This window comes from Hibiscus syriacus, unplaced genomic scaffold, assembly GCF_006381635.1.
Source record: "Hibiscus syriacus cultivar Baekdansim isolate YM2019G1 unplaced genomic scaffold, ASM638163v2 tig00111192_pilon, whole genome shotgun sequence".
NCBI lineage: Eukaryota > Viridiplantae > Streptophyta > Magnoliopsida > Malvales > Malvaceae > Hibiscus > Hibiscus syriacus.
Window position 1 is genome coordinate 69,331 of NW_024063011.1, and position 139,938 is coordinate 209,268.

Here is a 139,938-nt window from a genome sequence, read left to right on the forward strand (position 1 = left end):
GTTTGAACATGCTGACCAGATGAAAATTACAGCGAATGTTCCTTGTTTGTATGCAGAAGAAAATGACCCCCACCTGTTTTCTTCCGAAAATAACAACGATCTGAAAAAATGAGTACTTGAAAATTACCAAAATAAAAGAACCCAGAAACAATTGTCTAAGAAATAATCTGGATCGGAGGATCGGATGAGCTAAGAAATAAATAAACTTGAATTTGGCTTCAAGATAGGTGGAACCTCGCAGTTCTCAAAGCTTGTCTGTTGCAGAGAAACTATAAACCAAACGGTAAACAAGTTACAAAAATATTAAAAAAATAATAAAAACAACAATAGCAAAAAGAAGACGACCGACAGCGGTTGAAGATCTACTATCAGATCTGAAAGATACAACAAAATATAAAAGCTTAAAAATCTGTGTTCAAGTTAAGCATAAAAGAAGTCATAAACTTTCAGAAAATAGGGCCTAACAGTAGCAATAATAATACTGTGATGAAACTGTAAAAGAGAAAATGGAAAATGGTATTTCTTAATAGGAAAAGCAATATGAGGTTCAGATCTGGAAAAATAAAGTGAAACCAACAGATAAAATTCACCAAAGATCGTAGGAAGGAATCAACAGAGGCACAGGTGGAGAAGATCTGGGAGGGAGCGGTGGAGGTGAGGATTTCTGACCAAAGCAATTCGAATTTAATCTTGTTTGATTAACATAGGAAAACAAGTAAATTAAGTATTATTAGTTAGAAAAAAGGATCAAGCAAAGACATAACAATTATACTAACAACATTGACAACTAATGTAATACTAACAACAAACAATACTCTTGTTGAAATAATCAAACATTGACAATAAATTATGTCGAACAAAAGATTAATCTTTGAACTAATGTAACGTTCACATAAAATAACTTATAATTTTCACATATTATTACAACATGTATCACTTGAAATTTGGTCAAATGTTAACTTTTCTTTTGGCCAATGAATAAAAACATGAATCACAAGAAACACATAATCATCTTGATATTTGAAATAGATCAGTCTACACAAAAGAGGTCACTTTGGCAGCATTATGTTTTAACTAATCTATCAAAATATCATACATAGTAATAATATGAATGATTTTGTTTCAATATATATTCTAATAACCAACAATCAAAACTGAAAAATCGAATTGAATATATACATATATTACATTAAAAGTATAAATAAAACCATATAAATATTGTCAACCAATCAATTTATCTTACTTTTATCTTTCAATCAAATTAAAATATAATCAATGTAATATCCTAATCTAGTTCTACCCGAAATACGGAGGCTTATAATGTCACACAAAACTACCTACGTGACTAACCATTTTTAAAAAATATTTAACCAAAATAACATCCTATCATAACAAAGATAACATAATATAAATATGGTTTCAAAATATAAGTATTTAAATATGGGGGAGCTCATAACAGTAGTCTCCAAAATATATAAGTATACAAATAGAGTTTACAAATCAATTAAATAAATAACTAGGGTCTATGATGATACATGCCTTCTACAATATTTGAGATGCACTCTGATGGGTGATCAAGTCTGGAAAATCCTAGGTCTGGTGACGAGCTCCTCGACTAGCACCTAAAAACTTATGCACGGAAACACATTTCATACGTTGAGCTTACAAGCTCAGTGCCACACAAATAACCCTACTTTACTACATTCATCCAACACATATAAACATGCTATAAGTATAGTTATGAACGTTTGTAAACATTATCACAACAACAAAAGTAAGCATCATGGTGTAGCTTGGGGTCACTTAGCATCATGGAACTCACACCCCTCTTTCCTTACTAAAGAACCTTAGGAGAGACCTGGGTCACATAGCATCATCGTCTCCTTACCCTTCGAGCTAGGTTCGGGTCACATAGCATCGGAACGTCGCCCGACTAGTCTACTCCTCTAGAGTACTCAGGATGTGGCCGGATCACTTAGCATCGACACAACATACAACTAGTATTTAAAGTACCTAAGCACTGAATTGAATATACCTAGATAATCTCTTACTCAAACATACCAACGTCGTACATAAGTAACTCGAGTGTCATTAATGTTTTCTCGAGCATCAAACAAGACAAAAGTCTTATGGAATCTTACCTCATAAAGATCATATGTTATCACATAATTAATAAGGTTTTCACTTGTAAAGTTTTCTTCAACCCAAGACTCATTTTTCATCATTCTAATTCAAATTAACCTTATAACCCAAAAATTCACGAGGGTATCGATACTTCCCCTGGGGTATCGATACTTCATCTTCTAGGGTATCGATACTTCATCTTCTAGGGTATCGATACTTCAATGAGTATTGATATTTAGAAAAATGCCTTGGTACTGATACCCCTAGATGGGAGTATCAATACTCTACCCTAGGTATCGATATTCCTACGAGTATCGATACCAAAATGAATTACTAGAATCTAATCAATTCCTCAAGTACCGATACCAATTGAGAAGTATTAATATACTCTCCTATCAAACCCTTTGAATTTTTCCTTTTAACGATGAGTAATTGATAACCGTCATTTTACTATCAAAATAATTCTTGGATTCTTAATAAATAAAAAGGAAAAGGTAGTATAGAGAAGCAAGGTCGATCCACAAGGATTGTAGTGTTTTTGATTTAAAAAAAACTCTTTCATGATTTTAGAAGAAGATAGAATTTCAGATGAAGTTGAAAAGATATATTAAAATAAAATAAATAAAAAGGGAAAATAATATAATAATACATATTAATAATAATAAATATAAAAGGAGATTTTTTTAAAAAGTTTTTTTAAAATAAAAAATAAGAATTAAATAAAAGAAAAATAATTAAACAAACAAATTAAACAGATTGAGATAAAGGGAAACTTATTGTGAAATCAGCCTCAGACTTCAGCTTCGCCTTAAATTCTTCGGATCATCGAAACAAATTTTTTACTTTAAGATTCACGTCATCTTACAAGAACAATTCTTCGCTAACAATTCTTCGCTGCCAACTCGGATTGTGTCGTTTCAATAACAACTGATTCCGATCTCAGTTTCCTCTTAGTAAACAATTTTGCTAAGCGTGTTCTCGAAAAGTTGAATATGCTTCAATAAGCAAATCCTTCTTCAAACGTTAACCATAACAATATCCGGACCAATATCGAAATCGTTTTGATTTGAAAAGTAAGCTCAGAAAACAGAGAGAAAATTCGAAGCAATTTAAGTACCTTACAATTCTTACGTTTGGAATTGAGCCTTCGTTTTGGCCTTCGTCTTGAAAGAAAATTAGCTAAGCATGACCAAAGTCATACTTAGCATAATAGAAAAGTATGCGAAAAATAGAGAGAAAGCTAGAGAGAAAAAGAAGATTTTATTCTTAGATAAGAGAAATATGTTTCTAGGCTCACCCTTAGGGGGTATTTATAGCCTTCAAATTCCTAAAAGCAAGCTAAAACATCTTAAATCCTAATTAAAACACTTAAAACTATTTAAACTAAAATACCTAAAAAATAATATAATATTCTAAATCCTAATTAAAACACTAAAACCTATTTCAACTAAAATACCTAAAACAAAGATAAAATATAAAATAATATCCTAAAACTTAAAATACTAAAAACCTATTTAAACTAAAATACAAAGATAAAATATAATGTTTAAATATTATCCTAAACTTGAGTTTAATTCAAATCCAAATTCCAGCCAACTTTGATTCTGAAAATAAAAAAAACTGCAGAATTGTGTCCTTTTTGTTCAATTTTCAGAATATTACGTCCTGTACAGAAAATGAATTAAAATAAACAAATAAGCCACAAAAATCAACGACTAAAGAGTAATTCAAAAGTAAAATATTAACTAAAATAAGCACTTATCAAATTCCTCCTCACTTATTCAATGCTTGTCCTCAAGTATTCCTCAATTAACATATCAAAATCATAAGTTGTCATCTTCAATTTCAATTTATTCCTCAAACTTCCAATCGAACTAAGTCCATGATATTTATTGAATTCAAGTTACAATCAAGAAAAGATACAACCAAGAAAATTTAAAGTAAGCAAGATATCACAATTAATTGCCAACTTCAATGAAACATGACCCAATATCTCACAAAGATTCACACATATCAGCTCAAAGTGTTTGGGGTAAATAAAATCGCTCAAACCGAAACTAATCAAAATATTACCATAGGCTTGGAATCCAATTAAGTCTCCACTACGAAAAATGAACATAATGCAATAATCAAGGGGTCTTTAAACAAGGTGTAACGAGTCTTAGGTTAGGGTAGGGAAAAGGCCGAAAAGAAAGGTTTAAAATACCAAAACTAGAGATCAAAATAATTAAGAACAATCCACGAATTGACATGAAGCGCAATAAAGAACAAAATAAGAGAGGAAAAAATAGATGAAAGACAATTGAAGCGATCGATTTTTCCTTCCCTTTTTTTTATTTTTTTCGAACAAAATGTCTTTTTTTTGGTTAGAAACAGTGAACAACTTTTTTTTTAAATTTTTTTTGAAACATCGATTTTTTTCATGGAACAACAATGATACAAGATCTCAAGTCTTGGCAAGGGTGTGAAAAGAGAGGAAAAATAAAAAAGGCTTCAGGTTTAATTATGAGGTGTAAAACAAAGAAAGAGAAATAGGCTCAAACGTGGTTCACTAGTGGATATATAGACGAGTAGGCTTTTTGGGAAAAGTGGGTTTATCCTAGGTGTCCCAATCACATTAAAACACTACGTTCAACATTTAGTCTCGATATGCATTGTGATTACAAGTTCTAGAATATCCTAATTAGTTCGGCACACACAAGTCAAACAATGAGCAAGAAAGAAAATGTATGCTCGTTAGGCTCAAATCTCACAAGAAAAGTTTATATGCATTAAGTCAAGTTCATCTCTATCGATAAAAGCATGAATATCAATACTCAACAAAAAATTCACTAGCTATATCAATCACCAATCATGCAAATTAAATTCGATAAAAAAACATGGTCATAATCCAAAAAGAAGCAAGAGTATAAAGAGAAATTCAAGACTAGCAACCAACGATCCCAACATATCAACATCAGTATAACTCAATTTCAAACAATTAAACAAGTCAATGAAAAATTTGACATGCTTACCCCCATCACTTATTCTATTTTGTCCCAAAACGTATATCAAATTTAAAATCAGAGAGAGGGAAAAGGAATACTCCCCAATCTAGTGGCGACCACAGCCATGGTCATGTCGAGACGAGCTCGGGAGAAAGTAAGAAATATTTGATCGGAATTCCAATCTGTTCAGAGAAAAATAAAATAAAATTGAGTATATGATAAAATAAAATAAAATAAATGGAATGAAATAAATACAATGAAAATAAAACGAAATGGGTTGCCTCCCATCAAGCGCTTTTGTTTAATGTCGTTAGATCGACGACCTGATTCAGACTATAGGTTCTAAGAGAAATATTTCCTCCACTTCATACGTTTTTTCCAACTAAGAACTTCTTTATGAGAAATTCTACGATCGTATAATTGTTTTATTTTTTCTTGTAGATTTTAGCTTTTTCATAGGCTTTTCTTCGGATCTTTTTTTAGCTTTGAAAGCTTATTCAAAATAATAACCTATGAAGTAGAATTTTCTCATAAAAAGATATTATTTAAGTGTTTTGACATTTGTTTCAATTCTATCTCAGGTGCCTGCAAAATAGAGGGTAAAATTTTAGTTTTAGAGGAAGGTAAAAATAAATCATAATTGATTGTATGAATATTTTCAAACTCTCTTTCTTCCTCTTCGTGGAAAGTTCAGGATCCATGGAAAGATTAGATTCAATATATTTATCAATTGAAGGATCTATAACATCAACAGAATTAATTCTTTCAACACGATCAGGGTATTTCATTGGTTTGTAAACATCAAATTCAATGATCTCACCATCAAATTCCATTGTTAGTATGTCACTTCTAACATCGATCTTTGTATGTGTGGTGCTTAGGAAAGGTCGTCCTAAGAGTACTTCATAATAAGTATCCGACCTATGATGTTCTGTGTCAATGACATAGAAATCTACAGGAAAAAATAATACATCGACCTTCACTACGACATTTTCCATCATTCCCACTGGATAGATCACGGACCGATCAGCCAGTTGTATGGTTACTCCCGTTTCCTTCAAAGGCTCGTTAGTAATCATTTTATAAATAGATAATGGCATAACGTTGATTGAAGCTCCTAAGTCACACATTAAATGTTTAATTTTAAAATCTCCTATTTTACAAGGTATAGCGAACATACCTTGATCCTTCATCTTTGGTGGGAGTTTTCGTTGAAAAATTGTAGAGACATGGTCTCCCAAATTTACCTTATCGTGCCCCCATTGATTTCCTCTTTGAAGTGCAAAGTTCTTTTAAAAATCGAGCATACCTTGGTACTTATCGAATTACTTCAAGAAGAGGTATGTTGACTTGAACTTTTTGGAACACCTCTAAGATCTCCTTTCTTCAGTTCTTTTATCACGCTTCATCAACCTTAATGAGAAGAGTGGTGGCGTGATTTCATGAGAAGAAATATAAGGATGTGATTCAGACGTACCTTGTATTTCTGGAGGTGGTGTTTCCTCTTGTTCTTCTTGATGTGCGTCTTTTTCTGCTGGAACTTCGGGTGAGATAACTTTTTCACTTCTGAGTGTGATGGCACTAACATTCTCTCTCGAATTTAACTCCGTTTGAGAAGGTAGTATTCCTTGTGATTCTAATTTTCCCATAGTTTGAGCTAGTCGACTTACTTGGTTGTTTAACTCTTGAAGATGTGTTTCGGTTCGGCTTTGGAATTTTTCCTGGGATGCAATGAGCTTTTCTTGTGAAATTTCTAACCTTCCTATGAGTTCCTCCAATGATGATTTTTGCTTTTGCTGTTGAGGTGGAGGCCTTGGTTGATAAGTTGGTCTTTGATTTGCTGCATAGCTGAAGTTTGGGTGGTTTTGCCATCCTGGATTGTAAGCATTATTGTATGGGTTGTATTGTCTTTGTGGAGGACCTGTAAAGTTCCCTATGGCATTGATTTATGCATTGCCTCTTTTTTGTATCAATGGGCAGCAATCCGTCGGATAGTCTAGCTTTGTGCATATCCCACACGCTCTTGTTGCTCCAGATTTTCTTGCAACAAGTGAATTAACTTTTTCAGTTAATTTTTCTAACTTATTCTAAAGGGAAAAAGTACTTATCTCATGAACATATTGGCTGGGTTCACTTGAAAACTGTTGAGAGTTGGCTGCCATGGTTAAAATCAATTCCCTTACTGTTGTTGGGGTCATGTTGACTAGGGGTCATGTTGACTAATGCTCCTCCACTGGCGGCATCCACCATTTTCATCTCCATTAGTAAAAGGCCTTAATAAAAGGATTGAAGTAACGTTTTCTCACTTAATCAGTGTTGTGGACAACGTGCGCAAAGCTTTTTAAATCGCTCCCAATAGTCATAAAGACTTTCTTCTCTCTTTTGTTGAATGGAAAGAATGCTCATTCGTAACTCGCTTGCTTTAGCCGCTGGAAAGAACCTGTCAAGAAAAAATTTGATTAATGTCAGCCCATGAATTAACTGAATTTGGAGGTAAATAAAATAACCAATCTTTAGCCAAGTCGGATAAAGAGAAAGGGAAAGCTCTCAATTTAATTTGATCGTCGGTAACTCCCTGTGGTTTCATGCTAATGCAAACCATGTTGAATTCCAACAAGTGTTTGTGCGGATCTTCAGAGGGAAAGCCCTGGAAGGTGGGAAGAAGATGAACGATTCTAGTCTTTAATTGAAACGGAGTCTCGCTATTAGGAAAATTAATTCATAATGGCATCTGAATGACATGTGATGTGACTAGTTCTCAAATCGTTTGTTCTTCTGCCATCGGAATATTGCATGTGTCTACTTCGATCTCCGGATCTAGATCTACTAATTCACCTGGGATTCTTCTGGTCATAAATCAAAAACTAAAAAAATAAATCAGTATTTGTCGTTAGTCCCCAACAACGGTACCAATTTGATAACCATCGTTTTGCTATCAAAATAATTCATGGCTTCTTAATAAATACAAAGGAAAAGGTAGTATAGAGAAACAGGGTCGATCCACAGGGACTGTGGTGTTTCTGATTTAATAAAACTCTTTCTTGATTTTAGAAGAAGATAGAATTCCAGATGAAGTTGAAAAGATATATTAAAATAAAATAAATATAATAAAGGGAAAATAATAATATAATAATAGTAATAAATATAAAAGGGGGATTTTTTTTAAAAGTTGTTTTTAAAATAAAAATAAGAATTAAATAAAAGAAAAATAATTAAATAAACAAATTAAAGAGATTGAGATAAAGGGAAACTTATTGTGAAAGCAGCCTCAGACTTTAGCTTCGCCTCAGACTTTAGCTTCGCCTCAAATTCCTCGGATCATCGAAACAGATTTTTACTTCAAGATTCACGTAAGCTTACATGGACAATTCTTCGCTGCCAACTCGAATTGTGTCGTTTCAATAACAACTGATTCCGATCTCAGTTTTCTCTTAGCAGACAATTTTGCTAAGTGTGTTCTCGAAAATTTGAATATGCTTCATTAAGCAAATCCTTCTTCAAACGTTAACCATACAAATATCCGGACCAATGTCGAAATCGTTTTGATTTAAAAAGTAAGCTCAGAAAACAAAGAGAAAATCTGAAGCGATTTAAGTACCTTACAATTCTCACGTTTGAAATTGAGCATTCTCTTTGCCGTTCGGCTTGAAAGAAAATTAGCTAAGCATGACCAAATTCATATTTAGAATAATGGAAAAGTATGCGAAAAATAGAGAGAAAGCTAGAGAGAAAAAAAAAGATTTTATTCTCAGATGAGATATATATGTTTCTATGCTCACCCTTAGAGGGTATTTATAGCCTTCAAATTCCTAAAAACAAGCTAAAACAACTTAAATCCTAATTAAAACACTTAACACTATTTAAACTAAAATACCTAAAAAATAATATAATATTCTAAATCCTAATTAAAACACTAAAACCTATTTTAACTAAAATACCTAAAACAAAGATAAAATATAAAAATAATATCCTAAAACTTAAAATACTAAAAACCTATTTAAACTAAAATACAAAAATAAAATATAATGTTTAAATATTATTCTAAACTTGATTTGAATTCAAATCCAAATTCCAGCCAGTTTTGATTCTGAAAATAAAAAAACTGCAGAATTTTGTCATTTTTGTGCAATTTCCAGAATCTTACGTCCTGTATAGAAAATAAATTAAAATAAACAAATGAGCCACAAAAATCAATTATTAAAGAGTAATTTAAAATTAAAATATTAACTAAAATAAGCACTTATCAGTAATATCGATATTGTTCTTTCAGTAATGATACCCTAAGCCCAAAAATCTTTGTTTCTCTCGTCTAAAACCTTCCAAATCACTCTTAAAGTGCCCCAAGACCCCTAAATGGTGTTTAAACCTTCCAAAAATCTTTGTTTCTCTTGTCTAAAACCTTCCAGATCACTCTTAAAGTACCCCCAAGACCCCTAAATGGTGTTTAAAGCTTATTTAGTACTTAAAGAACATGAAAGGTCATTACTTTACACATAAATAGTAACAAATTCCCGTTTTCATGCTTTAAACCCCCCAAGTGCACACAAATGACTCATACATATACAAGTATCAAACTATACATGTTGATATGCAAGCAAAAAATAAAGGTTAAAAGTGTGTTACCTTACACTTAGAAGCTGAAGAATCAACCCAAAGCTCACTCAAGCACCTCTTTCTCTTTGCCCTTAACCTTATAGCTTTCACCCACTTCTCTTACTAACCAAAAGCAAATAAATGGATTACTAACTTGCTTGAAAGATTAAAAGGATTATAAACATGATTCTAAACTCTTAGGGACGAAGTTGGGACACCCAAGAGCTATAGAATTTCAAAACCCTTCTAGAACCCAACTATAGCCATCATGGCCAAACTCTAAGGGTGGGGGCTTAAAATGAAGCTCAAAATATGGAGATTTCAACCCTTACCACAAGAATTTCGATCTAAGGATGGACACCGACAAAGTTTTCACCATTGAATCAAACATCAAGAAGAAAGATGGAGAGTTTGAATGAGGTACAAGACAAATGGTGAGAAAAAAGAGATATGAGAGTGTTACCCCTTTGTTTGAGTTTTCCCTACCATGTCCTCACCATCCATTAAAGAAAATCAACCTTTGAATCTTTTAATAAGAATTTTACAACTTTGGTCCTCCTTAGTTTAACCCCAAAATAATAAAGCCCCTTGTTACTAATAATTGGGCCTCAAACCAAGCCCAATCACTTCATTAAAGAACATGGTTTCTCACAAGCTTATTAGGTTTATTTAATTCTCTCTCGGGTTAGCCCGAAACTTCTATCCTGGGAATTGAGACATTACAATCAAAATATTATTAAATTTGAATACACTGAAACCTTATATCAAGATATTATATATTCCATTAATATTTCATCTTTAGACAAAATATTCACCTTAAGTGATATCAAGTACGATAATCAAACACTCATAATAAGAACATGTCAAGCAAAAATCTTCATTTCGGTCGATTTATTACTCACACATCAAACTGAAAAAATTATCACAAGCTTATTATCAAAGTTGCACATGTAGTTATGTCAAATACTAATATTCCTTTGAGCCGATCAATACTAACATATCCTAAGCTACATGCACATAACCCTCCATATTTTAAAATAAAATATTTTTTTAAAACTGAGATCACTTTAATGACTTATTGTTTTAATTAAGTCATCTCAAAATAAATATCAATATTAAAAATTTAATATTTCTATAACAATCAAATGTCAAAACTGAAATTTACGATTGCACCACAATATCCGAAATAACCTAAAATAAGGTTACATAAATGGTGTTGTAAAAAATCAGAAACTCAAATCTTTGATTATTTCTGAAGAGTTCGTTAAGCATGTATTTAATTCATAACTTCATAATTTATCAAAGATATACCAAATTCAAAACAATCAATGTTTAACCAAATTCTATAGTCAAAATACAAACTAATTAATTAAATCTTTAATCAAACTGAATCGAGTATATCAATGTCAAATATATATTCTATAATCCATAATAATTAAAAAATAAAACTGAATTTTCTAATTACATTAAGATTTCCAAAGTAACTCATAATAAGATTGTTTAAAAGACGTTATTAGAGACTGGAAACTTGAACCTTTGACTATTTCTCAAGAATTTCTCAATAATGGATTCACCAAATTAAACCAAAATACAATACAATTCATTGAACCGACAATATATTTTGATTAAATTGAGAAAAGACAGAAACATCTACTTACAACAAAATAAAGCATTGCATGCAATGTCGATTGTCTAGGGTTTTGAAAAACAAAAGAACATGATTTGTTTCTCCAATTAAAATCAAATAAAATAATGCTTAAACCCATGTATCGATTTTCATCCTTATAAACATACTATTACTAAAGAAATATTTAAAATATTTTCTCAATCTAAAGTAAACACGTAAATTCATTGGAATTGGAATGACAAAACTTTAGCCTTCCCAAGAAAGAAACCAACCAAACAAATAAATAAATAAATTTATAGCTTAATAGTTATTCTCACGTAATTGCTTTTCAATTGTGCAGAATCACATGTATACCAAAGTGAAAAACAAAATTTGAAACTATAAAGTTTATATCATTTCACAATCATGATCTAATCATATCAAATCATCAAGAATAAAATATTGGATGCTGAAGTGTATTTGGATCAATTGATAGGTTGAAATACTTAAATATATTTTTGGTTGTGATCTTTCAAGAAGATATAATTCCCTTTAGTATAAACTCTCACATGGAATAAGAGAAAATACAAGATAATCTATTTTTTGCGAACCATAATCCCCGAGATAGCTGATTTAAGTACTGATTGAAATCGATTAATCAATATCTTCAATACTTTCCTATGCAAAATATTACACAGATTAAAGTATGATTGATTTCTGGTCACGTCCTTCCCTAAAATATGCTAAAATCTCTAGTAAGATACTGGTTTGAGTCTATAGGCACCTCACGCCTTCAATGGATTCATAAATTTTACAGCCCAACACACATCATCTTAAGTAAAAAGTTGATTAAAAAACTCGTTCGTATCCTGATCAAATATGCATGTTTGGACATTCTGATACTACTTTAATAGATCTGGTACCATGGGATTGAAAAGGTGCATCAAAACAATCCATAACAATTGTTAATAGATCTGAATTATCATCAAAACAAAAACTTGTACTATCTATTAACCTCTTCGCAGATATTAACGTGATCAGATTGTGTATTGTTAATCCCTATCCCATCAATTTCTCTCCTAGAGTTTTAAGAAAAAGAAAAAAAAATAGGGAACCATACGAGAGAAAGTATGAAAAGTCAAATATAATTTGGGTGAAAACTGAAAGCCATTGCTATTTTCTTTCATGTCTTGCACTGCAAATTGCATCAACCACCAACTTCTAGCTAGCTAAGGAGCATTAATGATGATTGTCAAATATATTTCAGATGGTAATATAATATTAGTAGCTCAAATCAATAAAAAAAAAAGCTAACAACTGGAGCCCCAAGCATTTCAATTCTTGCTGAATAATATTTTACCGCTATTCTTATCAATGAGAGGAACTCCGAAAAGCTTTACGGCACTGTTGTTTGGCTCCTGCGTTAGACTCACTGAAGACGAGTTGTCTAAACCGCTGATTTTAGCAGTTTCAGTGCTGGAAATATGGATTGAATCTTGTAATATTGGACCACCCAATTCAATGATTTTGTCGTTTGGCCGACGAGGCACTGGTTTGACATGATTTTGGATGAAATAAATGATGTCATTGTAAAGGCTCTTCGTGTGAGTGAGTTCAGATAGTAGCATGTAGTTCTTTCTGCGCAGTCTCTGATTATCTTGGCTAAGTGCTGTTAGAATATCGGTACTGCTTCCTGTCGGAGATGGCGATGGAGACTCGACCCAGCCGAAGCTGTATTCTTGTGTCTGATAGAAGGTGCTTCGCTCCTTTCCTGAAATTCTCATTTGCAAACTCCCATCTATCTATTACCCCTTTCTTAAATCCCTGCAACACTTCTTTAAGCCATTAGCTTCATTTTCAAATCACAAGTAGGTGGATCATCGATAGAAAAGATACAAAATATATTTAAATGATAAAGATTTGATATTTTTAGAGGTGCAATCACACCCGAACATTTCTTTAGTTTATCCATGGAAATTATGTCTAAAGAGAGAGAGAGAGAGATGACCTTACATAGGTATTAAGCTGCCTGACAAAGCTGGAGAAATTGTTGTGCTTGAAATACTTGGGGAGAAGATCTTTGGCAAACTCTGGGATTTTCCATACGATAAAGCTGGTTTCATTTTCAACCCAAGACACAATGTGGTCGGTCCGATGGTCGTCGACAAGCTGGTAAGTCTTTGTAAGAAACGGTGCATCAACTGTGTTTTGTGTTTCCACACAAAACACCAACTCTTCACTCCTTCCCATTAATCCACACTAAATACTAGTACTAAAAATTATCCACTTTTAGTTTACCTTCAACTTTGACCAACGAATGCCTTAATTGGCATATACCATGTTTCAACAGATGTAGTCCTGTAATCTATATATAATTGAATCAATGCTTATCATAATTAAAAAGGAAGAAAGTATGCATGGAGTGCCCCCAAATAGTTTTCCATGTTTCAAAAGGCCGATGGTCGGCTTGCAAATTTATTAGTACGAATTAAATCCATGACATAAAAGGTCCAAATTAAATTCCAGATTTCAAGATTAATGATGTGATGAAATGGTTTTAATGTTGTTTTGTCCTCCCTACATGGAACAATATATTCTTGTCTATAACAGTAGCTTGGTTGCAACCTACACAACATATAAAAATTTAATATAATTAACAATATTTAAAGTTAAATTAACACCTCATGTAAAGTCTTAACACCTCTCAGAAGGCTGCTTCTAGATGAAACAGTGTTTCAGAAAGCACAAACTCTTAGATTTATTGGAATTGAACAGTATTGCAAGCTGGCATACTTCTAACTGATATGTAATATATAATAGATTTAACTTTGATAAATCATGTGAACTTATCAAAAATCGTGTTACGATTTCTCAAATTTAAAATTCATTCTCCAAAGATGTTTTTTTCAAGATTTTAACTATGAAAATGATTTTTGAAGGCCCTGAGAAGGTTTTTTTTATTTTTATTTTTATAGAAGCATCATGCGTATATGTTTAGTGCTATTAGCACACAATAGCAATGTAATTAATATATATATATTTTTTCAGCCGTTGAAAAACAAAACGGTAATACCAAGATATAGTGGAGGCACGACAAATGCTTGTCTGTTTGATTTCCACCAGTTTCAAAACACACATATCAATGACTGGTTTCCTCACAACTTTGTCAGTTTTGATCCTAAAATCCCTCCAATTCCTTCACCAAATTCCTTTTCATTCATCACTTGCATTTTTTTTTCAGTATACATGGTCTCCGATTCATTGTAACCAAGGCTTTTCTTCAGCCCAAATCAGGGAAAAAGAAAGGTTCAAAATTTCTCCTGATTAAGGCGAGCAGCACTTGACCCCCATCTCCCTTACAACAATGGGGAATTGTTGCTGTCGTAGCAGTTCCACTGATGACGACGACGAAAAGGGAGACACCGCGACGGATAACGCCAACAACAATCATGGCAGTTCTCGGGTGGGGCATTCGGCACTAGAACAGGTGAAGAATTTAAAGACATTGTTGGTAGTGCATATTATATTGCACCTGAAGTCCTCAAGAGGAGATATGGACCAGAAGCTGATATATGGAGCATTGGAGTTATGTTGTATATTCTTCTATCTGGTGTTCCTCCTTTCTGGGCAGGTCACTCCTTCCGTTGTCGTTTCTCCAACTTTTCAACCTAGTGCCGTGACTTTGTGGTCGGACACAAAATCGACATTAGAACAACCCTCCACACAAAATCCGGATTGCGTCTCTCTTCTACCTTGGTCACCAAGAAATCTTATTTCCTAAGATTTATTACCTATTAAGAATATGTACTTCATTAATAACTTGATTCTCAAGTTACCACTGCAGAATCCAAACTACACGAACACAGTTCTTAGAAAGCTTATGAACGTAAATCTCGAAGCTCGAAACTAAGATCATCTTTTCCTTTACAGAATCCGAGAACGCAATATTCACTGCAATTTTACGTGGCCATCTCGATTTCACGAGCTCTCCATGGCCTAAAATTTCACATCAAGCAAAAGATCTAGTTAAGAAGATGTTAACTTTGGATCCCAGGCAGAGGTTAACAGCAGTTCAGGTTCTAAGTAAGTTCATATACATGCCTAAGCTCAATGTTCCTTAAAATTCAGCTATCGAGACCATGTTATTTGCATGATTCTGATTATATTGTATGGCCATCAACAGAACATCCATGGATCAAAGTCAATGGTGAAGCACCCGATACCCCTCTCGACAATGCAGTGCTAAATAGGCTCAAACAGTTTAAAGCAATGAACCATTTCAAGAAAGTTGCTTTAAGGGTATTAAACATCAATAACAATTTAATGAAGGTTTAAATGCTAGAGAAGAACTCCATGAAATCAGTTTCTGAGTCGATTTTGTTTTTGCCGTAATTGTTAGGTGATCGCAGGATGTTTATCAGACGAAGAAATCATGGGATTGAAGGAGATGTTTAGAGGTATGGACACTGACAATAGTGGGACAATCACACTTGAAGAATTGAGGCAAGGCCTTGCTAAGCAAGGAACAAAACTCTCGGAATACGAAGTTAAACAACTAATGGAAGCTGTAAGTCATTTCCCAAACATCAATTTCATTTTTTTTTTTGCTTTGTAATAAGATAAATATGTTCTGTTCTTACCTTCTTTTTATCTTTGGGAAACAATTATATAGGCTGATGCAGATGGAAATGGAACCATAGACTACGACTAGTTCATCACTGCAACGATGCATATGAACCGAATGGATCGAGAAGAACATCTCTACCATGCCTTCCAACACTTCGATAAAGACAACAGCGGGTTATCATAGTGATCATATTGCAGCAAGTTTCATTTCCTTGTGCAATTTTCTTCATCTTTTTGCACTTTTGCTTAATCCTTTGTATACATTTTCAGGTTCATTACGACTGAAGAACTAGAACAAGCTCTACGTGAATATGGCATGCATGGTGGCAGAGACAAAGGAAATCCTTTCTGAAGTAGATACAGACCACGTAAGCAAATCATATAAGTACTATACATAACATGTTCCATTTCCAAAGCAAATTGATCACCGATTGTTTGAAAAAACTATTTCACAGGACGGAAGGATCAACTACGATGAATTCGTTGCGATGATGAGGAAAGGAAACTCCGAAGCAGGTCTGAAGAAATGACATGACGATATATTCGTCTGATTTTTTGTGACGATAGGACGAAGGAACTAATCAAATCGGAGAATGAAAGCATTGTGAGTATTTACGTGGGAGAGAACTCGCAACACAGGCAGAAGAGACCATGAAAACGGATGGTTTACATCAATGGCGGTGCAGAATTTGTACATATTACAAGCTAACACAATCTAGACAGCATGTGGAGATAATTGAAGTTAACATTGTAGTTAGGAGATTGAATCTAATTCTATTTGTTTTTTGGATTGCTTAGTATTTAATATGAATGTTCAAATTATTTTGTGTCATTTTCAATGAGGTTAATAATAGAGTTAATTGATTAGTATTTAATACAAGTGTATTTTTATTATTATATTAATTTAGAATTTTGTTATCTTTAAAGAGACTAAAATCCAATCAAATATTTTTTGGTGGCCAAATCCACTCTCTGCTCCATGCATAATAAGTCTTAATATTTAAATTTGGATTTCTAAGAATAATTTATAGTAAATTTATGTAAATATTAAGCCTTTAATATGTGAATATTGTGGCGTGAATAGGTTAAAAGATTTATGGATGGATATTATTCTGTAATAATCTTATATTATTAAAAAAAATGAATATAGATCAATGAAGTGAACTTATTTAAAAACGCATGAAAAAAATTATAATTTACTCAATTTTGAAAAATAATATTCTTTTGTTATGAATAACATGGTAATATTATTTTGAGTTTTTTTAAAAAAAAAAATTACAAAAAAACCCTTAATAAAATGTATTCTCTCTTTCTAAAAAAATAAATAAAGAGAGAGCACTTCATCAATTTTAAAAACTACCTCATTAATTATCATAATAAAAAAATATTTCTTTATTCTCAAAAAAATTGAGGAAAAAAACCTTTTTGATGCTTTCTTTTCAAATAACTAAAGAAATAATCAAATAACAAATAAATAAACCTGCTGAGGAACCAAATCACAAAAATAGAAATTAAATAGATAAAAATACTATTAATTCATATGAAATGGGTTACTTTGATATATATATAAAGCTAAGGGACCAAATTAAAATTGAACCAAGAAATGCACAAGGACGTGAATCTTAGGACAACTTTGTTTTGATGCCTTACAAAATCCCATCTATTTTTTTTACCACTAGTTTCCAACTGAAAAATGGGTTAATTAGTGTTGTAAAATTAACCAAAGTGGTTGCAATCCAAATGCTAAGGCAACCCCTTAGTGCCCATAACACAAATTATTTATTATTGTTGCTCCTTGTAGGATAGGCTCCCCACCCACCATCTCCAATAATTTCGAGTTTTGACGGCCACCATGGCTCAGGCTCAGGCTCAGGCTCAGCCTCTCCCTCACCAGGATTAGGTACAATTTACAAAAAACAACAATTTCTTCATTTCATTTGCATGGCTAAACTGTTTTGACGTTGAAATTTTGATTTCAACGATAGACGAATATGGCATGGATGCCCGTCCCTCAATTTGGTGGTTGGGATCAGAAAAACCAAGCATCCGTGAATTATTAAATGATATTCTCCCAAGCTCGTGCTACTGGGAAGCAGCACAAGTCTGATGCAAGGCGTAGCCTTGGAAATGAACGTGAATTCAGGGTCAATCCTTTTCCTCGACGGCCCCGAGACAATGCAAATTCTGTTCCGGTAACGATCGAGATTCTTCGGTATTTCTGGTACATACAAATGAGGCATGTGACATTCTTATTTGTGTATGCCTTGAATTCCGGTGGGGAAGCACAAAGCATAAGGCTTTTTGTACTTGTGAATATACTTTCTATTGTACAGTATTGTGATACATAAACTTCTTCCGACGATAGTTTAAGCACTCGATTGTGGACTTCAAGTTTTTACACGACACATACACTAAAAACTGAAACATCCCTGCCGATGAAAAGATGACAAATATCATTCTTAAATTTATCCGAAAATCCATACCGTAAAGCTAACAATAAAACTTAAATTGGAAGTACAACACCAAATATAAGCCTTGTTTAAGAACAAGGCAAATTGTGCTTGGAGAATCCAAAAAAACATAACAGTTCTAACATCCTCAAACAGAATTTTTCATAACACAAACACAATCCAAAAAAAAAAAATTCATAACCGATCAACGCAACACAATTCCTAGTCTCTGAATTTCAAACAAGAACTCGATACAGAAGAACACTTGAGCATATTTTTTCCCAAGAAATATGCAGGTCTTAATGCATTTATATGGCTCTCTCTCTCTCTCTATATATATATATATATGGAAAACTCGATATCTAACCGTGGCATCAATCATCAACCTCTGCTCTAATCTCTCTTTGCAGCTCCTCCTTGTAGTCTTCAAAAGCACCAGGGAAAGTGTTCACAGTCCCATTATCTACTACCCAAATTTGACTCTTCTCTTCATCCTCGCAGACACGTGATATGAGCCTCGAGTCATGACTTACCAGGACCACTCCGCCAGTAAACTCATCTAGTGCATCAGCCAGAGCATCTATACTTTGCATGTCCAAATGATTTGTGGGCTCATCCAATAGCAATATGTGAGGTTTTGACATGGAAATTGAAGTAAAGACAACTCGAGCTTTCTGTCCTCCAGATAATTTTGCAATTGGAGTGAGGTGATTATGGCTAGGAAGTCCAAATTTCCCGAGTTTTGCGCGAACGGCCTCCTGCTTGCTAAGTCCTTCTTGATCTGGATGAAGACGAAGAAGATACTGCACCGGGGTCTCCCCCATAGTTAGTAGATCGACAAAATGTTGTGAATACCTCCCAATCCTCAATTTTTGACTCCTTCGTACTTCACCCTCTGTTGGAACTAGATCACCAGCAATAAGGTTCAAAAGAGTAGATTTACCAGCTCCATTAGGCCCAACAATGGCAACCCGAGTCCCCATATCAATACCCAAATCAACATCTGAGAGCCTGAAATCCTCTCGGTTTGGATAACTGAAACTTACATTTATTATTTGTAGAAGAGGTGGAGTTAGTTCAGTAGGCTCAGGGAAGTGGAACTCCACACTGTAATCTCTCCACTTCTTTGGAGCCTCAACTGGAGCTTCATCCTCATCAATCTTGCCCTTTCCCTTGTTCTTTGCTGCTTCTTTTGCAGCTGCAAACTTGGCTCGATCTTTTACCTTCTCCTGCTGAACTCGATTCCCAGATCTTTTTGCAGCTTTTACCTGCTTTTCATAAATTTCAAACTTCTTATTCATCTCTTTACGACGCTGTTCATACCCTGATTCGAAGTCATCAAAATTTCCACGGTAAAACTGGAGCTTGAGATCATGGAGATGAATAATTTCAGTGCAAACGGTATTAAGAAAATCTCGATCATGAGAAACAACCACCAATGTTTTCTTCCAGCGGTATAAATATTCCTCCAACCAAAGAACAGCTCTAAGGTCAAGGTGGTTAGTTGGTTCATCCAATAAGAGAAGCGTTGGCTGCACAAAAAGAGCCCTAGCTAGAGATATTCTCATCCTCCAGCCACCACTAAATGATCGAGTAGGACGAACTTGCATTTCTTTGGTGAAACCCAATCCAGCAAGAATCTTTGATGCCTGAGCTTCAGCAGCATCTGAACCCAAAATCTGCAGCTTATCATACAGCTCTGCAAGCCTTTCTCCTGCATCATCCCCATTTAGATTGCTGTCATCCTCTCCTCCAGGAGCAGAAGACGCATTTTGTAAGGCTGCAACTTCTTCTCGAACCCTAAGTAGCTCTTCATTTGCAGAAACAACTGCCTGAAGGGCAGTTCTATCATCACCAACCACCTCCTGTTCAACCAAAAGCACATCAATATTTTTTGGAACTGGAATTTTCCTCCAAGCAAGAAGCTTTAGCAAGGTAGATTTTCCCATCCCATTCGGTCCAACTAAACCGTATCTTCTACCGTGTGATATCTTAACTGAGGCATTCTTTAGAAGCTCTTTCCCACGAGCTGAAACAGAGAAATTGTCTATGGTTATGTCTTTGACATTAGCATCTGCTTCATCGTCACCGTCAAGGACAGAAGCCCGACTTCCAATAACCACCGTGAAGGCATCGTGATCATCTCTAAGGGCCTCCTGTTTAGCGTGCTCAGCAGCTTGGGCAGCAAGCATTTCCTTCTTTTCACGCTTCTTCTGTTCCTTTTCACTTACAGAGGTATCAAGTGGCCTGAAGTCCTGCCTCTGGTGTCTATTAGACTGATTTTGCTCTTCCTCAGAAGCATATTCCTCCTCCTCCTCGTCAGACGGTGGGAGATCAATCCCATCAGTATAAGATGAAACCTTTGGGCCCTTTGCCTTGAGTTTTGCAGAGGTAGAACTAAAAGAGGGGACCGCCTTCTTTGGTTTATCAGGTTTCTGGTCCATGCTGGCAAGCATAGCCGAAACAGAGAGCTTCTCTTTTTTCACATCTTTGCTACTTCCCTTAACTTTTGCAGTAGCACCACTGTCCTCCTGTTTTTTCTTGCCCATTGCAACAATTGCCCTGCTCAGATCAACATGAATCAAAAAAGAAAAGATCAAATAATCTCAAACTGAAGTCTATAATTGTTTTTATGCCTTTTACTATTTTCCTTTTGGTTCCTCAAAAGTTGGAAGAAAAAAAAGCTATTAATACAAAGTGGAATGATATTTTATTAAAGAAGTATATAAATCTAGCACCATTGACTAATCTATGCTTATTGGACTACTTTACCCTTTCTTTCTATCTCACTGCTAATTTTAAAGAAGAAAAAAACTATGGATTTGCCATTCAAACGCTATAATATTAACATTTTTTCTTGCTTTTGAGTTGCTTATAAGTTAAAAGGAATCTTCTTATTTGATTCTAACAGGTCGACTAAAAAATTCCTCAAACCCAGAAGCCTATAAGTAATATACCTAGCGGTATTCTTAAATTCCAATTAGCATCAACAAGTGCAAAGTCTCCAAATTAGCTTCTTTGTACAATATTTGAACATGAAATTCCGCAATCAGAATACATAAATCTGCATGCTAGCTTACTGCAATCACATACAACACTTGAAAATTAAATAATAATAATAATAAGTAGGTTTATCTAAAATCATGCTCTGCTTTAGTTCATAGCTATCCGAATCAATCCAATATTGAAAGTATAAACAAGAATCAAGTAAAGGCGTCTCAAGTTTTTTTTTCTTCTTGTCAGCCAAACAACATAGGTTCAAAGATCAGATACCCTAAATTTATCAAATTAACAATTCAGAAAATAAAAATAAATAAAAGAAGCAATTGAATAAATCTAATCAGAAATTCAAATTTTAGATCATCGAAATAAAAAACCAAACAAACGCAAATCTCCAGAAAAAATAAAGCAGCGGCGTTTGTAGCAACGCACCTATTAGCTGAACTGAAGGAGCAAAACAGAAAAAGAGAAAGCCGAAGTGAATCTTCAATATCTGAAGAGAGAATAAGAACAAAACCAAATATTGAAGTAAAGGGATCTTGAAAACTAAGAACACGAGAACAGTGAGAAAAGGATTTATATTTCCTCGAAATTGTTCTCACCGATAGCTCGAAGGGGGAAATGGAGTGGCGGCTAGAGGTGGGATACGGCTATCCGCCCGTTTAGCCAACAGGTTTTTGGCGGTGCGGGCTTACGTAGCGGGTTAAAACGGTTTTGAATTCTAAGGCTCGTGGCCCGTTCATTTAATTCGCGGGTTAAACGGGTTTACACGCGACCCGTTAAATAAAAATAATTTTAAATGCTTTAAATAAAATAAAAAATAATATTTTAACTTACTACACCTTTAAAAATGATTCAATAACTTGAAAAGGAAGATAACACCGTCAAAATAATAAATAATATTTAAATTTTATTTTAAATAATTGGAAATGATTATAAAATAATATTTTTTTTAATTTTTTAATCATTAATATATATATATAACGATATAATTACTTAAACTTAAATTAAAAAAACAATATTCATTTATATCACCAAATTGAAAAACAAATAAAACAATAACCACATTATACTTTTATAAAACACGATTATTCAAGGCTATAATATGATGAAGACACGGAAGTGTCTGCAAGGAGAAATTCAAATAGAAAAATTTAATAAAGTCAAACATTATACAAATCTAACAATTTTTCTTTTGTAAAATCCTTTAAAAGTTGAAAAGTATGTTTTCAATTTTTCTTTTACTTTTCTTTCTTATTTTTAATCCAAATATTATGTATAATGTGATATCTTATTAGAATATTACGTGACTTTTTATAATTAAAAAACGAAATGAATAACATACTTCATGAAAAAAAAAAATCAAAATTAAATTAAAAAAATCTTTAAATACCAAAGTGATAATGATGTAAATTTTATAAGACTAAAATGCTATATAAATCTTTTAATTTTTATTTTTTAAAATGAAGAATAATTTGATACATTGTAAATGAAAAAAATATCAAACAATGGTAGAATTATGACAAATGCCCTAATAAATTTAAGAACTATAATGATTATAAGTAACATCATATTTATAGGTAATTTATTTTCTTTTTTTTTATAAAATTCTTTAAGTTTATTTTATCTAAAATTTATAAATTTTAAATTAAGCTGGCTATTGCGGGCTTCGCGTGCTACCCGCGGTTATACCCATTAAACTCACGGGTTTAACGGTCCGGGCTAAAAAGCCCGCAATTTAAACGAGCTTCAGTTTTTGATGTCCAAAACCCGATTAAACTGGTAACCCGCGGGCCTTAGCCCATATACCCAGCTCTGGTGGCGACGACTAGGGCTGTAAATGAGACGAGACAGATCGCGAGCTATTCGAGATCAACTTGATCAAGGCTCGATAAATACTCGGATCGAATAGACTCGACTCGAGCTCGACTCGAGTTCTTAACGAGCTGAAATGAGCTACTCGATATTCGACTCGAAAAGCTCGTGAACAGCTCGAAAATATAATATATTAAGATTTTATTTAAAAAAATAAATTAATAATAATATTAATATTTATGTATTGATTTTTTTCTAAAAATATAGTAAGATTTCATGTATTTAATGTTCATGTTCGAATTTGAGTTTGAGACTTCAAATCGAGTTAAGTTTAAGAATTTTTTTTTCATTTCGAGCCTTTTCGAGCTACTCACGAGCTTTAGTTCAGGATTTCGAGTTCGAGTCAAGTTTGAAAATTTTAAGTTCGCGAGTTTTCGAGTCGAGCTCCATTTCAGAGTTTTCGAGTCGAGTCGAGCTCAACAATACTCAAGCTCGACTCGACTCGTTTACACCCCTAGCGACGACCACCTTCAGATTTATTTCGCTGAACGTTATTTTATTAGTACTTTTTTCTTACAATCGTAAAATTAAGTATAATTTATACCCTTTTTTTTAATACCTTTAGCTATTAAAGTTTCGGTTTTATAACAATTTTAATTTATGATATAACGTTATAAAAAAAACTTATAATATAACCATTAAACTTTAATTTTGAGATCAATCAAAATATTAAGATATCAGATTTAAAATCACATATTAATATAACAGTTTTTACTAGAATTCGATTATAGTTCAATTTAATTTAAAAATTAATTAAAATATAAAATTAAGAAATAAAAATTTATTTTGATTGAAAGTAACATATTTACTTCTATGTTGATTAAAAGTAAAAAATATAATTTAAATACATTTCTATTAAATATATTATTTTGTAACCAAGTAATTACTCTTATGAATGGATACTGGAGATTGAGTTTGAAAATTTATTTTTGAAAATTCTCTTATATCCTACTATTTTCGATATTAGTGAAAATTTTCTTCTTCTACCTATGATTTTTCCCAAAATAATTTTTCGCATAAAACTTCAATGTCTATATTATTGTGCAATCATTTTATACGAATTTTTATCGATCTTAAGTGAATTTTATAGAAAATCAATCATATACAACAAAAAAAAATGAAATGTCAATGTTTTGATACCAATCTCACTACAAATGGTCATCGAGTATGAGATGTATGATGAGTTTGTTAATGTTAATACAGGAGGTTCAAGTTGGTAGAGATGACATCTTTAACGGGCAAACATCCATCAGTGATTTGAACCACAAGACATGCTCTCAACTATGGTGTTTAACCCCGTATATAGAGGTCCCATTAAGTATACTAATGAGACATAAGTTGTTTCAACCTACCACCCTACGAACTTACATCTCACATATATCACATTAACATAAACGCAAGGAACGTACCAAAATTTCTCAAATTATCTCATTCAAGATTCGAGCAATTCAATTCATTTGTCGACCCTGGTGACGATCTGTGAAGACAATCTCAATGGGAACGCATACAAGGATCATATGCACAATAAGGAATCCAACGTTTTAGAACAAAGGATCGACATTTCCTCTTACCCTAATTCACTCAATTGCAGGGGCCAGCCTTGCTCTGCTTTTACTTGATATGGTGCAATATTATTGGTTTCATTTTGTTCTTGACGATGAGTAAATTATCACATTCTATCTAGAGGGTGAGGGTAACGCCGTGGGTGAACCAGACGGTGACCAGGAATAGATAAGCAACCCCAACACTAGGATGATTGCTCCTGCTACGAAACCAGTTGGAAGCGATGACGCTACACCGAGATACGGCAGCGGCAACGTGAACACGTAGACTGAAATAGGCACTGCAATTAGATGAACGGAAAGCGGATTATTATAAACTCAATTGTGTTTTCCAGGGTGTGCATATGTTTGTGTGTGCATGCATGTTAAGTACAGCTTTCGATGAAATTAATTACTTGAACTGGATGTTGAAAAGGATACAAAGACATACCCGAAAAAGTTGACGCAAGTGAAGAAACCACACCGGAAGAGATCTTGAGAAGATGCAGCAATGATATGTTGAAACCCATGTTGACAATAACAAAGAGCAAGGGAAGTAGCGGTGCACCATCACATCCTACGGCCAACGGAATTTCAGTGAAACTTGTCAAAGTCAAGAGGTTTCTATAATTCACTCTTATATTTTTATGAGAATTATACAATTAAACATACAAACAACTGCCTTAACTTAGGACTGCTAAACTAGATAAGTGACTGATTTTAGGAATAAATATAATTTCTTAAAGTTAGGGATCCTAACTAATAAAATGCATCCACAAATATCCTACCATATTACATAATCTACTTAATTTAGGGATCTAATTTGTGACACTCCCATCAAACTGGGGCATGGATGTCTTCTATCCTGAGTTTGCCTGTCAACTTCTAAAAATACTTACCAGGTAGTCCCTTGGTAAGTATATCTACAACTTGATCTCCAGTGATCACAACGGGAGTACAAATCAGGTCACTGTCAAGTTTCTCTTTCATCAAATGCCTATCCACTTCAACATGTTTTGTTCTATCACGTTGAATTGGATTATGAGCAATATTAATTGCTGACTTGTTATCACAGTATAACTTCATTGGTCCATTTCATTTGACCTTCAAATCCTCTAAAATAATCTTCTGCCATAATAACTCACAAATTCCCAGAGTCATAGCTCGAAATTCAGCTTCTGCACTGAATCTAGCCACAACATTATGTTTTTTGCTCCTCTAAGTAACTAAGTTCCCTCCAAAGAAAGTGCAATACCCTGAGGTCGACCTTCTATCAACTATGAACCCTACATAATCTGTATTAGTGCATGTTTTCAGTGTCAAATTTCCTCCTCTTTTAAACATAATTCTTTTGCCCGGTCTACCCTTCAAGTATCGCAGAATTTAAGTCACAACCCTTAGACGTGATTCTTTAGGACTATGCATGAACTGACTCACAACTCCAACAACATATGCTATGTCTGGTCTGGTGTGAGACAAATAAATAAGTCTTCCCACAAGTCTTTGAAATGAACTTTTATCAAGTGCCTAAATCTCTAAGCTTGTGATTGACTTCTATTGGAGTTTCTGCTGGTTTACACCTTAGTTTTTCAGTCTCCTTCAATAAATCCAGAGTATACTTTTGTTGAGATATAAAAAATCTCTTGCTGTGAGTGTGCCATTTCAATACCAAGGAAGTATTTTAATCTTCCAAGTTCCTTCACTTCAAACTCCTTTATAAGACACTTCTTTAGACTGCCAATTCCTTCAAAATCATTTCATGTAACAATCATGTTATCTACATATACCAAAAGTGCAATCACTCCTCCTGAAGAAGAGTGTTTCACAAACAGAGTGTGGTCACCTTGGCTCTGTTTAAAACCTTGACTCAACATCACTTTAGTGAACCTCCCAAACCAAGCTCTTGGGGACTGTTTTAGTCCATATAAGATCTTATTCAAGACCACCTAGCCCCAATTATGTTAGAAATAGTAGAAGGCCCTCAAACATCACTGTAAATAAGAGTAAAAGGATTGGTAGTCTTTTTATTGCTTGCTGGGAAAGAAGAACATTTATGTTTTGCAAGTTCACATACTTCACAATGAAATTCTTCAAATTTTAAGGATTTAAACAAAGAGAAAAACATAATCTTTAAAACTTTAAAAGGTGGGTGACCAAGGCGAAAATGTAGCCAGATTTGGTCTTTATTGGCTGTAGATTCTGATAAGAGAGATAATGGTTGGGTATTCACGACTCTATCTGGTCCACTAGAGTCATAGCCCGGTTTATATGTTTTGCAAGTTACTAATTGAATTAAGGTGACTTCCCTCACTCATAGTACCTCCTTGAAAAGTTTCAGTACTGCTAGAATCAGTAGCCACTTCACCTATATTTTTGTTGGATAGATACCTCACACTCTAAAGGGAAGACAAGGGTTAAGTGGTGCGGCTAAACAGAGATAACATGACCCAAAAATGGAGAGCCTATAGCTCTGATACCATGTCAAAATCAAGAGGTTTATGTAATTCACTTTTATATTTTCATGTAGGAGAATTACATAATTAAATATACAAACTACTGCTTTAACTTAGGAAACTGTTAAATTAGGCAAGTGACTAATTTTAGGAATAAATATAATTCCTTAAAGTTAGAGATCCTAACTAATAAAATACATCCACAAATCATAATTTACTTAATTTAGGGATTTAATTTCTGACAAAACTAAATCAATTACTTGCTCCATTCGAGACACGATTCAGTCACAGCATAGAGCAGTTATGTAAAAACAGAATGGTTAATCTCAATAGCAAGCCAACTCTATACGTAACAACTGACAAATAGAACTTCCATTCTTTCATAATGTATTTGAGCTCATCGGTGCAATCCAGGTCCTCTACTATTGCAAGAATCTAGTAAAATTTTATAAAAGTGTCTTAATTATGGCTTACCACTGGATAAAGTGCCACCTATGTTCAAGAAGCAAGCTGCACCATCTTTAAGATAGTTTGGAAGCTGGCTAAATGGGATGCCCCAAAGTTTTGATAAAAAGGGTAGAAGTAGGAAAATGAACAGTGCCTGCACTAAACAGAGTATATCACATCAACATACAAGAAAGATGCCATCATAGAAAAAGAATATTAAAGAGGAGATTGCGAATAAAAATTGCACATAACCTAAAACTATACGGTACACGGTACTTACTTGAAATGCAGATCCATAGGAATTTACAACAAATAGATCTACTGAACCACACTGCAACAAATATGACAAAATGATCTTTAATGCAATGAAGAAACTCACATAAATATCTCTCAACTTCCTATGCTCAATTTGACCAACGAGATATAAGAAACTTTCCAACAGTAAACATCGTACCTTTAATCGCTTTGCAGCATCCAAAAAGATTACTTCCTGCAAATGATTAAAATACCACCTTTTAGATGAATGCTTTATACTAGAACTTGGTTATGACTAGTTAGATGACAATAAGAAAGTCAAAAACCTTCAAAACAGTATCAGCTGCTTGCAATAAAAACGAAAATATCATCAATAAACTCCAAAATATGCTAGCCTCCTTCAATGAATAACCACTGCTGGACCCACTGCAGATGTAAACACGGGCGAAAAACCAAATTCTCAAATTACACATTATAAAAAGGTAGCTCCGTTGTCTCAAATCACCATGACTGAAACTGATAAAATTATTTCTGTATCATTTGAATTAAATCTAAATTATGCTGAAACTGCAATATAGCTTTGCCTTCAACATTATAGATTTGTATGGAAGATAACAGTGAAAATACGAAGTAGTTGAGATTCTAAAAGAAATACTATTGACAAGTTCATCTGGCCTGAACGGAGGAAGTAAGCAATCAACACTCACAATACCAGGAGAAAGTCATTTACAAAGCTGTAATGGTTGGACTGCAAGGTAAAACAGAGACATGCTACTTGCAAGGTGGCCATACAAGAAGATGATGGGGATGTTCATATATCTCAGTTTTCACTTTTAAAATGGTTTTATTATTCTATTATAATCATCTTACAGGAGCTTTGAAGGCTGAAGCTTTTATACAAATCTCTCACAATGCAGCTAGACCAGGAAGAGCATGCTACTTTTAATGAGATTTACTGTTATAAAAAAAACTAGAAACAGCAATATGATAGGTTAAGTTTCGAGAACTTTGTCAGATTTTATCTGCTAGTTTTTGGCCCTCACTCGGTTTCAAAGCCCTCTATAAACCAGGCCGTTCGGAAGTTATCTAGAAGATGCACCACCAAAATTAATAAATCTAGCAACAGAAGATTAAAACTCAAAACAGTCATAGGTTACCTTGCTACGGTTATGACTACACCAACAGCTACAAGAAAGCATCCAAGTAGTTGATTTACTCTATATCTCCTCCCAAGAAAGATCATGGACAGGAAAATTTGCCACACAAGAGATGTCTGTTGAAGATATAGACCAAAGTAGCTAGTCAGAGCTTATACATAAGAAAGGTTGCTGTCACAATCTCTAATAAGCTTGATAATAACCACCAAAAAAATAAGAAACTTATCAAATAATTATAATTACATCAAGTATTGTTTCAGATGAATATAAAATGTAAATATGCTTTGTTTTGAAAGCATTTCCGGCCAATAACTTTGGACATGTATTGAATTGTGTGATAGTTGAAGCTCATCCAGTTATATTCTTTAACAAACCCTTACATAAGTTTTGGAGCTCAAAAAACCATTACAATACAACCCAAATAGAAAGGGCAATCTGCAGAATCATTCCACTTTTTTGGTTGTATATATCAGCCTTCAAATAAAGAAATTTTGGCGACACCAGTAAACAATGAAAAAGAAAATGGAAAAAAATGGCCTAACACAGACACTATGACAGTTATATTTAACATCAAACAATAGCAATAAATGTTTCTTGCCTGAGATAAAATTGGAATAGAAGCCCCAGATAGAATTGCTGAACAAAGATTGAGAAAAATGTATTAGAAATAATATAATAATAACAAAAAGTTCAAAATAATACTCTTCCATTTCCTCCAATAAATTCATGTTTAATTCAACACAAATTGAGAAGATAATAAATAGAGGGACATACTTTCATACAGGGTGACAAAAACCTGAGAGCCACTGAACTAAAGGCATTTCACAAAAATGTGAATACTCGATGAAGAACTGAAACTTACAGACTAGCAGGAAATAGAAACATTTATACAATATTAAGAAATCAGCATGGAGTAACTAGAATTTTCTGAAAACTCTAATAATTTCTAAAACCTACATTAGTAAACAACCGTCAAGAGGCAAAAAGATCCCAATGGGAAAGAGACCTAATAAAAAATAGAAATAAAATAAAATAGATGACCCTCCCTTAGTGAAATCATTTTGTACAGAGGCATACTTTAGAATCACGACACAAAGATGTCCTAGAAATATCAGTGTGTGAAAGGAGAAAACATTCAAAGACATCCGAGTATGAGCTAACCTCCAGCTGCCATTCCAGTCGCAGCGGCAAGAGCCTCCAAAAGGCCAACACCAAGCAATGGAGCTTTTGGCACGGAAAGCATCTCGTCTGTAACTATACCAGCATGATACCGGAAATACAATATAGAAAAGTATACAAGTACATACCTGGAAAAGATGAAATCAAGTGTGAGACAGTGAGAGAGGTATTTCTCTTTAATCAATCCGTTAACATTGTCAATTATCAAGGGTTTAAGGTTTTAACAACAACTTCAAAATTTTAAGAGTCAATCTGTAACAATCATCAAACTATAAGGCTTTTCATATAATTTACTTGAACCATTTTCTAGAATGGAAACCAAAGAGTGATCTTGCACGACCTTTTTTCGATTCTCTCCTCACTATTTGTTTTTGACTAATTATTATTCCATCTATCATCTATGGATTTTGTTCCATTTGATCACCACTTGTAAATATCAAAATGACCTAATCATTTCCTTGTAAATTCTATTTTGTTCCTCTCAATTTATGGATTTTTTTATCCGATCAACTTCAATATTTACACAAAATAAGAAGACTAAGAATAAGAAAACTTGAAGAAAGCACAAAAGATGCCACAAAAAGCATATCTAACACTCATATTCTAAAATAATATTCTTAAAAAATCAGAGGTTGTCTTTCGAAATTCGCATATAAATATAAATCATATTAGTTTCACAAGATCTTTCCAAGCTTTGACAACCAGCTAAAAGTAGTAAGAGTCCCTCTAACATCTCCTTATGAACAAACCAAAGCCGTGCACAAGCGGGTCAATCATGCAATCCTTTATCGCCCCACACATAATATATATTCCAAAGCTAAACTCATCATTGCTCTTAAAAAGAATATTCCCTGATCAATTTAAATGGTTATAATTAAAAGGCAACATCTCAATGATTTACCAAGAGAGTCATTTAAGTCACTAATGATGTAACTGAAAAAGCATCCTAGATTATATAATTTCACAATATGCCTTGGGCATTTAGTGAATATAAAAGAAGAAAATTTCATAACACAACTTGGTAAAGTGGCTCAAGTAGTATTCTTTTATCCAACCAAAAACTTCACACTAAGATGTTTAATCATGATTAATAATTTAATCTACGATTTTCTATTCAATTTTCATAATGATGCAAGTCTCATTTTCTCACATATATCTAAAATATCAAATATTATACTAAGACTATGATAAATCATTGAAAGTTTTTAACATGTAATAATTCAACTGTGTTTCACAATCATATTAATTGTTTACTTATAGAAAATCTTGAAAAAAAAAAGTGAATACTAAAATAGGAAGGCATATAGCCACTTATGACTTATCAATTAATTTGAGGAAGTTAAGTTATTTTTAAAAATATACATTTAACTTTTTAAAAATATTATATTCAACTTTTAACTAAAACCATCCAAAAATGATATAATATATTATATTAACAAAAATTAAAATTAAGAAATCAATTTAAAAATTTTACTTTTATTAAATAAAATATTTATATTCTATACTTATTTTTTTTTATTAATTTATCAAATAATTTTTAATATATAAATTCAATAATTATAAAACTTAAAAATATTAAAACTTAAATTTTCAAAAAAAAAATTGATTCTTTATCATATATCTTTTGATGGGACGGTGACTTTTTTACCAAAGCAAAACGTGGACTTTGAAGCGCAGATGAATCGGGAACATTGGTTTTGGACACGGCACGCTTTACCATATGACAATCCCATTAAAGCTTTTGGCCACCTCAAACCGAGCAGAAGCCAAAAGCAGCCTAGTTTTGGCTATAAAATATTCGTCATATCCTCAGCCATCTTTATTGAAAGGTTTCTTTTCCTAAGGCTGCTATATGAATAAAATAAATCACAACAACAATATTAATAATAAATCAAAACAACCTTCAAGTGCTAAAATACCCAACGTTTTTTCTTGTTTTGATAACTTGCTAAAACAGAGTTATTTTCAATGTGGCTTACAAATAGGAACTAAAAAACAGGTGAGACAGATCTTTTACATGCCACGAGAAAAAAAAAAGTTTTACGGCAGAACTACCCACGAGAAATGGGTAAAAATAAGTTCAGAAATTTATCACAATTGAAATGACTAAGAAATGTAGCTATAGGGCTAAGGAATTTAGAAAGAGGTAAATTTAAAGAAAAAGTTATAGATTATATAGATTACTAGTAATATTTTACATAATAATTTGTATAATTTTATGACATTTTATATGATTTAATTTAAATTTAACTTTTCCAAAAATTTCTTAGCGGAAAAAGCTCTGATAGTCGCACAGTAATACAACTTTAAAATGAGATAACAAACAAGTTTAAAAAATAAGTAAAAGCGATATTGAGTTGGTTTTATCGGTACCCGAATGTGGCGAGCTGAGCCAGAAAAAATGGGTAATGCTTGAGAGGTACCAAAGCCAGCTTATAAAGCACTCGATTCCCTACTCCCAACACCACCGTCACCCCCGCTGCAATCACCACCTCCACCTTCCGATTCCTCTCTATCTCCGTCGTCCGCTCTCCCACCCTTCGATCACCCAATGAATACGAGCACGCGCCTGGCCCTTGTCCCACTGCCGCCTTCTTCGCGCCATCTCCGCCCTCCGGTCTTCCTGTCGGCCCTACCGCCTCCACTAACCAATGCTTTCTCGACCTCAGAGAGATTCCTAGCGACCGGTATTTATTGTAAGGCAGCAGAGGGAAAGCAGGAATCTCGACCGTCGGATTAAACTTCCGATATTGAGCCGGAACGTCGGGTATCGTTGGACCGGCCGTTAAACGGCGAAAATACAAAGCCATGTCGACTGATTTTCAAGTAAAACTAGAAATCAAATGTGGAAAGAAATTATATTACTAGACGATAAAGAGTAATTTGGTGAGCTTTTGCAAGCTCTAGTTTATTGTTGCCGCCGATAGAGAGAGAGGAGATAAAGAGAGGGGGAAATGTTATGCAAAACCTTTATAGCGGCTATGGAAATGACAAATCATTGTCGGAATTAAAATTTTAGAATTAAACCAAACTAAAATAAATAATTTTTATATCAAAATAATTCAGAATTATTTTTGAATATCTTATATTAATTAAAGAAAATTAAAACTTGTTTATTTTGTTTAAGAATTAAGAAAATAATCAACTTGTATGCATGTTATAGTTGGACTGTATATATATATATATATATATATATATATATGAACTCTCTAGCTCCACTTGCTTTTATCTTATTAAATTATTTGCTTAATTAATCACTTATTTATTATAAAAAATAGTAATTATATAGATGGATTAGATCTAGCTTAAGCTTGATTTTCACTTTCTTGGAAAGACGTCAGCTCAATCTGAAAACAAAATCAATTAGGAATCGATATCTCAAATTCTTTACTCATTTATTTATTATTAAAATTAATTAATTTAAAATAAAATTAATTATGACAGAAATAAATATCTTTATTATTTAACGTCATCAAGAATTAAAATTAATTGGAAAACTTTTTACTCTTTTATTTTGGACGTTAAATTCTTTTTTAGTTTAATGCATATCCAGTAAATTTAAACAAAATCAATTAGGAATCGATTACTCAAGATAAACAATTAAAAGTCAAACTGATACAATTTAAATAATTTAAGGGCCAATTTTGTATTTATGCCTTAACATGGGGATATGAATAGGGATGGGCATGAGTCGGGTTTTTTGTCCACCCGACCCGACCCGAGAACAATGAGTCCTCCATCCGAGACCCGATCCGATCCGACCCGACCCGATATATAACTTAAAAACCCGACCGGATCCGAAATAATTAAAAAATATTTTTATTCAATAAAAATAATGACTTAATTGAAAAAAATAATATATAGAGGGCTATAATTATACTTATTCCTAAATATATAAGGTAAAATTAATTTTTTCGGGTCGGGTCGGATCGGATCGAGTATTTCTCACACTAAATCCAAACCCGACCCGACCCGAACTTGAATTTTTTTTAAAAAATCCGACCTAATCAGATAGAATCGGATCAGAACCCGTCAGATTCAGGCCCATCGAACATTAATTATTAAATAATTAAAAACAATTAACATATATTACCTAATATTCATCTCGTATATCCAAAAAAAATCTTCAAAAGGAAAAAAAATACCAAAATAGAAATCTTTCGCCACTTCATTATTTTATTGTTAAGATGATAATTATGATCATACATATTGACATTAACCCAGAGATTTTTTATAATTAAAATTCATCTTTTAAGATTTTACTGCAAGGAAATTTTACTGCAGATGCAACCATGAGCAAGCAAGAAATAACCAAATTGTTGATGCTATGGTGGTGATGAGCCGTGATCAACTTGTGGGTGAAATTCTTTTTGATGTAGCCCCAGCTGATCTTGCAAAATTGATTGAACAAGATGTACTATGTTAGTGTTATAAATAAGACGAGACATATCACGAGTTATTCGAGATTAACTCGGTCAAATTCAATTAATATTCAAATCGAATAGACTCAAGTCGAGCTCAAACTTTTAACGAGCCAAAACAATCTACTTAATATTCGACTCAAAAAAGTCTCGAACTATTCGGGAAAAAATATATATTAAAGTTTTAAGTTTATTAAATTAAATTATTAATAATATTAACATTTATATATTAACTTTTAAAAATTTAATAAAACTTTCATGTACTTAAAGTTCGAGTTAAGTCTAAATCGAATTTCAATTTTTGATTTCAAGTGGAACTTGAAAATTTTAAACTCAATAAACTTTCGAATCGTGCTAAGTATCCTGACCAACTAGACTACATACGAGGCTTGATAGCACTAGCTATTCTTTATTAATATATCGGGTTTTTTTTTTTTTTGTATCCTCTAATTCCCGGCAAGCATTTGTTTCTTTTTGGTTTCCCGACAATCATTGAAAGACTGGGTTTGATTGTTGTGCCAATTATGCATCTCATTCAGATTCCATGAATGTCAATAACATCAGCAATGGCTTTGACAGGGACGATAGGCTTTCCTTTACCTGGAAAACAGCCACCAGTGCAGTTCCAGATGGAAAAGCAGAAAACTATACTCTTGTGCATGAAAAATCAACTTAGAACAGAAGCTGCAGCATCGTCGATTCATGAACGGAAACCAGCAGTTTCAAGAACAGTCTGGACAGGTCATTTTGTGTGAGATCGATATGTAAGTATGTATGCCTGGTAATTTTGCTTGATTGCTCATTTACTGCTTCTTGATTTGGAGTTGATCATACTAACACCGTGACCATGTCTATTGAAATTGAATTAATATGTTCATGAAGTAGGTCGAATTCTAACCCAAATAATGCAATGTACTATGATAACATACTAAGAGTTATGCAAAATGTTTTTAAAAAGCTTGATGTGAAAAAATGCTTTTGGCCTAATCTTAAGTATATGATATAATATGTGTCAAAATTAGCTCTCTCTTTTCAGCATGATCAGATATATATATATGCATAAAAGCTTACCTAAGTAGCAATGGCTAAAAGAAAATGAACATTTTCAGCATTTCTTCTCTAACACCCAAGTAACATGGTGAAACAAGCCTAATATCATGGCCCCATACCTTATTTTACCCGGCGAAAAAGATTTTCATCGCTCATTGATTTGTATCTCCAACATTTGGTTTACAGTTGCAAAACTTTACGAGAAAAATTAGATAAATAGACATCATACTTATAGATAACATGAAAAAAAATGGAATTCAATGCTTTTTATGTTTAATAAAGGTGTAAAAAAGGAAAAATCCCTCGTTAACTTGTAAACAACCCTTTTCTCTCTGGATACTGGTGTCTCGGCTACCTCTATTTCATTCTGATAAGTCTCGTTGGAAGGAGATTGATATCAGCATTGGAATGGATGCACAAACTGATTAGATTATGTCTTGGCCACAGTTTAAAGTGTGTTCCAATTGGGAATATTTGCCGTAGCCTCATTCACCATCTGCACAAGTCTCACCTGCGGAAATTGCAAAGACTACATTTCAAACTGTTGCAGCTCAAAAGGTCTATGTCGAGAAACTATCTAATTTGCCGATAAATTACAACAACCATTTGATTAACCTGCAACGAGTGAGACATTGATTACAACCATTGCCTAGATTTGCTCTAGGATGTGGTTTGTGTTCTTTTAACTCAATGATCAGCCTATCAACTTCTATATTAACCACGAGGCCTGTATTTATATTTTCCGAACCGGATGTGTAACACCCCAATTTAGGGGCTAAATTTAAGAAATTATAAAGTGGTGGATTTAATTGGTATTTTTGGAAGGAATCAGGGATTAAATTGTAAGATTTCAAAGTTAGCAGACCGTTTTAAGAAGTGTAGGAAGTTCAGTGACTAAACTCTTGGTTTAGCCAATTTCCTTTATGAGAGAATTTATAACCCCCTCCCCGTGCTGCAGAATGTATAATTTTCCAGTTTTTCTCTTCCGTTGACCCAACTTCCAACTCCGATCTACTCGCCGTCCGACCTCCAAACAACGAGCCGAAACCACCATCGTGTTCGTTGTCAATCGAGGAACAAAACCCCTCAAACCTTTCGTCGTGAATCATCGCCGTTCGTCGTGAATTTCAGTCGGAAGTATCGTCGGTAATAACTCGGTTTTAGTTGGTTTTTCATCGATTTACGACGATCGGGTCATCCGTTTACGACACCTCCCGCACCATCGTGTTCGTTGCATCGTTCCGAGTTTGCCGGTGTCATCCTTGGTCTCCGTCGACGACGGCGCGTGAGGAGGTGAAGCGGTCAAAGTTTCCGATTCGTTGAAATCGAGCTCTCCGCCGTTCAAAATTGTGAACCGAGCTTTGTAAGTATCTCGAAATCGCTCAAAATAATTTTTAGAAATTTTTCCGGGATTTTAGCACTGTTCACGCGCCCCCACGCACCGCCACTGCGCGTGGGGAAAAAATGACCGGTTTGACCGGTTTTGGTGCATAGTTGACCGGTTTGACCGGTCACAACCCGACCCGACCCGTTGACCCGACCCGACCCGTTGACTCGACACGTTGACCCGTTGACCGTCGTTGACCACTGTTGACCAAAACTTTGACTGGCTTTGACCGGGCATTAAACGACCTTTGACTTCGACCGAGTATACCTATCCTGACATTTTTCGACGTTCCAAATCCGATTCCGCTGTTCGTTTTTCAAAATTAGAACCCAAAGGCCTCGAAATATCCGGTCACACCCGTTGACTTTGATTTTGACTGAAAATTCCAAATTTCCGAAAAGTCACATTTTATGCTTTTGACGTCCTGAATCCGAATCCGAAGTCCGTTTCGCCAAATTCGAACCCGGTAAGCCGTCTTTCACTGATTTATCACCCGATTTGATCCGTTTATCGCAATTAAGCTCCGTTTCTGATATAATTTATGTTGATATGTATCTGAGGAATTATTTGAAGTTGAATTGAAGATCAAAGGCATTCGAATGGAATTTTTATGGTCGATCGGTATTGCACGGAAATCGAGGTAATACTTTACTACCTCTTTATGCTTTATGGAACATGTTGATATTGGTAAATGCATGAATAAGATAATGTTGGTCACTTTTGTGGAGTTGAATAATTTATTCACTCGATATGAATGTGGTAGAAATTCTGTAACTGAATACGGATCGAATGACTAAGATAAGAGATTGATAATTGTTAGAATTAAATTACAAGTTTGTGATTGGTGATAAAGAAATCAGCTCTGGATTTGTAACTTATATTTTATATCATCAAGGGTTAAATGTTAAAGATACTTGGATGAAAAATTATGAGAATACTCCGATATGGTAAAATTACGAAATTACCCTTATGTTGGAAAATGATAAGAATTGCCCCTGGAAGTTGGTTAATAACTCTGAAAAGACATATTGATCTGATATAACTACTGATGTGCATAAGAAATGTTAGTTTTATTTGGAAATTATGGATAACCGGTTTTAATCCTATGAGAGTTTGTGAAGGAATCATTTCAAAATCAAAGAATGTTCGGGAAAGCAATTGATCATAGGATCTCTAAATTATAATTATTTTCGTTAAGTGCTAATATTGAAATTATTTGGTTAAGAAATTACGAAAATGCCCTTGAGAGATAAAATAGTCTGAATTGACCCTGAATGAGAGAGTACTTTGAGGATTTGTACTTAACTCGATTAAGTACGAATTTAATTGTTAAGATCCTGTCTTTGTACAGAAAAATATAATATTCCGTTTGTAAAATCTGAGAAGACACTTGACCCGAAAATATTCGAATAAGGAGTAAATACTTGAAGAGTAATTTATTGGAGGTATTCTGCTGACATAATTGTTCGAAAGGACTGAAGTAAATGATAAGATTGAATTAAATAATAAGACCGGATGGAAGGAAATGATTGAAATATTCTAGAATTATAAAATGACCAAATTACCCCTGGAATGGAAATAACTCAAGAATGTCACCAGGCTCAGGAATGAATGGATATACTCAAGCTTTGAAATGAATAGAAAAAATGTTAAGCACCAAAATGACCAAAATGCCCTTATGACCTAGAATAAGTAAATGTCTTGGATTAATTAAGAAATCCAAATAAACATGGATGTTGTGCTACTAGTAAAAGTTGTGAAACGCAACTTAAGTGATTAACCAACGTTAGTACTATATCATTACCTTAATGATATAAGTATCACTTGAATGTTTGTTCATCTGCTCAAATTTGGATCGATGATAATTCTGGAAGTACTTGGCGCAGCTCAACTCTAGAGCGCATACAGTACTAATAAGTGGGTAGTCGTTAGTCAAATCAACCACGAATACCATAATAACTTTATTATATGAATAAATTGAAATGAAATGTAGTACAACGTGTATTTGAAATTCAGAAACGTCTGAATTATTCTGGAAAACTTTAAATTAATCGGGATAGACTTGCTTACCAAACGAACTAAGTAACATCAATGAGTAAGGATTAAATAGGTGATTTGATGAGTTTGGAAACACTGTTGAACTTACATGATGAATTGTCATTATGGGTTATGAGCCATGGATCAAGTACGTCAGTATTTCCTGATATTGTTGAAACGTGGAAATGAAATAAAGACCGTTGGAAGATTTATTCAGTGATGATTATGGGGATGATCTATGGATCTGCACTATGGTATTAAAGAGTGAATACACTGGAAGGATAATGAATTGACTTGTTGACATGCATCAGTTTGAGAGTTGTGTAACTCGAGTTGTTTGATAATATGATCGATAGTCGTAGATTGTAAATGACTTGAATCTTCGATTCTATATTCCATCTAAAATCACTTCGGTCATGTTTGAAAAAAAAACAAGTAACGCAGATGGAAAAGATTCTGAATATCTCATTTGGTTCAATTGGGCTGAAATCCTATGAATTTAAAGTATATTCCTGAATACCCCTGATTGTTTGGGTAATGGAATCACTCGCAGTAAATCTGAATTTAGAATTATTATGTATAAAGGTTCCTGAACGTTTTCCTAAAGCACACGAAAATATAGTGGGATTCTAATGTATCAACATTAAATGTCTGGCTAGATCGGTTAGTAATCGATTCTCCTCAATAGGACCTTGTTCCAGGAATTCGATCAAATTTCATAAGTTTCATGTTATCCAAAATGATAACTACAATGGCCTCTGGAAATACTGGGATTCTCTAGTGTGTTCCCTACTTATTACTGAACTGTTTTATTGGTTTTAATATGTGGTACACCGAATTCATTGGTTATTGTTTTATGGATGCACCAATTTAATGTGACAATTTATGGAATATGACTGCTATCTAATTTTTGTTTTGAAATGGTATATGATTACCATGTTTTTGGATTTATGGAATTTATGTCACGGTGCAATTGAATTTTGGAATTGAATTACGATGGAATAGCTCTGATCAAGCTAAATGGGCCTAATGTGACTCTTGAGGGCCCCAAGATGTTTCATTAGGTCGGCTTTCCTTTGCTGTGTGCTTAGGGTAAGCTATATGGACTTATTGACTTGGGCTTAAGGATACAAGCTTCATAGCCTATCCTTAAGTCGGCTTTCTTTTTGCTATGTGCATAAAGTAAGCTATATGGAAAATAATTTTGGGAACTACTGATGGTGTACCAGAAAAGGGTTTAAACTATGATTTTCAAAAGTTAAACTCTTTTACGAAATTGTGAGATTTACTGGACTATGATTTGTACCTATTATGATTTTATTATACTGTTGGAACACACTAGACATCCTATTCGATCTCCTGAAAATGTCATACTTTGAAAGGTTTCTTATGAACTTAGATTCATGGCTTCTACTCGATGAACTTCTAAGGGAACCCCAAATTATTCTGCAAGCTGGTATACATATGATTCAATAAGGAAATTATATGGCTTTCCATTTATCTACATGTCATGTAGCATCATCTGGTAGTTCTGTATTACTGAGCTTTCCAAAGCTCACTCTATTACTCACCTTTTCAGGTTAAAACAATTGTACCAGTGCATCTATCGACTTCAGTAAGGGAGTTCTTCCGGCGTTGTTGCAGAGTATGATACATGTGATTAGGGGGCATGTAATTGTATTTTGTTTTAAATATGAGTCTGAAATCTATTTTATTTCTGAATACTGATAAATGATTTTATGAGTTTACATGTTCTGATAAAAAGTTTTAAATTTTCCTCTATTTTTACATTGGGTCGCTCCGGTGGCCCTAATGTGACTTCCCGGATCGGATCGGGTTACCCGCATCGGTCTGGGGGGTTACATTTAGTGGTATCAGAGCTATGGTTTAAGTCAAAATTTTTCAAGATAGATCGGTCGGTCGAATGTCCAAATATGTCTGATCAGTACATGCCCCTATACTGCAATCATACCTCTCTGAGCCGGAACTCCAGGGCTGAGTCCTTATCTGTAACGAATAAACCGAAGTTTCTATCGGTTAAGGCTATACTTGTACAAAAAGGAATACCAGTAACATCTGTCTTAACGCAGTAAAGTACCTTAGCCATGTGAGAGTTATTCATCTGAGAAATTCTGACTCGACTCCAGAAATAAAATTGAGATATGTTGTTGCTCTACGAGCCTATTCACGTAACCAAGGCTGAATTGATTTCACAAGGATAAAGTTGTTTTGATTACTTACTTGGACTGAGGGAGAATTCTGAAGAGATTGATTACTCGAGAAAATTTTCGTTCAGATTCTTTTATTGAAATGAGGAAGAGTTCTGATAAGAATGTATACTCCACTGGTTAAGGATTAGTGGAGAATCCGTATTTCTATAAAAAAAACTACTCGAAGATATGGAAGAGTTGATGAAAGTTTCATTTCTACAATTATGTGACATGAATGAATTTCGAGGACGAAATTCTTTTAAGGAGGGGAGAATTGTAACACCCCAATTTAGGGGCTAAATTTAAGAAATTATAAAGTGGTGGATTTAATTGGTATTTTTGGAAGGAATCAGTGATTAAATTGTAAGATTTCAAAGTTAGCAGACCGTTTTAAGAAGTGTAGGAAGTTCAGTGACTAAACTCTTGGTTTAGCCAATTTCCTTTATGAGAGAATTTATAACCCCCTCCCCGTGCTGCAGAATGTATAATTTTCCAGTTTTTCTCTTCCGTTGACCCAACTTCCAACTCCGATCTACTCGCCGTCCGACCTCCAAACGACGAGCCGAAACCACCATCGTGTTCGTTGTCAATCGAGGAACAAAACCCCTCAAACCTTTCGTCGTGAATCATCGCCGTTCGTCGTGAATTTCAGTCGGAAGTATCGTCGGTAATAACTCGGTTTTAGTTGGTTTTTTCATCGATTCACGACGATCGGGTCATCCGTTTACGACACCTCCCGCACCATCGTGTTCGTTGCATCGTTCCGAGTTTGCCGGTGTCATCCTTGGTCTCCGTCGACGGCGGCGCGTGAGGAGGTGAAGCGGTCAAAGTTTCCGATTCGTTGAAATCGAGCTCTCCGCCGTTCAAAATTGTGAACCGAGCTTTGTAAGTATCTCGAAATCGCTCAAAATAATTTTTAGAAATTTTTCCGGGATTTTAGCACTGTTCACGCGCCCCCACGCGCCGCCACTGCGCGTGGGGAAGAAAAAAATGACCGGTTTGACCGGTTTTGGTGCATAGTTGACCGGTTTGACCGGTCACAACCCGACCCGACCCGTTTACCCGACCCGTTGACCCGACCCCAACCCGTTGACTCGACCCGTTGACCCGTTGACCGTCGTTGACCACTGTTGACCAAAACTTTGACTGGCTTTGACCGGGCATTAAACGACCTTTGACTTCGACCGAGTATACCTATCCTGACATTTTTCGACGTTCCAAATCCGATTCCGCTGTTCGTTTTTCAAAATTAGAACCCGAAGGCCTCGAAATATCCGGTCACACCCGTTGACTTTGATTTTGACTGAAAATTCCAAATTTCCGAAAAGTCACATTTTATGCTTTTGACGTCCTGAATCCGAATCCGAAGTCCGTTTCGCCAAATTTGAACCCGGTAAGCCGTCTTTCACTGATTTATCACCCGATTTGATCCGTTTATCGCAATTAAGCTCCGTTTCTGATATAATTTATGTTGATATGTATCTGAGGAATTATTTGAAGTTGAATTGAAGATCAAAGGCATTCGAATGGAATTTTTATGGTCGATCGGTATTGCACGGAAATCGAGGTAATACTTTACTACCTCTTTATGCTTTATGGAACATGTTGATATTGGTAAATGCATGAATAAGATAATGTTGGTCACTTTTGTGGAGTTGAATAATTTATTCACTCGATATGAATGTGGTAGAAATTCTGTAACTGAATACGGATCGAATGACTAAGATAAGAGATTGATAATTGTTAGAATTAAATTACAAGTTTGTGATTGGTGATAAAGAAATCAGCTCTGGATTTGTAACTTATATTTTATATCATCAAGGGTTAAATGTTAAAGATACTTGGATGAAAATTATGAGAATACTCCGATATGGTAAAATTACGAAATTACCCTTATGTTGGAAAATGATAAGAATTGCCCCTGGAAGTTGGTTAATAACTCTGAAAAGACATATTGATCCGATATAACTACTGATGTGCATAAGAAATGTTAGTTTTATTTGGAAATTATGGATAACCGGTTTTAATCCTATGAGAGTTTGTGAAGGAATCATTTCAAAATCAAAGAATGTTCGGGAAAGCAATTGATCATAGGATCTCTAAATTATAATTATTTTCGTTAAGTGCTAATATTGAAATTATTTGGTTAAGAAATTACGAAAATGCCCTTGAGAGATAAAATAGTCTGAATTGACCCTGAATGAGAGAGTACTTTGAGGATTTGTACTTAACTCGATTAAGTACGAATTTAATTGTTAAGATCCTGTCTTTGTACAGAAAAATTTATAATATTCCGTTTGTAAAATCTGAGAAGACACTTGACCCGAAAATATTCGAATAAGGAGTAAATACTGAAGAGTAATTTATTGGAGGTATTCTGCTGACATAATTGTTCGAAAGGACTGAAGTAAATGATAAGATTGAATTAAATAATAAGATCGGATGGAAGGAAATGATTGAAATATTCTAGAATTATAAAATGACCAAATTACCCCTGGAATGGAAATAACTCAAGAATGTCACCAGGCTCAGGAATGATGGATATACTCAAGCTTTGAAATGAATAGAAAAAATGTTAAGCACCAAAATGCCCTTATGACCTAGAATAAGTAAATGTCTTGGATTAATTAAGAAATCCAAATAAACATGGATGTTGTGCTACTAGTAAAAGTTGTGAAACGCAACTTAAGTGATTAACCAACGTTAGTACTATATCATTACCTTAATGATATAAGTATCACTTGAATGTTTGTTCATCTGCTCAAATTTGGATCGATGATAATTCTGGAAGTACTTGGCGCAGCTCAACTCTAGAGCGCATACAGTACTAATAAGTGGGTAGTCGTTAGTCAAATCAACCACGAATACCATAATAACTTTATTATATGAATAAATTGAAATGAAATGTAGTACAACGTGTATTTGAAATTCAGAAACGTCTGAATTATTCTGGAAAACTTTAAAGTGATCGGGATAGACTTGCTTACCAAACGAACTAAGTAACATCAATGAGTAAGGATTAAATAGGTGATTTGATAAGTTTGGAAACACTGTTGAACTTACATGATGAATTGTCATTATGGGTTATGAGCCATGGATCAAGTACGTCAGTATTTCCTGATATTGTTGAAACGTGGAAATGAAATAAAGACCGTTGGAAGATTTATTCAGTGATGATTATGGGGATGATCTATGGATCTGCACTATGGTATTAAAGAGTGAATACACTGGAAGGATAATGAATTGACTTGTTGACATGCATCAGTTTGAGAGTTGTGTAACTCGAGTTGTTTGATAATATGATCGATAGTCGTAGATTGTAAATGACTTGAATCTTCGATTCTATATTTCATCTAAAATCACTTCGGTCATGTTTGAAAAAAAAACAAGTAACGCAGATGGAAAAGATTCTGAATATCTCATTTGGTTCAATTGGGCTGAAATCCTATGAATTTAAAGTATATTCCTGAATACCCCTGATTGTTTGGGTAATGGAATCACTCGCAGTAAATCTGAATTTAGAATTATTATGTATAAAGGTTCCTGAACGTTTTCCTAAAGCACACGAAAATATAGTGGGATTCTAATGTATCAACATTAAATGTCTGGCTATATCGGTTAGTAATCGATTCTCCTCAATAGGACCTTGTTCCAGGAATTCGATCAAATTTCATAAGTTTCATGTTATCCAAAATGATAACTACAATGGCCTCTGGAAATACTGGGATTCTCTAGTGTGTTCCCTACTTATTACTGAACTGTTTTATTGGTTTTAATATGTGGTACACCGAATTCATTGGTTATTGTTTTATGGATGCACCAATTTAATGTGACAATTTATGGAATATGGCTGCTATCTAATTTTTGTTTTGAAATGGTATATGATTACCATGTTTTTGGATTTATGGAATTTATGTCACGGTGCAAAGAGAGATTCCTTGGAGGTTACAAGATGAACTTACCACACTTTCAGGAACACCTGGAGGGGGCAAAGAGAGATTCCTTGGAGGAGGCCCGCTAAGATGCGATCTCTTGTCAAAACACCATTCTCCAATCTTTCCATATGTTAATTCTCCCTGTAATGTCAACTCAGAGTGAAAATATTGTAAGCAAAATTTCATCTTAAAGCTGTAAACAAATCAAAAAATAACATATCGATTCCAAAAACAATAAGTTCCAGAGAGAGCTTCTTGTATGGCTGTACCTTTAAATTGTAGTCACATCCGTAAGTATAATGGATTATAAATTGTTCCCGATTTCCAAATCCCACAGTGGCTGATAACAAACAACGATGACAGCGATGAGAGTTGAATATCAAATTGTAGCTAAAGTTGATTGAGAGCCAAAAAAAAAGGTTCAGTGCAATATAATAAAACCTGTAGCATGAAGTCTTCACGAAGTACGTGCCGCACATCATGTAGTGCTGATGCCACAGCATATGCATACCTAAATTTCAATGGAATGGTCACACGTGTCAACAGGCCATATCAGAAAAAAAGAATAAAAATAAAAGAATTTAAAAAACGAAAAATGATGCTGACATTTCTTGCACCCATCCAGACGCCTGATCGGTTGCTGGATCATCTTTCATCCTTAATGAAATATTCATCCATGTAGGTGAAATTTTCTCTAGCTCAGACTGTTATGAAACAAGAAATTATGATTTAAATTTGCACAAATATTAATGTGAAAGAAATTGAAAGTTGATTTATGCTCAGAGGAAAAGCGTCACACAATCTATGACGATCTTAAAGGGCTACCTTTCTGATAATCACTGGCGAATTGCCAATTGGATCGATGTTCATCAGAGGACCCTTCTCCTTGGGTTAATACTTTCTAATAATAGTCTTGTGATCAGATGGCTTAATGTAAAAGAAAGGGAACCCTGCTGGATTTGTTCCACGAGCCAAGTTAGGCAAAGGATTTACGAATATACGGTCAGGTTCTGCCATTAGAATATATCTGCGTCAATCATAATGCAGTAACTTTTCAGATAAAATAAAGGAAGAGCATACACCATGAATGGTTTTATTGGTTGAATGAAAACTCACGCAGTCAATTGTTGCTTTTTCCAACCATTGTAAAAAAGCCCATGGTCTATTCAAGACAACATACCCCTGAAGACGGGATTGAGAGAAAGCAAGAAAATTTTAGCTAAAACAATATGTTTTTAGTACATTTTATGTCTTACGAGTAATGCTGCAGATAATTCGCTGTAAAATTATGATTCAAGTAAAAACAATATGAACATCTTCGACTTGCAATGACAAATTATGGATAAGCTTGATCCATATATATATGGTATATCTATCAGTTTGGCTGTTGCTCGTTCACTGAGTTAAATGTTACAAAAAACAAGAGGGAATGAAGACTGAAATACTAAACAGCAAGAGACTCACCCGATCTAAACCCTCCGGAAAAGGATCAACAATAAAAGTTGGAATCTCCTCCATCAAACGGTCAGGCTTCCCCGAATGCAAAATTCGAGTGAACTTTCCCATCTCTGATCCAGGCATATCTCTTACCTTATAATACCAATAATACATAATACATAATACGACACTGCCATTGGCTATATGGAGCATCAGTTGCCATGAGTGCAACATGGTACTTTGACTTCGAACCCCCAAATTCATTCAAATTCCCGGGCATTAGTAAATGATCATCCCACTCTTCTGAAGATGTCTTATAGTGTATTATCATAGTCAACAAATTATACGTAGCAAAGAAAAACCCTAGGATTAAAAGTACCAAAAAGAGCGGCGGAACACGCTTCATCTTTCACTACACAATACAAAAATCCCGCCTTTCTTACAGCCACAGCGCTTAACTCAAATTATGCAATCTAGAGCCACATTTGGACAGAGAGAAAATCACAACAACTCCTTTCAACCGTGCTATACAGTATAGAATTGCAGCAAGTAAGAATACCCTTTGTAGCAAAATCTCAAACAATATCATAAATCCCTCAGAAATCCATAGAAATGAATCTGCACCAATGCATTGCAAGCAGTATGACAGTAAGACACGAGTCAATGCTGCCTCAGAACGGGCAACGATTAAACTAGAAAAAGCAAAATAAGAACGATTCAATACGAAAACAACAATACGAAAATCTGGGTATTGATCAAAATTCACAATTGGAAAAGATCAGATCTGATATTACACTCTTTCACTTAAAAAGAGGAAAAACCCAGAAATCAAATAATAACAGAAACCAAGATTTTCTTTTTCAAAATGAAAATAAAATGAGATAAAGGAGAGATGGCTGTAGTAGTACCTGAATTTTACTGAGGAAAAGAGGGCCTAAAATTTCGAATGTTCAACGTCAATGGAGAAAAAAGCGGAAATTTTGGCAAATTGGAAAAGGGTTGAATTGAATGCATCTAAGATCTTGGGGTCTACTTGGTGGACGACTGAATTGGTTTATGCTCTAAAGATCTTTGCATTTGGCAAGTGACTATTCAATATTCGCTTTGGTTTTCATCATATGTACGATTTGGTACATCACCTCTTTTAATTCAATTAAAGGGCAAATTAAGTATCTAGCCACTTAATTATTCTCACAATTTTGTTTCGATCAAAAAACTATTATGTTTTATAAAATTATACATACAGTTACGTTTTGATTCTGATTTAGTCACTCGCTGTTAAAAATTAACGATAATGTTGACGTGTCATCATTGTAGACACTCATTTTTGTCTGAGTTTTTTTTAATTTATTATTATTATGTTTATGTTTATTATTATTATTAATTATGTTACATATATATTTTTATAGGCCAAAGCCCACTACAACATCAACCTAGACCCGAAGCCCACTACAACCAAGCCCAACATCAAGCTAGCCCAAATTCAGATCCAATTGTTGACCCAGTCTGAACTAACCCATCAAATTAGGGTTTTAAACCCTAAAACAAATTAAGGTTTCAACCCTAATCCCCTAACTGTTCAGCCACCGCCTTCAACTCCTCAGTTCCCAGCCGCCGCTCAAGCCAGATTCTCATCACCGTGTGAGCCATTGTCGAGCCACCGCCATTCTCAAACCTGCACTAAACAGTGACCGAAAGCCATCAAACTGTGAAAAATGGACAGAAAATCAGAAAAAAAATCCAAAAGAAATCTTATCCTAATTCTAGGATATTATGACCCTATGAAAATCTAATCGATCATCCATCAAATATCAGTCACGCATGTAAGACCAAAGGAGGGAAGATAAAAAGGAAAAGAAGATAGAGAAGAGGGGATTCGGTGGGGGGTCTCAAAGCAGAAGGTGAGGGTTAAAAAAAAGGAGAGAACAGGGGGGTTCGAAAAACCAAAGAAAAACCAGAGGAAGCATTTGAACAAAACAAAGAAAATATAGAGGTGAGAGGTTGAGATTTTACCTTTCCTGGGTCTTCATTGGAGTCACTAACCGGTGGGTATCGGTTGGGGTTGTTTTGTGGCCCAAGGAGGTGGTTGTAGGGCTCTTCGAGCCTTATGAAGCTCGATTGAACCATGGGTAACAGAGGGTAAGGAGAACTGGGGTCTTTGGGGGTTTACCTGCTCCCTATGGCCACCGTTCTACGGTGGCCAGGGAGCCCCCGGGTGCTCTGTTCTTCTCGGTGGCGAGGAGGCAGAAAAGAGGGAGAATGAAAGTAGAGAGAAATGAGTTTGAGTGGCTGGAGAAAAGAGAGGAAGTGAAATATGGTTTGAATGAAACCCTTAAAAAGGGTTTATATTTCAACAACTAAACGACGCCGTTTCAAGGGGAGGGTATGTGTGTTTCAGCATAAAAGGGTAAATATCCCGTTTAGTCCTTGCATCTTTGTAACATTATTCCCGTGTTTCTCATATTTTTAGGGTAAATAGCATTGTAGGTCCCTGTTCATTTGTAACACTTACATTTTAATTATTAATAAAACTTTATGGAATTTTATTTTGAGCATCTACTTTTATTTGTTTGCATTTTAGTCATTATCTGGTTGGTTATGATATTTTTATTAGTGTTTGAATTTGGATACATTATTTATATTAATTTCATTTTAGTCACTGGTAGCATGTGTTGTATAATCTTATAGATGTTCGAATTTGGAACTAATATTTGTAAATCTTGTATTTTGGTCACGGTTTAGTAGTTGATTTAATTATTGTTGACCCTTTAGGATTCTGGTTTATTTTATTTTAGTCCTATATGTTATTTATGGGTTATTTTTATTTTAGTGCCTGTGAATGTTTATATTTTGATTTTGGCTCTGTTTTTTTCTTTATTTACTGTCTAGTCTCTTAAATTTCTGTTTTGCCATTTTAGTTCTTTAAATTTTGGTTGTTATTGTTTTAGCCCCTTCAAGTTTTTGTTTTTCTCCACTTTGGTCCTTGTAAGTTCAAATACTTAAATTTTTTTATTTGTATTATGGTTTGTAATATTTATTTGTTTTCAGTTTGTTATGTATGTGTATGTTTCCTATTTTATATATTACTATGTATAACATTTAATAAATGTTATTTTTGTATATTGTTATTTTTCATTTATAATTGTTTTCGTTTTTACCTTATTCAGTGATATGTTATTCGAATGTTTCAAGAACGCGTATTTGTAAAACGGTCGTGGAGAGTATTACTTGATCGATGTGGTACAATCCGGCACGACATTTAAACAAATGGGGACTTGAAATAAATGGATTTTTTTAGTTAATTAATTCATTTTATTTCACGTTAAACAATGCAATGTATGTTTTTTCAACATCAATTTGTTTATTTTAATCAAATGTCAATTTTAATTTATATTCGATTAGCATCTTTTACAATCAATTATGAGGGAACTGTTTTTACTGACTAGGAATAGTCAAATTAGTTTTCCCGATGGAGGATTGTTAATTTCGAGATTTCTTTTCAATGTCAAAGAATTTTCTCTAATTAATTAATTCAAAATAAATTAATTAACTTTAATAAATGGATCGTATTTTAACTTTATATTCGTTTCATTATTTCCACCATGTACGACAACGTGTAAGCGACATAGTACCAATTTTGGGCGTTGTGGGGTGTTAATCTTTTCCCACGTGTAATCGACTCCCGAACTCGTTTTAAATGAATCTTTGTAAACGCATACCATTTATGTCTTAAAAAAATGATTTTTCTTAAATTATTTTTAAAAGACGTTTTTTTAGGTATTCGACCTATCTAATTCAAAGGTCGATGGTGACTCACATTTCAATTTAATTCTAATTAATCCAAAATCATCCAATTTTTTCAAATAAAAGTCATAATTATTTTTTAAAATAATATTTAATTGTTTTATCGAAAAAATGGTTATGACAATCATAATATAACGACACTTCATCATTGAGAAAAATTATCACATTGACATTCATGTTTTAAACTTAACAACATTATGATCATGTTATCGATAAATTTACTATTCACATAAATAACTATCTCCTTACAATCATTCAGATTATAAATTAAGTCGGATTTTATTACGTGTCTCGTGTAGTTGAAAGTTGAAAGTTGTATGTTACAACCAACAATTATTTCATACTGTAGGAACCCTCCGTAATTATTCATGTATTTCATACGAACCGCTTTAGATGCTCCCAACGCTCCCTAATAAAGTATAGAAGATAAAATATTGAAACAGATTGTAGTGATGCCGTTGATGTCTTAAACGAAAAAGAATGCTTTGGAGGTGGATTGTCAATAACTCCGCATGTCATGAATCTGGTGAGGAAAGAAGGGCAAGTTGTCATCAACCATGTTCCTCGGGCTGGTAATTCTGTTGCAGACGAGATGGCGAAATTGGCGAGGGGGATAGTCTGGGTGTGAGCTACTTCCAGGAACCTCCAGTTTCTGTGCGAGAGATCTATCTCAAGGTGGTTAGAGTTAATAGCCAGGATACTCTTATAGGCTAGTTTAGTTTTGAGTTTAGGGTTTCGGGTTTAGGTAGAGACAACAATAGTGGTGGAAAATCATTGATCGTAAAAGTGGCCAGAATAAGAAACAAATAAATAAAAACATAATAATCTTATTCTACCATATTTATGGTTCACAATACATTTATGTGGGAGATTCTAACATATAATTCTATATCGTCGTGGTTGAATCCTTTCGAGCAAGGATGATCCAACAAAACACACGATACAAGACAAAGAAACCAAACATGATCCCGACATTCATCCACCTCGAATCCTCGTCAAGCCCCCTGCTCTTAAGAACGTCGTTCCCCGTCATCAAAAAAGAACCCATTTGCTTTAAATGCAAAAGGTATGGTCATATCAATCGCGATTGTCTGAATTTGAAAACAATGATAATCCGAGAGGAGGATACTAGTTGGCCTGATTCAGAAACAGATTGTCCTGATCATACGGAAAAAGAGACGAAAATTGAATCGGATGGTGACAGGTTTGACGGAATATGCTTAATTGTGAGGCAAAACTTAAGCATTCAGACAATTAATGACTCATATATTCAAAGAACAAACAGCTTTCACACAGGATGTCAGATAAAGGATAAAGCTTATTCTTTGATTATGGACAATGGATACACTTAACTTGCCTAGTCAATAACATCCTAAGTCGAACTGCTTACAATGGCTTAATGAGAATTTTGAACTAAAGGTGACAAGACAATGTCTCGTTAATCTGAAGATGGGTAAATATTGTCGCGATGTTTGGTGTGATTTACTACCAATGCAAACATATCACATCCTTTTGGGACGACCGTGGCAATATGACAACGATGTCATATACTATGGTAAGACAAATAAGTACTCTTTGAACATCAATGGCAAACAAAATAGTTTACGATCAATGCATCCGAAAGACATTCTCCAAGATCAGAAAACAATTTGTGAGGAGGTTGGGAATTTCACAAAAAAAAAAGGCAAAAGATGTCAAAACCGATAAAAAGCCAAAAGAATGACCCACGAGAGGTGAGTGAATCTATTTGTGAGGGGAAAAAAGTGTCACAAAACGTTTATGCAAGTTCAAATTACCTGAGAGAAACATTTTCCCAATATAAGACTTGCATCCTTATCCGATTCAAACATACCATATTTTCTGTTTCTACTAACCTCACGAATTTGCCTAGTGTTTTTATTTCTCTTCTGTAGGGATTCACAAATATCTTAAGTGATCCACTAGATGGTTTACCACCTAAAAGAGGAATTGAACATCAAATTGATTTCATCCCGGGATCATTCACTCCAAACTAACTACTTACCAATGCAATCTCGAAGAAACCAAGGAGTTGGAACGACAAGTTGAAGCTTTATTACAAAAAGGCTACATTCGTGAAAGCCTTAGTCCATGTGTTGTTCCACTTATTCTCGTGCCAAAAAAAGATGGCACATTCCTAATGTGTGTAGACTACAGACCAATCAACAAAATAACAATCAAATATAGGCACCCTATTCCACACCTTGATATGTTGGATAAACTACATGGTTCTTGCATCTTAACAAAGATAGATTTGAAAAGCGATTACCACTAAATCCGAATGAAAGAAAGAAACGAGTGGAAGACAACATTCAAAATGAAGTTCGGACTCTACGAATGGCTCGTCATGCCCTTTGGTCTTACCAATGTACCGAGTACATTCATACGGTTAATGAACCATGTTCTGAAAGAGTTCATAGGTAAGTATGTTGTTGTTTATTTTGATGATAATTTTATTTACTCACCTTCTCTTGAATCTCATGTCAGGCACGTTCGTTCCATTCTCGAAGTTCTCTTAAAAAAACATTTATTTGCTAACCTGAACAAGTGTGTGTTTTGTAGTGACAAGCTTATCTTTTTAGGTTTTATCATAAGTGCACAGGGTATTCATGTAGATGAAGAAAAGGTGAAAGCAATCCAAGAATGGCCCACACTATCTTCTATCACTGAAGTACAATCCTTCCACGGCTTGGCAAGTTTTTATCGATGATTCATTAAAGACTTCTCCACCATTTTCGTACCTCTCACTGAGATAATCAAGAAATCTGTTGAATTCAAATGGGGACCTCAACAACAACAAACCTTCAATCTTCTAAAAGGTAAGTTATTTTTTACTCTCATTCTTCGTCTTCCCGATTTTTCTAACACTTTCGAGCTAGAATGTGATGCATCAGGCATATACATAGGCACAATACTTATGCAGGAGAAACAACCTATCGCTTACTTTAGTGAAAAGTTGAAAGGAGAACAACTCAACTACTCTATCTATGAAAAGGAACTCCTAGCACTTGTTCGTGCACTTGAATTATGAGAACATTATCTTCTTCCTAAAGAGTTTGTCATACAAACGGATCACGAATCACTAAAGTGATTAAACAGTCAAGGTAAGTTAAACAAACGACATGCTCGATGGGTTGAATTCATAGAATCTTTCCCTTATGTGATTCATTATAAATGAGGGAAAGATAACATAGTAGCCGATGCATTATCCTTAAGGTACACACTTATTACTCAAATGCATCTACTATTATGAGATTTGAACATATTAAAGAACTTTACTCTTCTAACTCGTACTTTTATGATATTCACAAACATTGTTCAAAAGGTGTTTTTAACAAGTTTTATCTTGTAGATGAGTTTCTTTTTAGATTGAACAGGTTGTGAATTCTGCAAGGTTCTTTGCGAGAATTCTTAGTTCATGAGGCACAGGGAGGAGGATTAATGGGACACTTCGGTGTTAACAAAACTCTTTTTTAAACTTCAGCGATCTTTTCGTAGGCATTTATCCCCGATCCAATTGGGGATTGAATTGATTATAGAAACGTGAGTTTAATTAGTCGATTTATTAGTGAACAAGGAGAAATATTATCTAGGCGAGTAGATAGATTAACTTTGAAACAACAAGGATTAATTATTATTGCTATAAAACAAGCTCGTATTTATCTTCGTTACTCTTTCGTAATAATGAGAAACAATTTGAAAGAAGTGAGTCAACCTCTAGAAATAAATAATTAAAACCTGAGTTGGATTTGTAAAAGAAAAAAGAAAATTGAAGCTATATTTGTATTTTATATGTATTTTATAATAGTTAGAATCTTTATATATGTTGGCTAAAATTATATTTCAGGATCGGTAAAGTGATACAAAGAATCAATGAAATAATTTCTTCAAAAACTAAAGGTAAAACTCAGAAGTAATTACTAGTTTTCAATGGAGATCTACACAAAGGGCATTCCTGTTTCCTCTTAATCCACATGATGATGCAACAGTGATGGAACTTATGGTTCCTGACTATATTTCAGAAGTAATTTCTTCGTTGTCCATTTTCACACCTTCACTTCCGGCCAAAGCGGGGTCGATGGTTCCTGACAAGATTTTAGCCAGTTCGGTCGCCACCTCGTACTTGACTTCCATTAACGTAGTTTCTAAGTCTCGGTTGGTCAAACAAGCCCTCGACTTGGCCGGCCTCTTTTTCAGGTAGTCACACTGCATGAACTCTGCTCGTCCGGGGTCCAACATACATGAAGATGCCGGCGGTGGCGTTCTTGGATAGTCAGAATCATCATTGGAAGTTGAGAATTGTTCGGAGTTGCTTAACCTGTTCAGGTCTTCGGCTTCCATGGTTGCTATTTGTTTGACGATACTCATGGCGGCGATGATGAATTAAAAATCGATGCGTAAATAGAATAGTCATCGAAGAAGAAATAAAGATAAACTGGACGGCTATAGAAACAAGAAGCAAGTAGTACTTTCTAGGGGTTGGCATTTGTGCTTGGCAAGAATTACAAACCGACACTGCCAATTTTAATGTGTGTACGTATTTAACAAGAACGCCTTCATTTTTGAAACCTGTATCTCTCATTTAGCTACATGAAAAGTTTTTTTTATATATAGAAGTGGATGCTGCCATTTTTTTCACTAAAAAGACACTCACCAGCAATCAATCAAATATTCATTAGCATCACAAGAACAAACATTAACCATCAAATTCAAGCACATTTTGTCTTTCTTTCATTTTTATTTCATAAAATATTTTCCCTAACCCTAACCTAGAGTGAGGGAGAAGAAACAAACTGTCTGGGTAAGCTAAAGAGATCTTTCTCTTCAAAGGGTGAAGTCCACTCATGTGATCCCACCGCTGAACTTTCTGTAGGGGTCACTCCACCATCCAAGAACCCCGCAATGGATATACCATTCCCATTAGAAGGCGTCAATATCATTGCTGGTTTAGCGTTTAATCCATTTGTTTTAGGGTAATAAATGCGAGAGCTATTCGTCAAAGATGTTGGTCCCGGCCAAATTCCAGCAAAACTTGGAGAAGACGACCCCCTGTCCAAGCTCCAATCAATATTGGTATAGTCCAACTGTGGCATTGAACTACCACTGGTCCAGTCAACCCGAGAAGAGGCTCCTGGCGTAGTAGTAGAATTCAAACCGGTAAAAAGTCCAAGTGAGGATGCAGGCGAAAGCATGGGTGATGAAGGCGAAAGCATCGGTGATGCACCTGTTCTACTACTCCACAAACCATTTCCTTGGTTTGTTCGTGGAGATTCTCCAGGACCACTGCCGAATGTGAACTGTTGCTGCTGAGGATGGTAAAGCTGGTGATGAATCTGATTTGACGTTAATCCACTGGAACTGAGGCTTCTAGCACTCGGAGTATGGGCATAAAGCAATTAGATTTTGGTATTTCAACACTACTGGTAGGATACATAAAGGAGGTTGTTCCAGGAGGAGTCGAGCTTATACTTGTAGCTGGCACCTGGTTTGGATTTAAAGATTGAGGTCGCTGCATCATTATAACTGGCTCCCTAATTGAAGGCTGAAAGTTCTTAAAATCATTTCCCACAGCCGCATAACGGCCTTCTGTCTTTGCTGGTGGGGGTGAGGCCTGCAAATGTGAAGCCAAGGAATAAGAAACAGAAGGATTTGATCCAGAACTTGGCCACCTCTTGTCAGCTGGAACTGCACTTTGTTGGGGTTTTGCCCATTCTATTTTTGGTAGTATTCTCTTCAAAGGCTGAAAACTTTTACTCGTCGATTCTGAAGAACCTCCCCCTGTAACTGCTGCTTTTGCATAGTTAAAATCTTTCTCATCTCTTTGTTGTGTTGCAGTTGGGATTGGCTTTGGCTGTGGCCTTACAGATAGGTTTTGGCTAGCTGCCATCGATGCTTTATTGGTACTCAGGGGATCACCACTTTCTTCTGTCTTTGGTGCAGGCGGATTTAGCTTCAGAGTACTTAAGGCTTCCGCTGCACTGTCTAGATCACCTTCAGCAGAAACAATCGCTCTTTCAACCTCCTGCTTTGAACACTTGTATCTGATTTCCATATCAGCAATCTGTGCAAGCTCGTTCGATATGTCAATTTTCAAGTTCCCATCACTAATAGTTGATTCTTTATGCTTCACTGCTTCTTCACCTCCTTCAAAAAGCCATGCCACAGATTCCTCCACCTTGCCTTCATTCAATATAAGAGCCATTGTTGCTCGTTCATGTGGAAATCCCATAGCTACAAGCTGCTGAGCAAGAGCTTCAAGCTTTCTCGACATGAGATAGCCACTGCATCGCTCATGCAACTCCTGAGCTCGCTTCTCCTTCTGACGCAGATGTTTCCTCTCATTCTTTTGACGAATTTTCTCCCGTTTATCATTGTCAGCTCCTGGTATTTCTTGCTTGACGGGAGGATTAAATGATTTCTCTTTGTGATCTTCTGATTCACTGGACAAGCTATCATTATTGGAAACAGAATCATACTCAACCCCAGCTCCAAGTGAGCCTCTCAAATGCTCATCTGTCTCATCTATGTTTTTGAAACGACCATTTTTTTGAAGAGGTGAAGCAGAGGACGGCAGTGCTGTTTCAATGGTATGGAATGTTCCCGAAAGAGGATTATATGCACTAGCTGGAACACCACTACCTGCATTAGCAGTTCCTGAAGCTTTTGAAGGAGTCTTCTGAGATTCATTGCCAGCTTTTTTATCCTTAGACTTGGACTTGGAAGCAGGAGACATTGTTGTGGCCAATTATAGTCCTGATATGTTTCGACAACAATATACTAAATCAATCAGGTTTTAAGCAGCAAAAATCAATTGAAGGAATAAATGAAAAAGTCACTTCTAGGCAAAAGCTCATCAAACACAAACACTGATGGGGTTTTTTTGAAAGGTAAACAATTTTATTAATATCAAAGAAAAACATGCATTGTTAGGGGCCTCATTAAAAAACCTCCCTAATCCTATCTGGGGGAAAAAGAGTACACCCTAGACAATGACAAAACAGCAACACATGGCCTCCTTATTAAAATTGGCCCCAGAATACTCAGAACTATTACCCACCTCTACTTAGAACCAGATAGAAGGCGACAACCAGAATAACAGGGCAACCTCATTTCGAAAACCGCTGAACAATAACATTGATGATTTTAAAATAAATTATAAAAATGTGATGGAATCAAAAAGCTACAAACCAAACACTAGACAAAAACATGCAATGTTGTTCCTGAACCTAATTGAAGAAGCATATCAAAACTAAACCTAAAAATTATACCCCAAGAAAAAATGTTCCCAAAATGATATATACCAGCAACAAAGCAATGAAATTTAGGCTCTATTTTGGATGGTAATTTTGCTTATTGTCTTCCATTTTTCACCATTTCTCACTAGTTTTCGGTATATATATAATGCTTGATTGGTCAGTTGGTCCGGCAAATTTAATTTTAAAATATCAAATAATTTATTTCAATATTAAGTAATAAATAATAACTATAGTAAATAATTGATATATAAATGTGTCTGACTTAATGGTATAGATTTTAATATAAAATAAAGTAGTTCAAATCTCAACACTTGCAAAAAAAGAAAAAAAGATAAATAACCTAAAGCAAGTTGAACTTTTTTTACCAGTTCAGTAAATCTCTGGTTCAGTGTACCATACTGGACCAAACAGTCTTCCAATTCTAAGTTGAACCCTTGCGACTTGCCGGTCCGGTCAGATTTTTCAACCATGAAGCACACCAGATTAACATACATCAAACTACCAAAACAATCTTCTGAAGAAGGATTTGCCCCACAGGATTGAAAAATAATTATATCTTTATAATCCATCAAAGAAAGACAAAATGGAAATAAATTGCAAATATCTTTCAGAAGCCCTTCCAAACATTGTTTTCCTTACAGATATGTTTTGATGGTAGCTCCAACTCTCTAACCTATTCAAAGATCTTATTTCTCTCATCATACATCAAAGGTTCAGCTACAACCAAGAACTTACAACTCATACATAAATGTGCTTACGAGAAGGTTCTTTATCCTTGGGTTTGACTTAGGAATTTTGAAATTCGTTGGTTTGGCATGATACAAAAGATAAAATTAACTGGTTCTCAAGCTCCTTTCACTACACTTAAAAATACAGTTGGTGCCTAACTCTGTCACCTCAGACCAACACAATTATTCAAAAATATCAAATAAATGAAACCATTTATTGATCTGATCTAAGAAGCTGATGGCTTCATTTTTTAACCATGATGCATTTGCCCACTCTTGAAAATTACAGATCTAGCTCACTGCTCACCAAATTCAATATTACTTTGTTGGGTTTGGGCATGTAATAGAATGTAGAGTACTTGCAATTAATATTCAAGAGACATGAAAACAAAACTGTGGCTGGGATCCTGCTTCCTTAGAGGCACTTTTTCTACCTCACCTGTATTTTATATTTTACCAATGCAAACAAATTATCCCCAATCATATTCAAAATAATCCTGACTATGTGTTAGAATGCTAACTTAATCTTAACACGTAAAAGACTGCTTCTTCTCTTGGTTTTCAAAACACAGTTTCCCGTGTTTCTCACTTTTGCAGTTCCTTAAAGCAGATAATAGAACTGCTGCTCCATGAATCACTTTGTATCGTGAAGTCTTCCTAAAGACAACTGTTGTCTCTCTAATCTAAAAAGGGAGAGACTGTATTACTTTGCCAAGAAGTCAAAATTCATGCAATCAAGAAGGAATTGAAACATAAGATAAGCTGCATACTAACACCACACGTTTTCTGAGTTCAGATCGCAATGGAACCTATTCCCCCCGAACCAAATCCAAAGGCAAAGAGACTAAAACAGACGAATCATGTTAATCTAACTAATCCATCAATCGGGTCACAAAACGATAACATTTAGGGTTTCATTTTCCTAAATCGATAATGCATGCATTCAGATATCATATTCCAACTAAGTATTCCATTTCCCCTACTTCTAAGAAGAAGACTCCAACAAGACGATTCGATCGGAAATTACCCATACAAACACGATTCTTCCGATAAAACGACTGCAGATTCAATAGAAATTCCTAAAAGAGAGAAGGGTTCACCCTCATGATCTATCAAACAAGCTTTCCTGTAGAAAATAAACAATGACTTCCAAAAATAAATAAATAAATCAAAGAGGGTATTATAATAATCGTAGTACCTGGATTGAATGGAAGGGTTGGGGATGGATCGAACGATAGAGATTGAAGGGCTTATGGTTGAGACTTTGAGAGAGTTGGATGCGACGAGACAAAAGGGAGAAGAGAGAGAAAGATAGGTTTTTCGAGGCTGAAACTAAACCGACGGGATTAGGGTTTTGTTTTTAATTTCCTTTTCTTTTTCTTTGGGTAAACTACATTCTCAGTCAATCAATTATGATCACGTATTTTGTTTTGATCACTAAACTATTTTTTTCTGTGAATTCAGTCATTAGTGTTTTTCTTTTTCTATTTTTATAATTAACCGTTAAGTTTTAAATGAAATAATGATGTTCTCCAGTATAATACAATTTTAATCTTTAAAAATTATATAATTTATTAATGTAGTTCTCATTTGCAGAGTTTAAATGGTTTTCTAAAATTCTTGTAGTTTAATCCTCTCGATGTTATTTGTTGAAAATAGTCATTTTCAGCAAAATTTAACGGTAATTGATTAAAATAGAATGAACAAATTTGTAAAAAAATAGTTTGATGACTAAAATAAAAAGATGTAATAATTGGTGACAATGATGTACTTTACCTATTTCCTTTTACAAGAGAAAATCAAAATAAATAACTCAACAAATAGGGAGAATATTCAATTGTCTATAAGTACACTCTTCTCCCCCTCTTTTTCTTACTTTTTTTTATTAAGAATAATTTTCTATTATTACTATCAATTTTACTATTACATTATTTTCATTTATCAAATCTATCGTTCCATTACCATAATATCTATATCTATATTGTTATTAACTCTGTCATTAAGTGCGAGTAATTTGGTTAAATTATATCCTCAAAAAAATAATTTGGTTAAATTAATGTTATTAGAAGTGAGTAAAATTAAGTAGAAATTGATTAAATGGATTGAACCGGTCTAATATATCTTTTTATTTAATTGAATTTTTACAAAAATGATTAAAATTAACTGTATCTATTTAATTTCAATTTCTGAAATTCAAAACCGTTTTAATTGATTAAATCAGCTTTGATTTATTTATTTTGATTACAAATAAAGATGTAATTTATCCTCAAAGTGGATAAGTGTTTACCAGAATTTGTTTTTATTCGTTATTTATGTTATTGATTATGTCCAAGTTAAGATTTTATTTGTGTCAATTTATTTTATATTACTAATATATAAGTTCGTCTTTAAAACCATTTTTTATTTTATATTATTAACATATAAGTTCATCATTAAAAAATATTTTTAGATCCATTATCGGTAAGAATATATACTCACATTCATCACAGAAGAGCCTTATAATATTGTCACGGGCTAGAAACTTGGGTCCGAGACATTGGTGTAAGCGTCCGACCAAGAGGTTCAATATGGAGTATCGGGCTTACCGTGACCACCAGACTTAGCCATTCTTGGAGAATGCTTAACAAGACCGTGAAGGATCTATTCCGAGGCGTCCGAGAGGAGCGACGAGGGCGATGGGGGCAGTGTTGTCGAGGCTCGTGGATTCAAACCGAGACATGTGTGAAAATATCTGTAAGAGAATAATACAGACTATTGGGCTTGCCCATAACCATCAGATCTGGCCCGTTCCTTGGAGGATTCTAGAAGGATAATGTTAGGTGGGATTTCCTTGATTTAAGGGATTGAGTTAGGTGGGAATCAATCCTAGCCCTTCATGTAAAACGATCTTAGCCATCGATTGAGAGGGAGCTCCCCTATAAATAGAGAGCTCTCCTCCTCATTTGTAATCACCCAATTCCATTCTTCTCTTTATGAGAGAGTAATAAAGCTCTGAGGCATTTGCTCTGTTCTTTCTGAGTTCTTTGTTCTTGTTGCCTATCTTGGTGACCAGGAGTAGTTACCTTCGTGTTAGCACTTCCACACGATAGTCCGACATTGTGGCTCGGAGTAGCCACGTTGGTGTTAAAGCTTCCGCAATCTGAAGCCTTAAGGGCTTAGTTCCAACCTTTGTGAGTTTGCACACTCACTTAGCTTGGGTAAGGCTTACTTAGTCGCCGAGAAGATCGATGAGCGTCTAAAGCGTCTAAGGCCGCACGACCCGTCATACCTTGACTCTGATATTCCGACGGTTTAGGGCGTCGAAGTTCTGGGGGCGTGACAAGTGGTATCAGAGAGAGTAGTTGTGGGCAAGCAACGATCGTTTCAACCGTGTTTTGGTGGAAGGTGCGAAACCGGGTAAGTTTGTTTTACTTACTTTCAATCAATTTGCTTGATAATTGAAATGGGGCACAAGAGAAAAGGAGTTCCGCACGCAAGAGGAGAGTCCGGTGGACTCAAGAGCGTCGTCGGTGTCCAAGCATTAGGATGCCGTGATGAGTTCGCAAGGAATGCTCGAGGCAACGAAAGTACACCAAGGGGAGCCTGTTCTCGAGGTAGAGAGGCTCAAGGGTGACGCCGAAGGCATGTCCGAGTGAGACGAAACGTTCTCTCGTGAAGACGATGAGAGTCTTGATGAGGAACAAGGAGATGAACTCATAATGTAAGAGAAATGGGCTTACTTGATGGATGGTTTTGGCGACCACGCAAGGAGGCTCTTTCAGATGGAACAAGTTTCAACTTCGTGGGAACAAAGGGTCGAGAGACTTGAGAAAGCCGAGGATGAGGCCAAGCAGACCCAGGGTGTTGTGGAGTCCCGCCTTGATCGATTAGAGTCCATGGAGGGCAGATTCAAGGTCGAGACGCAACGAGTTCTAGATGAGTTGGAGACGGTTCGAGGGAGAAATGCCCAAGAAGCCGAGGTAGCGGCTTTGAGAAACGAGGTGGATGAGCTCAAGAGGGAGCTGCTCATTTGCAAGGAAGCAATGAGTGAATGGGGTGCGCTCAAGACCTTCTTGGAAGGACTCAGACCAGGAGAGATGCTCGGGGAAGAGCAAGGAGATGCCCAGAGACTTTCGGAAGCCATAGTTGTAGCCGGAACGCCGACTGAGCTTGCAGATGTCAAGCCAAGGAGTGATGTGTCGTCCAGACTCATGCCCAGAGATAGTGGCAAGAATGGGGGAGACAGGGAAAAGGTGCAGCAGGGAGATGGTAGAGAAAGCTCTTCGAGTGGCCAAGTTGAGCCATCGACTGTTCGCTGCCAAAGAAAGCCATCCGGAAAGTATGACAAAGCCAAGTCCGGGGAAAAGAAGAAGGCGAGCAAGGAAAAACAGAAGTGCTACTTCTGTGATGGTCCTCACTTGATAAGAGGATGTCCCGAGAAGCGTCGCCTTACAACCATCCTGAAGATGATGGGAGAAGGGGAAGTAGCAGAAATTGACGGAGGCAGAAGAGTTAAAACTGCCAAGTCAAGGGAAAGACTTGGTCCGATTGATGGGATCAATGTGGCCAAGCATGGTTCAAGACGAGGCAAGGTTATCGATGATGAGGTGGACGAACCCAGAGTAAAGCTCAATGCGATTGCGGGTGTTCAAGCAATCAAGTCAAGAGCAAGACTTGATGAGGCTACATGTTCCAAAGTAGCCAAATCGAGGGACAAGCGTGGTGCAACTACAAGCTGTCAAGTAGTTCGCCCAGGATCGAGACGTGCCGAGACTGCACGTGTCAAAGCAGTAGAGCACAGGAAAGGACCCGGTGCGATAGCAAGTGATAATATCGTCAAACCGAGGGTGCAAAGTGAGCAGGTTCGCTCACAATATGCCAATATGGAGGCGTGGTCCAAGTTGAGGCGCCTTAGGCATAAGGGGACTCCGAAGGAGTATGTGAGCCGATTCAGAAGACTCATGCTCAAAGTCCCAAGTTTGACTGAAGAAGAGGGATTCTTCACCTTCATGTTCGGATTGAAGTCGTGGGCAAAGAGGGCGTTGGAGCGAAGGAAAGTCAAGGAACTGTCTGAAGCCTTGACAACTGCGGAGTCCATTAAAGAGTTTGGAGTCAAGAAGAACAAGACTTCCAAATCCAAACCAAAAGCCGAGGGTAACGGTAAGAGATTCCGAGATGAAGGCAAGTCAAAAGATGAGGAAGGTTGTTCCTCGACTGGCAGAGCAAGTCCACTTAATGATGAACCAGATGGGGAATCTGGGGATGATGTGTGCACTAGTTCAAGTGACACATACGCTAAGCCGAGGGTAAGATTCGAGCAAGCGAAGGGGCGCAAACTTGAGGTGCCAACAGTGTTGCAAGATTACCTGAGGGGAGCCGAGTCATCCAAGGTGATGGATGAGCGCAGGATCGAGTTGTCCGGAGAAGAGGACACACCAAGGATCGAAGGGGCACTGAGACTTGGCTCAATACGGTTCATCTCTGCCAAGGCAAGTAGAAGCCAAGTGCAGGAGACACCACCCATTTCAAAGGTGGGAAGCGAGCTCCAACCTTCGTGTTAGAAGGGAGGATGCGAGGAAGGGCATCGGACTTTACCGTGAGAAAGTGTCGATGCATGATGACGTAAAGAACTCCAATGACAAAGGTTCAATGTGGGGAGTGTCAAACTTCATTGAGTAAGAAGGGATGACGCAAAAAATTTGAGTAAATGCCAACAAATCAGAGGGGAATGTATATCTCAACACGATTCTAGTGTTTTTGTGAGTTTGATTTGCCATTTTAAGAGAGTGTAGGTCGGGCAAGACCTAACTCTTAACGCGGATGAAACAAAGTTTGGATGGGATCCAAGACTTTTCCACAAGGGACAAGGAGGTCCAAACCGAGGTAAATCAAGACTTGTAGGAAAGAATTCCTACGGAAGAGATGCACTTGTGGGCGTATTAGCCCATTTCATCACTTGGCGGCAAGGGCCGAAGCGAGCACAACCATCATGGGAGGCCGAGTCCTTATGAGGGGACATGAGCAAGTGGAGACGTCAAAAGGCAACCAAGTTGATGTGAACTATGGCGCGAAAGATCTGGAAGTTACATGAGGCAAGAGCCAAGGCAAGCAGTTCGTATGGGAGGGCCGCGACAAGCCAAGGCACCGAAGAGTATCCAAGGTGGTGTTGCCCAGGATCGTCGAGTGCAACAACGAGGGCGTCGCTAGGTTCGGTGGGGGAGAATGTCACGGGCTAGAAACTTGGGTCTGAGACATTGGTGTAAGCGTCCGACCAAGAGGTTCAATATGGAGTATCGGGCTTACCGTGACCACCAGACTTAGCCATTCTTGGAGAATGCTTAACAATACCGTGAAGGATCTATTCTGAGGCGTCCGAGAGGAGCGACAAGGGAGATGAGGGCAGTGTTGTCGAGGCTCGTGGATTCAAATCGAGACATGTGTGCAGATATCTGTAAAAGAATAATACAGACTATTGGGCTTGCCCAGAACCATCAGATCTGGCCCGTTCCTTGGAGGATTCTAGAAGGATAATGTTAGGTGGGATTTCCTTGATTTAAGGGATTGAGTTAGGTGAGAATCAATCCTAGCCCTTCATGTAAAACGATCTTAGCCATCGATTGAAAGGGAGCTCCCCTATAAATAGAGAGCTCTCATCCTCATTTGTAATCACCCAATTCCATTCTTCTCTTTGTGAGAGAGTAATAAAGCTCTGAGGCATTTGCTCTATTCTTTCTGAGTTCTTTAGTTCTTTGTTCTTGTTGCCTATCTTGGTGACCAGGAGTAGCCACCTTCGTGTTAGCACTTCCACACGATAGTCCGACATTGTGGCTCGGAGTAGCCACGTTGGTGTTAAAGCTTCCGTAATCCGAAGCCTTGAGAGCTTAGTTCCAACCTTTGTGAGTTTGCACACTCACTTAGCTTGGGTAAGGCTTACTTAGTCGCCGAGAATACCGAGAAGCGTCTAAAGCGTCTAAGGCCGCACGACCCGTCAGACCTTGACTTTGATATTCTGACGGTTTAAGGCGTCGAAGTTCTAGGGGCGTGACAATATCATCTGGAGGTCCTGAAAACACATGCGGTCTGTCGAGTAGACACACTCCACGCCATTCTAGCCAAAACATGCGCAACTTTATTCCCAGCACAGAGAACATGCATCACTGTACTTGACCAGTCCCGTTGCAACAACGTAATGCAATATTGAGAAAAGCAACCAGGTGAACAACCTCAAGGATAAAACTGACTTTGACCTATTGAATATATATTTAAATTAATATGAACGAGTTTGGACATGGGAAGTCAAACTCCGGTCAACAACATCAGCCACTGTGGTTTCCGAGCACCAGCTGGGAACTGATGCGGACTGCATTCGTGGAACAGTATAGGCAGATGCCGCTCAGACAGAGAAGATGACATGGTAAACCCAACACACCATGGAAAAGCAACACACATGATATCAACACATGAAAATGTCAAATTTTATATAAAAACTATATAATAGAGAGTCATGGAGATGGAAGGATGTAATTTTCCACAATGGAGATTTAACTTCAGACAATGGAAATCATACTAATTTTAATTCATCTTTAGAAACAACTACATAAGAGAATAGGGTAAAGGGGAGACAGTTAAACTATGTACTTTGCGTCAATTTACATTATTCATTATTCTAGGTAAGCTTAACACCACTTGCTTCAGTACACTTTAAATCCAAATGAACTTTAAGACATTGTTACATTTATTTAAAGGCAAAACCCGCCTTCGGTATCCTGATATCCTCCCCAGTCCCCCCTTACAAATCTCTGGTCACCTGAATAAAAACAAAGAAAATAGTGTTACTAATAAAACTTACCAACAACTAGGTCTATAGTAGGATGACTTGAAAATAGCATATCGGATTTCGACTATGGAATGGAAACAGAGACGAAAAAATAAAACAGAAAAAGCAACATAATTATTGATAGTGAAATCCAAAACAAATTCCCCAATGTTTCAAATCTTGTGGTGATGGGATTTGGGGATTCAAATGAAGAAGATATACTCGTTCATCCAGAGACTTGGTCCCTAAGGTTAGACATTAAATTGTCAACCATTATCTGAATAGAACCAGATTGTAGTAGAATTAAATTGGTATATAACAAAATTATTTGTTTCCTTCCCGAATAGTAACACCAGCAAAAGCATGTATAATAGACAGGACTATGGAAAGAATATTCAACTTTACATATCCCCAAAGCTACATAACAAAGCAACCCAAATAAGTAATTACACAAGCCATTACTATGCTTCAATTTCACTAACTTCTTTTAACATATCTCTTCGGCTTTGCTTGATAAAGTGGAGAGAAAATTGGAAGGATGGAAAATTAAAAGGAATAGTAAAGTGGAGAGACCGAAAATCTATTTTTCCTTATATTAGTGTGCTTGGTAGGAAAGATGGAAAATGTATCGATTCTTTGTTTCGTAGGATCCAGAAATGAGAGTAACGAACATCAAACTTCGAAAAATATATAGTTTTGAACTAATTTACATTTCTCTAGCATTCTATCCTCTTCTATTTCCAAATTGGAATGAATTGGTTTTACACATGAGATGGAAAACGATCATCTCTCTCATTTTCTTTCCTCTCACATTTGCTTCCTACCAAATACACTCAATTTATTCTTTCCACTTTTTCATCCCGTTCATTCCTCCACTTTTCCAATCAATTAAGCAAAGTCTTAAGGTTTTAGTTATTGCAGTCTATAACCAAGCAAAGGTTGCCCATTCCTTTCATTCATCCAAAAATGTGAACTCTATTTGTTGGTCATCATTGCCTTCAAGATCACATACATAAACCAACCTTTTCGACTAAACACTATTATAATCCTCACGAAACACTATTTATCCTCTTGGTGTTATCAGTTCATTCTTTTGCTCCTTGCATACTTCATGCACTATCCCAACTCCCTAAGCCTCGAATGGATTTTGTGTAAAACGAGATTAAACATAGAAAAAACTATCCTAAAAGTTCAATCTCCTTTCCTTAGTTTATACTCCGAGAAACTTAACTGGCGTATAAGAAAGCATATCATGCAACAACATGCACATGCACAAGCAACAACACATTGAAAGGAAGAAAAAATAACTGTTGTTAAATCAACTGAATCCCAACAAAAACTTGGCAAATTAAGTCTCAATAAACTGTTCAAAATTCAATTTTGATGAACCATAGATAACCCAAATAATCAATTTGTGTTCCAACTCTATAATATTTGGGTGTGGGTTGAGTTAACATTCAGACTTGGTTGAATTACTGAATTAAAATAACAAAATTAAGAATGGGGTTGAGCTTAACCTCAAGCGCAGGCGGTGGCATCGCCAATAAGCTTGAAATCCTGCAATTCCTTGAAATTAATCCATGACTTCTCCCACACCTTGGCTTCATAAACTTTCATCTTGTCACCATCCACCGCCTCCAATGTTATGTAATTCATAGTACCGGAAACCACCTGTTGCTTCAAGTTCGTCACTTTCTTAAACTGCAGCATTGAATTCTATAATTCCAAACCCCCCCCCCACACACACACACAAAAACAACCCCCGTTAATTGACAATAATTTGTGAAGAATCCACGCGTAAATTGAAATAAAAGGAAAAAAAATAAAAATACCCCCTTCTTGTTGTGTTCATCGACAGCAAAACGAGCGAGGTTTTCAGCCTCCAGGCTATTGGCGCTTCCTCCAACCTCGCTAATTCCACCCACAGTATCCATCTCTCTCCTCTTGTTTTTTTTTCCCTTGTAATGAGACGGTAAATAATGAAATTCGGATACCCAACCACTTGAGCTTTTATAGAACAAGAGTCGGAGAAATGACAAAATGAGATATTTTTAGGATTTATCGAAACACACACGCAGTGCGGAATTAGGATGAGTATTCGATTGAGGTTAGAATTAAAAAATTAAGTTGATTGAATTAATGAGTTTTATTTTATTGTATTTAATTTAATTGTTATTATTTATATTATTATGATATATATAATTCTAATTTAAATAATTTTTTAATTATATAAGATATACATAAATATTTATTTATGCTTTTCCTAGTATAAATGAAATCTGTTATATTATTTAATAAATTAAATTTCATTTACAATTATAAAATATAATTATAATATTAGTTTTTAAAATGATTTTGAGGATAAAACATGAAAGTTAAAAGGGTCGTGAAATTAATGATTCAGAAAAAAAAAAATCTAGGATAAAAGGAGTTGTTCAGTGCGCAGTGGCCCATTGTATTTCCCAATAGTCTACTTAGCTTCAGGCTTAAGAAAATGAGCTGTCTAAACACGGATCCAGAGGATTTTAAATTGGTGACGTCATATTCGTATATCTGTACGTGGATAATATGATTTTTACCGGAAACAATTTATAAAAATTTAATGATTTTATGAAAGCTATGATTAGAGGATTTAAAATGATAGATGTAACGAGATGTCACATTTTCTTAAAGTTGAGATGAGACAAATATAAGATGAAATATCTATATTTCGAAAAAAAAAGTATTTATAACAAATCTAAATAAATTCTCTAAAAAAGTTTTTATAACAAACCTAATTAAATTCAAAATGAAAGATTGTAAACAATAAATAAATTCGACAAAAATTATGCGTAAAAGTAAGTATTGATTCAAAAGGAGAGTCGATAAACTCGACGTTGTTTAAGAGCGTTGTCGGAAACTCAAGATATTTGACTATCATACGATCAAACATAACATACGTTGTGATATTGATGATGAACAATCTTTTGAAGAAGGCAAAACAAGATAATTATATTGCAACGAAGATAATTTTGAGGCGTGTTAATGGTAAAACTAATCATGCTTTATTCTATACACACTCAAAGATTTCAAAATTAGTGACTCTCCATATGAGAAACAAAATGCATAATCATTATGATGTGCACTTAATAAACAATTTAGTTAAAGAATATTTTGGATAAATTAAATTTTACATAAGAAGGATTGTAGTTTATGTTAATAATAAATTCAGTATATCTCTTATAAAGAATTCAATATCCCATAATCAAAACAAGCATATGATAATGTCACTTTATTCGGGAATAAGTGTTGGGTGAAATCATGATAATTTGATATAAATATAACATGAAAAATGTAAATATATCGACATTTCATAAAAGCTTTAGAAAAAATTTAAAAACTTATCATGCTAAAATCAAATAAAAAATTCATCACATGGTTATCAGTGCTTATATATATGGGTTATATATGTTAATTGTATTTATTGTTAAAAATGTATACTTATAATTTATATTTAAATAATATCCATGAATTATAAATTTATATGGTATATACATAAAGATAATAATATTTATGAATTATAAATGTATATAGTACAGACACTTGATGTTTCTACCATGCAGTCTATTCTTATCCAAACTAGGACTCATACATCTCCATTAATGCCCCCAAGAGACATCAACTCAGAAAAAACCATCGATTTCGTCGTAAACAAAAGAAATGGAATTAAGGGTTTAGTCGATACATGCATTGAAACCGTTCCCGAGCTTTATACTCTACCACTCGAGGAAAGATTGGACCCAAACAACATCTTAACTCAGCACTCCATTCCGGTAATCGATGTTTCTAATTGGGACGACCCGAAGGTAACCGAGTCGATCTGCAAAGCTGCCCAAGAGTGGGGTTTCTTTCAGATAATTAACCATGGAGTTCCCTTGGAAGTTCTCGACGCCGTCAAAGAAGCCGCTCCTAGGTTCTTTGGGTTACCTAATGAAGAGAGAAACAAGTACTGGGCTGGGAATTCGCCGATTGAAACAGTGGCTTTGAAAACGAGCTTTGTTCCGCAAGGCAGTTACTGTTTTTGAGTGGAAAGATTTCCTCACCTTCCGTTTTAGTCCTCGGGATCTGGAATCATTTCCCTTATGCCCCCTGTTTGCAGGTAATTTGTGTTCATTTGAATTACGATTGCGTTATGTAATTTGTGTTCGATATATAGATTTAAATTTCGATTGCATTATGTTTATTCGATACTATGACGATCATTGAGAGTACGGCGGTTTATAAATTCTTTTAAAAGAGTTGAAAATTTTTAAATAAAGGAACTGATTTTTAAAAAAAAAAATAGAATAGGAGGAATAACAATCCGCTATTGTCGGAATTAGCACCTATCATTCAAGTTGCGGCTACAATTCGTTGTTATTGGTGTTATTCCACTTCACACCGTTATTTTTTGTAATAATGGTTTTAGCCTCTATCCATTAAGTTGAGACTACAATTCGTCGTTATTGGTGTGATTTCACTTTACACCGTTATTTTCTATAATAGTGGTTTCGGACACTATCGTTGTTTAAATCCCTAGTTCGACCCTTTGCTTTAATTGTGTATTTAGAATCTACAACTGTTTAATTCATGCATTGTAATGGTTATTGATATGTTCTTTGATTCTCTTTTGGGGGTAATCATCTTCATCTAGAGTTCGGTTTCTTAGATGTTACATTTCAGCAGCTTCTTAAGACATTTGCGCCATTAAAAAAACGGGGTGCTTGAGAGGATTGGATGGATCTATGCTTATGTACAGGGATGAAGTGCTGAAATATTTGGAGAGTGCAACGCCTGTGATAAGGAAGCTGCTGCAGGTCCTATTGAAGGGACTGAAGGTGAAAGAGATAGACAAAGCTAGAGAATATCCATTAATGGTTTCACCGGTGGTTACCCTAAATTACTATCCGCGTTGCCCGAACCCAGACCTCACAGGAGGAGTATTCCCTCACTCCGATATATCAACAATCACTATTCTCCTTCCTACAAGATGACAATGGCGGCCTTTATGTTCGAGCAACCGATGACAATAGCTGGATTCACGTTCCACCGATCAACGGAGCTCTCGTAATCAACGTGGGAGGCACTCTACAAATAATGAGCAACGACAAGTAGAAGAGCATTGAACATCGGGTGATTGCCAATGGAAGTAAGGACAGTTTCGGTGCCCATTTTTTTCAATCTAGGAGCAGATGTCGTATTTGGTCCTTAGCCGGAAGTGCTAGAAAGTGGGGAACAACTATTGTATAAGGAAGTTGTCTTCTCCGATTACTCCAAGTACTTTTTCAGCAAGAAACATGAAGGAAAGAAAACAACAGACTTTGCCTGGATACGATCAATCCCTCTGTTGCAGTATCTTTTGCTGATGTTTACAATAATTATGGAAACATAAACACGAAATAAAAGCTTAGTGTGAAGTAACGTGCAATTAAGTTCAAGCAACATTCAAAGAGAGAATAAAATGGAGGGCAGTCGTTAACATTGCCTTAACCTTCACTTGTCAAGGATCGCATATTATTAGCACCAGTGGTTTCAGCAAAGCACGTCTAGAGACGGGTCTTTTTCTTGCAATTCTGAGATACAACAGCCTTTACTCATTTCTCTTTTCTAGCCAAAGATTCTCCTTTATACTCGTTTCCCATGGTAACTACAAAACCTGCCCCAACCTTAAAGAACGACAAAATTAATAAAGCTAGTTGACTCTTCACATGTAAGTAAAGTTTACTTGAGAAAGAGAATTACTATGCAATCCTTCAATACAACACGCTCTTGAAGCTGTACATCACGGAACCTTGAATTACGCAGCCATCGCCAATTGTCAATGACTTGCTGGGGAAACGTTAGTATATATAAGCAAGATTGGGTGGTAAATTAGTCGAGTCGAACACGAATATTACTGAACTCGACTCGATTTGACTCGAAATTTTTTAAACTCGAACTCGAAATCATGAATTGAAGCTCAAAAAAAGCTCGAAATAAAACAATATTGAACTTAACTCGGTTGAAGCTCAGACTCAAACTCAAACCTTAAGTACATGAAAATATTCTACTACATTTTTTAAATAAACACACAAATGTTAATATTTTTAATATTTTACTTTTTTAAAATGAATTTTAATATATAATTTTTTTCGAGTTGTTCGCGAGCTTTTCGAGTTGACTATCAACTAATTCGTTTCGGCTCGTTAAGAACTCGAGTCAAGTCCATTCGAGTTGAGTACTTATCAAACATTGACCAAATCAATCTCGAATAATTCACGATATATCTCATATATTATTTACTCATGAGAAAGATATTTGAAGTTTTTAGGAGTACATGAAAATGAGATATATATGTCATTTGATGATTTTAATGATCGAAATTGTCATTGTCAAAAATAATGATTAACAATGATAATATAAGATCGAGGGAGAGAATGACAACACAAAGACAATGAGTAAAATGGTTAGATCAAATTAATAATGTTTTATGTTAAATTTATTGAATTATTTAAAATCATAATTAAATTAGTTGAGTGTGTAAATTTTAGAGATTAAACATAATATTATATAAAATTCAAAACAAAATTCCATTAATTAATAAACGAAAAGTGGCTTGAATGATATGAAAATATAGTGACCTAGTTAACCAAATATCTTAATAAGTGATCAAAATCGAATTGATCATATAATTAAATGACCAATAGATTAATTACCCTACTAAGAATTAGATTTCAGCCCGGTCCAACTTTTTAAGCCACACAACAGTGCCACGTAAACTTCAACGGCTACCAAATTCCAAGAATAAGGCGTTTTATAGCCGTTAGATTCAAGTTCAATCAAACGGCCAGGAATTGGATTTCAAAATATTATACCGTTAAAGAGAAGCGTCCCTTCCTAGTCACTGCTTAAAAGGGAAGTGAGCTACTGGTTAAAGAATTACAAACAGACAACCCATTCGTATTACCAAAAGAAAAGGATCCACTCAAAAATTGACAAAAGCAGCAACGAACAAGATTTTTTAATTTGTTTGTTTGGCAGTGACGAAAAGAATTGGTGTAGGCTGGCGAATAGAAGAGACCCAGCAGAGGAGGAGGCGCGAGGAAGCCGTCTTCTGGTGTTCCTTTCGTACTTGGTGGAGTTTTAAGCCAGGTCGTAGAACAAGAAGAAGAAGGACCAGTGATGGCGTCTAGAGCTATGGTTCCTCAGCATGAAAACAATGGTTGTTCTTTAAAACTTGGATCTTGATTCTTTCTGGGTTTTGCTGTGTCTTTTTTTTTGAATTGCGAGATTTTTGCAATGATCTTGGGATTCTTTTGGTTTGATTTTGATGATAGTTCGTTTTTATTGAATCGGTTCCAGGAAATTGAATCGGTTCCAGGAATGTTCTTTAAAACCCACTACTATTTTTATTATTTTGAATGATCTTATGAGACTTTTATTCTTGTATTTTTTTTATTTCCTTTAATTAAATTAGTTTCTGGGTTATTTAAAGGGGAAGATATATCTAGTAAAATTGAGAAAGAAGGTGTTTGATTATATGTTTCTTACAGATGAAGAATACTTGTACACACAGAGACAGCAATAAGATTGTCTGAGAAACTTATTCATTGTTCTATGCTTCGATATGGTCTACATTCTCGACCTTTGGGTTTTCATTTTCATGCTGGTGACTTATGGGGCTGACAGTTTTATACTTTATCTGCTTGCAGGGGAAGGAAAGCAGATGCATGCAAAAGCAGATGGAAGGAACCGAAGAGTTCTTCAAGACATTGGCAATTTTGTCGATGAACGAGCAGCACAAGGAAAGGTTGTTCCATTAAACACAATTTTTTTCTTTACATGATCTTCTCACTTTTGATTGTAGGTTCTGATACTTGCAAATATTACTACTAAATCTCTAATTTCTCTTGGTTTTACTTGTAGAAACCAATCACTGAAGGAGCTGTGAGAGGACCCCAAAGGAAGGTAGTTGACAAACCAAAACCCGAGGATATGATCGTAATAAGCTCCGACGAAAAACCTGAGAAAAGTGAAGTTGTTAGCAAAAGACAAGGGTCTTCAAGGAAGCAAGTCAAAACCCTCACTTCTATACTCTCTGCTCGAAGCAAGGTAAACAAATACATATAACAAATACATATGCATACATTGTCTAACATAGGTGTTCTATGTATATCAAGGGAAGAATTTGCTTTGTTTTTTGTTTGCTGTCCTTGTGTTGTTTACTGTTTGTGGGTTGAATTGATTTGATTCCAGGCTATTTGTGGACTTATGAATAAGCTTAATATTTCAATTGAGGACATTGATGGAAGGGATGCTGGTAATGACTTGGCTGGCACTGAATATGTGGATGATATCTACAAGTTCTACAAGCTGACGGAAGTAATAATCTCATTTTTTTCTTAATATTTTTACCTGCTGTATATGAAATATGGTGATATCTTAAGTATTTTAATGCAGAATGAGGGTCGAGTACGCGACTATATGGATTTGCAGCCAGATATAAATGCCAAGATGAGATCGATCTTGATTGACTGGTTGATAGAAGTCCATCGCAAATTCGAGCTTATGCCGGAGACACTCTATCTTACTATGAATATCGTTGATCGATTTCTTTCGATGAAGGTTGTACAAAGAAAGGAATTGCAATTGGTAGGCATTAGTGCAATGCTCATAGCATGCAAGTATGAAGAGATTTGGGCACCAGAGGTACGCTTTTTGTGTGTGCATTTGTATAAGGCTTTGCTCTTCTTGTTGATATTGCTGTTTCTCTTACAATTTTGCCTTCTGGATTTCAATTTTTCAGGTCAGTGACTTTGTTTTCGTATCAGACAATGCCTACGCTAGAGAGCAGGTCTTGGTCATGGAGAAAGCAATCTTGAACAAGTTAGAATGGCACCTAACAGTTCCTACACCATATATGTTCCTCGTCCGATTTATCAAAGCCTCTATTCCATCTGATGATAAGGTAAAAGTTTTATAACCTCGTTATTCTTTCAGAATTTGGTTCTTCAAAGGCTCGGACTAGTTAGGTAATAATTTGGTTCAATTTTGGTGATAATGAATGCAGGTGGAGAATTTGGCGTTTTACCTTGCTGAGCTTGGTCTGATGCAATATCCGACTGCGGTTATGTATTGTCCATCTATGTTAGCCGCTTCGGCCGTGTATGCTGCTAGATGCACCCTTGGGAAAAGCCCTCCGTGGAGTGAGACTCTAAAGCACCACACCGGCTACTCGGAAAACCACTTGATGTATGTAGTCTCTCCTCTCTCCGATTTTTTTCCTTTTAGTTTCCAGTTCTGATCAATATGTGACATATTCTGATAATATGTGCTGTAACAGGAATGGTGCAAAACTCTTGGTTAAATTCCACTCAACGGCTGCAGAAAGTAAACTCAAGGCATTATATCGGAAATTCTCGAGTCCAGAGTGCGATGCCGTGGCTCTTCTTGCACCGGCAAAAAGCCTTTTGCCGATACCAATCCATCATGGAGAGTGATTTACCAGATGTTTTTATGACTAGTGGCCGTTATATCTTGATGCAACATTTAATGTTCGTCAGAAAGTGTTGTTTTCACCAATTCTAATGTTTTAACTTCAACCACCATGAAGGACTGCAGCTCCTGCCGGCCGTCAATGGCACATTGATGTGTATATCTATTATTTTCTTCCTTTTAAATTTTATTGTGGAACTTTTCTCTATGGATTTAAGTGTATGTTTGGTTAGATGATACAAAATATAATATCATGAGGTTTGAATAATAAAATTATAATTTTATGTTTTATATTTTATTTTATAAAAGTTTAAAATGATATATAATATTCTTAAAATAATGGAATGATAAAAGAGAAATTGATATTCAAGTAATTTAAATCTAATCTATTTTATAAAAATTCTTTTGGAAATAATTACTTAGTTGTCATATTCTCCACTAAATTCTTTTGGAACCATACTTTGCTCAAGAAAACCTTAAGACCTCCGAAACCTCTATTCTCTACATCTTTCCATCCTCTTTACGTCTTTCTTTATTAGGCTTATATAAAAAACAAATACTTAGGAGGCGTTTGGATGGAGGATTTTAACATTACTTGTGGGAATATTTTTTTCCTACTTGTGATTCTCGTGTTTGGATGAACAATAATCCTAATAGGGGGTAATAAAATATTACCAACAGTAGCTTTTTTTTCAAATATAACCGGGAATCCTAATCCTATGGTGGGCTTAGATATTTTTTGTTTCCCTTCAACTTGGACTAAAATTTCCTTGTCCTAAAAGATTTATTTAAAAAAAAACCCTTACTTTTATTTCAAAAGCTATAGTATATTATCATAACTTTATTTCAAAAATATTCCCAATCGGGAATTTTATTTATTTATTATCATAAATTTTTAAATATTAATTAAGATTAAAAAAATATATGATATATTTACTCTTTTAATCTACACATTTATCTTTTAAATTTTGTAAAAAAATATAAATTTCATGAATTTAAAATTTAATAAAAAAATATATATAAATTGAAAATAATACAATAATATATTTTCTATGAATTTTTATATAAATATTTTCATTTGAATATTTAGAATTCAACTTGTTAAAAAAATATCATAAGGACAATTTAGTAAAATATGCATTCCAGTAATCTTTTATTCCTTTAACCAAACACTGTAATCATACATTCCTGTCAAACAAACCAAACACAATAATGTAACATTCCCAGTAATGTGTAAGGTAATGTAACATTTCGGTAATCTTATTCCCGGAGATAATATTACATTCCATGAACCAAACACACCCTTAAAGTATATTATTTTTTTCATGTATCTAAAATAATTTTTTATCAAAATAAATACCTAAAATTATCTTTTTGGTCAAAATAGGTACTTAATTTTTTTTTAATTAAAATAGATACTTAATGTATTTAATTTTTTTTATCTAAAGTATTATTTAATTAATGTCACATGTCAATTTCTTTTGAACTTTTATGAAAAAGTTTGAATAGTTAAGTATCTATTTTGGCATAAAATATTTTAGATACTTATTTTTATAAAAAAATTAACTTTAAGTATTTATTTTTTAAAAGATACTTTAAATATTTAAATGACAAGTATACCTTATTTGTGATGTAAACCTTTTAATTATCTCTAAGTTTAGTAACAAACAATACATGGTTTGATAGGGGGCGTCTTAATGGCACAGTTAGGTTTTGGCAGGGGACATCTTTACGCGGAGAATCTTGGCAAGTTGCATAATGGATATATAATAATACAAATCTATTGTTTTTTACTTATTTCTATGTTCATTATAAATCCCATTATGCAGCTGACAGCAGCCAACAAAACCAGCAAAAGAAGTTTCAACTGTGAAAAGATGGAAGAGGTTGAGCACAGAATAGTTAAGGTGAACGGCATCAACATGCACGTAGCAGAGAAAGGGTCCAGTCATTCTTTTCCTGCATGGCTTCGTTGAGCTATGGTACTCTTGGCACCACCAGATTGCTGCTTTGTCTTCCAAGGGTTTCCGAGCCATCGCTCCTGACCTGCGGGGCTACGGCGACACGGATGCTCCGGATTCTGTCACCGAGTACACCTGCTTCCATATAGTGGGGGATTTGGTCGATCTTTTAAACAACGTCGCCCCACAAAAGCAGGTGTATGTAGTAGGCCATGACTGGGGAGCTGTCATAGCTTGGTTTTTGTGCTTGTTTAGGCCAGACAAAGTGAAAGCCTTGCTGAACCTGAGTGTGCCATTTTTACCACGTAATCCAGGAATGAAGCCCGTTGATGGGTGGAGAGCTGCTTATGGGAATGATTATAACATCTGTAGATTTCAGGTAAATTTGCCCTTTTTTAATGTCTTTTCAAGCATAATTTGTACATCCCAACTGAGAAATATTACAACAGGAACCTGGAGAAATAGAAGCTGAGTTTGCAGAGATTGGTACAGAGACAGTACTTAAGGAAATGCTGGCATACAGCGTTCCGGGTCCAATAATGTTAGCCAAAGGAAACCTATTCGGACATTCAGCGGATAAGCCAACGGCATTGCCTTCCCTGGTTATCAGATGAAGACTTTAACTACCACGTCACTAAGTTTACCAAAAGCGGCTTCACCGGTGGAATCAACTATTACCGGAACTTCGATCGGTATTTATATTATACATACGTGTATGTGCGTGTGTGTGCTCGCCTCGTGTTTTTATGGTTTAAACTTATGTGTGTGTGCTTGGTTATAATGACAGGAACTGGGAACTCACGGCAGCATGGGATGGTTGTGAGGTAAAAGTAGCCACAAAGTTCCTAGTGGGTGATACGGACCTGGTTTACCATATGCCTGGCCTCAAGGAATACATCCACAATGGCGGATTCAAGAAGGATGTGCCCTTGTTGCAGGAAGTAGGGGTAATGGAAGGAGTCGGGCACTTCATCCACATGGAAAAACCCAACGAGATTAACGACTTCTTCCGACAGTTCGATTGACATTTTCTTTTAAATCCTCCCCTGCTCCATCTATGTTTCAGCGTTTGTCCATAAATTGTCTAGCTCGTGCTTCGATCTCTGGACTTTTAGTTTGTTTTGGGTTCTTCCTAGTCATAAATCAAAATTAAATTAAATCATTAACTTTTTCCAAGCCCTCGTCGACGGCGCCAATTTGACAAGCGTGTTTAACTAACAAATAATATTCCTTAATCTCAAATAAAAGAAATAAAAATAGCAAAATAGAAAGAAGAAGAAAGATTGATCCGCGGGGACTTTGAAGTTGCTAATATAGAAGGCTTTTGATTCTAGTCTAGGCGAAAATTATAAGTAAAAATGGATGATTTGTTTGAAAGAACGAAAAATAAATAAGAATTTAATCTAATAAAATTAAAAAAAGTAAATTGAGATGAAAATTCAATACAGTAAAAACATGCTCAAGCTTTGCTTTGCCTCAATTCCCGTTGATTATTGAATAAGATTTTTACTTCGAATTAATGTCGATTACAGTATACAAACTTTTTTTTTATCTCTGGTAAACTGACAATCCAAAATCAATCTTTGGAAAAAAAATGTTTTCTCAATGAGGACTAACTACGACTATCGTCACCAGTGCCAACTCAGTTTAAGATTTGGAAAAATCTGACTCGGGCTATGTTTTATCAATGAAAATCGAATCTGATCTCAATTTCCCTTAGCTCACCGTCGCTAAGTGTGCTTCCAAGAAGTCGAACTTGTTACCAGTTGATTCTTCATCCCAACTTTAAATCAAAACAACAATCAAACGAACAACTCTTTGTTGGAAGTCAAACTCAAGATCTTGGAATTATGTAGAAGCTTAATGAAGTGGAGCAATATAAGACATAAGTGCATGTCGGCAAAGATATTTTAGAATTGGTTGAAACGTGGCAGCAACAATTTTTACCGCAAAGGAAAGGAGTATTGGCAAGGCAAGCAAAGTTTGCTTGAATATAAACATGTCCACGTGAAGGATTGAAAAGGCAACAGCTATAATACTTAATAATTAAGAGAAATATGTTGCTATATGTAATATACAAGTGAGGAAAAAATACGAGACGAATTATGGCAATTGGAGCATTCAAATGAAGGCGTTACTAGGCTCTCAAGATTGTTGGGATATCATCGAGGACGGTTACATCGAGCCTGAAAATGCAACAGCAGAAGCAGCCCTGGCCAATGAAGAAAATAAGGTATTGAAGGAATCCCGAAAAAAAGATAAAAGAGCGTTGTTCTTTATTTTTCAAGGAGTATACGAATCTACCTTTGAAAAAATTTATGATGCGAAGACCGCAAAACAAGCATGGGAGATTTTGCAAAAATCTCTACAATGTGCCGAAAAAGCAAAAAATGTACACTTACAAACTCTCAGAGTTGAGTTTGAGATGTTAAAAATGAAAAATAAAGAAACCATCGATGATTATATTAGCCGTGTGAAAGCGTTCGTGAATGAAATGAAAAGAAATGGTGAATCACTCGACGATGTTAGAGTGATGGAAAAAAATTTACGGTCATTAACAAGAAAATTCGATTACGTGGTTGTGGCAATCGAAGAATCGAGAGATTTATCCCAAATATCGATCGATGAGCTTGTGGATTCACTTCAAGCCCATGAGCATAAAATAAAACAAAATGAAGATTCTGAAAATTTGGAGCAAGCTCTACAAAGCAAGATGAATGTCAATGAAGGGGAAGCTAGCAGCTACACACGAGGTCGAGGAAATCGTGGTGGTTATCGTGAAAGATACAGAGGAGGATGAGGAACTCGTGGACGTGGTGGTTGATCATATGGCACCAATCAAATAAGTGAAAACAATCCAATATCAAGCCGTGGACGGGGATTCAGAGGCCGAGGTAGAGGAAGATATCAACAAGGAAATAAATCCCAGGTACAATGTTATAATTGAAATAAGTATGGTCATTATAGTTATGAGTGTAGATATGCTCCTAAACAAGAAGAAATAAATAACGTAGCAGCAGTTGAAGAAGAAAAAAATTAAAAAATCTCATGTATTCCTCACTCATAAAGGAAATGAAGAATTCAAGAAAAATATTTGGTATCTTGATAATTGTGCCAGTAACCATATGTATAGACAAAAGGAACTGTTTGTGAAATTAGATGAAACAGTCCATGGGCGAGTAACTTTCGGAGATGACTCGCACGCAGAACTAAAAGGAAAAGGTGAAGTCATGATTACTCAGAAAAATGGAGAAAAGAAATATATTTTAGATGTTTATTATGTACATACTTTCAAAAGCAATATCATTAGTCTTGGTCAACTCATGGAAAAATGATATGAAGTGCATATGAAGAATCGCTCGCTTGCCATAAAAAATAAAGAAGGATAATTGATAGCCCAAGTTGATATGTCTCAAAATCGTCTCTTTACAATTGATATCGAGTCGGGAGAAGTCAAGTGCATGAAGACCGCAATCAAAGATAAGTCACGGCTATGGCATTTAAGATATGGGCATCTTGGATTTTCTGGTTTGAAGCTGTTATAAAAAACAAGCATAATGAAAGGACTACTAGAGATCAACCCTCCAAATCAATTATGTGAGGTTTACATCAAAGGAGAGCAACATAGACAAAGCTTTGAAGTTGGTAGATCCTGGCGTGCCCGAAGACCGCTGGAGATAGTATACATAGATATTGCCGGTCCTTTTGTCTTACCATCACTTGGTGGTAACAGGTATTACCTAACTTTTATTGATGATTTTAGTAGAAAATGTTGGATTTATATCTTGAAAGAAAAGTCAGAAGCGCTGGAAAAATTGAAAGAATTTAAAGCAATGACGGAAAAACAAAGCGGTCAATATTTGAAGATACTCAGATCAGATAGAGGAGGCGGAATATACATCAAAGTTATTTGAAGAATTCTGTAAAGAGCATGGCATCATCCATCAGTTGACAGTTAGATACACGCCACAACAAAATGGATTTGTAGAAAGAAAGAACCGCACAATACTGAACATGACAAGAAGTATTATAAAAAGTAAACATCTACCGAGAAAGCTATGGGCTGAAGCAGTTCGATGTGCAGTTTACCTATTGAACAGATGTCCAACAAAAAGTGTGAAGTATATAACACCAAACGAAGCATGGAGTGGTCAGAAACCAAGAATTGGACACCTCAAGATTTTTGGATGCATCGCATATGCCTACGTTTCTGAACAGACTAGAAAGAAGCTTGATGACAGAGGAGAAAAATGTATTTTCATTGGATATGATGAAAGAAGCAAAGCTTACAGATTATATAATCCTCTTACCAAGAAAGTAATAATTTCAAGATATGTTGAGTTCGATGAAGCAGACAATTGGAGATGGAGCAAAGAGGAAAATAAAGTTGAAGGACTATTTTTAATGAAGATAAAGATGATGATCTTATCAATCAAGATGAATAAGCTGATGATCAATGTCCTCAACAAAATGTATCATCGTCGTCAAGCAGCAGCAGCGATGCTAGCAGCATAATAGAAGATTCTGAAGCACCTCCCACAAAAGTTCAAAGATCCATAAGAGAGAGAAGAATACCAGAAAGGTACAACGATTATGAATTAAATAATATCTCACTTTTTTGCTTACTTGTGAATAGTGATCAAATAACATACAAACAAGCGGTTGAAGATGACAAATGGAGGAATGCAATAGATGAAGAAATTGCATCAATAAAAAGATATGATACATGGGAGCTAACAAGGCAACCAGAAGGTCATAACCCAATTGGAGTAAAATAGGTTTACAAGACTAAGACCAATAAAGAAATAAAGGCCGAGAAGCACAAAGCGAGACTAGTTGTCAAAGGTTATAAGCAAAGACAATGAATAGACTATGATGAAGTATTTGCTCCAGTAGCAAGGATTGAGACCATCAGACTTCTCACAGCAGTTGCATCACAAAAAGGATGGAAAATTTATCAAATGGATGTGAAGTCTGCATTTCTAAATGACTACCTAGAAGAAGAAGTTTATATTGAGCAACCACTTGGATATATTAAAAAGGGACATGAAGAAAAAGTTTACCGATTGAAGAAAGCTCTATATGGTCCGAAGCAAGCCCTGAAAGCATGGAACACGTGAGTTAATGAATATTTCCAAAGAAATGGGTTCATGAATAGTTCATACGAGCATGCCTTATACACAAAGAAAAATAAAGAGGATGATATCATGATCGTGTGCTTATATGTGGACGACATGATTTTCACTGGAAATAATCCAGGTATATTCAATGATTTTAAGAAAGCTATGACTAAAGAATTTGAAATGACAGATATTGGAGAAATGTCATACTTCCTTGGAGTTGAAGTGAAGCAAATGCAAGAAGGAATATTTATATCACAAAATAAATATGCAGAAGAAATTTTAAGAAAAATCAGAATGGAAGATTGCAAGTCGGTAGCCACTACAGCATAACCAGGAATCAAATTAAGTGTGAATTCAATAAGAGAGCAAGTGAATCCGACGTTGTTTAAAAGCATCATTGGAATTCTAAGGTATCTGACTATCACATGACCAAACATATCATACGTTGTGAGATTGGTAAGCATATTCATGGAGAATCCGAAACTAGATCATTGGATTGCAGCAAAAATAATCTTAAGATATGTCAATGGTATAATAGGTCATGGTTTGTTCTACACGCAATCAGAAAATTTGAAGCTGGTTGGTTATTCTGATAGTGATTATGGGGGAGACTTAGACGATCGAAAAAGCATAACTGAATATCTATTTCATATCGGCTCTGCAATATTTTCATGGTCATCAAAGAAGCAACAAACGGTAGCTCTTTCAACATGTGAAGCAGAATACATAGCCGCAGCAGCGTGCACTTGCCAAGCAATGTGGTTAAAAAATATTTTGAACGAGCTAAATTTGGCACAAGAAGAACCAACTACAATCTATGTCGACAACAAGTCTACAATTTCCCTTGCTAAGAATCCAGTCTCACATAGCCAAAGCAAGCATATTGATACAAAGTATCACTTTATACGAGAGCAGGTGAAGAACAAAAATGTGGAGCTAATTTATTGCAGAACTGAAGATCAACTAGCAGATATTTTCACAAAACCATTGAGAGCAGATATATTCAACCGACTCAAAGAAAAGCTTGGAATGGAAAGTCGAGTTTGAGGGGGAGTTTGGAAGTCAAACCCAAGATCGTGGAATTATGTAGAAGCTTAATGAAGTGGAGTAATATAAGACACAAGTGCATGTCGGTAAAGATATTTGGAATTGGTTGAAATGTGGCAGCTACAAATTTTGCAGCAAAGGAAAAAGATTTTTGGCAAGGCAAGCAAAGTTTGCTTGGATATAAACATGTCCACGTGAAGGATTGAAAATGCAGCATCTATAATACTTAATAAATAAGATAAATATGTCGGTTTACTAGGTATATATATATATGTGATGTATGGAAGCTATATGTAATATAAAAGTGAGAAAAAAATACGAGAGAAAGAAAATTTGAAAAAGCTTAACAAAGCTATATTGGTGGAGTTTGTAAACTAGCTGCAGCTAGTGTCGTAGTATTGTTATATTGGTGTAACATTGTTGTAACATATTTAGTTTTGTATCAATAAAAGTTCGAGTGTTATAAATTATCGTGTGTCTATCTACGCTTCCAGCACTCTTTTTGAAATGAAAGCGTTTTTAGAAAATTAGCTAAGTATGATAGAAATCATACTTAGCATGTTTTAAAGAAAAGAAAATAAGAACTTAAAAATAAAAACTAATGAGAAAAGAATCTTTTTTATAAAACTAGAAAGCAAAGAATAAAGCTAAAATCTATATATCTTTCATGCTTACCCGAAGGGTATTTATAGTTCTCTAAACCCCTAAAAATGACATAGAAATAATAAAAGATAATGCTTGGAAAATATTCAAATTAAATCCTAAAAAGAAAAGATAATTCCTAATTCGAATTTAAAATGCCCTGAATAGTCTGCCCTTCAAGAAATGCTGCTGACTGAACCATCTCCTAGAAATTGCTGATTGGATGTCATATTGATGTCACGTTAGACGCTATCATACCCCAATTCATGTCCACTAATCCAGTCATGAAACTAAAGTCAGCAAGTAAAACATTACGAACCTGCTCGATTGCATTGTCGGTCAAGGCAATTCTCTGCTTGTTCAACTACCAAAACCTCTTTTGTAGATCAATTCCCTCACGCTCTTGAGATTAGGGTATCTAGATCAGAGAGAAATAAGTCATGGAAAGTATAATAAAACGATTAAAACAGCAACAGGAAAACTAAAAAAAGATACCCACGTGTCACATATGGTTCAACCAGGTGAAGCATGTTCATTGTTGCCTTGTTCACTTTGAGAAAAACACCGTTGAAAATCTGCAATCCATTCCTTTTAATTTTATTCGTAAATTAGAATAAACTATTATTAACTGTTTACAATATTGCCGACACTATCCCTGCAGTGTGAAAAGACTCACTTTATGGGGACTTGGTGGTGGACATGGCTCCCCAAAAGTATTTAAAAAAACCATAGGTATATATATATATATATATATATATATTTGATTCTCTTAAATATAGTGTATAATAAATTATTAAATTTGATTCTCTTAAAAACCGTGTATAATAAAATATTAAATGTAATCTCTCACAAAACGTGTAATTAAAACTATTGTTTTTGAATTTTATCTATTTTCATTATAAATTCATTATGCAGATGCCAACAGCCAACAAAGCCAGCCAAAGAAGCTCCGATTGTGAAAGGATGGAAGGGGTTGAGCACAGAATAGTTAAGGTGAACGGCATCAACATGCACGTAGCAGAGAAAGGGCAAGGTCCAGTCATTCTTTTTCTGCATGGTTTCGTTGAGCTATGGTACTCTTGGCATCACCAGATTGATGCTTTGTCCTTCCAAGGGTTTCCGAGCCATTGCTCCCGACCTGCGGGGCTACGGCGACACGGATGCTCCGGAATCGGTCACCGCGTACACCTACTTCCATGTAGTGGGGGATTTGGTCGATCTTTTAAACACCGTCGCCCCAGAACAACAGGTGTTTGTAGTAGGCCATGATTGGGGAGCTCTCATAGCTTGGTATTTGTGCTTGTTTAGGCCCGACAAAGTGAAAGCCTTGTTGAATCTGAGTGTGCCCCTTTTACCACGTAATCCACAAATGAAGCCCGTTGATGAGTGGAGAGCTGCTTATGGGAATGATTATTACATCTGTAGATTTCAGGTAATTAAATTTACCCTTTTTAATAACTTTTCAAGCATAATTTGTACATCCCAACAGAAAAATGTCACCACAGGAACCTGGAGAAATAGAAGCTGAGTTTGCAGAGATTGGTACAGAGACAGTACTGAAGGAAATGCTGGCATATAGCGTTCTGGCTCCAATAATGTTAACCAAAGGGAACCTATTCGGACATTCATCGGATACACCCACAGCGTTGCCTTCCTGGTTATCAGAGGAAGTCTTTACTTACCATGTCACGAAGTATACCAAAAGCGGCTTCACCGGTGGAATCAACTATTACCGGAACTTCAATCGGTATTTATATTATACATACGTGCATGTGCGTGTGTGCTCGCCTCGTGTTTTTATGGTTTAAACTTATGTTTGTGTGATTGGTTATAATGACAGAAACTGGGAACTCACGGCAGCATGGGATGGTTGTGAGGTAAAAGTTGTTAGGAAAATAAACCGAGTACAAGTAATTTCCCTATAACCAGATTAGTGAGAATGCAAAATAAAAGCGGAAAAATAATACCCGAAAATTGATAACGGAGTTCAGCCAATTGTGCTTACGTCTCCGGGCTGCTGCAGATCTTTTAAGAGAGAAAATTTACAGGTGTTTACAAAACACTCACTACTCACAAGAAAGCTCTCTAGTATAGGAAGAAAGAAATGTTTTGGGATGATTTTGAAGCTAAATGGGTAAGGGTATTTATAGTAGAAACTTAGGGACTAATCTTTGAAAATACCCTAAAGTGCAATGACTAAAGTGAATTTACCCATTCCTATTTTCAACAAACATCTACCAAAATTTTACCAAACTTTGAAAACATTTTTCAAAGAAACATTTACCAAACTTTGAAAAAACATTTTCCAAAGTTGGTTGCCAAACTTTGAAACTTTTAACAATCTCCCACTTGAAGACTGATTTTAATATGTCTTCACACCTCGATCAATGCAGCAGCATGTCTGGTCTTGTTATTCTAGCATGCCAACTGAAGTTGAACACAACTTCAGTTATCCGTAGTCACCGTCTTTGTCAACATGTCTGCCGGATTTTGAGCTCCACTAATCTTTTCAAGTTTCAAAATCCCATCTTCCAGAAGAGACGGATAAAATGATATCTCAATTGTATGTGCTTTGTCCTGGAATGAAAAGACGGATTCTTTGCTAGATGGATAGCACTTTGGCTGTCGCAATACAAGATATGTTTTCTTGTTTCTTGCCTAACTCTTCCAAGAAACTTTGGAGCCAAACCATCTCCTTGCTGGCTTCCGTAACAGCGACATATTCTGCTTCAGTTGTGGAGAGAGCAACTATCTTCTGTAGTTGAGAAACCCAACTCACTGCAGTTCCTCCTAGAGTATAGACATACCCTGTAGTGCTCCTTCTGATGTCGACATTTCCGGCTAAGTCAGCATCTACATAGCCTGTCAGTATCATATCTCCACCTTTGAAACAAAGTGTTTTGTTTGTGGTACCCCGAAGATATCTGAGGATCCATTTGACTGCTTCCCAGTGTACCTTGCCCGGATTATCATGTACCTGCTAACAGCTCCCACTGCATGAGCAATATCTGGTCTGGTACAAACCATGGCATACATCAGACTTCCAATTGCTGAGGCATACGGCACCTTCACCATGTGTGCACGTTCTTCCTCGTCTTTGGTGATTGGTCTTTGGAGAGTCTGAAATGAACACCTAAAGGTGTACTTACTGGTTTAGCATCTTGCATGTTGAACCTGGAGAGTACTTTGTTGATGTACTCAGCCTGTGATAACATCAAAGTCCGACTTTGTGTCTCTCTTGATCCTCATCCCAAGAATCTGCTTTGCAGCGCCCAGATCCTTCATAGCAAACTGCTTCGACAATTTTGCTTCAAGTGTATAATCTCTTGCATGTCTGAGCCTGCAACGAGCATGTCATCAACGTACAATAATAAAATAATGAAGCTGTTGTCGAACCTCTTGATGTAGCAACAATGATCTGCTTGGCATCTGATAAAACCACTGCTACTCATGAAACTATCGAACTTCTTGTACCACTGTCTAGGAGCTTGTTTTAAACCATACAAGCTCTTCTTCAACCTGCATACCAGGTTTTTCTTGTCTGCCTCTATGAAGCCTTCTGGCTGCCTCATATAGATTTCTTCCTCCAAATCACCATGAAGGAAAGCTGTCTTTACATCTAACTGCTCAAGATGTAAATTCTCTGCAGCTACAATTTTCAACACCAGTCTGATTGTAGACAATTTTACGACTGGAGAGAAAATTTCATTGTAGTCAATACCTTTTTTTTGCTGAAAGCCTTTGACAACCAATCTTGCTTTGTAGCGTTTGCTCCCATCGTGCTCTTCTTTGATCCTGTAAATCCACTTGTTGTGGAGCGCTTCTTGCCTGGTGGTAATTCAGCTAATTCCCATGTCTGATTTGACATAAGCGAGTCCATCTCATCTTCATGGAAACTTCCACTGACTGAATCTTCCACTTGCATTGCTTCATCATAGCACTCTGGTTCACCATTGTCAGTCAGCAACAAGTAGTGTAAAGAAGGAGAATACCGTTGGGTTGGTTTAGGAATTCTGGAGGAGCGTCTCAGTTCTGGTGTGCCTGGTTCTTCTTGAACTGCTTCAGGATTGATCTGAACATCATTTCCAGAAATCTCTCGAACTCAGCAAATTCCTTTGTTTCAGCTTCGGTATTACTTGATTCTGCGGTTGACCTATCTTTGTACATCACATTTTCATTGAAAATGACGTCTCTGCTTCTGATGATCTTCCGATTTTCATAGTCCCAAAACCGGTAACCGAACTCATCACCGCCATAACCAACAAAAGCACATTTGTTGGAGTTAGCATCAAGCTTACTTCTTTCAGCAGAGTCTATGTGTACATAAGAAATACAACCAAAACACTCTTAAGTGTGAAAGGTTTATTTCTTTCTTGCTCCAAACTTCCTCTGGTATTCTGCCATCCAAAGGAACTGAGGGCCCACGGTTGATCAAGTAAGCTGCAGTGTTGATTGCTTCAGCCCATAGAAATTTGGGCAAGCCGGCATGTATCCTCATACTTCTGGCACGTTCATTCAGAGTTCTGTTCATGCGCTTGCTACACCATTATGTTGCGGTGTCTTGGGAACTGTTGTCTCCATCTTGATCCCATTGTTTGCGCAGAAATCTCTGAATCTACTGTCTCTGTACTCTCCTCCATTGTCAGACCTCAACCGCTTGACTTTCAAACCAGTCTCATTTTCCACCATGGCCTTCCATTTTCTGAAGATATCGAAGACTTCTGATTTCTTCTTCAGAAAATAAACCCACACCTTCCTTGTGAATCATCGATGAAGGTGACATAATATAGTGAGCCTGCAAGAGATGGAACTGGGGATGGTCCCCATACATCAGTATGAACCAATTCTAACCTTTCTGTCTTGGGTGTCTTGCCAATCTTTGCAAAACTGACTTTCTTTGTTTGCCAAAGATGCAATCCTCGCATAGTCCGACATCTACATTCTTTAGATCCGGCAGCTTCCCTTTGACAAAAGTGTCTTCATCCCTTTCTCGCTCATATGGCCAAGCCTTTGGTGCCATAGGTTTGATTTTCCATCAGCATCTGCTACTGCAATGATATTCTCTAAATTTGAGGTTACATAGAGAGTACCAGTCTTTACACGAGCAATGACGAGTGCTCCTTTGGTAATCTTCCATTCACAGCCTGAAAAGGTTGTGCTATATCCTTCTCCATCAAGCTGTCCAACAGAAATCAGATTTCTTTTGAGGCCAGGAATATGTCTCACTCCTGTCAGCTTCCAGGTGGTCTGGTTTGGCAACTTTAGTCGGATGTCTCCTTTTCCGACGATCTTTAAGGTTTCATCATCAGCAAGATGAACCTTCCCAAAATCACCACTGACATAGTTCTCCATGATTTCTTGGCATGGGGTGGAGTGGAAAGATGCCCCTGAATCCAAGATCCATGATTCAATCGGACTGTTGACGCTTAGAATCATGGCATCACCTGTCTCCTCTGTCACGTTGGCAGATTCTTGTGCACCGGTATATTCTTCAGTGCTCGGCAATCTCTTTTAAAGTGACCTTTCTTGCCACAATTATAACAGGTAAAATCTTTCTTTCCCGTTCTAGATTTTTCCCGTCTGGATTTTGATCTGCCACGATTTGAATATCTTTCTGAAGTTCTTCCTCTAGACTCCGTGTGCAAGGCTGATGAGGTTGATGCTTCACCGATTCTCTCCGTCGAATTTCTTCACTCAGTACCAGATCCGAACATCGTCGAATTTTAATTTGCTGTTTCCCGACGAACTGCTGACTGCTGTAACAGTAGCATTCCAACTGTCTGGTAGAGATGATAAGAGAATTAAAGCTCGAACTTCATCATCGAACTCAATTTCCACTGAACTCAACTGGGTTGTGATTGTGTTGAGTTCATTTAGGTGTTGTGCCACCGATGCCCCTTCCGTCATCCGCAAATTGAATAATCGCCTCATCAAATGAACTTTGTTTGAGGCCGATGGTTCTCATACATACTGGAGAGAGCCGCCATAAGACCCGCCGTGGTCTTTTCCTTTGCTATGTTGAAAGCAACATTTCGGGACAACGTCAGTCGGATGACTCCGAGGGCTTGTCGGTCGAGAAGAGCCCAGTCTTCATTCTTCATGCCCTCTGGTTGCTTTCCTGAGAGAGGTTGATAAAGATTTTTCTGGTACAGAAAATCTTCAATCTGCATCTTCCAAAAGCCAAAGTCCGCACCATCGAACTTTTCAATTTTCACCTTCCCTTCGTCTGCAGCCATCGCTTCCACTCGAATCTGGCTTCTTTTGGATCGTTTCTGACAATTCTTGCGAACCACGTGTATTAGAACACCACCGTCGACAAACTCGTATCGCCGACCAAAATTCACTATTCACGAAATTCACTATTCACGTGAATAGTAATGAATAGTAACCTCGCAGAAAAATTGACAAAATTCACAACCAAAGCTCTGATTACCAGTTGTTAGGAAATAAACCGAGTACAAGTAATTTCCCTATAACCAGATTAGTGAGAATGCAAAATAAAAGCGGAAAAAATACCCGAAAATTGATAACGGAGTTCAGCCAATTGTGCTTACGTCTCCGGGCTGCTGCAGATCTTTTACTAAGAGAGAAAATTTACAGGTGTTTACAAAACACTCACTACTCACAAGAAAGCTCTCTAGTATAGGAAGAAAGAAATGTTTTGGGATGATTTTGAAGCTAAATGGGTAAGGGTATTTATAGTAGAAACTTAGGGACTAATCTTTGAAAATACCTAAAGTGCAATGACTAAAGTGAATTTACCCATTCCTATTTTCAACAAACATCTACCAAAATTTTACCAAACTTTGAAAACATTTTTCAAAGAAACATTTACCAAACTTTGAAAAAACATTTTCCAAAGTTGGTTGCCAAACTTTGAAACTTTTAACAAAAGTAGCCACAAAGTTCATAGTGGGTGATACGGACCTGGTTTACCATATGCCTGGCCTCAAGGAATACATCCACAATGGCGGATTCAAGAAGGATGTGCCATTGTTGCAGGAAGTAGTGGTAATGGAAGGAGTCGGGCACTTCATCCACATGGAAAAACCCGACGAGATTAACGACCACATTTACGACTTCTTCCGACAGTTCGATTGACATTTTCCTTTAAATCCTCCCATGCTTCATCTATGTTTCAGCTTCTGTGTAATAAAATTGGCAACCTTAGGACCCTAATAATTGTAGCTGATTTGTGCAGCCTTCCCTGCCCCGACCTTTTATTCTACTCCGAAGTTTTCGGGTCCAGATGTATTCGGTTATAGTGATTGAAACTTCTAGAGCTTTGTCATTTCAAATGCAGATTCCTAAATGTTTTTGGTTGATGTCGTCTCTATCGCTTGCTTCCTCATTGATTGTATGTATTCATCTGTTGTCTGGTAATACCTCTATCGTACCCAAGATATTTGGTGGTGGTATTTATTTTGTTCGAGATTATCATCCTCAAGTTACATAACCTAATCCTAAGTTCTTAAAGTGTGTATTTATGTGGTATTCTCGTGTTAAAAAAGATCATTATTGTTACTTTGAGTCCATGTTAAGTCTTTTATCAAATTTTCCTTCTAGTGTCGTACATGTCAGCCTAATTTTGAGACTCTAAACACATATACTAATGTGCGCCCCTATTTGCTTAGTTCTGATCCTATTCTCGACACCCCAGAACCATGTCATGATGAGCCAATGTCTTCGTCGTTAGAACCATAACTGCAACATTCGTGGCTCCAATTCCCATAACCTGTGCATGGCAAGTGAATTGGAAATAAACACCAAATCTATGAAAGAAGAAAAGCTAAAGGATAGGGATTAAACAACATCCCCTGTACTATTTACTGAACCTTTTATCCAGGTACTACCAACCATCCAGTTTCCTTGTGTACATGGACTCCGCATGCATATAAAAGGAATGTCAAATATTCTCAATGAGCAAAATGTTAAGATCATGTGCTAATGGTTGTTGGATCAATACCCCTATCGTAAAAGCTTTCTCCTGGTTGGCATATAACAACAAGTTCAGTTCCAGATATGAATTTGTGGCGATAATCGCAGAAATTGGAGTAAATATTGGTGCAAAAGTGTCGAGGCTATAAGATCAACTTGAATTCGAACAATTTAATAATGATAAGGACTTATTCTCAATGAGCAAAATGTTAAGATCATGTGCTAATGGTTGGCGATAATCGCAGAAATTGGAGTAAATATTGGTGCAAAAGTGTCGAGGCTATAAGATCAACTTGAATTCGAACAATTTAATAATGATAAGGACTTAAACTAATTCAAAACCAAACAGAACGGAATGTGATCCTACAATAAGCTCGGTATAAACGGGTAGTATAATTCTTTCATCAGCTTCAAGACATTGGGTGGATGCATCTTTCAGCATTGATCCATGTAATGCATAGGCCTGCAGAAGAAGCTTGAGCATATTGTAACAAAAAGTCCTACATTGCCTCATGCAAGATTGATCATCTAACCTAAAACAGTCTTTTAGTTCAATTCCCAACGTTATGAATCTAAGAACATTTAATGGGACAAGAATCAAAATAAACACTTAGCCATCTGATAAAAATAAAATCTTTTAAAACCACAAAGTAGACACTGCAAATTTCATACTTTTATGAAAACTTCTTTCAAGTTTCAACTTCCAAAGTAAATTAAGGATCCTGGCAAATAAACTAAAATCTCAAAAATGCATCTAGTTCATTCTCCTAATTAGCTCGTTGATGTTATTCTCACGGTTGCCAGCATCTCCTCCTTCAACATAGTGGTTTCTCTTCTTCTTCAGACCTCCCAATGGTGCCTTTAGCTGAAATGGCCAGAGAAAGTTGTTGGCTTCCTTAAAATGAGGCCCCACGATCATGATCTCATGGATAAGATCTTCCACACAGATGATGCCAAATTTTTCCATAGCCTGTGACCAGTACAAAAACAATGGTGCTTAGTAACTGTTTGGTGACAACATGAAACTAAACTCGGTAAGTGAAACGTTACAAACCGCTCGACAATTGCATTGTCGGTCAAGGCAATTCTCTTCTTGTTCAACTTCCCAAAACCTCTTTTGTAAATCAATTCTCTCACGCTCTTGAGATTAGGGTATCTAGATGGATACATCAGTGAGAAATAAGTCATGGAAAGTACAATAAAACTATTAAAACAGCAACAAGGAAGCGGTAAAACCAAAATATACCCATAAGTCACATATGGTTCAACCAGGTGAAGCATGTTCATTGTTGCCTTGTTCACTTTGAGAAAAACACCATTGAAAATCTGCAATCCATTGAAACAAACGCCACAATTTAGATTTAAATTTTATTTATAAATTAGAAGAAACTATAATTAATTGTTTACAATATGGCCGACAGAATCCCTACAGTGATAAAAAAGACTCACTTTTAACTTGACAAAGCAGAATCAAACCCATACATACAAGTTAGATGATAAGTTTGCCATCACTAATAAGCTATGATATTAATTTCATTTTTATGCTCAACTATCAAAATGAACAAATACACAAAATTTCTACAACTTGAAACCATACAATAAAAACACAAGCGTACATTTAATTTGGACAAAAAAATCTCAAAAAAAGCACAGCATATCAAACAAGTAATTTTATTTCAACCAGATATCGTAACACATATCATCCCTCAAAGGGAGATCCAGTCCATGCATGGGACACACGCAGAGGGAAAAGTGGGAATCACTTCTGATAAGCCAGAATTTTAGTGAAACGATAATATCAGTTAACCTGTCTCAAACGCAAGAGCTGCAAGATCTTTCTCGTCCTTGGGTGCATGGCATTGATACTGAAAACATATAAAATCAGAAAATGTAACCATTTAGAAATTAGATTTTTAAATCAATGAAATGCCACAATAATCACATACCCTCGGATTCGAATGGTAAACAAAAGCTTAGCTTCTGGATCAACATAAGATCCTCCTTTCAACTTTGCTTCCCGCTTCAATTGAACCAACTCCTTTTCCTGAAGATTACACACCACATAATACAAGTTATGACACCTCTAAGATTTGATTAAAAAAACAATGTACGAAAAAATCTGAACAGAAACGAAGAATTACATGAGCCTCATACTCCTTTGCATACTGCTTAGCTCTAGAGTAAATAAGCTTGCGGTTCTCAAGTTTCTTCTTCTTTGCAGCTTCAAGCTCCTGATTTTTGGCAAGCTCCCATTCTTCATTTCGCTTATTCTTCTTCAGGAGTGACTCGGGGACCGCAGTCTTAACTTCCAAAACCACCTAATCAAAACTATATCAAACCAAACAAATCAGGTAACAATTTCTAGATATTTAATAATCCTAGAATAAAACCCATTTCATTCTTTTGAGCGTATGTTAGCTTAACAAAGTTTGTTACTGACTAAAGACTACAGAATCTAAGTAAGATGAAAGATCCATTAAATAAAAGAACTGGGGTTAAGCAAGCACCAAGGGTTAGTAAAACAGATTTAATGTATAAGAAAACATTGTTGATAAAAATCAAGAGGACAGAAAAATGATCATCCAAAACACAGATTTCTCACCTTAGTCGGATGCGGCTGACGGTGATGTTTCTAGGGTTCGGCAAAAATGAAGAGAAAGAAAAGCGAAGCGTAAACTAGAAATGTCAAATAGGATTTTGATGATTAAACGAACGGATGGGATTTCTTTTCCCCACTTTCAGGAACAACTCAGATCGGGTTTAACCCAGATGGGCCCATACCCGAAAGAGTGACAAGGAAAAAAAAATCGAATCAGGAAATTGAACCCGACGTGAATCGAACAAGCAACCTTCGATCTGGAGTCAGACACGCTACCATTGCGCCACGGATCCGACTGATAACTGATTCCATTGAATTTTTTTATTCACTATTTATTCTTAAATAAAATAAAATGTTCAACAATTAAAAACATTTATATTAATTAAATAAAAATTTCAAAATATCATATAAGAATTTGGGTCGGAAAAATCAAAATATTTCAGAGTTTTTAAGTCGAGTTAGGGTCTCAAGGATTGCAGGGAGGAAATTAGATACAAGGTGGGAGGGATCTATTCGATTTTTTAGTTTAATTACAATTTAGATCCTTATAACTATTCAAATTAAACCTCAACTACTTAAATTTGTTGATTAAATATATTTTTTAGGTCCCTAATTTATTTGGCTCCCTTGCATCTTATTTTAGTTCCGTTCTTTAAGCACATTCAACCTAACCAACTCTATCAAGGTATTTGATTGATTTTCTACCAAGTAGCTAATCTTCAAATTAAGGAATTTAAATATTGTTGATTTTATTTAATTATTGGGTAAAGTACACAAATGGTCCCTACTATAGGAAAATACTTTATTGAGTCACTCGACTATTAAAAGTTACAAAATAATTCATCGACTATAGGGTATTAATTTGTTGAGTCCCTCGACTATTAAAAGTTACAAAATGATCGTTCGACTATTCATATGTTTCAAACTCAATCCTTTTTACTTGATGTTTTTCTAAGCTTAACGTCAATATGTTGAATGTGATGTGATAAAATTTGATCATAAAATCTCAACCGACTATACAATTCAAATAGGTCTAAGATAAGATTGTATCATCTATAAGTCAGTAGTTTGACGTCTAACTCAGACGACTGTTAATTTTTTAATAGAACAGGATGAGTTTGGAATAGGGGTGTAAACGAGCCGAGTCGAGCTCTAGTATTGCTGAGCTCGACTCGAAAACTCACGAGCTTAAATTTTTTTAAGCTCGACTCGAACTCGAAATCCTGAACGGAAGCTCGTGAACAGCTCGAAAATGCTCTAAATGAAAAAAAAAATCTTAAACTTAACTAGATTGAAGCCCCAAACTCAAACATGAACCTTAATCTATGGTATCATAATCTATGTTATCTGGGCTCGGAATATACTTAATTTTTAAAAGCTTTTTCATATATTTGGAAGATCTTTTTCATACCAATTTATGAATGTGTAGGATACAAGTTTGGGAATGATTACTTGAAAATAAATAAATCCGGGTTATATAGGTCGTGATTCTTTTAGCTGATACAAAACCTTTTGTGGATTGTTATCCTTTTCGTTTTTGAATTTAGAATATGATTCTTAGCCGATTTGGAGGGAAGCTTGGCGCTGGTGGCAGTTCTAAAGGACCGGCAGACAAGCGGAGGCCCGAGGACAGGGTTCTTAAGTCAAGTGAAGGTCATTTTAAAAATGGTGTACTCGATGTGAAGCATTTGTTTCAGAAGTCTCCTGGTAAAGACAATGACTTTGACAGTCACCCCGTTGGCAAAGGGAAAAAGAGAAGGGGAAGTGGTAAAAAGAACGGAGGGAAGAAGAAAGGTGGTGGTGGAGGCAGGAAGCGCCACTGAATGAAACATCCGTGAGGTTCCTTGCCTCGGCAATGTAGATTTTGGATCTTCATATAACTTGTCATTGTCGGTGTATGATCTTCTTCTGTCATTGTATACTAAAGCTCTTGCGGGCTTTGATTGAGATAATTGCTCGAGTATGTAGGAACATCCAGTATTTTACTTATGTATGTAAACGAACCGAACGTTCTGCGAATCGTTCGTGAACCGTTCGGGAAAGTTCGTTTATTTATTAAACGAATGAACATGAACAAGATTTTGTGTTCGTTTAATTAAATGAAAGAACATGAACAGAGGGCTCGTTCATGTACGTTCGGTAATATGTTCGTTCATTTATGTGCGTTCATTTATGTTTAGCACAATCTCTTAGACGCATTTAAAATATTAATGGCCAATAAATTTTAATTTGATGCCCATAAATATTTTAAAATTCAATTAATTTTAAATACAAATAAAAAAAAGCTCATAACAATTAAATAAAATATAATTCTAAAAGTGTTAGGAAAGGAAAAAAATTTTATTTTCATTTATGTTCGTTTATGTTCATTTATTGTGTTCGTTAACGTTCATTTACATCTGTTCGTTTAAGTTCGTTCATTTGTGTTCGTCCATTTGTGTTCGTTTGTCATTTAAATGAACGAACATGAACAAATTACATTCCTTAACGAACGAAAATTAACAAGAAATTTTTTGTTCATTTATGTTCGTATTTGTTCATTTGTCCGGTTAAAATTAAACGAACGAACATGAACATACTCTCGTTCGTGTTCGTTCGGTTCGTTTACATGCCTAATTTTATTGATATTGATGAAAAGATTTGTAGTCTTCATGGTTTTGTTTGCATAATTTGCTTATTCTCTCGCATATTTATGTTCATCATTTTGTTTGAAAATTATTTACATCTATCAGCATAACATCATTCTCGTTTACAATTTTGCAAATACAGGCACTTGTACTAATTCAACATAAAAAGAAATTGATGTATTTGTTTTTCAAAATATTTACAGCTGAACCAAAATAAAAGTTTAATATATATAATTTAATTAAAATAATAATTTTATGTGTATATCATATTAAACTAAAGTTTATGTACAAATTTAGCATTTGAATCAAATCTTAATTTCAATCATATAACTACAAAAAATTGAAGTTTGCGTGTACAATCATACATTGGGTAATTTACACCTGTTGAAAAATCAATAAACTTTAGTTTTTTTATTTATTTATATAGGGTATTATATGTCGTAAACGTCTTTTAACAATAAACATTCAAATATCCTGTAATCGTCAATGTTTGAATTCGAGATCATTAAAGATAACAATCATCTCCTTAATTAGTTTGGTTTACGTTAATAAAATTTTGTTTGTTTGACATTTAATTAAGTAATTTTTTATACTAAGAATTTTTTGTTCAAAATAGGTGTCTAACGTTTTTTTACGTTATTCTTTAGGTGGTGGTGTTAAAAAAATCGTTAAGTGACGCGTGTCATGTTTATAATTTTTATTTTTAAAAATAAAATATTTTAAAAAAAAATATTTTTTAAAACAATTTGAATGTAACACTTGTCAATTAACGATTTTTTTCAACGATAGATATCTAAAAGTGTAACGAAAAAATATTAGACACTTACTTTTAATAAAAATTCTTTAAATACTAAAAAAAAATCAATTTTGAATCTAATTTAAAAAATTATTTTTATATCAAGTCTTTAAATATATATATATATTTAAGTAAAAAGCCTATTATTATTCCAAGGACACTTTGGTCATAGTAAAATAGTAAGAATCGTACTTGTAAATTGCCTTTGAGTCAAAACGATATACAAAAGCTCAAGGATTTGCCCCAAACAGCCGAGAGAAATGGATCAACTAGAATTTCGGCGCCTTCTCGATCTCTTCCCTGTTGTTCGATCTCCTGATTATCATGTAAATGACAAAGCCCCTCTTTTTTTATTATTAATTTTATTTCTTCACCATGTTCTCTAATAATTCCTTAGTTATTCATTTATCTGAGTCTGGCATCGATATTTTCCATCCTTCAAACCAAGAAAAGCCTTAGTACTAATGTAGATGCTCAAAGTTGAGAAAATTATGCTTTTGTAAGCTTTTTAAATTTTAACGGTCTCACTACTGAATAGGAAAAGATCCGAATTGATGCTTGGTTTTAGTTACATTCAGAAAATGTTTCATGGGAGGTGGTTTTCTAGTTTAACAATCTAGTATTCGATTTTATTGAAAACAGATGTAATGTAATTCATACAGAAAACGTGTTATTTTCATTTACAAAGCTATGCTGCTGTTATATACACAATCATATCGCTGAGCTGGCTGTAACTGCTGTGCAGTTTTAACAGCCTGCACCTAACTTTCCTAACAACATTCTAACAGTCTGTAACTAACTGAAACTAACTATCACACAAACTCTCACGCACATACACCACACTCTATCATTCTAACATTCTCCCCGCTCCTTCGACTCCTCTTTCTTTATTGAAAAGGCAGAACACGCAAATGATCTCGAAACACTTCAAATGCTCCCTTTGTCAACAACTTTGTAAGACCGTCGGCCACCTGATGACAAGCTGGAACATAGTTTACCTGCAATTGTTGAGCTGCAACTTTCTCACGGATAAAATGCACATCCATGTCTACATGTTTTGACTGAGCATGATACACTGGATTCGTGCTTAACGCAACAGCACTTGTATTATCACACCAAATGACAGGTGTATTGCTAGTTTCTATGACAAGCTCTCCTAACAATGACTTCATCCATGTAACTTCAGCTCCAGCCTCAGCAACGCTTCGATATTCAGCCTCCATTGTAGACCTGGAAACCGTTTTCTGTTTCCTTGAACACCAAACTACAGGACATGCACCAAGAAACACTACATGGCCAGACACCGACCTCCTGTCATCAAGGCTGCCTCCCCAATCAGCATCAGCAAATGCCATAACTTCAAGTGACTTGCCAGCACTCGAAAAAGTGAGACCATAGTTTAACGTTCCAGCTAGGTATCGAAGTATCCTCTTCACTGCAGTCAAATGCAACTCTCGTGGAGCATGCATATACTGAGCAGCCTTGTTGACACTAAATGCAATATCTGGTCGCGTATGACACGCATACAGTAAAGCACCAACGATGCTTCGATATTCACGTGTATTTGTTAACAGCTCTCCAGCCTCCAGAGTCAACTTTGGAGATCCTACCATTGGAGTGGCAGTGGGAGTGGCATGCAATAAGTCTGTCCTTTCCAACAGTTCGAGTATGTATTTCTTTTGAGACAGCACCAAGGACTCCTTGCTACGTTTGACTTCAATGCCCAAGAAGTAGGATAATTCTCCTAGATCCTTCAAGGAAAACTCCTGATTCAACGCTTGTATCACAGCATTAACGACACATGAAGAAGCACTTGTGAGTATGATATCATCAACATAAACAAGAATATATGTATAGCAACCTGCATCATTCTTAACAAAACAATGATACATCAGCTTTAGATTCACTAAAGCCAAGCCGAATTAAACTGGCTTTAAGCTTGTCATGCCAGTTCCTTGGAGCTTGTCTCAACCCATACAACGCTTTATGAAGTTTGCACACAAGCAAACTACCATCAGCAGCATATTCCTCAAAACCAGGTGGCTGCTGCATAAACACTTCCTCAGTCAAATCACCGTTTAAAAACGCATTATTCACATCAATTTGCCTTAAGGACCAACCCTTTGCAACTGCAATCGAAAGAACTGCATTCAACGTTGGAAACTTGACAACAGGACTATATGTTTCCTTAAAATCATAACCTGGTACTTGTGAATATCCTTTAGCAACAAGGCGGGCTTTGTGTCTCTCAACAGATCCATCAGCCTTCTTTTTTATTCGAAACAGCCACCTACAGCCAACAACCTCACGTCCTGCAGGCAGCTTGACAAGTGACCAGGTCTTATTTCTTTGTAACGCAAGAACTTCTGCTTGAACAGCCTCTTTCCAGTTAGAAGTTTTTAGTGCTTCATAAATATCACCTGGAACCTCATCAGCAGCAACAATCGTATAAGCTTTCGGCTTAACTATACCACACTTACTTCTTGTCATCATTGGATGTATGTTTACACAAGCACTATCTAAATTGCATGCATTTTCTGCAGGTGGATGCAACTGGTTCAACCCTGGATCATTAGCATGAGTACTTGCATCATCATCTTGACCAGCATCACCAGTATCTTGACCAGTATGCGAGACTTCACCTGGAACTTGATGCTCGACATCTGGCACAACACTTGCATCCTCTGCCATTACAGAACTGGAATTAACACCAGGTGCACTATTCGAGTCTCCACTGGTACTGGCCATACATTCATGGCTTAATTCAGCAGTAGGTTCTGTCATTGAACAGTTTACTAACATCAGTTACCACTTGTAACGAGCTGGGACAACTCCTTATAGTAGACTCATGACTGCTTCTTCCTGCAAACGGAAACTGCATTTCATCAAACACCACATGCCTTGTTATATAGATCCTACCATCCTCAGCAAGACACTGAAACCCCTTGTGATGCATACTGTAACCTAAAAAAGTGCAAGGCTTGGACCTGAAATCCAGCTTGTGCTGTAAATACGGTCTCAAATGAGGGAAGCAAAGGCACCCGAATACCTTCAATTGCTCATAATCAGGTTTCCTATGGAAAAGTTTTCTCAAACGGTGAGATGCCTTGCAAAACTCTCGTAGGGAGCCTGTTTATCAGATGAACTGCTGTATCCACTGTATATGCCCAAATTTTGACAGGCATTGATGCTTGAGCAAGTAGAACGAGAGCTAGTTCAATAACATGACGATGCTTGCGTTCGACCACTCCATTCTGCTCGGAGGTATGTGGACATGTCAACCTGTGCATGATGCCCTTTCGCAATAAGTGACTCGACAGCCTGCGATACTCACCTCCCCAATCACTTTGCACAGCCTTTATAGGCATATTAAACTGAACCTCAACCAGTTTCTGAAACATCTCGAATGCACTTACTGCTTGAGCCTTATCTTTCAGCAAATACAACCATGAGTGTCTGGTGCATGCATCAACGAATGTTACATAATATTTGTAACCATTCGAAGCAATATGTGCGGGTCCCCAAAGGTCTGTAAATACCAACTGAAAAGGAGTGTTATACACTGTTGTTGATGCATGAAATGGCAATTTGTGACTCTTTCCTAAACGACAAGCAACACATGTTTTATTTATATTTGAAGGCAAGCTTACATCCAATTCCTTACAAATCTTTACTAGACTATCATGCGAGGGATGACCCAAACGCTGATGCCACAAATTATACATAGAAGTAGAGAACTATGTTGCATAAACTGCTGGCTTAGAGCTATCTCCAAGCGATGAACCCACAACAAAGGAGTACAAACCACCATCTTCTCTCCCTCGAAGCAAAACTGCACTGGTTTTTTTATCACGAACGCGGCACTCATGTGCATGGAATTCAAAGAAAATGTTGTTATCCCTAGCAAGCTTTGACACCGAGAGTAAGTTCTTGGTTATTCTTGGTACATGCAATAAATCGGGGTTAAAAGCAACACACGAGAAGATGTATGTAAGGGAGATTGCCCAATAGACTTAACATCTAATGCAACACCATCACCAACAATTAATTTACCTGGATTGTTGAAATCTGTAGGTTGAGAAATATTCATGCCATCAGAAGTGACATGATGTGTGGCACCTGAGTCCACAATCCAGTGCTCACGGTCTGCAGTTGGCTTTTGATAACTTGATTTCTGACTAGCACCACACTCACAGCCAACATCTTTATTCGCAGCATAGTAGGCAGTACCTGATTCAGTCTTTGAGTACGAGTTATTGCTGGCTGTAACTCCAGGAAAGTCCTCATCAAATCGATGCCAACACCGATCCACCAAATGGCCATTCTTCCCGCATAACTGGCACTGCATCTGAGATCTACCCCCGTCCTCTACCAGCTGATCGACCACGCGAGTACGTCTGACGAGAAGCAACCGATCTCTCAGACTGATCTACTTCTTTTCTTGTCATTTGTCCTTGAGCAACATGTGCACTCATAGGAAGTGATTCAATTGGATCACAGAACTCAGCTAGTTGAGTCTCAGCATCGAGCAACATTGTGTAAATAGCATCAAGAGATACTGACTCTCGCATTGTGGTTATAACAGCTACAAAAGGTTGATATTCACGAGGCAATCCCTTCAAAATGCTGGCCACCTGCACTGCCTGAGACACAGCACTGCCACACGATGCTAGAGCATCGCAAACCTCTTTAACTCGAGTGAGATACACTCTCATTGATTCATCACCTTTCTTGAGTGACTGAAGCTTGTAATGCAAGCTGATGACAGCAGTCGTAGATCTGTTCGAGAAGAACTGAAGAACTGTACTCCAGACTGCAGAAGCCATTTCAGCTCCTACGAACTGAGGTAGTAACTGTGGACTTATCGTTGACAATAACCAGGATGCCAGAGCACTGTCCTGTGCAACGAACTCCTCATATTGCTCGTTCGGAACCTCTTCACCCGCCTCATTAAGCACAGTCTGTGATGGAGCAGACACCAAGCCTGTAAGTAGCCTCTCCAATCTATGGCTACGAACTGTGAGCAACACTTGTTGCTTCCATAGCAGAAAATTTGCTTCATCAAGAATGACATTAACCCTCTTATTGGAGAATGTTTTTGCATTCCTCGACGTATTCTCCATTGAAGAAGCTAATCGATCAGTGTTCATGACTAGAACCTTCCTTCTTCTTCTTTAAGCAGCAAAAGCGCAAAGAAACTGCCCGAATCGTTTGGCGAAAGATACCATATTGAAAACAGATGTAATGTAATTCATACAGAAAACGTGTTATTTTCATTTACAAAGCTATGCTGCTGTTATATACACAATCATATCGCTGAGCTGGCTGTAACTGCTGTGCAGTTTTAACAGCCTGCACCTAACTTTCCTAACAACATTCTAACAGTCTGTAACTAACTGAAACTAACTATCACACAAACTCTCACGCACATACACCACACTCTATCATTCTAACAGATTTTGATAACTATGAACAACTGATTCATGCAATAATGTTGATGCTCATGACTGCATTCATTCTGATATGAAGTTTTTACATTCATTTTTGTTTGAAATTATCTTTAAAAATTTCAGGCTGAGTCAGCTTCATCGAGACAAGCAGCTTCTTGTTCGGCATCAAATGAGGTTACCATGACTGATTGATCCTCCTTACTCCCTTTTCTATAATATGGTAGCTTGATCTGTAATATGCTTGCTTGTAATGTTTGCCTTTTGCTAAACAGATTAAGGATTGACAAGATGCATGGCATGATGGTGAAAGAAAGGAAACAGAGAATCAAGGAACGGATCTGCATGGTAAGTTATTGTGTGGTCCCTAAAACAAAGTTATCTCTGTGAAATATGGACAAGAGTATTGATCTGTCATCAGTTGATCAATTTGTATTTCAAAGTTTGGAGAAATAATGGATCGCTTATTATTATTTTGAAAAAGTCTCTTACAACTTCCTTTTAGTTTACTTGCGAGTATTCTTTTTGGCAGAAGCTAAAGTTGGCAGCTGAGAATAAGGTATGCCTAAAGTATAATGACTCCAAGTTAATTAAAATTTTCAGTGTCTGAATCGTGCAAGTTTTATTGAATTTGTTTTCTTCTTACTATAAACGGTCTAGAAGTTTCTGGAATGCTGATGAAATTACCTAGTACTGGAATATAAAATTAAACTGGTAATTTAAATGATTTTCTGTGGATCCTGTGAGGCAAGGTACTTTCTTAGTCATTTTTTTCCTTCCACTGAAAACGGACCTTGCACCTTTTGTGCTTAAAGAAATTAAAAAAAAGAGAAAATAACCTCAGTGACCAATGTCTTATAATATACGATTTTAATCAATTTTTTTTGGATTTGTCAAAATGACCAACTAAATCGCAATGCGATCGATAATTCACAACGCGATCTCCGGTATCGCAAATCAGTTTCCAGATTCGCAACGCGAACTTCGACTATCGCATTGCGATTTACATATTCACATTGCGATAGTCCAAGTTCGCGTTGCGATTTATTCCAAGTTCGTTGCGATAGTCGAAGTTCGCGTTGCGATTTATTCCAAATTCGTTGCAATAGTCCAAGTTCGTTGCGATAGTCGAAGTTCGCGTTGCGATTTATTCTAAATTTATTGCGATATTCCAAGTTCGTTGCGATAGTCCAAAATCGTAACGACGGTATTGCATTTGTTTCTTAAGAATTTTCTCTAAAAAGATAGTATTCGCGTGGACGTGTCGAAGACACGTATTACCACGACCACGACCACTGACTCAAATATCGATGGAAAGAGAAAATTACAAGTTTAAGAAAGAAGAAGATAAAAAAAGAATTGCAGTAGAAAGAAAGGAAGAAGACAGCTGAAGAAGACTAGAAAACTCTTTCTTTTATCACATTTTCTCATTTCTTAACCCTAATATTTGACCTATTAACAAACCCAACCCTATAGCCCAAATTTATAGTACAACTCTAATGTTTATTTTTTATAACAAACCATTATAACTTCTTCCATCCTTTGTCTGCTTTTAACCCAAAGTATATGTTTTTTTTTAGAAATTTAGTTATTTAATAATACATAATTAATTTTAATTTTTAAAATAAAAAAATATTAAATTAAATATTAATTACTTATAAAATTTTATTTTTTTATAATAATTACAAATTTTAAATTGATAATAAAATAAATTTGTATCATTTAATAATAAATGAAATAATAGTTTTAAATATTAAAAACATAAGTATAAATCAATAACAGTGTAGATTTTGGTGAAAGGGGATTAAAATATGTTTAAAAAAATAAATAAAATAATAGTTTTAAATATTAAAAACTTTAAGTATAAATCAGTATATTGTATACAAGTATTTTAGGAGTTAATCGGTGGGTAATGGGTATAAATATACTCATACAATTAATTTATAAACTTGTTAGCATAGATATGTTTATAATATTGTTTTAAGTATAAAATATGTTCCATAACTAATTTATAGGTTTTTTAGTATAAAAGTGCGCCTCCCTACGAAAGGCAAGCGCCTAAGCCTTGCGCCTAGGCTTCAGGGACCTTTTGCGCCTAGGTGCTCCTTGCGCCTTTTAAAACCAAGGTACCCGTGAGGTTTTTGTGTTAAGATACAAAAACTACAGCGGAATGTGCCACACACATTACCAACATGTAACTAAAATATGTAGAAGTTTCCTTCCATATGATTCTGTCTGGACTTAATGATCATCCCATGGTCTCTGGTTCCCATTTATGGCGCCCTAAATTCTTCTTCCTAAAGCCTTTAATTTCCATGATCATTCGATTTTTGGTCACTTGAAACTTCAAATAAGTTTTTGAAATGCAATAAGCCATTGTAGTGAGTTGCTTTTACAACACCAATAATTTGATTCTTGAAGGGTCTTTACATTATCTCAGCCATTATTCTTGCACTATCTATTTTTCTCTTTCAGGCTTCCAGCCATGGTTGAAGATCTTTTCTATTAGTTACAATTGACAATTCTCAAACCTCTTTCTGATGATAAATATTGCATACTTTGCATTTAAAAAAAATCGGTTGGTTATGGGCTTTAATATTAATAACTGAGGGTGCAAAGTGCTTTTCATTCTCTTCAATGGCACTGCATCAAGAGATCCAGCTATCCACTAGTGTTGTGTGAAGCATTGTACCTTTTATTAGTTTTGGGGCAACATGAATCTTTTTGTGATGATATAGAGGAGTACGTGGTACTTGTAAAATTTTTATCATTGAGAGCTATTGTCATGGGGCAACCTTGCTGGTGTCTTTGATTTTTTTCTCTTTTAATAGAAGCATTCTCCCTGAAAGAAGATAAACAAAATTTCAAGTATTGTACTTAGATCTTGTAGTTAATTTCGTTGATTTTGATGCTTTATATTGTTTCCTAGAGTGAGCATTTGATATGACAGAGAACCTTTATTGTCCTGCTGTTCATAATGCATAGCAGTAATTAGGTTTTTAAGCTCATATATGTACTCTTTTAGGGAATATAAATTGGCGGAAAATCGCATTTTGAATAAATGTTGGTGCATAATAGCCATCCATTGCTTGATGAGAGAGATAGAGCTTTTCCCTTAAACAGACTCTTAAAGGTAGGTTATAACCTGCCTCTATGGAAGATGTGTACTTCATACGTAGCGCCTGAAGGTCATATGGATTGAACCTAGAGTGATAAGAAAGAAAGCCCTACCCACAGTTGCTGGTGTTGTACGGTATCTTTCTAAGATAGAAATTAACAGGGTAAAAAGGTTTGAATCAAACCTTGTCTCTGCATTAGCCAGCAGTTATTTGTGTTGCAACTTCGCGCCAAATCAACCATAAAAGAGCTTTTGCAGCTTAAATGGTCCCTGCCTGTAACTCCAAATGTTATCACTTGTTTTTTAGGATTTGAGGATCTTATGGGGTATTTTTGTTGAGCTGTTGGTTGCAAATTAAAGTTCTCTTTATAAGTGTTTGTTTTACTGTGATACAGTTCCTATGCTTAATGACATAGGTTAATGTCTTCTTGTTGATTGACATAGGCTGGTGAAGTCGAGGCAGAAAATTTTTGCAAGGCTTTTCAACACGTTCACAAGAAACTTGTATGTCTAATTTAGTTATCCGAACATTACCATTGTATATCTCTATTATCAATTTCCATTTTCCAATTTCCTGTATTTGATTGGACTATTTTTAATGATTTTCAGGTGTATGAGGGGCTGAGTTTTGAAGCTGCTCAGAAGTTCCTGAACTCGTGAAACTGCTGAAAAGATAGTTCCTTGATGGCTAGTGCCTATCCTTTATTGTTAGGTTCTTTTCTGTCTTCTCCCTTTCTGCATCCTGTTAATGAGGTTGAAGAATCTGTTTTGGGAGAAGTTTGTGATCAAAACCATTCTTGTTGTGCATTGTTAAATGGGCCTCGTCATACTTAAGTCATTCGCCATGTAACCTACATTCAAAAGACAGTTGAAGCATAGATTTTCGGTGTCAAACATGGTTCGTTTATGCTCATGGAAAAACGAGGAAGAGCTTAGTTTTAGCTTCCGCCCTCTTCTTTCAGTTCCCCATTTGTTAAATTTGACGCATCATTGCTATATAACATCACTCATCATGCGTTCCTATGATCGTGTGATTCAAACCATTCATCTTTTTTGTTTTGCATATCTTAGTTCTTTTTAAAGATCAAAGAAATAATGGTGATAAATCCATGTTGGTACACTGAATGCACTAGATTGTTGTAATATTGCATTGAGATTTGTCATGTAACTCCCCAAACCGATGCGGGTAGCCCGATCCGATTCGGGAAGTCACATTAGGGCCACCGGAGCGACCCACCGTAAAAATAGCGGAAATTTTAAAACTTTTTATCAGAACATGTAAACTTATAAAATCATTTATCACTATTTAAAAATAAAACAGATTTCCAAACTCGTATATAAATCAAAATACAATTACATGCCCCCTAATCACAAGTACCATACTCTGCAACCACGCCAGAAGAACTCCCTTCTGAAGTCGATAGATGCACTGATACAATTGTTTTAACCTGAAAAGGTGAGTAATAGAGTGAGCTTTGGAAAGCTCAGTAATACAGAACTACCAGATGATGCTACATGACATGTAGATAAATGGAAAGCCATATAATTTCCTTATTGAATCATATGTATACTAGCTTGCAGAATAATTTGGGGTTCCCTTAGAAGTTCATCGAGTAGAAGCCATGAATCTAAGTTCATAAGAAACCTTTCAAAGTATGACATTTTCAGGAGATCGAATAGGATGTCTAGTGTGTTCCAACAGTATAATCAAATCATAATAGGTACAAATCATAATCCAGTAAATCTCACAATTTTGTAAAAGAGTTTAACTTTTGAAAATCATAGTTTAAACCCTTTTCTGGTACACCATCAGTAGTTCCCAAAATTATTTTCCATATAGCTTACTTTATGCACATAGCAAAAAGAAAGCCGACTTAAGGATAGGCTATGAAGCTTGTATCCTTAAGCCCAAGTCAATAAGTCCATATAGCTTACCCTAAGCACACAGCAAAGGAAAGCCGACCTAATGAAACATCTTGGGGCCCTCAAGAGTCACATTAGGCCCAGTTAGCTTGATCAGAGCTATTCCATCGTAATTCAATTCCAAAATTCAATTGCACCGTGACATAAATTCCATAAATCCAAAAACATGGTAATCATATACCATTTCAAAACAAAAATTAGATAGCATCCATATTCCATAAATTGTCACATTAAATTAGTGCATCAATAAAACAATAACCAATGAATTCGGTGTACCACATATTAAAACCAATAAAACAGTTCAGTAATAAGTAGGGAACACACTAGAGAATCCCAGTATTTCCAGAGGCCATTGTAGTTATCATTTTGGATAACATGAAACTTATGAAATTTGATCGAATTCCTGGAACAAGGTCCTATTGAGGAGAATCGATTACTAACCGATCTAGCCAGACATTTAATGTTGATACATTAGAATCCCACTATATTTTCGTGTGCTTTAGGAAAACGTTCAGGAACCTTTATACATAATAATTCTAAATTCAGATTTACTGCGAGTGATTCCATTACCCAAACAATCAGGGGTATTCAGGAATATACTTTAAATTCATAGGATTTCAGCCCAATTGAACCAAATGAGATATTCAGAATCTTTTCCATCTGCGTTACTTGTTTTTTTTTTCAAACATGACCGAAGTGATTTTAGATGAAATATAGAATCGAAGATTCAAGTCATTTACAATCTACGACTATCGATCATATTATCAAACAACTCGAGTTACACAACTCTCAAACTGATGCATGTCAACAAGTCAATTCATTATCCTTCCAGTGTATTCACTCTTTAATACCATAGTGTAGATCCATAGATCATCCCCATAATCATCACTGAATAAATCTTCCAACGGTCTTTATTTCATTTCCACGTTTCAACAATATCAGGAAATACTGACGTACTTGATCCATGGCTCATAACCCATAATGACAATTCATCATGTAAGTTCAACAGTGTTTCCAAACTCATCAAATCACCTATTTAATCCTTACTCATTGATGTTACTTAGTTCGTTTGGTAAGCAAGTCTATCCCGATTACTTTAAAGTTTTCCAGAATAATTCAGACGTTTCTGAATTTCAAATACACGTTGTACTACATTTCATTTCAATTTATTCATATAATAAAGTTATTATGGTATTCGTGGTTGATTTGACTAACGACTACCCACTTATTAGTACTGTATGCGCTCTAGAGTTGAGCTGCGCCAAGTACTTCCAGAATTATCATCGATCCAAATTTGAGCAGATGAACAAACATTCAAGTGATACTTATATCATTCAGGTAATGATATAGTACTAACGTTGGTTAATCACTTAAGTTGCGTTTCACAACTTTTACTGGTAGCACAACATCCATGTTTATTTGGATTTCTTAATTAATCCAAGACATTTACTTATTCTAGGTCATAAGGGCATTTTGGTCATTTTGGTGCTTAACATTTTTTTCTATTCATTTCAAAGCTTGAGTATATCCATTCATTCCTGAGCTTGGTGACATTCTTGAGTTATTTCCATTCCAGGGGTAATTTGGTCATTTTATAATTCTAGAATATTTCAATCATTTCCTTCCATCCGGTCTTATTATTTAATTCAATCTTATCATTTACTTCAGTCCTTTCGAACAATTCTGTCAGCAGAATACCTCCAATAAATTACTCTTCAAGTATTTACTCCTTATTCGAATATTTTCGGGTCAAGTGTCTTCTCAGATTTTACAAACGGAATATTATAAATTTTTCTGTACAAAGACAGGATCTTAACAATTAAATTCGTACTTAATCGAGTTAAGTACAAATCCTCAAAGTACTCTCTCATTCAGGGTCAATTCAGACTATTTTATCTCTCAAGGGCATTTTCGTAATTTCTTAACCAAATAATTTCAATATTAGCACTTAACGAAAATAATTATAATTTAGAGATCCTATGATCAATTGCTTTCCCGAACATTCTTTGATTTTGAAATGATTCATTCACAAACTCTCATAGGATTAAAACCGGTTATCCATAATTTCCAAATAAAACTAACATTTCTTATGCACATCAGTAGTTATATCGGATCAATATGTCTTTTCAGAGTTATTAACCAACTTCCAGGGGCAATTCTTATCATTTTCCAACATAAGGGTAATTTCGTAATTTTACCATATCGGAGTATTCTCATAATTTTTCATCCAAGTATCTTTAACATTTAACCCTTGATGATATAAAATATAACTTACAAATCCAGAGCTGATTTCTTTATCACCAATCACAAACTTGTAATTTAATTCTAACAATTATCAATCTCTTATCTTAGTCATTCGATCCGTATTCAGTTACAGAATTTCTACCACATTCATATCGAGTGAATAAATTATTCAACTCCACAAAAGTGACCAACATTATCTTATTCATGCATTTACCAATATCAACATGTTCCATAAAGCATAAAGAGGTAGTAAAGTATTACCTCAATTTTCGTGCCATATTAATCGACCATATAAATTTCATTTGAACGCCCTCGATCTTTAATTCAACTTCCAATATTTTCCTCACGATCCAGGCCATCAAAATTACTAACTCGTATCCAAATAATTTCCCTCGCCATAAAAATAACTAATTAGAATCTAAATAATAATTTGAGGACTCAATTGGTAAAATTAAAAACTATTATGTCATAACTATAACCACTTGAAAACTAAGAGACAAGGTAAATATCTCACCAAACTTGGATGGCATACCTTGTGATTTACTCTTTTTTGCATGATATCAATAATTCCTCACAACCCACGTGCTTTGCTATACCCATTTACATTCATTTGTTATTATTTTCCATTACCAACTCCCAAACCTTGGTTGAGATAGCTAAATGATAAGCACTAAACCAGCTAGGAAAAGGAGAAAGCCGGTGGAGATTCCGAGCGACGAGAACCAAACCACGCATAATTGATAAGCGGCGATGGATTCCCTCCTTGCCTCCCTAGCACACACATCCCATGATGTTATTGGCTGTCCAAAGAACATTGTATCTATGGAATTCTTTCAATGGTTCAAACCGAAGGCCATAGCGTTCCTCTCGCCTTTGGTTCGTGCTCCCATTAGAAGTTAGAATTCCCTGACCAAGCAAAGTACCAAACTCTTTTTGCTGATAGAAAGGCTTCCCCAAGGCTAAGGACGTGCATGTTGTAATCTCTTTCACATCATCAGGTTGATTCACAAACAATAATACTTCCCTGTACTGTTTCCTCTATTTCTGGAGGAAAAGAAAGAGAAGCGCGGCGTAGTTGTGAGTGGACGATGGCTAGGATCCCTAACAACGGCGAATTGTGTTTTTTTTTTAATCTCTCTTATGTTTCCAAAAAGCATAGTCAGAGGCGGTCCTTTGATGCCTTGTTCACTTAATCTTGCTCGAAGTTTCATCGACTTCATCACCAACTCATGAAACAAACATAGGATCGATCCCAAGAAAGCAAGAGAAAGAAAAATGATGAGGAATTCCATATCTTAAAGTAGGGTTGGCTTTGGTTGATTATGAATGCTCTGTAATATAAATGATTGGTACTAGTATATTATGAGATAACAAAGAAGATTGCAGACAAAATAAATTTAATTTACAGGACCCACTAGGCCACTATGGTACCATAAGATATGATTTATTATTTGGGGAGTTGAAATTATACATCATATATACATATAAAAAAATTCACATCAACCAAAGTCTGAACAAACCATGTGAATGCTATAATTAACTAAAACCAACGAAGGACACAATTACACTTCAAGTCCTCAATCTTCTAAAAAAAATCCTTGATAACCAGAATTTTAATTAGACTTCTTATACAAATATCATAAGATTTTAACTCATAAATTGGGGTGTTACATGTTATCTCTTTTTTTTTTGTGCTCAGTAGTTGCTGAAATTTGAGTAACAGCTGAGGAACCTATTTATTATCATTTCACATAATTCTCATGGTGATTAACTCTTGTATTTATTAGCATGCACATTTCATATCATATCACACGAGTTTTTGCATTGTAGAAGTCCAATTGTGTTCATATGAAAATGCCTATGAATAACTTAAAGCGGGCATAAACCAAAATTATCGGTGGAAGATTTTAAGCAACATTACTTCTCCCCATCCAAAATGTCCTTTAACAAATAAAAAGTCTCAAACATGTTGCAAAATACTAGTCTCACAAGTCCAAGTTGAATCATATTTGAATATAGAGAATCCTATTCTCCTGTCCAAAGCTGCAAATCAGTCATGAAGGATCCCCAAGATATCATCATCTCTATATAGGTGATACCTGAAACAATTGGTTGACAAGAAGTTAGAAACATTGAGAAACGATGCCAATGGTGCAGAACTTTTTCCATATATTTTCACATGCTCGAAAATGTGCGGAAATAGATTATTTCAGTGTATAAAGCTAACTTTCGTTTTACACCGACTGTAGCTTAAGTTGTTCGAAATCACATCAAACAAAACGCCATAGAAATTACAATATGTGGACTGAATCAAAACAGCATTAATTAGTAAGATTGGGATGAACCCATTTCCAGCCAATGAGAGTTAAAACCTTTTAAGCCGTAAACAATTCTCCAGAAAAAAGAAAAGCAACAGCCAAAACATATTCACAAACAAAAACAGTAAACAGTAATAGACAATAAGGTTTAAGAAAGGTACAAATACAAGATGAATGTAAAAGGAAAAAAAGACCAACTCTTTTTCACCCAGCTTGACTTCGGTGCCTCCATATTCAGGCAAAAGGACCGTATCTCCTTCCTTTAGATTAACTGGGATATGTTTCCCATCTCTGTCTCGTGCTCCTGGTCCAACTGCTACCACTTTGCCGGAGCTCAACTAAAACAATTAAAAACCAAAATCAGAAGAAAAGAAAACCCAAGGTTAGTAAACTGAGAGATTGAATTAAGAACCTTGGGGGTCTTCTCAGGAAGCAAGATCCCAGAGTTGGTTTTAGAAGGAGGGATTATTTTCTCAACCAAAATGCGATTAAATGAAGGAATCAAACGCTTTGCCATCTTGTTTGTTGCGGGAGAAAGGGCAGGGGGCCGAGCTGCTTTCTGCGATGGAATTGGCTGACAGTGAGTGGATTTGGAAAGTGGAGATTTAGGGTTTAAGATGTATTAAGGGTTTCTGTTGAATTACCAAAATGGCCTCCCTACCTTAACCTGTAGAAGGCTCTAGACGTAAACAAATATGACACGTTATTTTGTTTTTTCCCTATTTTGTTTATTTATTAAATAGTTAAATAGTATTTGTTGTGTACATATCCATCCACAAAAATGCAATGGTTTGAATACATGGTATATAAAAGAGAACAATATTTTCTTTAACTATTTATATCACTTTACGAGAATAATGTTTTATTTAACCATTAATATCACTTGACGAATTTAATATGACACTTTGATAAATTTAAGAAAAGTTTAAAAAATAAAAGCAAGAACTAAAAGTATAATAACAAATTAGGTTAAATTATTTGTATGTCATAAAAATTACATATTAAAATATCATGCATTATTAATTATTTCTTAAAATAATATTTTTTAAAATAAATATAAAAATATGACTAATTAAACGTATTTTTATGACACTTTTTTATTAATATAGAGTAAGTACAAAGTAGTATATGTTCAAAGATACCTTTCGACATCGAACGCTCACACACTTAGCATCTATGTTGCTCGAACTTGGATCTTCAATTAATGACAATAGTTCATTTACCATGGAGGTCATTTGGTTTGAGCAAAAGCATGTGATATATCTTGATAAATATATCATGTATGTGTATATATAATTATATATTTTTTAAGATAATATCTATTTAAATTTTTTGTAGCCTTTGAAAATAGACATATTTCCTGAAAAATATAACCATTCAAATATAGTTTCTTTATGAAGAAAACGTTCTCTTTTACTACTGAGTTCACTTAATGAATTTTAAATATGTTAGATAATAATTTAAACTAACAAACTAAATTTAAATATTAAAAAAATAAATATTAAATTATATTTTAAAATTAAACTTATATATTAAAATAATTTATTAATGTGTTGTTTTAGGCAAAAAGACATCAAATGCCCTTATACTTTGGGGGGGGGAAATTAATGTGACCATGATATTATTTTTTTTCTCTCAATATGACACTATAACTCAGAATGTGGCCCTTCAACTAACGTTTTTCGTCTCTGGCCGTTACGGTGTTGACATAACGATCCACAGTGTTAATGTGGCATTCCACGATGTTGACGTGGTAATCCATGGTGGTTAATATAACATGGTAAACGGGTTAAATTGGTTTTTGTTTTTATTTGTGTGTCAAATTGATTTTTTAAGCTCAAGGAATTATTTATATTTTTAAAAAATAAAAATTATTTGAAGTTATAAATATAAAATTATTCAAAAATCAAAACATAACAAATTCCAAAAATAAAAATTAAATTACAATAAAAATTTAATATACATATTAAAAATATTAAAACTATTATAATTGTTTTTTTTAAAAATGAATATATATAATAGGTTATAAGATAATTACTTATAAATTATTAAAATATTTAAAATATTTTTAAAAAGATATAATATACATAGCATATACATGTAATATTTAGATATATCATCAACATTTATACAAAGAATTGTTACCAGATTAATCAAGAATTACAAAATTTAAATTAGTCGAGACTTATAATTTTTAGATTAGTCGAAACTTATTCTGTTTTCTATTATCTTTGTGTATGTATCGACTAATTTAAAAGATAATTTATATAATAAGTTTTAACATAAAATATAATTAGAAAAAAATAGTAAGTTTTGACTAATCTAAAATTTGTAAGTCTCGATTAATTTAAATTTTATAAGTCTCGATTTGTCTAGTAAGAATACTTTGTATAGGCATCGATGATATGTCTATATATTATACGTATATATCATGTATAATATATCTTTTTAAAAATATTTTTTTTTTATTTTTTTAAATAATTTATAAGTTATTATTTTATAACCTATTTATATATTTAATAAAATTTGCACGAATCAAGCGACTCTAGTGGTAAATGAATTGTTATTGACAAGCGCCGTGTACTGTCAAATAAATAGCCTTTTTTCTCAAATTGACAAGCGTCATGGAATTTAGAGATTCTGATGTAGGAATATTTTTTTTATTCTGATTTTGGGAGAAAATAGATAAATTAAACGGAGGTTTTGGTTGAATGAATAAGATGAAAATAAATGTAAAAAAATAAATTAACTGTGAAAAAGTAAAGCTAGAAATTTGAAGAAAATAAAACGTAGAAGAAATTCAATTTAAGAAAACAACCTCAGGACTCGATTTGCCTCAATTCCAATTGATCATCGAAGATGATTTTTAATCCGGATAAATGCCAGTTACAATCTACAAGGCACAACCCTTGTAACTTGCTTTTCTTTCTGGTAGATCGACAATCCAAAATCAATCTTTGGAAATCAGTCTTTATTTGGACTAGTCACGACTATCGTCACCAACACCAATACAATTTAAGTTTTGGAAAAGCCCGACTCAAGTTATATTGTCTCAATGAGAATCAAATTCAATCTCAAATTCCCTTAGCGGACCGCTGCTAAGTATGTTCCCAAGAAGTCGAACTTGCTACCAGTTAATTCTTACTCCAAACTTTAAATCAGAACAACATCCAGACCAACATTGACTTTCTGAAATGAAAGTGTTTTGATTTTTAAAGGAAATGTCAATTGCCAATGCAAGTTTACAGAAAATTTCGAATTTTACTTGAAGGTATTAGGTGCTTTTCAATTTTCACGATCGAAATTGAATCATCGCTTAAGCCTTTGGCTTTTAAGAAAATTAGCTAAGCATGATATAAATCATACATAACATTTTTAAATAAAATAAAATAAAAACTTGAAAAGTAAAACAAAAGGAAAAGAAAACAACTTTATAAAAATAACAAAGAAAAGAACAAAGCTAATTTGGAAATATGTTTCAAGCTTTACCCTGAGAGGATATTTATAGATTTCTAAAACCCTAAAAATGAAGTAAAAATAGCTTAAGATAAAATCCTAAAAATATACAAATAATAAAATCCTAAAGATAAACAAATGATAAATCCCAAATTCAAATTTAAACTAATCCTAAGTCATCCGCCCACACTTATAGAATGTTGACTGAATCATTTTCTATAAGCTACTGATTGGATTGCCACATTGGAAATTGTCATGCCCATGTGTCCATCCTTAACTCCAGAATAAAAAATATGTAGAGCTTCTCTTCTCTAGCGCTATTTCTATAAATTAAAGTCTTGGATAGAAAACAAATCAAAATACCACAAATCAATAATGTCAAAGAGACAATAAGGAGTAATTAATAGTAAAATAGTAACAAAATAAATCACTCATCATTTATTATTCCTTGAGGTCCCGGGTTCAAACACCAAGAATACCAAGGGTGTGAGCGTTCAATGCCTTATATTTACCCCAAATTAATCAAAAATATAAATTTTAATTTTCTATGATAGTTTTAGTATTTTTTTAATATGTATATTCAATTTTTAGTAATTTAATTTTTATTTTTAGTATTTTTATATTATTTTTTTAAATATTTAAATAATTTTATATTTAAAATTTAAAATAATTTTATATTTAAAATTTAAAATAATTTTTATTTAAAAAATTAAATAAACCCATAAACTTAAAAAAAATCAATTTGACCCTCAAATAAAACCAAAAAACCAATTTAATCTATGTGCATGTCATTAATCACATCATTAACAATCGTGGACTACCACATAAGCACTGTAAACCGTCACACCAGCACCATGAACTGTCATGTCAATACCTTAATAGTCAACGACAAAAAACGTTGGTCAAATAGTCATATTGGATTGTTTTATGAATTAAAAGACCATATTGAAGGGAAAAATAATTGAGAAACCTCATTAATTTTTTTCAAAAGCACATAGACCTCAAATATTTTTTACCTTATTTTTATTTACCCTCAAGACAAAAATATTCTTTACTCATAAGAGAGGGACAAAGGTTCAGTGGATCTATTAGGCCCGTAGCCATGAAAATTGGGTTTTTTAGCCCATTACGGCGTTTAGAATAAAAACAATTAGAGTTTTACCCATCTTTAGCTTTTAATTAGGGATCTACGACATTTACTACAGTGTCGAGCGAACTTGTCACCTTGAGGTGATGAGTTCCTTAAAATATGATTTTTAATAGACTCAGATTAGTGAGTCCCACATGGGCTATTAATTTATTATTTTTAAGTGGACTCCTCACATCGAGGTGACAAGTCCATTAATTTTTTTATTATTAAAAAATTTAAAATTAGAAAATAAAAAAAAGATAGGGGAACTTGTCACCTCCTTCGAATTAAAAAAACTAGTCATTTTGTAGTCATTGGTCAATGGGCAGTTGTGCAACAGTTATTTGGCAATGGTCACTTGGAGTTCCATTGGAGTTTTGCATTATAATAGTTGGAATTAGGGCTATAAATAGGGGTTTAGGGTTTTATTTTTTATTAAACCCTAAAAAATTATGAAAAATCTTATTTACTGTGAAAATACCAAAAAATGGCTTCTCGAGCAGACATGTTGTGCCTCGAAAACTTCCATATTTCGTCGATCAAACTCCGAACGGAAGAAGAACGAAATATTCGTTAGCGCGGGATAACTTCGAAAGATCCGCATCAACGGATGTTGATATATCTTCATCAGTCCGGTCTATTTCCAGCCATATTTGTGCGTGGCTTCAAGGTGTACCCAACGTTGATTGAGGCTCTGATCGAACGTTGGCAGCTCGAGACGTACAATTTCTATTTATTGAGTAGTGAAGTGACTATTACTTTGGAAGACGTCTCTTACCAACTCAGTATTCATGTGAATGAAGCCTCTCGTGGTGAGGCAGAACAATTATGACCCCAGGACATTGGTCTACGAAGTTTCGAGAAAGTTGCCACCATCCGAGTTCATCGATGGCTATCGTGTATGAATGACGTAATTGGATTCCGAATTCTAAGTGACAGCCGACTCTATCGAGGATGAGGTTATTTTTATGTCCCGAGCATATCTTCTCTAACTGATCAAAGGGGTATTATTATCGGATAAATTCGATAATTTGACGCACAATCAGTATCGTCGAATATTAAATGACTTCACTGAGCATCGCAATACCAATTAGGACTCGACGATTTTAGCCTTTCTGTACTGGGAGCTTTGCAAGGCTGCAATTGTTGAGCAGGGTCAAAAAGTTGATGTAGCAGGCTGTCTAATATTGCTACAATCCTAGGCTTGGTATCGGTTCCTATTTTTATGACAATTACAACAACCCTAGTCGAATTTCCTCTTGTTGGAATGTAATATTTAACCTTTTTTTAAATTTGATTAACTTAATTTATTTATTTTATATACTTTTATTTTTTTATTTTTAAATATTTTAGATGACCCCATAAAATAATTGAGACGAAGTTGTCAAGTACTACTAGAAAAGATATATAAATGAGGATCGACATCGTCGGTCGATATGCGATATACATTTGTTCCTTTATTATTTTTTAATTTTAACTTTACATATATATATATATATATATATATTAACTTTGATATTTAATATTTACAGTTTTTTTTGGCTTACGTATACTAACGACGAGATCTACTGATTATTGCTACCACAATTTTTTGAGGGGTCCAATTTATTGTGTGCTGTGATACCATTATTATATTTTACGATTGTTGAGTGGCACACCGCTGATAAAGTACTGCAACAGTATGCGTCGCATCAGTCGATTCCTTCACAAATCGTTGAAATTGACGTGTTCCATAGAATTGATACGCGTGGGAAACATACTGAAAATTGGTCGACGAAGCAAGCTTACTACATTGAGCTATGAAATCAGTGTCACCTATCGCTCCCCTGTGTTACGAGATTACACCGCTAGAGCTAGATTTTGACCATTCTCCTTATTTCCAAAATTAAAAGCAAATGGAAAATCAAATATCATGACACCACAACATAGGGGAGAATGGGAACAACATCGGGCCAGATTTCCCAAGTCCAAGAAGAAATCATCGACGTCTTCTACTTCAACATCTGCAGCTGAAGATTACTATTATGCATCTCAACTAGTTTCAGTTTCTATCTTGCATATCATACTTCAACCGAGACTTAGCCGACTTAGGTTAGAGGTTCATGAGATACAATGCAACACACTCAAATATCTTCGATATAATATGCGGATGAGGGTGAATGTGATTATATCATACATGGTCAACAACGTAGTCGCCAAGTCGATTCAGTAATGATAATGATGACGTCAAATACCATAAGATCGTCACTGTATTTCAAAGGTTGATCTCAGAGTGTGTTAAGTAAACCTCCTCAACAAGATGAAGACAACGATGACGACGATTAAGGCTGACAACAATGACATACTCGGCGAGTCCCGCGCCATTATAATTTGATCACTCCTCGACATCACCAAAAACTTAGAAAATATAAATAAATTTTATTAGTTTGTAAACAATGTTATATTAATAAAAATTATTAATTTTTAATTAATAATTTTTTTAAATTTAACCCGGGCGAACTCGTCACCTCGACGTGACGAGTTTCATTGTGATTGTTGCACAATTACCCATTGACTAATAAATATTATGCATCTACATCTTCTTCTGCTTCAGCTCAGCATCTGCAGTTGAAGATTACTATTATGCATCTCAGACTAGTTTCAGTTTCTATCTTGCATATCATACGTCAACCGAGACTTAGCGGACTTGGGTTGTAGGTTCATGGGATGCAATGCAACACGCTCAAATATATTCGATTGAACATGCGGGCGAGGGTGAATGGAATTATATCATAAATGGTCAACAACATAGTTGCCAAGTCGATTTAGTAACGACAATGATGGCGTCAAATACCATAAGATCGTCACCGTATTTCAAAGGTGGATCTCAAAGTGTGTTAAGTACACATCCTCAACAAAATGAAGACAACAACGACGACGATTAAGACCGATGACAATGGCGTACTCGATGAGTCTCACATCATTATCATTCGATCACTCATCGGCATCACCAATAACTTAGAAAATATGAATATACTTTAGTAGTTTGTAAACAATGTTATTTTAATAAAATATTAGTTTTTTAATTAATTAATTTTTTTTAAAATTTAACACGGGCGAAATCGTCACCTCGACTAATTTGTAAAAAATCCTAATTTTTTATTCTAAACGCGGTAATGACAAAAAAAACCTGAAAATTTGAGAAGAAAGAAAACCTGAAAATTATTTACATCAATCAAATGCTAAAGTAAAATAGCAAAGTGGGGAAGTTCAACTGTGCGGCGTTTAAAAACGACTAAAAATGACGTGACTGGTTAAACAAGTGGTCAGTTAAAATTTAGACCTGTTATGTTATATAATTTAACCGGAAATATTAACAAGTACAATAACATATTAGGTACCGCTTATAATGTAATAGGTAGCACTTATATAATAAAATAGGTTAATCACTGGAAACATTATCAAACACAATAATATATTAGGTACCGCTTATATAATGTAATATGTATCACTTATATAATAAAATAGGTTAATTACTGGAAACATTATCAAACACAATAACATATTAGGTAGCGCTTATATAATGTAATAGGTAGCGCTTATATAATAAAATAGGTAGCGCTTATATAATAAAATAGGTTAATTACTAGAAATATTATCAAGCACAATAACATATTAGGTACCACTTATATAATGTAATAGGTAACACTTATATAATAAAATAAGTTAATTATTGGAAACATTATCAAGCACAATAACATATTAAGTAGCACTTATATAACGTAATAGGTAGCGCTTATATAATAAAATAGGTTAATTACTTAATTTGTTATTACAACATATTAGGTAAACACTTAAAATGTTACCAAGGATAACATAATTGGTTAATTATTATTTTAAAATAACTTGTACGTTTATTATAATGTAATAACATTATTTTGTTATTACTTAACTTGTACGTTATAAAAAAAAGCTACGTTAATTGATTATAATATTTTTTATATTCATTTATTAACGAAAAAAATAATTGCATCTTGTAATTAAGTTAACAATGTAATATAATAAGAATATTATTTGAAAATAAATTATTTATGAATTGTAAAAAATATTTATTATATAATTATTACATATATATTAACGTAATTTGTAAAAGACTTGCAAAGATTATTTATTATTATAAGGATTCTTTTGTTTTTAATGACGTAAAAACTTATTAATACTTTTTATAACGTACAAGTTAAGTAATAACCAGTTATATAACATTATTTGTTAATTACTTAATTTGTTATTACAACATATTAGGTAAACACTTAAAATGTTACCAAAGATAATAATAAAATAATATTATTTATTAACAAAATAATAATATTATTTTTAAAATAAACATTGCAAATTTACCTATTACATTATAATTATCGGTTTCGATGTTTTTGGGATCGATACAATTTTAAATGTATCGACACTTTATGTGTGCACCTCGTTGGGCATTCATTCTGGAAAAAAATATCGACACAAACTTAAAATGTGTCGATACATTATGTAGACATATTTTCTCATAAAACCGGTATATTTATACCGAGTACATTGTAAATTTACATATTACATTATAATTATCGGTTTCGATGTTTTTGGGATCGATACTTTTAATAAATGTATCGACATTTTATGTGTGCACCTCATTTGGCATTCATTTTGGGCAAAATGTATCGACACTTTTTAAATTTGTGTCGATACATTATGTTGACCTATTCTCTCATAAAATCGGTATATTTATACAGATTACATTGTAAATTTACCTATTACATTATAATTATCGGTTTCGATGTAACATATGTGTCGATACTTTTTGAAAATGTATCGACACATATGTTTCACTATTATCTCATTATAATATAATTAATGATATATTATTCTTATTATAATAAATAATAAATATAATTTATAATAATTTTATTTTAATAAAATATAATAATCATAATTTTTTATTTATAAAATTATAGATATAATATTTTAATAGTAATATTGACATAAATAATATTAAATAAATTATTCTAATAATTTAAAAATAATATTATTATTTTGTTAATAAATAATATTATTTTATTGTATTTGATGTTTATAATAAAGAATTTTTTAAAAAATTATATAATTTGTGTTTATTAATTTTATTATTAAAAAATTTATTTTTACCGGTTTTGTTATTGTTGGGTTAATAAAACCGGTAAAAATTACCTAAAACATTATTATTTATACCTAAAACATCAATATTTTTTAACATTTCCGGTAAAATGCCCAACAATAACAAAACCGGTAAAAAAAAATAACAAAACCAGTAGTGTTTTACCTGTTTTGTTAAAATAATGATATTTTTCGGTAATTTTTACCGGTTTTGTTATGCACAACAATAACAAAACCGTTATATTTTTACCCGGTAAAATGTCAAATAATAACAAAACCGATAGAAATAATAATATTTTCGATAATTTTTACCGGTTTTGTTATACATAATAATAACAAAACCGATATCATTTTTTTTAGCCAATAACAAAATTAATACCGCATTTTTTTAATCGTATATTAAGCGCCTCACGTGAGCCTTCTCCAACAAAGTGTAAGCCTTGAGTGGCCCATAAAACTATAAAAATAGAGTGGAAGCCTTGAGTGGCCCATGAAGGTCCATCGGTATGGATATCTTGAGCAGAAAGAAAATAAAAATTCCTTTCTAAGTAGAATATAATTGAAGTTCCGACAAAGATGAGCAAACAAAACATCAAGTGTTACAAGTAGGGAAAAGCAGAGAAGAAACAAGATGAGCAGCATAGGAACTGGTTACGATCTCTCGGTCACCACTTTCTCTCCCGACGGCCGCGTTTTTCAGATCGAATACGCCGCCAAAGCCGTCGATAACAGCGGGTCTGCCCTTCTTCTTCTTTATATTTAATTTTAGGCTTTGAAAAATCTAATTTTTTTTTCAAAAACACTGTTTTTCTTGTTGCAGAACTGTGATTGGAATAAAATGCAAAGATGGGATCGTAATGGTAAAGTTTTTCTTTTCCTTTTCCCTTATTTTCTTATTTTGAAACCACAGGAAAAGGGAAAAAAACAGCGGCAATTATATGGGTGTAGACTAAACTGTGTACTATTATTTTAGGGAGTTGAGAAGTTGATAGCTTCAAAGATGATGTTACCTGGTTCTAATCGAAGAATCCACTCCGTTCATCGCCATTCCGGCATGGTATTCACTATTCCTCCCCTTTTTTGTTCATCTTTAACTTTATTTCAATGGCATCCTTGCCCCTATTTTCATTGCAAATATTTTGGATTCTGACTCTCTTCCACTGGTATTCTGTACTCTAATTCAGGCAGTGGCTGGATTAGCAGCTGACGGTAGGCAAATTGTAGCCCGTGCTAAATCTGAAGCTACTAATTACCAAAGGTTTTTCCTTTGGTTTCAATTCCCAAAGTTCAGCTTTAGCTATGCCTGTTATTTTCTTTTATCTAATTATGGGTTTCATTTGTTGGTGGTTATGAAGTGTATATGGTGAGCCCATTCCCGTTAAAGAACTTGCTGAACGAGTTGCGAGTTATGTGCATTTATGCACCCTTTACTGGTGGCTCAGGCCCTTTGGCTGTGGGATAATTCTCGGTGGTTATGATAGAGATGGTCCCCAATTATATATGGTTGAACCGTCTGGCATCTCCTATGTATGTTCGTTCCTCCCTATTACAGCTTCGTGTTTTTCTTAGTTTGTTGATGCTCGTTACATTGGTATTATTTCTATTTGCTGCTAGTTAATGATTTATGTCTCCTTGTTTGGATCGTTGCTTGTTGTAATTGATAAAGAGATACTTTGGTGCTGCAATCGGGAAGGGAAAACAAGCTGCCAAAACGTAAGTTACAAAACTATTTATTTTATCCTGCGAAACTTGAAGGAAGACATTCATCTGTTCATGCTAGCTAATTATATGAAATTATTGGAGCATTGGATGTTGTGGACTTCATTTTATCTTCTTTGAAATCTAATCTCCAAAATATTTCTGGCATCATCTCCTCATACAAAGTTTTGCTATTGTTCTATACGAGTTTCCTTGTTTCCTAATTTGCATTTGAAAAATAGAGAAAGTAAAAGATATGAAGAAAAATTGAAGTGGATTTATGAATAGGGAAACATGCGTTCCTATGTTGTTTCATTACTTGTCAAGTTTTCATTTGTCCACGGGTCATAAAAATCAAGTCAACACTCCCTTGGCACTAAACTAGTTTGGTTGGCTACTTAAATTGTTGCTCTATCCTGTAAAATTAATGGCTATGCTCTTTCAAATATCTAAGAAGCTGAAACTTTAGTTGTCTATGTTTTATCTCTTGTTTTTGTGCACTCATCTCAGTAACACTTGTAGTAGACATCTATAAGGTTTCAATTGAATTGTGTTTGTGAACAGAGAAATCGAAAAGTTGAAGCTGTCAGAAATGACGTGCAGGGAAGGGGTTTTTGAAGTAGCCAAAATGTGAGTTTGCCTATCTTAATTCCATTCTTACCTGTCAATATAATTGCTTATGTCTTCTTTCTGAATGTTAACACTTCCTTTTTCTTTTCTTGCATTTAATGGAAATCTAGGGAACAAGCTCAAATTCTTTTTCTGTTATTTTATTTATTTTCTGTAATATCTGGTTTGGCACAATGACAAGCCTGATGCTTGTATGCAATATCTAAGAAATATCAGACTGGCATGACTTAAGAAACAAAATAAGTGTGGTCAAGCATATTGCCTGAATTGTATGTTTACAATGCATTTGCGTGATATTGTTTTCCCTTCTCTGAGAATGCATGCATAAGATTTGATCATTTGTCATTGAGCAGCATCTACAAGGTACATGATGAAGCTAAGGACAAGGCCTTTGAACTGGAGATGAGTTGGGTATGTGATGAGTCAAAGCAACAACTTCGAAAGGTAATTCCTGACACCAGCCATTATGGATATACAACGCCTCACTCTCTACCTTTATGCTAGCTTCAACTACTAAATGAATTGAATTATGGTGTGTTTTATTTGGTTTTCTATTCAATGGGTGTCATGAGTTTCATAGAATTTGGGGGAAATGTAATCCTTATGTAAAACCCTGTTTCACTCGTGTATTATTCACATAAGAGATACCCAACATGTCATAAGATTCTCATTCTTGAAATTCTGCACAAACAGAAATTTTGGGTTACTTATTCCTTGGAGCATATAATTTTGTTTTTTTGTTGAAAAAAGTTGAGAATTTTATTACTGGCCGACACATGAGACACACATTGCTCAGAGCCTCGTTAAAAAACCTCCCTACCCTTAAGTGGAGGGAAAAAAGAGTGCATCCGAGCAATGGCACAAGAGGATGCAATGACAAAAACATAAAACACGGTGCAGACATTCCCAGAACTTAACCCCATTTCTTATGCGCTCACATCACACTCCTGAACTGCTGTAGAAACAGGACAACAGTAACCCCAGAATTACGACAGACAAAAACTCTCCCTAAACATGTTACACATACTTGACCATCTTCCCATTTGATAACATTTACAAGTCCAAAACCGTGCAATAAGTTTTCAATCATTTTTTCACTTCATTGGTCTAGATTCATCTTTTCTTTGATGCTTTCAATTCTAATCCTATCTTACTCCTTGCCACCTTTTGTTCTCTCTTTCATAGCAAGAGAAGCCATTAAGTTACTATACTGAAGGAAATAAATAGTGTTGGTGCCACGATATTATCCAGTTTAATATCTCATGCATAATTTGATTTTCTTCCTTTCTGAAATTTTGATGCAATTGAGCTTTGGAATTTATCAGCTATAAAATAGTGATTAGAGTCCATATTTGAAAACGACTTGGATAAATAACTTACATTTTTCTGCAGAATTTAGTTGTCATTTGAAAATATTTTGCGGTTTTGTTTTTATGTGCTTTCCATCTGATGACTTTTGGCACTTGCACACAATTTCAGGTTCCGATGACCTTTTAGAGGAATCGAAGGCTGCTGCTAGGACTGCACTGGAAGAAATGGATGCCGACTAATGATGATCGGAGGTAGAATTATTCTGTTTTTATGGACAGTCTGGTTTAAAAGATGAGTGTCTGATTAAACAGTCTTTCTAAGATGAGATGATATAAGATCAGCGAAATTGAACTACTCGAATTGAAAATAATCATTTGATTGATTATTTTGGATTTTCACTCGTACTGGTTAGATTGGATTGGATGATGCTCGAGTTGGAAAATGGAAACCCCATACTCTATCAACACGGCCAATTTATTTTCAGTTTATGTATCGTTTAAAGCGATTTAGTTGTCATTGTCTAATTGAGGTGTCCTAATGTCGCTAATATAATGACTTGCACCATCCGCATGAATGTTTGCAATCCATGTGGTCTTTAATCACATCTCTAGTTATCTTGGAAAGTCTACCTCGCACAATATGTTTATTCAAATGATACATCGAGCATCAGCCCACTGTCCAAGTGCCACAACGCACCTTCATCTGTCCGGCATAAGGTAGCAAAAGCTAAATAACAATAGTACCATACAAACTTATCCAACAACCCCAACAGTTCGTGATTTACAAAAATCTTAAAACTTGAGAGAATACAATGATTCGCAATCCTTCAGGGGAAAATGGGTTACATCGTCAAGCATCAAAGTAGAAGACTGCTGACAAGGATCATCCTACGAGGTTTTAAGTTTCTGCGACTCATCACGTACTGCTTCCAGGAATATTGGTATGACGGGAGCTCAATGTTCATAGGGCTCAGAAGGAGAGGCTTAGAAGGTATACCAAATGATGACTGCTCATCGGTACTGGAATCAGAATCATATGGTGAAGATGATTTGTTTTTAGGGCTCCTCGCAAGCAAAATCAGTCAATTGTTTGGGCATTGAGATATAATTGCCGACACTTTCCTGAAGATTCTTAGGAGGGCATGCCATTAGGAACGTGTGGTCATATCATGGAATGGACCGATAATTTTTGGAGGAATTTCGAGGTGAATAAGACATCAGGAGGGTAAATTGGCAAGCCAGCACGCTGCAATCTCTTATTTCTTGTATTCCACAAGTTCTGTATCTCGTCATCACTTCGTCCGGGCAACTAGAGAAAATAAAAGGGATGAAATGATCATACAAGTGAGTCAAACACTAAGAAAGTAACACAGTAATATTATTTATTTATATTATATACATAAATAATCATATTTATTAAATATGAAGATAAATGAATGTATTTATTTTTAAATGTGTATAATTATATGAAAAATTGAACTAAAATTGTGAGTTATATTTTATATTTATCCCTAGTTATTAAAATATCTCAACATCTCTACCATCAACCTCCTCTATCTCAACATCTCTATCATCATCATCATCTTCTATCTCAATCTTCTCGGGTATGTTCCAATCAAACATAAAGGAGAAAAAGATGTTAACGGGCACGACGGAGATGTTCGATATGGCTAACATCTGCAAGTACTTATCAAAACGAGACTCGTCAATGGTGTCGCCGATCCAGTCTCGTGCAAGAAAAGTAGCAACAGCACTTGAGAAACTCCCGATTCCCATCACTCTCAGACTGAACGGAACCGCAAAATACAATTTGGATTCCGGCACAAAGTCTAAGAAAAAATCGTCAAGCCCTCTCAAAACAAGGCCGTTGGCGATCCCTTTCAAGGCGAATTGAGGTGCCAACCATAGTATTTTCATTGGAATACCTTGCTCGTGATCTGGGAGTTCCTTGATTAACTTCAATATTCGTACTTCCACTAACCAAGCACTTAGTGAAGAACCAGAAGCAAACAGCATCCCGACAACGATTCCGTCGGATCTAGCACGATGTTGCTTCGGTTCTTCGTTGCTCCAAAGTTTACCAATCAGATACTTAGACGACAGGGACACCAGAAAACTTCTGAATGAGCCGAACACGTAGAGTGAAGTAATGGGAATCTGATTGAATGAATGTAGAGTAATTTTGGGATTGATGCCTGTATCCAGTCCAATACTTTGAAGTATGAAAAGAGTGTTTCCCGCTGCTTCAACTAGACAATAAGGGATGAATAATAGCCAAAGAGGGATCAACTTTATGAGCCCCATCGCCTCCTTCAATCGAGAAACAGCCCTTCGTCCCGTCGGTGCCTTGCGTTTGTAATAGCTTCCGCCGCAGATGAAAAGTGCGTAAGCCCGCGGCCACAACGATGAAAGTGACCATTGTTCTTTGCGTCCAGTTGAGGCTTGATGCAAACGTCCAGCAAATGAACTTTCCGACAGAGCTGGCGCCGTAGGACCATACACTAGCACGACCAGAGACCAACACAAGCGTACTCTTCCATCTGTTGTCTTTCCGACCTTGTCTGGTCGAAAACAATATCATCTTCTTTGAACTGGTCACATAAAAGTATCTCTAGACAAGCATCTTCTCCGGCTAAACCAGCTGTTAATAACGGTAGAGCTACGTAAAGTGTTCCGGTGTTCGTTTTTTCAGAGAGAAATTTACTGCAAATCCATAACAACAGTAATCCCTGCAAAAATAAAGCCATTTTAGACTCACTTTGTATGTAAATAGGTTAATTTCAATTTGTCATGGTTAGGAATATCTTACAAAGACCAAACATGGAATGGCGACCATAATTATTCGACAATGACAGAGGCGGTCGGTTGCGATGTGATGAACGACGATCGTCAAGAATAATACTATGCCTTCGAAAGTCTCTTGATGAGTATTTATTCTTTTTTGTCGTCATGTTCGTGTCGACAACCATTAATCTATCATAATCATCTAGTTGAGGAACAATTAAAATTTAATACTATAATTAAAATAATTGAAAGTTCAACTATATAAACATATATCGTCTAAAGTTTAGTGGTATATGCTGTAATTTATCCCATTTAAAATGTAAAAATTTTCCAGCTGTGATAATCACAGAAGACCCGAAGGAAGACTGGTTTGGTGTCTAGCAAAAGCGAAGGAACGCTAATTACATTTATTTACAAGATTTGTTACCGCTGATCTGCTCTCAATTCAACAGTCAACCCTTCTTCTTCTCTTAGATCCCTAATTAAGGTATTTCCCCCTTCCCTTTCCTCGTTTCATGATCCGATTCCAGTGCTAAGCCTTCCCAGGGGAAGTAAGAAGATGGTGGAATTTTGAATTTAATTATAAGTTTAATTTAGTCCCTTTTTTCCTTTCTAATTTTGCAGAAAAATTATGTTGATTGATTTCAAATTTTCAATGATTTATGTTTCTGTTTCTAGGTTCTTCATGCTGAGCAAAAGTCTTGATTCAGGACCCGCTAAAGCATCATGGTATTAAACTATCAATTTCTTAGGAAATTGCCTCTTCTTTATTTTGTTTTACTTTACCAACATAATGGTTAAGTGAAAAGCTTGTTTATCTATTTGTTTTCTTGCAGAATTACCTAGTTGGAGCTTTCAAGCAGCCGTGTAATATTTTCATTTCATTCGCTGATGGGAGAAGCCGCAATCAGGTATATACTGCTTATGAAATGTTAATGAAAATGAAAAGTTTGCTTTTAGATACAAGGCAAAATGCATGATTTTACAATTGTGCACGCAATTATGTTGGTATAAATACTGTTGTGATATAGTCTGGTTTATTCCCCCCATTTTATTCACATGATTTTCCTTTATACTCTTAGATCAATGTTATTTTGCAGGTTCCGCTAAAGAAGGAAAATGGGAAAACAGTTATGGCTGCTCTCTTTCAGAGCCAAGAAAATATTGTAGGAGAGGTAGTGTTTTTCGTGTTGCTATTTTGGATCTTATGGTTGAGTTTATCTGCTTATCATATCCAAAACGTTTTGTTATTATTTGCACTCAAAACTGTATCCGTATTTTAGTTCTTATTGCTGATGTTTCAGGTGGTTCTAGAACCGATACATGGGAAGAAGGTTGAACATAATGGTGTTAAAATTGAGCTCCTTGGTCAGATAGGTGTGCTTTATTTTCTGTACCTTTCATTTTAGATCTTCCATTTGACTGTTAACTGGGATATGCATATAGTTTCCATTACTTTAACCCGGATATCCATATAGTTTCCATTACTTTAACTGGGATATCCATTTGACTGTTAATCTTTAAATGTTATATGGTATAGTTTAGCCTAAGAAGAAAATATATACATATGTATTGGCCTGTAAACGAACCGAACGGACACAAAGGAGGGTCTGTTCATGTTCGTTCGTTTAACTTTAACCGAACTAACGAACTAACTAAATGAACGGAATTTCTTGTTCGTGTTCGTTCATTAAGAAATCTAGCTTGTTCGTGTTCGTTCTTTAAAATGATAAACGAACACAAATGAACGAACGTAAACAAAAATAAATGAATGAACGTAAACGAACACAAACGAACGAACATAAACAAACGTAAATGAAACATAAAAATTAATAGAGTTTATATTTGAGAAGAGTTTTTTTCTTTCCAAATAATTTTAGGATTTATATTTCTTTAATTGATTTGAGTATTTTTATTTGGGTTTAAAATTACTTGGGTTTTAAAATTAATGGGTTTAAGGTTAAAATTTATTAGGTATTAATATTTCAAGCGGGTCTGGAGATTGGGCTGAAGACAAACGAACAAACATAAACAAATGAACAGAAACAAACATAAATGAACAAACATAAACAAACGGATTACCGTCCATTCACAAACGTAAATGAATGAACGAGCTCTTTTTCCTATACGTTCATTTAATTTATCGAACATAAATCTTGTTAATGTTTGTTCGTTTAATAAATAAACGAACTTCCGCCGAACGGTTCACGAATGGTTCGCAGAATGTTCGGTTCTTTTACAGGCCTACATATATAAAAAATTAGCTTGAGTCAATCTTTAGTTCTAGTTACTTGTCTGTTGTTTTTCTTTTTGTTTGATTCTGTGTCTACTTAAATTTTCTCTGATGTTTCTTTATTTCCAATTTTGTGAACAATGTGTGTAATTTTGGAAAGGTCATCTCCATACAGATTGTGCCACTATACTTAGACCATGACATTTTTCTATTCTTTGCAGAATTGTATTTTGACAGAGGCAACTTCTATGATTTCACCTCTCTTGGTGAGTGTATTTGACCTTAAAGAAAAGGCTTAAGATGTCTTTATTTTAATTAATTTTTTATGGGTCCTTACAAGTTATACTATTCAGTTTTGACGCGATTTCCCCCCTCCCATTTCTCCCTTACCTTGCCTGTTTGGGGTGGCATTGCAAGGGACATTAATTATCTCTTAATTATCATGTAAAGTTGCTTCTGAGTTATCCCTAATTCTCTCCTTTTGTTGGCAGTACGTGAACTTGATGTTCCTGGTGAATTATATGAAAGAAAAGCATATCCATTTGAATTTGCAACGGTGGAGATGCCATATGAGTCTTATAACGGAGTGAATGTTAGACTTAGGTAGGCTATTCATTTAATTTATTAGTTTACTCTTGTGATAAATTTTCATGCCTCTAGAAGTTACTTTTTGTGAGCAATTTCCTTTTTTTAAAGTTACAGTGCTTAGTGGTATCCCTGCCATGCTAGATTGTGAAGGGCACAAGCATAAGTTTGGCTATTTAAACATATTACTCAGGCTTTCACTAGCGTCTAGTTTTCCTTTTTTAATTTCAATTTGTTGTTCGCGATCGACTAAGTTGAAATATTTTCATTACTGAATGTTTGTAGTTTTCAAGGATCCTTTATAATAGGATATAAACATGAAACTGATCTATCTAAACATTATTGCAAATGTGTAGGTATATACTGAAAGTGACAGTCAGTAGAAACTATGTCAGCAACATTGTGGAGTACCAAGATTTTGTGGTAATGTATTCTGTATAAGCACTGGGTGAAATCACTATGCTATTCTACTTGAAAATATAACCTGGATTTCTATTACATTATTTTGATATTATCTTCTTTTACCATCACCTTTTAACTTCTGAATATTATTTATGTTTTAACTCAGATTACATGAGAATGATGTTACATTACACAGTTCGTTTTATAGTTCAACTGCCCTTATGAGGTCTAAGGGTCTTATTCACATCATTACTAAAATAGTGATTTCAGTGTTGCCTTTTCTAGCGAAATCACCCATCGGAGTTATGGTTAACCATTCACCGTTGAGGTCTTAATGCAGAATACCTATATCTACAGCTGTGGCAATAGGCACTTGATTTGTTATAATGCCAATTTATCCGCTATTAGTAGATAAAATGAGTTCTTTCTGTTTGAATCCCAAACAGTTTGATTAGGGGTAGGTACACAGATTCAAGTCATTTCTTCAATTGCTATCATTTCTAAGTTCGTAGCCTTCACAGTAGCTTCATGATGTTACCTACCAAAAGGCCTGTTCAGGAAGACTGTCCAATTATCCGGAAAGAATCACTTTAAATCCTCTAATTTTTTCTCCCAGGCGAACATATTCCATGGGAACCAGTAAATAATTCTTCTACGGAAAAGGGTTGTGATAAGAAACTCCCATCTTAAGCACTCTTTCTAGGTTAAGTGATCCTCTTTGGACAAGTTGTTGAAAGTGAGAAGGAAGTTTTTTTTTATAGATGATCTTATGAGCGGGCCAACTTCCAGTTTGAGATTGCTAGGTCTAGGGTGTTTTATTGATACACAGCCTCATTTAAGAATTGGTTGTTTCTGCACACATGACTTCCTGGTTAGGATGGAACCACCTACGATTATGTTGCTGTCACTTGAAGGATTGTTATGAGGTGAAATATTGGTTGTTAGGAAGTAACCTCCTGTTGTTGGAAACCATCTTCATTTGTCTTAACCGATCAACTAAGAGCAGAAACGAAAAGTATAATTCACATCATCTTTGGTTTTGAGAGAGAATAAGGAATCAATTGTGAAATGGTTGTCCCTAAAGATATTTACTCTTGACCACTTACTCTATCCTGAGTCCTATAAGACTGTTTTTTTACGTGTTATCATTTATCTAAAGAAACTAAGCCTATCAAGGATTGTAAGTTACTTGCACAGAATTCTCTTTGATAATCTTTGTCAAAAGAAACACCGATATTTGATCCTTGTGCCAACTTGAATAGAATATTATAATTGTTAAGCATCATTTGCCCTGCACGTGATTAGATGAATGTAAATAGATTAACCAGAAAGCTAACAAGGATATGGATTTTGGAAACAAACGCCTTGCATGTGATTAATAGGATATGGATAGATTAATCAGATTGCTGTCAAGGATATGAACTTTGAATTTAGCAAATTAAAACTTCCAGTGATAAAGCTATTTCACTACTTAATCTTTTTTGTGTGTTCAATCTTGGACCCGAAGACCTTTTGGAAAGGACTAGCTGTTTAGTATTTAACATTGTTTTACCCATATGGTGTTCACTAAGGATACTCTGATCTCAATTGTTGTTTTCTTGGTCATTTCATTCTTAATGCATTACCATCTAGGTGTAAGGAGTTTCTTTGTATTGGTTTTATATTTTCCCCATCTTGTATTTGTTTTTGCTTGTTCAGATAAATTGCCTGGATTAAGATCATAGCATAGCAGTAGCATATTTAAATTTGTCATTCATAATTTTTTCCTTTCTTTGAATATTTTCTGCACCAGGTCCACAATTATACTCCACCTCCATCAATCAATAACAGTATTAAGGTAAGGAAATTTTCTTTTATTTTCCTGATGCTTATTGGTTTAGATTACTGGTGAGATTGAAATTGAAATATCTTTCATTGTGAACTCACAAATACTTGTGTATCAAAAGTGGATTTAACTCGTCTTTCTGCTCCAATGTATTTTCTCCATCTAATATCAAGATATGTAATATGCCTAAATTTGGGTCAATCACTTTACAACAATTCTTCTTAGTTAGCGTTTGGAAACTTGGATTTCAATATCTGGTTTGGATTTCAAGATGATGTAAATTGAGTGATAACACGCATAAATGCAACATATGATTATTCTCAAATCCAAAGATTTGTTGGATGTTGGAGAAAGAAGTTTTCGGGTTTAAAACCAGCCGAGATCAGAGTAAAAGGAGGATGTGGGCATTTAGAGGCTCCATTGTGGGTTTGTTGACGAGGACAAACTGCTAACTTGCAGAGGCAGCTTGGTAGGTGGTGCAGAAATTTTTTAAAGATGAATGAGTTGGCTTCCATAATGCATAAGGAAGGCATTTAGGCCCGAAAATCATGAGCTAAGCGGGTTAGCAGTTCTAATCATTTTTGAAGATGATGAGAGTAGGATTTCACGCTGAATAATCAGATGGGGCATTGCATTGAATAAATGTTTTGGCAAAGTAGAAGTGTGGTCGGAAAACTTTCATTGCAGCAGCCGTCGGGCGTGGCTTTCGTGCAAAGGGATCCCACCGTTTTTGTGGAATCCCTCCACCTTCAGAAGCATTGCAGACAATGGGGAGAACTTATCTCCATTGACGAAGGATCTGTGAATCCAGGTTTTTTGAAAGGGCTTTGTTTCAAATTATTACAAACCGTCAAAACACGTGGAAGAATCCGTTGTTTTGAAAGCCGGGGACTTGTTATTTACAGTTTGTATTTCTGAGTTTGAGCCTTGTTTCAGTCCCGATTCAGTCTGGGCAGACTCGTTCTTGATGGATGAGGCAGTTGCCTCCCCGTTATCTTTGTGGGGGAGCTCGTCGGTGTCTCGCCAGTTAATTCTACGTGGTGGAGGTATGTCTTGAGGGAGCTGGCAGAAACGAGGACTCTTCGGTGGAGAAGATTTTTGAGCGTTGTTCTGTGGATGAAGAAAGTCTATTATGTTGTATGGGGGAAAGAGTTAGTGGCTGCTTCTCGTCGGGTGGGAAGTAATGGAAAGGAACATAGGGGAGGATTTTATGGGCTTAAGGAATTATGCTGCTGGTGTGGGGATTATTCCATCGGAATTCGAGGATGTGGTGGAGCACGAGAATGTGCTGGATCAAGGGGCTAGAGAGTCAGTTTTTGAAAGCAGCAAAAGTTGTATGTCTGCACGTGATAGAGAGAGAATATTGGATTTTTTTGATTCATCCAACTTGGATGGTCGTTAAAGGCAAAGGTGATGAAAAACGTGATTAACATTATTAAGAGGCGTGCTATTAGTAGTTCCAAGGGTGTGGAGGCCCCCCAGGATGGGGATGCCCAACAGGTTGGGTCGGTGGTTGACAGCTGGATGGCAGAGATATATCGGGGTTAGCAGAGAAAGTTTCGGGTCCCCAATTAATGGCCTGATACAACCAAATCAGCAGTAGAAGGTTTAATGTGTGGGAGATTTGTCTGTTCTGGGAGCCAGATTATGATTCCATTTTCCAGCTTTGGAGCCAGAGTCTATAGTTTGGTTTTCTGCCTCTTCGTGTGGATGGAAGCTCCTGGATGTCTGTGTTTTATTTTGGATACTATGGTTTGAGTCAGCTGTCATTTTTTTCTCTCTTTTTAGGTGTTCTGTTTTCTGGTGCTCTCCGAGTCAAGAGTTAGACTTTTAGTTGGGTCAGTCTTTTAGAGGCTGTTGTGGTTGATATTAGGTTGAGCTACTGTTGCTGCTATGGGGGTGTTTTTGGTTGTTTTATGGTGTTTTGTTTTATGTACGGGGTCGATATCTGGATGTATTTTGGTGTTCTTAGGTTCAATGAAATCCTAAGGCACTATTTTCTCCTTCCGCTGATTAAGGAGCTTCTCTTTAAGTCTCTATAATCAAGAAGGAGGTTTTTAATGAGGCCTTCAATTCCTATCAAAAAGATTGTTGGATGCCTATTAGTAGTGAATTTGAAATTCCTAACTTATGAATTTCACAGATTCTTGCTTTCTATACTTTCAAAAATATGTTATATTGAAACCCAACTAATTTATTCATAAATGTATGCATTTCATTCTTACAATTTATATAGCAATGAAATCCAAATCCAAATTTCAAAATTATCATCCAAACATAACATAAAGAGATTATCATTTAGACCCCTTACAAATTCCATGGTGCTATAAAATGTCTCGTACTAGTGCCTGATATTACCAATATTTTGCATGTATGATAGACATTGGAATGACCTTAAAGGTGTTACTTCTATTGTTTCCTTGGAAAATGTGATGGTTGATATGACATGTAGCCACTCTATACCAATTTTGATGTTTTGGGATTTCAAATCGACTTTTATTTATTTCTATCGATTGTTCATATAGATGGAAGTTGGGATTGAGGATTGTCTACATATTGAATTTGAATACAGTAAAAAGCAAGTACGTCGCTCGGCATGCATTTTTTATTAGAGTTTGTATATAATCCCATGCAATTGTTTTACCCTAAGTTGGGAGGATACTGATGTATTTATGTCGGATTTCAATATTCAGGTATCATTTGAAGGATGTCATTATTGGCAAGATATATTTTCTTGTTGTTAGAATTAAGCTAAAAAATATGGAGCTAGAGATCAGGCGCCGAGAGTCAACTGGATCAGGGCCAACACATATGTTGAGACAGAGACCCTTGCTAAATTCGAGTTGATGGATGGTGCTCCTGTCAGAGGTACCTTAACAAGCTTCTCTATCCCACGCCATATTTTCTAACTTCGTGTTTTAATGTCACAGATTTAGAATTCTTGGCAGATATCTTAGATATTCGTTAGCCCGAACACTTTTGCAATCATGCTTTTATAGAATACCTCCTAGTGTTGGTATTTGCCTTGATGTTCATATCTATTTTATCTTGAAGTTTCCATTTTCGACTCAGATTTGAACATGGGCATGTAAATAGACTCTCTTAGGACCTTCCAAATTAATGGAAGGACTTATAAAAAAAATTGAATATACCTCACGTTGGACATAGACTTGTACCTAACACACTCGAATCCAAGTAACATAAGACAGCGACACGACACTAGCCAACTATCATATGCTACATGCTACGGTTGTGGTCATGATTGCTACATCCGTTTCAATACTATCATTTTAGACTTAGGTTTCAATTATAATTTCTTTATGAAATTCGAGGAGTCGATTGATATGCATGTTTGGTTTGGTCAGAGGATTTTTTAATGGAGTTGTGTATGTCTATCACCTAAGGCCATGGCGTATCTTACTTGAGCTATTATGAATGCCTTTACAGGAGAATCGATTCCGATCAGACTGTTCTTAAGTCCATATGAACTGACACCAACATATCGTAACATCAATAACAAATTCAGCGTGAAATATTATTTGAATCTTGTGCTAGTGGACGAAGAAGATCGACGGTACTTCAAGCAGCAAGAAATCACTATGTACCGGATTCTCGAAACTTGGTAATTCTTCTTTTAATCTGGTTGTGTTCACGCATATGAATGTGGGAAAGTACTCAAGAAGATCATAATACTCTATGGTACGCATGATCTCTTTCCGGTGCCATTTGGGCTTGTTAATGAAGTTTTTTCGGCTGTTTCGCACGAATGCCTGGTTCGGATGATGGCATGGTACTCATATCTGTCTTTTGCCTATCCATCATATATTTTCGATCGATTAAGATATATAAAAGTATTGATTACACTGTTAGATGAACCCAATGAGTAGCATAAAATATTATTGATTAATACTTATATAATAATTAAATTATTTCAGAAGATTTTTTATTCATGAAATAAATAAATAAATAAATAAATAAAGAAATTCATGTATAACGTGATAATATAATCCAATAAGTAATAATATCTGACACAGCTAAACTGCTATGTAAGACAGACCCAGACTTGTAACGTACACTTTGTAAAAACAATTATCAGAAAGAACCAATGTTGGTATTTCAGTATCATTCATATAAAAAACAAGTTACAAATATCCCTCAGGAAGAAAGGTGGTGAGCTCCTCATTAAATTGAGTTAGACAACAGTGAAAACTTCTGATTTCAGTATTAACTGAGTGATTCATTGCTAATGTGAACATCTTGACCAGGATTCAAATAAGTATTTCGGTACTCTAGAAAAAATATATAAAATTGTTTTTACATTTAATTATATATAAAATTTAAATATTTATGGGATAATTATAAAATTGTCCCCTTAATTTTAGAATAGTTATACTTTACCCCTCAGTTAAAATCTAGACTTCATTCCGTTGTCGCCGTCGCCAGCCGCCATTGCCATTGGTCGCTAACGAGGTTTATATACATTGTTGGTTGCTTTAAATGGTCCATAACTTAACAAGAGTTATGTCTAGAAACTTCAAAATCGAAGCGATCCATTTTTAATTGTGATGCACAGCTCAGAAAGTTTTTGGGGAAGACATCAAACTTACCATGGTTTCACAAGATATTACAGCATTTTTCTGCACCACCATCCATACATTTGGCCATAAAATCAATCTTTCTTGGAATAGTCATGCTATGATGTGAAATTAGTAACCGGAGAACCTAGTCGAACGCTGAAAAGAGCGTCGATCAGATTGTTTTAACTAACATAGTAAGCTCATTTTTTGGCTGACTTGCCGTTACTCTTAGGCAGGGATGGAGAGAATGGAATTTAAGAAGTTATATAAAAAAAACCCTAAATATAAGGGAATTCAAATTTTTAAAGGGTGCGATCGCCCCCCAACACCCCTTGATCCATCCGTGCTTTTGGTGACAGCCAACCAACACAATGGTGGCCGGTAACGACGACAATGGCACTGGCGATGGAATTTGATGATTTGGGTTTAGGAATGTAGTGGTCCTTTTTGATATTTTAAAAACATTTTGGTTTCTTTTTGAAATAATAATAATAATTTTAGTTTTT

At 35.1% G+C, this 139,938-nt stretch overlaps 8 protein-coding genes, 3 long non-coding RNA genes and 7 pseudogenes across 15 annotated transcripts; 8 read left to right on the forward strand and 10 right to left on the reverse strand.

The window, feature by feature from the left end:
- Window positions 1–12,644: 12,644 nt before the first annotated feature.
- On the reverse strand, window positions 12,645–13,560 carry LOC120155492 (annotated as a pseudogene).
- A 1,114-nt stretch (window positions 13,561–14,674) lies between these two features.
- LOC120155493 lies at window positions 14,675–16,487 on the forward strand (annotated as a pseudogene).
- Window positions 16,488–18,553: 2,066 nt separating this feature from the next.
- LOC120155472 (ABC transporter F family member 4-like) lies at window positions 18,554–22,030 on the reverse strand. 2 transcript variants are annotated; one of them, XM_039167024.1, is made up of 3 exons: window positions 21,989–22,030; window positions 21,819–21,879; window positions 18,554–20,948 (listed from the first exon to the last, which is right to left on the reverse strand). In XM_039167024.1, exon 3 carries the CDS (start codon window positions 20,933–20,935, stop codon window positions 18,761–18,763), a length of 2,175 nt encoding a protein of 724 aa, XP_039022955.1. In that variant the 5' UTR covers window positions 20,936–20,948; window positions 21,819–21,879; window positions 21,989–22,030; the 3' UTR covers window positions 18,554–18,760. The 2 variants fall into 2 exon arrangements, with proteins under 2 accessions (XP_039022955.1, XP_039022954.1); XM_039167023.1 differs by having other exon boundaries at window positions 21,819–22,021.
- On the reverse strand, window positions 20,520–33,204 carry LOC120155474 (protein CLT1, chloroplastic-like). 3 transcript variants are annotated; one of them, XM_039167026.1, is made up of 11 exons: window positions 32,667–33,204; window positions 30,276–30,421; window positions 29,713–29,750; window positions 29,115–29,230; window positions 28,284–28,383; window positions 28,157–28,192; window positions 27,983–28,033; window positions 27,732–27,856; window positions 25,254–25,384; window positions 24,918–25,104; window positions 20,520–20,529 (listed from the first exon to the last, which is right to left on the reverse strand). In XM_039167026.1, the coding sequence occupies exons 1-10, from the start codon at window positions 33,101–33,103 to the stop codon at window positions 24,938–24,940; spliced, it is 1,347 nt and encodes a 448-aa protein (XP_039022957.1). In that variant the 5' UTR covers window positions 33,104–33,204; the 3' UTR covers window positions 20,520–20,529; window positions 24,918–24,937. The 3 variants fall into 3 exon arrangements, with proteins under 3 accessions (XP_039022957.1, XP_039022956.1, XP_039022958.1); XM_039167025.1 differs by lacking the exon at window positions 20,520–20,529 and having other exon boundaries at window positions 24,380–25,104; XM_039167027.1 differs by lacking the exon at window positions 20,520–20,529 and having other exon boundaries at window positions 24,380–25,104; window positions 25,254–25,379; window positions 27,730–27,856.
- LOC120155478 lies at window positions 29,441–57,491 on the forward strand. Its single transcript, XR_005518970.1, has 3 exons — window positions 29,441–29,573; window positions 49,437–49,441; window positions 57,480–57,491. It is a non-coding gene; the product is annotated as an uncharacterized LOC120155478 (long non-coding RNA).
- Window positions 35,961–47,462, reverse strand: LOC120155477 (annotated as a pseudogene).
- LOC120155473 lies at window positions 55,274–59,954 on the reverse strand (annotated as a pseudogene).
- A 6,155-nt stretch (window positions 59,955–66,109) lies between these two features.
- On the reverse strand, window positions 66,110–68,397 carry LOC120155476 (cysteine proteinase inhibitor-like). The gene is made up of 3 exons (XM_039167028.1): window positions 68,204–68,397; window positions 67,889–68,087; window positions 66,110–66,362 (listed from the first exon to the last, which is right to left on the reverse strand). Exons 1-2 carry the CDS (start codon window positions 68,303–68,305, stop codon window positions 67,890–67,892), a joined length of 300 nt encoding a protein of 99 aa, XP_039022959.1. The 5' UTR covers window positions 68,306–68,397; the 3' UTR covers window positions 66,110–66,362; window position 67,889.
- A 1,583-nt stretch (window positions 68,398–69,980) lies between these two features.
- LOC120155494 lies at window positions 69,981–76,182 on the forward strand (annotated as a pseudogene).
- Window positions 73,334–76,056, forward strand: LOC120155489 (G2/mitotic-specific cyclin S13-7-like). Its single transcript, XM_039167036.1, has 8 exons — window positions 73,334–73,590; window positions 74,081–74,178; window positions 74,295–74,480; window positions 74,625–74,750; window positions 74,829–75,077; window positions 75,175–75,336; window positions 75,439–75,620; window positions 75,712–76,056. Exons 1-8 carry the CDS (start codon window positions 73,551–73,553, stop codon window positions 75,866–75,868), a joined length of 1,200 nt encoding a protein of 399 aa, XP_039022967.1. The 5' UTR covers window positions 73,334–73,550; the 3' UTR covers window positions 75,869–76,056.
- A 1,558-nt stretch (window positions 76,183–77,740) lies between the features above and the next one.
- Window positions 77,741–91,746, forward strand: LOC120155488 (annotated as a pseudogene).
- Window positions 91,747–93,229: 1,483 nt separating this feature from the next.
- LOC120155495 (60S ribosomal protein L7-4-like) lies at window positions 93,230–95,485 on the reverse strand. The gene is made up of 7 exons (XM_039167037.1): window positions 95,450–95,485; window positions 94,716–94,892; window positions 94,521–94,618; window positions 94,382–94,439; window positions 93,821–93,900; window positions 93,625–93,730; window positions 93,230–93,544 (listed from the first exon to the last, which is right to left on the reverse strand). The coding sequence occupies exons 1-7, from the start codon at window positions 95,483–95,485 to the stop codon at window positions 93,329–93,331; spliced, it is 771 nt and encodes a 256-aa protein (XP_039022968.1). The 3' UTR covers window positions 93,230–93,328.
- Window positions 95,486–99,024: 3,539 nt separating this feature from the next.
- LOC120155491 lies at window positions 99,025–104,181 on the reverse strand. Its single transcript, XR_005518973.1, has 3 exons — window positions 104,051–104,181; window positions 101,073–101,078; window positions 99,025–99,212 (listed from the first exon to the last, which is right to left on the reverse strand). It is a non-coding gene; the product is annotated as an uncharacterized LOC120155491 (long non-coding RNA).
- A 397-nt stretch (window positions 104,182–104,578) lies between these two features.
- Window positions 104,579–108,049, forward strand: LOC120155490. Its single transcript, XR_005518972.1, has 3 exons — window positions 104,579–104,602; window positions 107,606–107,665; window positions 107,771–108,049. It is a non-coding gene; the product is annotated as an uncharacterized LOC120155490 (long non-coding RNA).
- Window positions 108,050–113,227: 5,178 nt separating this feature from the next.
- LOC120155499 (10 kDa chaperonin, mitochondrial-like) lies at window positions 113,228–130,943 on the reverse strand. 2 transcript variants are annotated; one of them, XM_039167042.1, is made up of 4 exons: window positions 130,922–130,943; window positions 114,059–114,186; window positions 113,845–113,984; window positions 113,228–113,427 (listed from the first exon to the last, which is right to left on the reverse strand). In XM_039167042.1, the coding sequence occupies exons 2-4, from the start codon at window positions 114,161–114,163 to the stop codon at window positions 113,379–113,381; spliced, it is 294 nt and encodes a 97-aa protein (XP_039022973.1). In that variant the 5' UTR covers window positions 114,164–114,186; window positions 130,922–130,943; the 3' UTR covers window positions 113,228–113,378. The 2 variants fall into 2 exon arrangements, with proteins under 2 accessions (XP_039022973.1, XP_039022971.1); XM_039167040.1 differs by lacking the exon at window positions 130,922–130,943 and having other exon boundaries at window positions 114,059–114,236.
- Window positions 123,966–126,235, forward strand: LOC120155498 (proteasome subunit alpha type-3-like). Its single transcript, XM_039167039.1, has 8 exons — window positions 123,966–124,123; window positions 124,209–124,248; window positions 124,362–124,445; window positions 124,573–124,646; window positions 124,744–124,915; window positions 125,055–125,101; window positions 125,651–125,716; window positions 126,070–126,235. Exons 1-8 carry the CDS (start codon window positions 124,020–124,022, stop codon window positions 126,218–126,220), a joined length of 738 nt encoding a protein of 245 aa, XP_039022970.1. The 5' UTR covers window positions 123,966–124,019; the 3' UTR covers window positions 126,221–126,235.
- Window positions 128,545–129,773, reverse strand: LOC120155497 (protein NRT1/ PTR FAMILY 5.7-like). Its single transcript, XM_039167038.1, has 2 exons — window positions 129,545–129,773; window positions 128,545–129,467 (listed from the first exon to the last, which is right to left on the reverse strand). The coding sequence occupies exons 1-2, from the start codon at window positions 129,771–129,773 to the stop codon at window positions 128,545–128,547; spliced, it is 1,152 nt and encodes a 383-aa protein (XP_039022969.1).
- Window positions 130,191–138,657, forward strand: LOC120155500 (annotated as a pseudogene).
- Window positions 138,658–139,938: the final 1,281 nt, after the last annotated feature.

Excerpts from the sequence above, each read along its gene's own strand:
- LOC120155472 (XM_039167024.1), bottom strand. The coding sequence starts at position 20,935 with ATGGGCAAGAAAAAACAGGAGGACAGTGGTGCTACTGCAAAAGTTAAG.
- LOC120155474 (XM_039167026.1), bottom strand. The coding sequence starts at position 33,103 with ATGGCTTTGTATTTTCGCCGTTTAACGGCCGGTCCAACGATACCCGAC. Across the intron at positions 28,384-29,114 it reads GTAGTCATAACCGTAGCAAG|TGGGTCCAGCAGTGGTTATT; the intron begins GTAACCTATGAC and ends TTACATCTGCAG. Across the intron at positions 25,385-27,731 it reads ATAGGTGGCACTTTATCCAG|CGTAGGATGTGATGGTGCAC; the intron begins TGGTAAGCCATA and ends AATTCCGTTGGC.
- LOC120155476 (XM_039167028.1), bottom strand. The coding sequence starts at position 68,305 with ATGGATACTGTGGGTGGAATTAGCGAGGTTGGAGGAAGCGCCAATAGC. Across the intron at positions 68,088-68,203 it reads ATGAACACAACAAGAAGGGG|AATTCAATGCTGCAGTTTAA; the intron begins GTATTTTTATTT and ends TTGGAATTATAG.
- LOC120155489 (XM_039167036.1), top strand. The coding sequence starts at position 73,551 with ATGGCGTCTAGAGCTATGGTTCCTCAGCATGAAAACAATG. Across the intron at positions 74,751-74,828 it reads AGTTCTACAAGCTGACGGAA|AATGAGGGTCGAGTACGCGA; the intron begins GTAATAATCTCA and ends ATTTTAATGCAG. Across the intron at positions 75,337-75,438 it reads CTATTCCATCTGATGATAAG|GTGGAGAATTTGGCGTTTTA; the intron begins GTAAAAGTTTTA and ends TAATGAATGCAG.
- LOC120155495 (XM_039167037.1), bottom strand. The coding sequence starts at position 95,485 with ATGGAATCAGTTATCAGTCGGATCCGTGGCGCAATG. Across the intron at positions 93,901-94,381 it reads AGCTCTTGCGTTTGAGACAG|ATTTTCAATGGTGTTTTTCT; the intron begins GTTAACTGATAT and ends AATGGATTGCAG. Across the intron at positions 93,731-93,820 it reads GAACCATATGTGACTTATGG|ATACCCTAATCTCAAGAGCG; the intron begins GTATATTTTGGT and ends GTATCCATCTAG.
- LOC120155499 (XM_039167042.1), bottom strand. The coding sequence starts at position 114,163 with ATGGCAAAGCGTTTGATTCCTTCATTTAATCGCATTTTGGTTGAGAAA. Across the intron at positions 113,985-114,058 it reads TTCCTGAGAAGACCCCCAAG|TTGAGCTCCGGCAAAGTGGT; the intron begins GTTCTTAATTCA and ends TAATTGTTTTAG. Across the intron at positions 113,428-113,844 it reads GTCAAGCTGGGTGAAAAAGA|GTATCACCTATATAGAGATG; the intron begins GTTGGTCTTTTT and ends CAATTGTTTCAG.
- LOC120155498 (XM_039167039.1), top strand. The coding sequence starts at position 124,020 with ATGAGCAGCATAGGAACTGGTTACGATCTCTCGGTCACCACTTTCTCT. Across the intron at positions 124,249-124,361 it reads GCAAAGATGGGATCGTAATG|GGAGTTGAGAAGTTGATAGC; the intron begins GTAAAGTTTTTC and ends CTATTATTTTAG. Across the intron at positions 125,717-126,069 it reads GTTTTTGAAGTAGCCAAAAT|CATCTACAAGGTACATGATG; the intron begins GTGAGTTTGCCT and ends GTCATTGAGCAG.
- LOC120155497 (XM_039167038.1), bottom strand. The coding sequence starts at position 129,773 with ATGGCTTTATTTTTGCAGGGATTACTGTTGTTATGGATTTGCAGTAAA. Across the intron at positions 129,468-129,544 it reads GGAAGAGTACGCTTGTGTTG|CCTCAACTGGACGCAAAGAA; the intron begins GTCTCTGGTCGT and ends GTTTGCATCAAG.